Genomic DNA, 144,179 nt, shown 5'->3' with positions numbered 1-144,179 from the left:
GTCCGGGCAAAGCCCACTCCGCACCCAGTCCTGAGGTCCCATCCCTCCCTCCCAGCCAAGACCCCTGCCACGTCCCGGCCTGGGGCGCCCGCGCCAGGCCACCTCCGGGCACGAGCTTGGATTGCACTCTAAGCCCAAGAAGCATCCTGACGACCTAGTTCTTGCTGCGCGCCTTTAAGAGCCTTCTGGGAGTTGGGTGTCCGAGGCACCCACTGGCGTCACTCTGCCCCTCCAGCCCCTTTCTTTAGAACTAAGAGAAGGCCCTGAAAAAGCTCAGATCGCCACAACGGCCGTCCTGATTTTGTAATCTTGGTGAGCCTACAAACAAGGGGTGGACATTCCGCGTGTTCGTGTCTCTGCCCTTCCTCCTTCAACCCGTCTCCTAGTCCCCAAGATATCCTCTCCAGGAGAGTATCCAGACAGCAAGACCCTGCGGTAGGCTAACAGGCTTAAGTCTGACCACAAAAGGGCTGCAAGGAGAGGTGAGAAGAAGAATCAGCATGGGAGGCCGGGAATGTCACATGCGGGTCCCCAGCAGAGTGGGGACCCCAGGAACGCTGGCTTCGTGGGGATGGTTGTGAGGCGCAAGTGTCCCACGTGGGCATGGGTCTTGCCCTGGGGAGTTCAGTGGGGTGAGGGTGGGGCTTATGCAGGGAGATGACTAAAGCCGGAGGCCAATTCCCAGCACCTGGAAAGAAATGCTCAGGAGATGATTTACATGCATAGGAGTGCCATTATCTTCTGTACACATAATTTACTTACTATTCAACCAACATAAGGATAAAAAGATGTACTAAGAATAAATAGATTACCATCTTTGTTCATGTTGACTTCCAAACACTTCTTCAGCCGACACGCCCTGCACTGGTTTCTGTGTGTCTTGTCCACCGGGCAGCCTCCCTGGAACAGAGCGCAGGCGGTCAGCGGCCCCCAGGACCTTTAGACTGGGGACGCGAGCCGGCGCCGGGTCGGGGAAAAGGCGTTGAGGCGGGTACGGACCCCGCAACAGACCCCAGAGCTGCAAGCCTGGCTCCGCGAAACGCGAGGGCCTTGGGCACCAGCGGGGCCAGGAAAAGGAAGGGCTGGGATTCCTGGGGCTACTTCAAAAGGACCAGCCCCTGACCCTATGAAAGCGGACAAGAAGGAAAGTCCTTCTCAAATCAGGTGAAGGGTCAGAGCTCCTGGTTTGCCCAGACTACGCTGCGTGGGGAGGAGCTCCCGAGGGGAACTTCCGCCAGGCGCAGAGGGGTTGGAGCGGGGCGAGACTTTTCAGGACCGAAGACAGCGACCTGCCCTGGAGGAGGAGGCCTTGGAGCTCTGCAAGGAGCAGGCTTGCCTGCCAGGACCCCTGCCACGTCCCCCTCCCACCAACTATTCTTTCCACTTTCAGGTCTTGAGTCTACCTCTTTCTGTCACTTTCTGGGTGAGCCCATTTATCTGTCAGATAAATATTTCCCATTATTCTCCACTCTCCTGTTTTCCTCTCTTGCCTTTGTACTCCAAGCCATGCTTCTGACCAGCATGTTGAGAGTTGTCTTAAAGACTAGCCTTAGCCCAGATTCATAGAAACACAGCCATTTCTGGAAGGTGAGGCAGAAGCCAGAGTGGTTAGGAGGGCAAGGCTTACAGATGTGAGAGTGGGAAGGGAAGAGACCAAGGCCTGGACAAATTCTAGAAATGCCCACCATGTAAATATGACCAGGAAGATAATGTGATGAACTGTCTGACAAAATGATAACATAGATTGAGAACATTAGCAAGATAACTGAAAAAAAAAGAGGTAATTGTGCCTTAGAAATACTTATTTGAGATGCATGAGAAAATAAATGTTTTATCCAATGCAATTTTCTGGAAAAATATTGGCCATTAAAAGAGGAAAACAGAGAAAATTTCTAATGGAATTCACTCAGCGTTAGGTGCTATTACTGAGAGAACATATACATAGATTCATAAAGAGTCATGTCTACATGTGTATTTTATACACAGTAAATACATAAGAAGTTTGGTGCTCTGTTTATACTACTTGCTACTTTTACATTTACAGTGGGAAGAAAGAGAATAAAATAAATATATTTTTATTTTGTTTCATAATCTCAAAATTCATATACTCTGAATTTGGAGTAAGCATATTTTCTGAAATATCCCTTAGGAAAAAATTATACACTCAAACACACAGTTTTATGAGATCACACCCCTCTGATTTAAAATACGTTGATTTATTTAAAATAAAGGTAGAGCAGAAGTTCATAATAATTTCTAAACAACCTCGTTACTGTTAATAATAAACTAGAATGCTGTTTACCTAAGCTTAGAATAAAGGAGAGAAGGGAAATAAATTTTTTTCCTAACTGAATTCTTCAGGTCATCTTTGCTGGCCAGTGTAATAGCTCAATGTAAAAAGGTTTAAATAACTTATTATTAAATGCAATCATATGCCTATCCTCAAATGTTATCCTCCTAGTATTCTGATAAACATACTAATGCATAACAGAAGTCTTCATTAGTTCCTAAAAGTGTCTTCAAATCAGATCAAATGTATATAAATATCTGGAGCCTGAGAGAAAGATGCGCACTTCAGCTAGGTCCATTCATTCTCTGTGTAAGAAGAGGACCACCATGCCTGATGAGTCTATCAACACTCCTTTACAAGCACTTGGACTGAGATCAATATGTGTGAATTGATAGCCAGCCCCTTTGAAAATATCAAGCATATTATCTGAGGTTTTGATTCCCCAATTCTGTGCATTGCATAAAAGTAAAAGATAACTTAAGTAGAGGCCTGCTCAAGTCTGATGACCCACAGTAATCTCATATTCTTGTGGAGCTAATGGGATACAGTCCTGTGTGTATATAATGTGATGTGTCCATATGGTGAAGCGAGAAACTGATACAGAGCTATGGACCCAATTAAACAGGTAACAGGGCTGGAGAGTTCAAAATAACTTATCCAAATGCAGCATCTTCTTGTTCTTGTTTTTGTTGATAATCCAAATCTATCAGAAATTGGTATGAGCAGACATAGGTTCAGAAAAAGATAAACAATTCACTAGCACCAGACAATATATGTGTATGTATATATGTGTATCATATATATTAATTAGTGAAAACGTTTTAATATTTTGGTTACCAAAGGATGTTTTCTGATTACTGCACTCTCCAGGATCTTCTTGGGAGTGGAGATTGTCACTCTGTATTTAGGGTCTGTGTGCCTGGCTAAGGAGAAGGCCAAGTGTGGGACCAAAAGGCTGATCTCCTAGGTTGAAATAAACCTACTACTGAGCTGGAAACTGAGTCAGGGGGAGGGGTCTGCTCACTCTTTCTGGAAGCTCTGGCTCACACTCAACCCATGCCCCTACTCTTCTGTCTCTCTGAGACAGTGCTGCCTGCTCAAGATCAAAACAGAATCAACCAGAGAAGCAGAGAAAGTGAAGATTTGAGGACCGTGGAGAGGCTCCCAGTTTCCTTCCTTGGGCACCTTCTCTTCTTGCTCACTCTGCCCTTTTCTGACAAGGCCCAACTAAAGTCACATGGGTGCTGAAGCCCCACTGCCCACTACCAAGCAGCCCTGCTTCTCTGAAGTCGAAGGCACAGCCCCTCATACAGCACATCCTCTCTGTTCCAACTAGCCAACACTCACTTCGCTGACTGAAATGCCCTGTGCCTTTCACTTCTGCCCGGACAGACCTGGGTCAGAGCACTGAACTTAGGTGCTGCTAGGAATGGGACTGGGGTGGCAGTGACATAAAATAGTCCTTTTACCTGCCTGCACTTGTGGTTTAGATTCTAAAGTTCCTTAGGTCCTCTAGGCTGGCTTTATAGTCACTGGGTGTGGGCCTTACCCAGTGTCAAAAACTGTCAGAGGATTTAAAAAAGGGGGGGAGGGATTGATAGGGGGTGTAAGGAGACGCTGGGACTTCAGCTTTCCTCCTTCAAACTCAGCTCTCTTCCCTTGCCTCTTTCTGCCTTTCCCAAGCAAAAGGGCCACTGAGAGTTGAGGCAGGAAGGAGGGGAGAGGAAAGGAGAGGTCAGGGCCTAGTCTCTCCTCAGCAGCTTGGAAACTCAGAGGAGGCCTTGGCACAAACAAAGGAAGGGGAGGCGGCAGAGGGGAGCGGGGCAGCGCAGCCCTGCTAAGGTACCTGGTTTCCAGATTTGCAGACATACGTCCTATTCCTTCGGATACTTCGTTTGAAAAACCCCGAGCAGCCGTCGCAGGCGTAGACCCCATAGTGTTTCCCCGAACTGCGGTCGCCACACACTTTACAGGGGATATCTAAAATACGGCCTGAAATTGCAGGAAAGACAGGGAAGGGGGGATGGGGTGAGAGGGAGAGGAGGGCGGAGAAGGAGGAAAGGGGAGAGGGAGAGAGAGATGCTAAGCAATCTGACCTCTGAAGGGATTAGCACCGAAGCTGCGGTAAAAGCAAATAATGAAGTGATTTTATAGCCAAACTTTTTTTCCTTGAGCAAGTGTCAGTTTCCTACAATGAGCATTATTCATGCACCGCTACATGTATTTGGGTCTCCTCTAATCGCCGAAACCCATTTTGGAATAAAAGATTACAGCAGGCCAGGGCGGCAGCACGGCCGCCGCTGCCTTTCTGCTCCGCGGAAAGTTTGGCCGCCTCCCTCTCCTGCTCTTGCATTTAACAGAGAAAGTTGTTAGTGAGCGCGCGAGGAGACAAACTTGAAATGTAAAAGGGAAAAGAAGAAAAACAAACACGGCTGGAACCAGGGATGGCAGCTGGAAGGCAATCGAGTTTTCTCTGAGCTGCCGGGCGGTTGTTATTATTAGGATTATTATTGTAATGCTAATACTAGGATTATTAATGATAATAAGGGTAGTGGTAATTGCCCAACTTTCACTTTACCTATTTAAAATAATGTTTGATGGATCGCTTTTGAGAAATAATTTCTTTTAGGAAAAAAAAAATTTTTCTCCCCAAAGTAACCAGCACCGAGGTAGGCAAGTAGGAGGAGAGTGTTGTAAGTAGGTCGATTCCCTGGCAGGTTAGGGTGGGACGACACCCCTCCGCCCCGACTCCCCAACGTCTTCCTCCTTAAAGCCCTACCTTCTCACACTAGATCCTGCGGGGGTCCCTTGCTTTCTGTTTTTCCACCGCTGTCTGAGGCTGATTCTTTCAAAGATCTGACTGGTTTCCCTAAACTGCCCCCACCCTCCGTGGCCTCGACAGTCGCCTGACTTAAGAGAAATAGCCTTGGAATCCCCTCTAGCCTGGGATGGCCGCGGACCCTAGAGGAATGTTAGGGAGAGAGTAAAATTCGAAAAGTTATAAGGGAGGTAACTATTTTTCTATAAGGTTCAAGGGTCCAACAAGCCTGAAGTGGTTCATAAGATCTTTGAAATCCTTCCTCGTGCAAAAAAAGGGAGTTTTAAATAAAGGGTTAACTTAATTAATACTTTGATAATGATGATGATGATATTTAACAATACTAGTTAATAATTAGCTTCTTTACATTTAATGTTCCCTTTGCTAGCGGCCCGAAGGCCTCCAGTCTGGGCCCGGGCGGCCTCCGGCTTGGCCTCTGTGAAGCTGGCACCTTGTTCCCAGAGCGCTCAGGTTAGGGACCACGATTAGGCTGGGGTGATGGGAGGCAAGGGTGAGGACGACTGGTCCAGGGAAGTAGGGGAGGCGAGGGCGCCGCGCAGGAAGGGCCCGAGGCCTCAGGGTGGAAACTCGCCGGTGGATTCCGAGGCATCGGGCGGGCGCGCACCCCCGACCGCGGCCGTCGAGGAGCTGCAGGGGGTGGGGGCGGGGAGGACGCGGGCGGCAGGGTTGGGGAGGGGGTTTGGTAACCACCAGGCTCGGCCCGGGCAATTACAACCCCGCCGTAGCACCTGCCTATAGAGCCACCAGTGACCCGTCAAAAAAAGTAGCATGGGAATTCGGATGGCGACAAAGGCCGGCGGGGGAGGCGCGCGGCGCGGCGACCACCGCCTCGGCGCCCCCTCTCCCGCAGGGTGGGAGGAGAGGTTGTGCTGGGGGAAGGAGGGGGTTGTAGAAAGCCAGGGGAGGCGACATCGGGTTTTGTCCCTCACCCCCTCGGACCTGTCACTGCGCCCAAGGGAACTCAACAGCCGCGCAGCAGCCGCCCTCACTCTGGAAAGCAGTAAACTTGGTTTCCATATTTTGCAACCATTCTCCTCTGCATAACGCTCTGGCTGAGCTGGGGTCCGTGTTTGGGGTCCAGCCATCCTGTCGTCCCAGCTGTCCTCTTCCCGGTGGCAGTTTTGATGATGCCAAGATGAGCTAGTGGGAGGAGCAGTGGTGGGGGTTCTCTTTCCCGCCCCCCATCCAGACGGGAGGCCAGGGACATGCATCTCTGGAGAACCCCGACGGGGTGGAGGGAGGACCAGTTAGGGGCGGGCGACGCTACTCGGGCTCCAGGGGCGGGGCTTCTAGACCAACGGCCCCCCGGGGCCGCCAGGGCGGCAGGGCGGCCCTGCCCCAGCGCAAACCTCCGGGCCGAGGCTCCCGGGGCAGATTAGAGACAGGCGTACCCACCTGGGGCGGGGCACAGAGGGGAGGACGCGAAAATTCCGGGGCAGAGCGGGTGTGCGCCTCAGACTCCGCCACCCAGCCACGTTAAGGTGACTTGGGTCACGAGACAAGCTGGTTGACCCCGTTGCAAAGCTCCCCTCATTTAGCAAGTCGAGCGAGCTCCGACGTGAGGCAGGCGGGAGTTTCCTGAGGCTGGAAAACCGTTCTTAACTTCCCTCGCCAGGGGGTCCCCTCGGGGCTTTTTGTGTGTCATAATTGCCTAAAGATATATGGCAGCTTCGATTACTGTAATTACCATCAGAGGCTGTTGAAAGAAGTTAGTCTGGGCTGCAGGGGTGACTGGCCGGGGTCTTGTTACCACCCAGGCGGTCTCCCGGGTGACATCGCTCTGCTCTCCAGCTGTGCGAATCCGAGCAAGGCGGGAGTTGCAGACCTCGCGGCCGGGCTCGGCCCTGACCTCGCCCGCTGCGCGCCGACCCCCTCGCTGCTCGGGGCCCGAGGGCCGCAGGCCTGGGCCCCGCTGCCGCCACCGGTGTGGAGAAGGCCCGGATGGCGCGGCGCCGCGGGCGGGGTCAGCTGTTCTGCGGGCCTGAGAAACTCCTGCGGAGGCGTCCGGACCTGCGTCGGGCTCGAGGCTTAGGAGGCCCAACTCAGGCTCTTGGGAAGCTGGAAAGCTCCAAAGTTTCCCCAGTGTCATTCTGCCTTTTTTCCTAAAAGTCCGAACGGCCCGCCTGCGTCCTAGTCCATCTACAGCACGCGGGCGCGGTTCCCAGCGAACCCAGTTCGTGCCCGCCCCTTCCCTCACCTCCGAGGCCTCACTTTTCAAGGCTCCTCAACCCCGGCGACTGCGCACCCCAAGTGGGCGAGGGGTCTGAGGCTCCTTACTTCCAGGGAAGGAGGCGAGGACCTGTCACAGGGCAAGCAAGCACCGAGGCCTGCCGAGGCCTGCCGGCTTCAGTTTTTGCGGTGGAGGCTCGGAATGCACCAGGAAGGCTTTCCTTCTGCGCCTCCTGGGAAGGACGCACACACGCCACAACATGGGCCACAAAAAATATGCGAGCTCGCCTCCTTTCCCAGAGATTCGAACAGCGAGGGCCAGGTAGGCCCGAGGTTAACTGGAAACTCCAGTCCTCCGCCAGGGTCGGCTCTGATTCGGAAGGCAGCTGAGATTCCTTCTCTCCTCCCTCCGCCTTAGTTCCAAACATTTCTCCTTTTTTCTTCTTGTTCACGTTCACTTTAATTTTTAAAATGGCAGCGCCCAAAACCAAAACAAACGGACAAAATAAAAACACAACCCACTTCTTGAGAGGGAGGGGAGGAATTGCATTCCACTCAAGTGGGACTTCATTATCAGTCCTCAGAAGTATCTCGGACTCTCCCAACTTTCAAAGGCTCGGGACAATGAGCGGGAGTGAGGGGAGGAGGTGTTTGAGAAAAGCACAAGCGCCAAAAATGCTATAAGCGAAAAGGACAAGGGCGGCGGGAGCACTCCGGGATGTGGGGACTTCGGCAGCGACCACCCCCAGCCTTGGACCCTGGAAACCGCAGCCCCGGGCCACCGGAAGGCGGGAACTGAAATGCCCCATGGAGACCCTGGCATTGCGGCCGTGCCGGCCCAGCGCCGGCTCTGGCCTGCACATTCTCAGGGTCCGCAGGCAAGGAGCACGCAAAAGCCCTCGCACATACACTCAGACCTGCACTCCGGCGTCTAGGGGCGGTTAGAGATCAGCCACGACTTGGCGTTCCAAGGGAGAGCCTCCAGCTAAGCAGGGTTAAGGAAGGAGACGAGCGCGCGGAGGGGAACAGGCCGCACTCTCCTGCCTCTGCCGAGCTCTCGCTCGAAAACTCCTTGGGATTAGGGATTTGGTCCTCTCTTTGCTAGAGCGGTTCGCCATACTTTAAATTCCCCAGTTATGACCTACGCGGATTTAGGATTAAGGAAAATGTGACTTTTAAATTGTTTCTGCTTCCCAATTTGCAGGATTATTTGAAATAGCTAGAAAAGGGGTGCAAAGCATTCCATTCAAAATCCGCTTTGCGCAAAGTTGCTTTTGCGCTCTGGAGCTCGGAGTTTTGAGCGAGCGTGTTATTGTGCTGCAGCCTGGGGCTGAGGCCTAGTTCCCGCCCCCGCCGCCTCCACCCCCTCTTCCCCGCACCTGGCGGCTAAGTGGAGGCAACTCGCGGGACTGCTGGGCGGCCTGGGTCGCAACCTTCCCACCATACCAGAGAAAGGGGGGAATCAAGCAATCCAGAGGTAACGAAATTGTTCTTCCCTCACCACGAAAGGCACTGACTCATGGTCTACAAGGAGCTGGGCCAAAGCGCACACACCGCTGGAGTCCCTCTCCCAGGCTCGGAGTCTCGGAGATCGGAGCAGGACCTCCCCGGCTACCCCGCCCGCCCGTCCGTCCCAGCCTGCGCGCCTGAGCCCCGCAGCGGCACGATAGGTACCCACTTGTTGATCCAGCCGGCTTGCTCATGCTGGCGGTCCCGGGGCGGAGCGGTTGGTGGGAGCTGCCCGAGTCCCGGCCGGCAACGCCCGCTTCGCCGCCGGGCGCCGCCGCTCTCCAGCCGCCTTCCAGCCTGGGAGGCTCCGGGGCCGGACAGGTGGGTGTCGGTTGCGCGCTGCGCTGCTCCCCGGGCGCTCAGAATTCGTTCCACAGTGGAAAATTAAGCATCCTTAAGTTTCTTCCCGCCTCTTGCAAAACCGCAGCTGCTGGGAATGTTGCTTGGTATGGACACAGGCATGTACAGACAAATGGAGAGACGGACAGGCAGATCGAGGGAGAAGGGAGGACAGGCAAGAGAAGGGTATTGAAGAACAGAGATGGAGACACGAAAATGGTCTTTCTACGGAGCAAAAAGGGCAAAATCCCTCTCTTTCCCCATTCCTGTCTCTCAGTCTTCAGTTCCTCCCTCTACATTAGGCAGGCAGAGTGTGGGCAGATCTCTACAGACCGCTGCTCTTTTACGGAAAGAAGGGAAACACACAACCGCAGTCTCAGGCAGATGGGCTCCGCGCTGCCCAAATCCGAGCGCGGAGTGGGAAAAACTAGATTGCTGGGAAGTCTTCCGAGGGTACAGGAGGCCAGCTCCCGGTTTCCGGGGAGAGCCAAGCACGCAGCGGCAAAGGGTTCCCGAAGTTCATTACCCCGTGACTTTGTGCCTGTCGCTGCGGACTGGGTCCCCTGTAATATCTCCAGAAGCGCTCTGACAGGCAGCCACGGGGAGGGGAATAGGGCGTCCCTGGCCCACTTAGCTTTTCCCCCAACTCCTGGCGGGGTCTGACGTCAGCCATGTGCGGGGAGGGGATGGAAAGAGGGAGGGGGTTAAATGCTAATGATATTAATGAACCTCCAAGCGGCTCCCAAAGAAAATGCAGGCGCTCTCGGAGCTGAGGAGTTAGAGTATGAATAAGGGAGTGTGGCTCTGTGCGTGCGAGATGGTGAGGACAGTGCTGCTCTCGTAATAAAAATGAATTATTATATTTCATGGCAAGGGGGAAGGGGAGGGGAGCTGGAGCTTTCTCAGAACGCTTTCCCCCTTCTCTCCAGAGCGCCAGACAGATTCGTGGAAGAACTGGGTGGCTGTGTGTTTGTGTGTGATTGTGCGCGCCGGATATGGCCATGTGAGTTGGTTCATTCTTGGTCTCGTGCCCCTTCTGTTGGGTAAAACTTGGATCTGGTCCAAGGTGAGTAATTATTCATTTTGCAACTATCTACGGAACGTTATAGGCGAGGACACTGTGTGCGTATTTGGGGCCTGGGATGGGGTTTGCCGGAGGCTCCGCGTTCCTGTGGCCTTCGCGCTGTCCACTTGGGCACCAGCCGCCGGGAGGGTGCCGCCGGCTTGCCGAAGTAAAGCCCATCCGGAGCAGGGCGAAGCTATTTCGCCTCCATTATTTCTGCACTGGAGCGGCTGGAGGGTAGAGCTTTCCCTCCCGCTGCCCGTCCCCAGTGGGCTTCGCTTGCCCCCCACCGCCCCAATTCAGGGTCCAGGGATTCTGGAGAGCTTCCTCCCCCGCCTTAGCCCCCTACTCCTCCCGCCCGCCTTTCCCGCGATTCCTGTGCTCTCTCCTGCCCTGGATCCTGTACCGCGCTGGGAGAGCGCACGCCTAGACAGCGGTGATCCCCGATCTCTAAGAGATTAATTCTTACTAAAGCTCTCCCAGCAGCTTGAACTTGTCAAACAAGAGCTTGCCAGCCTCACCTCCTGGCGTGGGCTTGGCCAAAGGTCAAGGGTCACACCTCCTGCTCTCCCGCCCTCCGCTCAAGCTCTGGGGGAGGTGAACAGATAGTAGCACTCCGCAATTCTACCCGCCCGCTCCCGGTCCCACTTTCTCCAGACTCGGTGTCAACCCGGGCTTTCGATCAGAGTATGTGTGTGCAAGTGAGTGCTTGCGTCCCCCGGACCCTCGGAGGGCGCCGCAGTTCCTCGGCCCCGGAGGTTCAGGGGCGAAGGCTGTGCGCTCCTGCTGGCGGCCGCAGCACGTGACCGCAACTTTCCGCCGCGGCCTGGGCTGGGCCTGGAGCCCCCGTCCGCGCACGCCACGCACCAGAGCCCGCGTCCTTGCTAGTGCCGCGCAGCGACCAGGACTCGGGCCTGGGGACACTCGGAAAGAGCAAGAAAGGGGACAACTACCTCCCAAGTTATCCCTCCTCGGCTTTTCGAAGTGGGACGAGATCAGGGAAATGTGGAACAAAGTCACAAACCTGAGGGGATTTTTAGGAGACAGGACAATAAGTCAACATTGTTGACAACCAAGTTGGGCAGACTTGTGCTCAGCTAGCCCTGCCCGAGACGTGATGCAAACTCGAACTCCGCACCTAGAAAAGTATATGATTTCCCGGCGGCGTTTGAGAAACACAGTTACTGTGCCATTTTGGAGCCTGGGGCTCCGGCTTACGCCAGAGAGACACTTGCCACCACCCCCCACCGCTACCACCATCACCACCGCCACGTGGACGCAAAGGGCGGCGCTTGGTTCAGGCCGAAGAACTTTATAGAGTAATTTAAGATGAAGGTCAAAGATGAAGGCCGGCGTGGAAGACTAGGCCCAGGTCTGTCTCCAGGGGAGAAGTTTAGGAGTCTGTGGCTAGGAGACCTGGAAGCCGCTGTGCGGGTGCTGGGGCTTGGAGGTAGGAGGACTATGGTTCTAGAGGGTCCAAACCACCGGTTTCCCTACTCCAGACACTCTTGCCCTACTGACTCAGTTGTAGGCACCAAAACTTGTGGAAAATACTCCCGAGGCTTACCAAATTGTCTCAAAGTCAAAATGGGAATATCCCTTCTTACTCCCGCCACCAGTCTTGAATCAAGCAGGGTGGCAAGAAGAATTCCACTGAATAGAAACACACACACACACACACACACCATCCAGCCCTGGCAAAAGACACAACATGCGCATACACACCCACAGCACGTTCTGCCCTCCTGGCTGTAATTATGCGCGCGCTTTGCATAACTCACAATGCAGTTCTGAAATCATCATGATGACTTTCTGGCATGATTGGTTCAGTGGCAACAGCAGCTACAAGATCCAGGGTAGGCGGGAGGGGCTAGGGCCCAGCTGCCCACCAGGTCCAGGAGGAGCCTGGCACCAGTGTCCGCTGGCTTCTACTCACTGGAAGCTGCTGCAGGACACAGGGACCTCGGATCTAAGGTGTAAGAAACTTGGGACTCTTGTGGTCGCAGCTCAGAGAAGAAAGACTCTTCAAGGTAGGGACTGTTACTTTTCATCTTCCTATCCATAGGCTCGAGCATGCTGCCTGATTCACAGTAGGTGCTGCATAAACATTGGGCAAATGAATGAAGGTGAATGTAGCCTGCAGATTTCCCAAGAAGTCACTGGAGGCACAGCAAGGCTAATCACTGGAAGCCAGGAGGTGGGGCTTCAGGCTCTGTCCCAACTAGCTGTGTAAATTTGGGCAAGTGACTAGACCTCTCTGGGCTCCAGATCATTATCTGTAAAATGATTAAGTCCTGTTCAACCTTAACTTTCAAAGATTTTTCTTGTGAGTCCACAAAGAGAAGTGATTGAAGAGGGGCAAATGCCATGTATCTCAGAAATACCTTTTAACAGAGACAAGATGTTAAGTTCAAGGATGAGTTTATAAAGTTGGCTTGGAAAGGGTGTGACCACACCCCAGAGGTTCTCAAGCCTTTCTGACCAGGTCCAAACATAGCCTCTAGCATAGTCTTTATCCTCTTGTGAGTATGGAGTTCTCAACCAAAACCAAAGCAAAAAACACAGGGAAGACATCTTTTATCACAGGATGTTTACATTTTGGTCAAGGAGATAAGAAATAAGACCTTCAGAAGGATGATGGAATCTAGGGGTCTCTGTCCATCCAGCAATCCACCTCATTCATCAAACACTGAGCACCCACTATGTGCCAGAGATTAATGACATGACCCCTTTCTCAAGGAGTCTACAGGGAGAGCAGGCTCATAAAAGGTGATAAGTGCTTTGGACTGGACTGAAACACAGGACATTCTGGAAAAATATACAAGGGACCCTAAACCAATGTGGAGTTGGGAAGGCTGTCAATGCCCTTGGAAAACCGGTTATATGTTAGGGGAATCTACTGCCTCTGAAAACTGTCTTCTAGTATAGCTCACTCTCTTGCTAATCCTCTTTCTCATCCATTTAAAAAGGGAGGTAGAAAAACAGAAATAGACTCACAGACATAGAAAACAAACTTATGGTTGCTAAAGGGGAAAGGAAGGGGAGGGATAAATTAGGAATTTGGGATTAATAGATACACACCACTACATATAAAATAGATAATCAACAAGGACCTACTGTATAAATTAGGAATTTGGGATTAATAGATACACACCACTACATATAAAATAGATAATCAACAAGGACCTACTGTATAGCACAGGGAACTATATGCAATATCTTGCAATAACCTATAACGGAAAAGAATCTGAAAAAGATTATACATATATAGCTGAATCACTTTGCTGTACACCTGAAACATTGTAAACCAACTATACTTAATTTTAAAAATGTTTTAGAACAACAAAGAAAGGCGGGAAGTAGAGTCCTGTGAATTAGATTGCATGAGAGAGGCACGGGTGCAGGACACCCCTCTAGCATCAGATTATTTGGGTCTGACCTCTAGATCTCCATTCACTTAGCTTCCCTTAAAAACAGTGCCATTTTCTCCACTAAGTGCCCCCTCCAACATTCTAAATTAAAACAGTAAAGTAGAAAGGAAAAGCTTTCCCATCAGCAAGCAAAGCTAAAGTTGGTGTGGAGCAGAGACTCCCCTCCCCAACCAGCGATCAGCCCCCTCTCAGAGGCTATCCTATCTCTAGAGATTCATTCCTTTAAAATTCCCCTCACCTCAAGGACAAGCAGGGTTGAGAAATACCCAGACCCAGAAAATGTCTGGCAAAACCTACCAGTTAAGGTTGCCTGAGGTTTGATGTTCAGTTTCCAAAAGACCCTGACACAAGTTTTGTTTGTTTACATGAAGGAGAAAGTTGATTTTCATTTGCTTCCAGGTCATAATTCAACCTATACTTGCTTGTTGCTTCCCCAGTGGATGGGGAGTGAGAGAGAAGGTGGGTCATAGAGCAGAGTGTCCAGCTCAAAGTAGGTGCTCAGTGAGGGCTCACTAACTGAATGCAAGAAGCAATCTCACCAGGCTTGCTCCTGAGTCTGCTGTGGATCTGTCTACAAGTGGTTTGGCTCCTATCTAACTCTTCTCATAAAGAAACATTGAGAACAATCCAGAAAAGAGGCCCAGGTGCTCCAGAACTGAACTGGTGCTGAGTTGTGGAGTTCTTCCTTGACATTTTCTAGAACTCTGTCATCTAAGAGTTGTCTGTTACTCCTTACTAACAGCACCCCACCTCTCTCATACAATCTAGTATTGGTGCTAACAGCAGCAACAATAAGAAAAGGCCACGTGTGACGGGCTCCTTTTTTTTTCTTTCTTAACAAATAACAAATTGTGTCTCTGCATTTATTCACACACTCTCTTAGGGCCATATCAGCAGAGGAAATTCAGGTCTAGGGGCAGGCTGGGGATTAGAAGTTTACAGAGTCTCACTACACTTTTATATTCATCTTGCCCCAGGAACAATCAAATAGAAACATCTTTCTCCCATCTTTTACTTTATTTCCTACATACAATATTTTAATTGTTTATATCCTGCCTTGTTGCAGGAAGAATTTATTATGGCTCTCATGTCAAATTGCTTTAAGTTAAGACCTGGGCTCCCTCCCTATAAGATGACTCACCTGAAATGTATTTAAAACAGAAACAACCAGAGACGTTACCAGGAACAAAGGAACAAGAAAATAGTGTCCCACAGAAAGATACGTCAGCAGAGACAAAGCTGCCTGTTTCTTATTTCCTAATGGCAAGAGTAAAAAGTTTAGAGGAGACATAAGGGATACTCAGCTCTCCAACTAGACAGGGAGCTCCGTGAAGCAGACTGATTCATCTTGGGTTGCCAGCCCCTAGCACTCTGGCACACAGCAGTGCTTGATAAATGTGGAATGTATGGGTGACGCTGCCTGATGGTACTCACAAGGAAAGCTGAGGCTTGAGGTGGAGGACTTGCTTTTGCTCTGCCCCAGCAATGGGGAGGACAGGCAGTAGGCACAGGTCCTCTAGGCCCCCAAACCTTGGGAAGAGGTCAGTTTTGGTTTTCTAAAACAAAAGAATGACTAGAGAAACAAGAAAGACTATATCCAGGGAAGGATTGGCCACCAAGCCTCCTTCAAACTCCTAATTTCCTGTGAACTGCAAAGTCCAACTTGGCTCCCATTTAGCCCAGAATTATACAGCACACAAACCAGAAAGGATCTTAGAGATCAGTACTCATCTAATTTCATCATTTTACAGATGAGGAAACTGAGACCCTTAGAGACAAAGCTTGTACTAGGTCACTCATCTAGAGACAAAGGCCAACCCCAGAACCCAGATCTCTTCATGCTGAGTCTAATGCTCTCTGAAATATTAATTCCACTGCATTGAGCTACCTCCCATTTCCCAGAAGGGCCTCTAGAAGCTCCAATTAAGGCAATTTCATTCACAAGTGAAGTAATCGGAATTAAGAAAAGTGTTTTGTGCATCTTGAAGCAATAGTTCAGTATTTCTGGAACTTCAGACTCTTCCACTTCACAGATTTTTCTTTACATTCTCCCTCTGCAAGTACTTAAAATTTGCTGTGTCCAAATGGATAGAAAATGTGTGAGGTCTCTTTCTGTTTTGTAGAGGGGATGATGTAGGCTACAAGAGGAACCACTTAGAGACACTAATTGTAGATGCTGAGAAAAAGGTCAATAATTAGATTGAACAATTAATCACAGAATTTGATCAGTGTGGATTGCCAATCTGGGCCTTTCAGATTTTAAAAACATCTCTCTATTCCCTCCACGGCAGGTTTAGAACCTGCTTTATCCAGATTACTGTTTCAACACTAGTAGAAACAATTGTTATGTAAAACGGGATAGCCCGGTTTAAATGTGGCTAACGTATTTGAGAATAAACTACAATTCTATTCTTTATTCCGTCAATAAGTATATCAAGACCACATATTCGATCTCTGCCAATGCAGTGAAAAGCATCATACATTCTAGTATGCTTTGTTTCTAAATGATCTAGTTCACACAGTACTCTGTTGTCCGCCTATTCTAGTAAGTAATTTCAGAATTCACATCACTTACAAAGATGCCAAGTGGCTATTTAGGGAAGTCTGATTCAAAAAAAAAAAAAACCTCCAAAACAAAACAAACCTCCCCCTCTCTTCTCCCTCCCCCAAACCCCATGTGTTTTGTGCAAGACGGAGTCAACCAGTGGGATTCACAGGAGGTCCCCAAGTCAAATGCTGCAGCTGCGTTTTAAAAAAGGGTTGGATAAACTACGGCCGTTAATAACATCTGTATCTATGCAAGCTAAGATGATGATAGGGGTAATCAGATCTCATGCTTCAGGGCATAAGATGATTGCCTGCTGGGAGAAGGAGGATTTAGGCTTTCAGGTATAGCAGTGCACAGCTCAGGAGGTAGGTTGTAGACATTTCTCCAAGTCTCTAAAATTTCAGGTGTAACTGACATGTTTTTGAAATAGATGAAACATTTGAAATCTAGTGTTTCTTTCAGATCAGGACGTTGAATAATTAGATATTTGAAATGCCCACATGTACCACATATAACGTATATGTATCTCTCTATAGATAAGATACAAATATTTAGATGCCTTTTTTGAAGGCTGATGTTTTGACCATCTTTAGTGCAGAGCAGATGCTTAACAGATGCTGAACAACAATGAAAACAGTGGAGGTAACTCAACTTTAGTCCATGCATTTACGATTAGCTAAAATAATGTATAATTACCCAAGCACTCATAATAGCACATATTTGGATCCCTAAATATATGTTTTCCAGTTGCATTAGCTAAATAATGATTGGAGTTGCATGTTTGGAGTGTACAAGGAATGTATTCATTTTAATGTCCTGATCACTAAAGTAATTTTTAAAACTTAATATTTGTCTGGAAGTGAGAAAGGAATTGCACAAAATAATCTTAACTTCTCTTTCAATTTCTTTAATATTTTCAAACCCTAGGTGGGTGGGCACTTTAGGACAGTTGTACAATTTAATCACTTTTGAAAACACTGCAAGTGTTGAGCAGGGTTAAAGAGCTCTATTTATTTAGACATGTAAACCCATGCTGCAGGACATACAGAATCAGACAGTGGTCCACATTTCGAGACGTAGAATCTTTTGAAGGAGCTGATTTCTAACTAGAGTCTTTTTGTCATGAAATACATTCTTGTTACTGGCTTTGTCACTATTACTAAACCATTCACTTCTGTTCCACACGGAGGGACTGTTCTGAAGGATATGGTTGTTAAATGCAATTTTAAAAATGATGCACATAAACAGTTTAAAAGCGGGGTGTGTGGAAATCCTGCAGCTGTTTGGCTGCAGACAGGCATGGGAAATCAGTCAGAAGCCCAAAGCATCATAGTTAATAACCATTATTCTGTTGTCTGGGATGTTTGTTTAAATACTATTGACACTGTGTATGTATTGTCATCTTCTCTAAATTGTAGCTCTTAACCACCGAAATCTTGTTAAAGACCACCTAGGGTTTCCTCTGTATGATGCTGAAGTGTGTATTCACCTGATGGATAAACAAAAAACAGATTTTTTTGTTTTAACTTTTCTCTCATGTGCAGCTAGCAGGAAATTTTCTGGACTAAAGGAAGAGACTGAGTGAGTACAGTAGAAATAGAAGCTGTGGAGTCCCAACCTTTGTATTTCTCCTCTAGCAATAGAAAATGAACAAACCCATCAACTGATTAATACAATTCAGTTCTGCTTAAAATTCACAGATCTGTTTGGTATGAGACTGTATTTTAAAAGACATACTTGCCATTAAGTGTGAAGAAATCAGTAACTATTCTTTTCATCAACATCATGTTAGGATTCACCCCCCCCCATTTAGATTTTGCTTATTTAAGTGAGGTCATTTGGGGGAAGAGTGGCTCTGGTGGGTGGGAAAAAAAAATCTAACAGCCCGACTCCCAAATTGAAAGCTACAGATCACGGGCCATTCAGTACAAAGCGTTTTATATCTTGACTTATGAGGGGACAATAGCCGGTCTTACAAAGACCCCACCTGTGATTTAGCACGGTTGACATCTTTGTTAAGGAGGAGCCGGAGGGCAGAAGAGAAACAAACACGTGCACCATCCGGAACTTGTTACCAAGACCCACCTTCAAGAATGTTTCACGTCGTCCCTGAGGTCTTGCTAGGTTTTTTTTTTCCTTATAGTTTTTTAAAAAGGAGGTGAGAGGAGAGAGAGGAAATGAACGTTGTCCACGCTAATTGACCCAAAGCGCTGGACTTAACGGCTTGCAAGCGACAAGCTGTTCCATTTTACAGACGGATAAATGGAGATCAGGTCTACGAAGTGTCTGGCTCAGCAGGTGCCGGGGATCGGGGATCCCCGAGGGGCTTCGGGCCGCCGGGCTAGGGGCGCGGAGGGCGGCGCGGCCGCGGGTGGGACGCCGAGTGTCGGCCCCAACCTTCAGGCCGGTGGCTTTTTGCTTCCTTCCCGAAGGTCGCTTCTGACAAATCTATCTATTTGGGGCAAATTGTCAGTGAGAAACTTCCGCTCGAACTGCCGTGGACAAAACCGGCTGTTTGAAAAGGGTAAATCCCGCGGCCCGGCGAGGCCGAACAATGGGCCGCTGGTACTGCTGCGGCGGGGGCGGCCGGGCGGGCCGCACAAAGGGCGGATTAATTGGGGCCGCGGCTGAGCGATTCGCGCTAGCTCCACTCAGCCCGCACCGCGGGGCGCCCCATTGACTGGGTCCCGAGCCCCACTTTTCACAAACTCCAAACAAAAGTCAATTTCTTTTTTATAAGGCGGCGGAGGGGGCTGCGGCCAAGATTCTCCTCTTGCTCCTTTGCCTCCTTGCTGCAGAGGGTGGGGTTGTAGTGGGGGGAAACTGGTAGGAGAGGGGCGTGGGGGAGCCCGGGAGTGGGAGGGGACGCGGGTGTGGCTGCCGCATCCCTGTCCCCCCCTCCGCTGCCACCTCCTGGCTGCACCCACCTTCCGGGCAGGACCCTAGATCCCTGGCTGAGGAGTAGTAGCTTCAGAAAAACGTGGACGGGGTGATGGCAAGGACCGTGGTGAGGCTTGGGGGCACCAGGTTGGGGGAAGTGCTGGCAGGTGATTTAGGAGGAAGGGAAAGAGACGTACCCTTGGTATTCTAAGACCTTGGGAGGTGTGACCGTTCATCAGATATTTACTGAACAACTACTATGGTCCTGATAGGAGGGAGACTAAGACGAGTTTGCCCTCAATTTACACACAATTTAGGAAGGCTGACTCCTAAATCAATAAGCAGGTGGGGGAGAAGGGGTGCCAGGATGGGCGCCCCAAAGGAAGGCGTCACCATCCCTCTGTAAAGTTATGAGGTGGACTTGCCCATGTAACATATGGGACAAGATATCTAATTACTTTGCAGATACATGGTAGTGTTAAAAGTGACAGTAATTTTAAAAAACCAAATTGTAGGATTAATATTGTCACTGGTCTGAAAAGCACATATGGAGGGACCAGGAGTTCATCTCTTGTTTCTCTCCTTTCAAAATAGGAGAATGAGTGCAGAAGTCTCTTTAACTGACACTGTTGTAAGCTGGGTTGGCAGTGGTTGCATACAAGACAACCCAGTCCATGTGGTTAGTGCAAAGGCCACATTCTTCTTAGAAGACCGGCTTCCCAAGTGAATCAGCAGGGAGGAGGGACTACGTGCTGGTGTAAGGGAAGCCATTTGTTGGGTGGAGGGCTGGCATGTGCTAAGAGATGATATCCCAATGTTTTTATTTCATGGGGGATGCTTCTGCTCTTGGACCTGTAGGCACTTGTGTGCTCTGAGGCTGGCTAACTGAAGTCTTCAATAGCTAGGGTTTAGTATAGAGACCCTCCAAAGGCATCAGGTCAGGGTATTGGCACAGTGAGAGGGAAGGCACAGTGAGAGAGGAGCTCTGATGGCACGTACCGAATCTGTGGCAGGCTCAATAAGAGGGGTGAGGAAATCCTTTGAGGATAGGCTGAAACATGGCTGTAGACAGAAAGTCCTAGACATTGACAACAGAAAACAATAGCAGCAGACAGACCTGCTGGCAGAATCCAACCTGGGCTCCTTTTCAACCCCAGTTTAAAACTGTAGATTTAAAATTATCTTCTCTGGGCCAGACTGTGAGCCCTTCTAGATTTCTCTTGAATGAAAGTCAAAGGCAAATATTTATCTAAAGATGTCACAACTATGAATTTCAATAATAGCTGATCTCTGGTGGAAATCTAGAACAGCTGTTACTCCATTGTGTATTTTGAATTTCCAGAAGATAAATTTGGGAATCAACATTTTTTTCCCCATCAATTCTCAGCATGTCTTCCTTTAGTTTATTGATGCCTTTGCAAATTCAAATCAAATAAATGACAGGACCTTTTGCTTATTATTATGAAAGTTCTTAAAACCTACCAAAAAATATAGTATTTGACCTTTATTGGCAAGTATGACTATGCTGAGTGTGTTCATGTCAGCAAAAGTTGAGTGAGGGTGTAAAGTCTGAGATGTCACATTATTAGGAAGAAAAAAGAAAATAGAAGTTTGAGTCAGAGTGATAAAACTTCGACATTGAAGGAATCATTTAACAGCAATGTGTAGGTTTAGACAGAATTGATGACAGGATCTACTGTCTGTTAATAGAAAGCTTATGACCACAGCTTCTAAGAGCACCCAGCATGGTTGCTTATCATTTCTGTTTTACAGATGAAGGTCTTCTGAGAGGGGAACACTAGGTAATTTTGATAAGTTCAACCCCTGAAAGGGGTAACGTACTGGCATCAGGCCTTTCCATCACTCACTCTGGTTAGCTCTCAAGGGCTTAAATTACTCTCTTGAATTATTTTGGAGTCACTTGATGCGAATATCATTAGAGGAAAGAAGCTCCTGGAGACCTGATTATAATTAAATGCTATTTTTTTCTCTTACACTTGCTGGCTGAGCAAACACTGCTGGAAAGGGAGGATGGTGATCTTGGTAACCCCAGGCTTAGGTTGCCAGAAAAGTACAGAAATCTGACTTCTGATAATGGTAGAGCAGGTGCAAGTACAGCTCCAGATCTAGAATATGGTATTCATAAGCCAAAAAGAAGGAGCACTTGATCCAGGGATGGACTAGATTTAAATCAATAAGAGAATGAAGCCAAGATCTTAGAAATAACATATCTAACATTTGAGTGTGATTGTATCATACATATAAAATACTATATGAATACATCTGTGTGATTTAAAGAATAAAATAAAATGACTGCTCTATCCCAGCAGGTACAGTAAAAAAAATAGAATCTCAGTAGTGTCCACAAGGAGACTCCTTTGTGCCCTCTTGGATTGCATCTCTCCTCCCTACCAACACACCAGAAATAATCACCACCCTGAATTGTGTTCTACTCATTTGCTTGCTTCATAATTTTACTACTTATGTATGTATCCCTAAATAATATAGCATATATATATCATATTATAATATATAATATAGCATAGTTGTCAGTGATTTTTCTCCCACCACTGTTTAATGTTGGTATTAAATTAATTGTGGTACACTCACACAATGTGGTTTCTTCATTCTCATTGTTGTATAGTAATCCACTGTGTGAGCATGCTACAGGTGATTGCTCCTCACTACTAGGAGTGGACATTTGGGTTCTTCCCTTCCCTTTCTCTCTCTCTGTCTCTTAGACTATCTCTTGTGCATGCCTCCTGTACACATATGCTAGAATTTCCCTATTGCAAGGTTGTAATGGTGTTCTCCTAAATCGTTTTCCAAAACTTTTATAGTTTCGCCTTTCCACATCTAAGTCTTTAATCCAACTGGAATGAGTTTTTGTGTATGGGGTAAGGTAGGGATCCAATTTGGGTTTTCTTTTTTTCACAGTTGTTTAATAAATTTTCTTGGTACCATTGATTGAACCTTTTCTCTGTTTATCTCTAGTGCCTGCTATATTATAAAAGCAAGTCTCTACATATGCCTTGATTTATTTCCAGGTTCCCTATCATATTCCTTTGGCCCCTTTGTCTAGCCCTTTGCCAGCATCCCATTCTCTTACTTACTATAACTTATATGCTAAGTCTTGACAACTGGGAGGGCAATTCTTCTTACCTTGTACTTTTTCTTAGGAATACTTGGCTATATTTGGCCCTTTGTTCTTCCATTTTAATTTCAGAATTAGTTTGTCAAGTTCCACAAAAAAATATTTCCGGGATTTTCATCAGAATTGGATTTAATCAATATGGGGAGAATTGACATCTTCATGTGTTGAAGCTTCATACTAACAACTTGGTATTTATTTATTTAAGTCTTCTTTAATGTTTTTTTCAATAAGATATAATTTTTCTATGTAAATGAGGTACATGACTTTTGTTAGATTTATACCTAGATTTATTATATTTTTGCTATATAATGGCATTCTTTTACAATTATATTTTCTTATAGTTTTGCTGTATGAAAGCATATACTGATTTAAAACATCTCTTATTAATTCTAATAATTTTAACCTATAGTTTTCTTTGAGTTTTCTATGTGGCCAATAATATTATGTGTAAATATGACAGTTTTTTTATCTTTCTTTTTTAATCCCTAAAGCTTTAACGTATTTTCCACTTTTGTCATACTTATACAGGTTAGGACTTTGAATACAATATTGAATAGCAGTGGTAATGGCAGTAACTTTGCATTTTCTCTGATGCTAAAATGAAGTATATGATTGTGGGTGCATATGAGTGTAGACTTGACATATTTTCTTCTTCTTTTTTTTTTTGGCCTTACCACACAGCAAGTGAGATCTTAGTTCTCCAATCAGGAAATGGAGTCTTAACCACTGGACCACCAGGGAAGTCCCTTGACATATCTTGGTGAATTAGGTAGGAACTGTTTTCATTTCTAGTAATGCTCTGGCCATAATCTATTTTCTCTGATATTAATTTTGCCACACTAGCTTTCTTCTGTTAATATTTGGTTTTCCATCCTTTGACTTTCAACCTTTCTATAACTTTATGTTTTAAGAATCTCTTGTAAACCGGTTTATAATTGTTTTTTTAAAAAAATTCATTTTGATAATCCTCAACATTTAACTGGACATTTATATTAGTACATTTACATTATTATAAATATTGATATATGTACTTGGATTTATTACTGCCATCTTTTTGGTGCTTTATATTTCTATTTTTTGCTCCTTTTTTGCTTATTTTGCACTGAGAATTTTTTGTTTGGAAGTTATATTCTCTGTGTGTTTATTCTTTTAGGGGTTGCCTCGCTGTTTTAATGTTTTCACTTAAAAAGGTTAATCAACATCTTTCCTCCTCCGAAACAATATGAGGACCTTAGAAATTTTTTCAACATATCCTTTTCTAGTTCTAGAATCCAGTTCTAGCTTAATCCTTCCCCCCCACACAGATTAGATATTATTGTTAATACAATCAAATTTATTTAGATCTACCCACATATTTACCTATATCTTTTCTGATTATTTCCTTCTTTCTGAAGTACATCCTTTGTACTTTTCTTTGGTGAGGGTCTCCCAAGTATTAAAGTCTCTCAATTTTTGGTTGACTGAAAGTATATTTACACTCATCCTCGGAAGATATTTCATGGGGATATAATGCTTGATTCAGTTATTTTCTCTCAGCACATTGATGATATGATTCTACTGTCTTTGTGTGTGTGTGTGTGTGCGCACTCCTGTTGTTGCTTTTTTTTTTTTTTTTTTTGGCAGTACGCGGGGCTCTCACTGTTGTGGCCTCTCCCGCTGTGGAGCACAGGCTCCCTACGCTCAGGCTCAGCGGCCATGGCTCACGGGCCCAGCCGCTCCGCGGCATGTGGGATCTTCCCAGACCGGGGCACGAACCCGTGTCCCCTGCATCAGCAGGTGGACTCTCAACCACTGCGCCACCAGGAAAGCCCTGTTGTTGCTTTTCAAAAAAAAAAGATTTATTTATTTTTGGCTGCATCGGGTCTTGTTGCGGCACATGAGACCTTCGTTGAGGCATGCAGGATCTTTTGTTGTGGCACACAGGCTTCTCTCTAGTTATGGCCTGCAGGTTTTTCTCTTCTCTAGTTGTGGCATGCAGGCTCCAGGGCATGTGGGCTCTGTAGTTGTGGCACGCGGGTTCCAGAGCGTGTGGCTCTGTAGTTTGCGGCATTCAGGCTGTCTAGTGGAGGCGCGCAAGCTCAGTAGTTGTGGCACATGGTGTTAGTTGCCCCACGGCATGTGGTATCTTAGTTCCCTGACCAGCAATCGAACCCATGTCCTGCATTGGAAGGCGGATTCTTTACCACTGGACCACCAGGGAAGTCCCAGCTCCTGTTGTTTTTTGTTGAAAAGTCAGTATTAGGTCTAAGGCTGCACATTTACAGATGCTCTGTCTTTCCTGTCTAACTTTAAAGTTTTCCCTCCCTTTTGGAGTTCTACATTTTTACAATCATAGTTCTATATGTAGATTTCTTTTATTTATCATGCTTGGGATTCACTTGGCTTCCTGAATCTGAGCACTGTGGTCTTTAACAATACTGGAAAATCCTCCTCTATTATTATCACTTTATCTCTTTGGAAAGCGCTTTCGCCCTACTCTATTAGTTCCTTCATGAACTCTGATTAGGAGTTATAAAACTCTTAACATCTCTTTTATGTTTTTTGTCTCTTTGTCTTCTGGATTGTATTTTGGAAAATGTTTAAATATATTTTCTAGTTCACTGATTCTCTTTTTCATTGGGTCTAAACAGCTGTTTAAGCCCCTCTCCTCCATTTAAAAAATTATTTTGTTTCATTTCCTGAAGTACTGTTTGGTTCCCTATCAGATCTGCTTGGATATCCCTTACAGTCTCCTGTTCCTTGCTAATATTTTCAAGCTCCCCTTTTATTTTATTAATCATATAAAATTGGTATCTGGTCACTAATGTCAATATTTGATGTCTTTGCAAGACCACTTTTGATGTCTGCTGCTTGCTTCTTCTGGTCTTCACTTCATGGTACCATGTTTCTTCCTAGGTTTTATGACATTTTTCTTCTGTGATCTTCTCATTTGTCCTGGCACTTTATCTCTGGGGATTCTTTAAGGCCAAAGTTGGAAATGAATTTGTGCAGGGAAGATCTGCACTTGCTCTTTCTGGTTGAGTTACTTGGTTGTACTACCAACTTGGGATCCTTTTATATTGAAATACTCTATTTTATGGTTTAAAATTTGGGGGAGCCACATATGTGGTATGAATTCAGGTAGAAAGCTCTCCTGTGATGGACCTAGTTGTGCTTCCAAATTCTTAGGGAAGTTTTTTTCTTTCTTTCTGTCCTCCCGGCATCAACATTAAGATAGGCAAATGTCCTTGAAATAACACCCCTCTTTGGGACAGGGTTTATTTTTTAAAATTTGTCTTTACACTGAGGATGTAGCCCTTTGTGTTTTCAGCTTTATGTAAGGATTCTCCTAGCAGGTTCCCCACCTTGGGCAATCCCTGAGCTTCATCTCAGAGTTGAGATTCAGGGTCTCCAGAGTCTGACAGAAAGTTTCAGGGTGAAAGCTGGCTTTGGAACTTGCTTAATTACCAGGGTTTCTGCTTTCACTTACTTTTGGGGATCTGAAAAATCCCTCCCTTTTGTGCAAGCTCAGTGATATATTTTAAAAGACATTTAAAAAATATTTTATCAAGAGTTTTAGCTATCTTAGCTGAGATTGTCATTCAGGGTATCTGTATCAGGGTGCTCCAAAGAAAGAGATTATATTATATTACAATATAAATTATGTATCTATATCTATAGAGAGACTCTAAGTATTGGCCCATGAGATTGTGGGGGCTGGCAAATCCAAAATCCACAGGGCTGACTGATAGGCTGGATTTTCCAGCAAGAGCTGATGTTACAGTTTTGAGTCCAAAGGCAGGTCTGGATGCAGAATTCCTTCATCTTCAGGGCACCTGTCTTTTCTCTTAAGGCCTTCAACTGAGTGGATGAGGCTCACCTACATCACGGAGAGTAAACTGCTTTACTTAAAAATTTACTTTAACCACACTGTTATGAAATACTTTCATAGCAATACCTAGACTAGTGTTTGACCAAACACTGGGCACCACAGCCTAGCCAAGTTGACACGGAAAACTAACCTTTGCAGCATCTAACCCACCAAAGTGCTGGAAACAGAAGCCAGTGCTATAATTTCTGGTGATGAAATGATAGCCACAATCATGGAGCACAATACAGTAATGTCATCTTGGAGGTTTCAATGAAAATAGGTCTAAGGAGACACTGAGCATCCTCTTAGGAGGCTGATGGACTATTCTGTTTTCACAGTCTAGTGCTTACTACAGGCCTATAGTGCTTACTATAAGAACTGTATGTTGTGGGAAATGTGTTCTTCATATAAAATTACAGGAAAAGGAAGACACACTTAATTGCCTTAAGTTCTAGGCCATAATGATGCAAGCTATCCTGGAAAGCTATATTATTGATATTTACTCAAACTTGCCAAAATTCAATATGTATTTTATACTAAAAATATAAAGCAAGCTAGACTGAGGAGAGTAGCTGTTACATCGCAGGGGGATCAGAATAATGGTCATACCCATTTTAGACTCTAAAGGGTGTTTTCAGGTGATTAAAAACATACATATATATATATATACATATATATATATATATATATATATATATATATATATATATATATATATATATATATATATATTCGGTTTTTTGTCAGTTTACGCGTCTCTCTCTTTTGTGGCCTCTCCCGTTGCGGGGCACTGGCTCCGGACGTGCAGGCTCAGCAGCCATGGCTCACGGGCCCAGCCGCTCCGCAGCATGTGGGATCTTCCCGGACCGGGGCACGAACCCGTGTCCCCTGCATCGGCAGGCGGACTCTCAACCACTGCGCCACCAGGGAAGCCCTACTTTTTCTTTTTTAAAAAAGATATTCATGATTTCTTAGAAGCCTAGAAAGAGATGACCATAGAAATGCAAAAATCCACAAATTACCTAGCTATCCACAAAGAGAATGTTGACATTTTCTTCACAGTGAATATCAGTAGGCTCACTTACAATGCTTTTCAGGTTTGGAAAAGTTTTATTTTTAATTGTTGTTGTTCTATTTGAGGATTTTGGGGAATGCCTCTAGCAGTAGGTATGGGGGACTAGTGTCGGCAGTCAGTAGGAAAGGAGGCAAGAGAATCCTGTGCCCTCCATGTTCCTCTTTCTTGATCTTTCTCTCTTTTTTCTTTCTCCCTGTGACTAAAAATCAAGCCATGCCTCAGCATGAAGTATTACTGCTTAAAACAGAACAGTGAAAGTCTAAACAAGGAATTTCAAAATATATGCCTAGTCAAAAGACTGGAAGAAAATATAAATAGTTGTTGTCTGGATGGTGGAATTATCGATTATTTTCTTCTTTATATTCTTCTGCGTAAACACAAACGTTTTACTCAGAACATAATTTATCTTTAAATTCATTGTACAGAGCAAGAACCTAAAATATCTTGAGGAATTTTTATTTTAAACACAAATGGGTTTTCCTTATACACAGTATATAAGACTAAGCTTTTCCACTGTATAAAACTGTATTCAAATAAGATATTACAGTGTCAAAAAATTTGTTTTCATGCTAGCAGAATTAAAACTCCCCAAATGGTAACACATTAAGATCATTTGATACATTTGTGTGGTAAGTATCAATATTTTAGATTAATTCTTCCAGAATTTATGAATTTTTTATTAGCAGATTAAAAAAATCTGCTTTGCTAAAACTAAAATATTTTTCCAGCTTCTAATTTAAGCTGGCATTTTGTTTGTGAAATATACAGCTTGAAAAGCTGCAGTCTCTAACATTTGTTACCTTTCAAATCCCTATGGTTTATATACAGTTTAATAATAGTTAGAGCTCTTAGAATTCCAAATCAGAAGGGAAGTTCATTTGTAAAAGCTGTGATTCTTTGAACTGCATAATCATGGGGAGGCCAGAAAGATCCGTTTAGGCAGAGGCTCAAGGTAGTTCCTTCTGGGGAGTAATCATATAAAACAGGAAATGTGTAAATCTGTGAACACAGATACATTCATAATTTTCTCTGCAGAGGGTAAGTACTGACTGAGCTAGAGAGAAATTACTATTAGTGGTAAGACCTCCTAGTACTTAACTGGATTTTCTTGAAAAGGAAAAAAGAATATTAAAAGGTTAGGTAATAAAAAAAAGTTCTGCATTCCATTGTTCTTCTCTGGAGGGTTATAAGGATGGTGCTCAGTGACCTCTCTGAAATGTCACAAAGAGCAGTGGCATCTGGATTAGGAGAGAAATTAACATGCAGAAGAGACTTCAAAGGCCCTTACACAGATCCAAAAGATTCTTTAATGTATATGTATACATAGATTGCATGTATACTGAACTAAGTTATACAAAATATCTCGAGATAAATATATGGCCTCCTTGTTTGGGGATGGATATAAAAAGTGATGCTGGACCACCTGTAGTTCTTAATGTTAAACCTATCTTTTGTTTAGAGAAGCAAATTCAGAATCAAGACTTTAGAACTTCAGAATCAAGGCTTTGTTACTTTGGTGAGTAACATTAATATACTACTAAAGATTGATGTGATCAAAGAGAAGGGAAGGAGAGTGGAGAGGAATAAAATGAAGGCACAAAATAGGAAGAGAGAAGAGAAAGGAAGAGAGGAGTCAGAAAGGGTGAATTGAATGAGGGGATTAAATTGGGGGGAATGAGGAATAATCCATCTCTACAGGGCCCCTCTGCCCATGGACTTTTAAAACAGAGAACCCCGTCCATAAACAAGATGTAACCTTTCAGCAGAGAAAACATTCAACTTACTTGATAGGAAGTTTTTTCACACTGGGAGGAAATCTTCCCCCTTGTGGGTGGGTCTTGCTGGTAATGAGAATAAAGGAAAAGGAACTGATACTAGGAATGGTGTGCAAGGGTGAGGTTGTCACCCATTATTTCTGGCCCAGTTTGGTGACAGCTAACTCTGTTACTGCCTGGCATCAGAAGACTTTCTTATTCTTTGCTACTATCTGTTCTCTCTCTTTCTTTGTGGGGTAAGGTGAGGGGCAGTTAAGGGTTGCTGTGAACACACAGAATTCTGACAGAGATTTTCTAATCTCTCCAGCAAATCACTTACTTGTTCATCTCTTCCCCACTTTTCCCTGGCCATTGTATTTTTCTCACAAGAGCAAACAAGATTAATGAAGCATATTGATCTAATGGAAACTTGTGAACATATAAATGATCAAAATCTGGATTGAAACCTGGAAGAATGCACTTAAAAATCATGCACTTTCCATTTTCCCTATGCTTGTCCTTTCTCATAATATTTGATGTCCCAGCTAGGGAAATGTTTTGCTGCTTGTCCATTGTTTGTCCATGTGTTGTATGATGGAGGGGGCTGGCGTGTTGTAGCAGCAGGAAAAAGAGCACCTTGTCCTGGACTTTCCTTTCAAAATCCCATTAACAAGTTATGTGATGCAAGATAAATCACTTACCTAAGCTTTTCCCTGTGTGAGATGGGAGGACCAAAGTTTCGCCTCCAGCACACCCCTACCTACCCTCAAACAATGGTTGACTCAATCTGTATCCTATGAGTATATGTTAAACTTCAAGTAAAGTGAAAAATATTTCACTCAAATAAGGTGCATGTTATAACTTGATTAGTGGGGAGGGTGGGGGATGAGGGAGACAATTTAAAAACTTAGAGGCTGAAAGCTGACCTAAAGTTAACTTAAGGAGTTTGGTATTTTAAGCTTAATGGGCTTCCCTGGTGGCGCAGTGGTTGAGATGTCCGCCTGCCGATGCAGGGGACACAGGTTCGTGCCCCGGTCCAGGAAGATCCCACATGCCGCGGAGCGGCTGGGCCCATGAGCCATGGCTGCTAAGCCTGCGCGTCTGGAGCCTGTGCTCCGCAACGGAAGAGGCCACAACAGTGAGAGGCCCGCGTACCACAAAAAAAAAACAACCCAACAAAACAAACAAAACAAACAAAAAATAGAAGTTTAGAAAAATGTTTCAGACCAGATCATTTATAGAAATTCAAATCTATTATATTTTTGTAATTTTTTTCATGTACTTGTAGACTGTTATAAAATCCTATGATTGCTGAATCTGAATTTCCAATTATTTTTGTTTCAGAATCTGAAAATTGCTAATCCCTTCTTCAATTTTATAAGAGCAAATATATATTTAAACAATAATCACTCAAAAAAAAAACAATAATCACTCAAGAATTGCTCATGCCAGGTGGTAAGAAATTTCTACGCCTTGTGATGAGTGGGCATAAGGTCCCCAAATACAATAATAGTAATAATACTTAAAACAATACAGCAATGACTACCTCTTGTTGACTCTTATTACGTCCCAGGAACTTTGCAAAGTTTAAATGAGCTCCCTTAACTCATTTAATCCTCACATTCATCCTAGAAGGTTGTTACTGCTCTAGCCCCATTTTGCAGATGAGTAAACAGAGGCCTATTTTAGGAACTAAGCCGAGAATTGTTCATAAGAAAATGCACCAAGATCCATTCACTCACATAGTCTGTAATGTGTGTAGTCCAGCTGGATGTGCTGGCACCAAGACACAGGCAGGGACACTGCTTTCATGAAGTTTACAGTCTTCTGGGGGATAGAATCCTCACTCATTTTCGCTTAAATGACCACAAAAATGAAGCTCTGATTAGATAAAAAATAGTCTTTCTTTTTAACAAATTGGTCATACGTATTTTTGAAACTTTCTGTTTCTATGGATTTGCCAATTCTGGACATGTCATATAAGTGAAATCATACACTACGTGGCCTTTCGTGTCTAGCTTCTTTCACTTAGCATAATGTTTTCAAGATTCATCTTGTTGTAGCATGCATCAGTACTTTATTTCTTTTTATTACCAAATAATATTCTATGTATGAACATGCCACATTTTATTAACCATTCATTAGTTGATAGACATTTGTATAGTTTCTCCCATTTGGCTATTATGAATAATGCTGCTATGAACATTCCTGTATACTTTTTGTGAGGATGTTATGTTTTCAGTTCTCTTGAACATATATCTAGGAGTAGAATTGCTGGGTTATATGGTAACTCTATGTTTAACTTTTGGGGGAAACTGACAAACTGTTTTCCAAAGTGGCAGCATTATTTTATATTTTCATCAGCAATGCACATCATCACTAACACTTGTTATTGCCCATCTTTTTGATTATAGCCATTCTAGTGGGTGTGAAGCGGTGTCTCATTGTGGTGTTAATTTGCATTTCCCTTATGACGAAAGATGTTGAGGAGGCATTTCTTTTATTTATTTTTTTCTTTTATTTTTTAAATTTTATTTATTTTTGGCTGTGTTGGGTCTTCGTTGCTGCGTGCAGGCTTTCTCTAGTTGCGGTGAGTGGGGGCTACTCTTCGTTGCGGTGCGCAGGCTTCTTATTGCAGTGGCTTCTCTTGTTGCAGAGCACTGGCTCTAGGGCATGCAGGGTTCAGTAGTTGCAGCACACAGGCTCAGTAGTTGTGGCACTCAGGCCCTAGAGCATGTGGGCTCAGAGTTGTGGCTCGTGGGCTCTAGAGCGCAGGCTCAGTAGTTGTGGCTCACGGGCTTAGTTGCTCCACAGCATGTGGGGTCTTCCCAGAACAGGGATCGAACCCGTGTCCCCTGCATTGGCAGGCAGATTCTTAACCACTGTGCCACCAGGGAAGCCCAAGGAGGCATTTATTTTTATGATTTAAAACAATTTTGATTAGAAGAGTACAACAGAACTACTTGAGGAGCTTTTACAGGATACTACCTGGCCTTCATGCCACTTAAAGTGGTGAAAATATTTACCAGGATGGTCTATTAATATTTGGAATATAATAGAAAACCAATTCAAAATGGCTTAAACTATGTGGAAAATTATCATTTCGTATAATAAGAAGTATAAGGTCAGAGGATTACAGAGTTGTTTAATACAACCACTCAATACTATCATGGAGATCCAACTTCCTTCCTATTTCCTATTGTGTCACCCTAGGATGCCCATTATGTCTGCACTCTTTGTAGTAGCAAGATGACTGCCAGAATTCTGGGCAATCCATCTGAACCTGAAAATGTCCAGTGGAAGAGAAATCTTTCTCAGAAACTTTTAGCTTTCTTTTCTTGTATCTCATTGGCCTAGAACTGTATCACATGCCCAAATCTAAACCAATCACAGACAAAAGAAATGGGAATTCCATGTATACAGTTTAGTTGAATTGAGATTTACTACCTTCCTAAACGGGAATTAAATGGGAGTTCTGCTAACAGGGAAGAAGGGAGAAATGGATGGTGGACTGGCAACAATAACAATGTCTCTGTTATGTAGCTACAGGCTACATTATGATGATGAAAAATATTAGGCTGAATCTTGAAATTGCTGCTATTGTACTTGACACACACTAATTGCATATGGTTCAGCCTAATAATTTCCAATGCCATTTTGACAGATTGGGTTGAGGACTGAGGAGAGAATAATACTGGCTCCAGGTTTTAGTCCAGTCACTTAAAATAGTAGCTTATAAACTATGAATCACTTAAATTGATTGATACAAGTAAATCAGACTCTTGTGAGCAGGAAGAATTTGTGTAATACAATATTTTATTTGGGAATTCCCTGGCGGTCCAGTGGTTAGGATTCAGCACTTTCAGTGCTGTGGGCCCAGGTTCAATCCCTGGTCGGGGAACTAAGATCCCATAAGCGGCACCGCACGGCCAAAACAAACAGAAAAAGCCAACAAAAAAAGATTTTATTTGACTTCTTTATCTGTTTCTTGGCACATCTCAAATGTTAGGAAACATTTCTACAATTCTGAGGCCCAAAGCATATGTCCCGATGCATGTGCTGATGAAGCCTGTGAATGTTTTATTTACACAGATGTAACAGTTTGTTGAAATTTAAACAATTAAATCACAGAATGCATTATTCTGTATTTTTTTTAATTAATTAATTAATTTATTTTTGGCTGTGTTGGGTCTTCACTGCTGTGCAGGCTTTCTCTACTTGCGGCAAGTGGGGGCTACTCTTCATTGCAGTGCTCGAGCTTCTCATTGCAGTGGCTTCTCTTGTTGCCGAGCATGGGTTCTACAGTGCAGGCTCAGTAGTTGTGGCACACGGCTTAACTGCTCCGCGGCATGTGGGATCTTCCCGGACCAGGGCTCGAACCCATGTGCCCTGCATTGGCAGGCAGATTCTTAACCACTGCGTCACCAGGGAAGTCCCCATTATTCTGTTTTCATTAAGAAATATTTAAATATTTCAAAGAGAAAGTGACTGTGTACCTTCCATTTTAGGGTTCTTTTAATCTAGGCAGACTTTGAGAAGTCTAAAATAAGCTATTTAGTATATGGAAATGAATAGGACACTTTTATGACTAGGCTACCCTTGAATTGTGCAGAGCTATGCACAGAGCAGACTGGAAAATAGCAACCCTTCTCTTTTTAAAATTTTTAAATTATGTATTTAATTTTTGAATAGATAATATATTCACACAGTACAAATTCAAAAGATATAAAAGTTATAGAGAAGTCTCCCTCCCACAGCTGCTCCTCAGCCACTCAGGTCTCTTCTCCCAAGATAACTGCCACCAGAAGAAAATGTTTATGAATATTCAAACCATGCCTTTCTCTACAAATGGTAGCATACTTTACACCACTGTTCTGCTCCATTTTGTTGTTGCTGTTTGTTTTTTATCTAACGGGCTATTTTGAAGACCATTCCAAAATGGCATATAATGAGCATCCTCATCTATTTTTTATGGCTGTGTAATATTCCACTCAATGGATGTACTGTATTTCTTTAACCAGTCCCCTATTAATGGACATTTAGATAGCTTTCAATCTATTATGAACAGTGCTGCAAAGAATAACTTTATACATATGTCATTTTGTGCAAGTATACCTCTAGGGAAACTTCCTAAAGAGGAATTGCTGCATCAAAGAATGTTTATGGTTTTGTAATTTTTATAAATAATGCCAAATGTTCTTTTGTTAAAGGAACAAAGCAAAGAATACAAATATGAACGGTATAAAAATTTGGGGATACATAGGAGAAAGAATGGAAAGACATGATTAAAATATTGACAGTATTTAAAGTCTTTATACTTTTCTACAATTAGCTCTGGGTCTGTTTGTAATCAGAAAACAATACTAAAGTCACAGTACTGTTGTCCTTGGGTTAGGAATCTCATTCCCTTTCAGCAAAGCCCTCCTTTAAAGGAGGCTTCATCTCAGTTCCATTTTAGGCTGAGCATCTACTCTTCCCTCAGTGTCTCCTCTGTTTAGCCACAGATGCCAAGGAGCTGGGGCAGAAACTATAACACATCTGCATAGTCTGTCAAATCTACCAAAATGAAAATTCCAACAGGAATATGTCTTACATTTTAAAAAATTGTTCTGTCTTATCAATTTCACTGATCGCAGTGGGGTTTCACTAACTTTCTGGCTTTTCCACCATGGTGGTTTCTGTTTTTCACTAAGACCATTAAAATATTTCTGAACCCCCAAAGGCCACTCCATCCAGCCAAAACCTGCTCACTTGCTAATAGTCTTTGGGTCCCCTTGGCATCTCATACCCAACATGGGCAAGGGCACTAAATTCGAAGCATTTCCTCCAGGAGCTGACTCAGATATCTGAGCTTGGCCCAGTGCTGCACTCACTCTGCCTAAAGGCTGATAGCTGTTGCAGTTGCAATGTTCTCTCTAAACTCCGGCTCCTTTTGTTGACTTGTAGAGGCTTACATTCCAAAAAAAGGTAATTTGAAAGTGCTGCTGAATTTAGATGCATTTTGCTAATTTGTTTTTATTATGCATAGAAATATTGGTATAAAAGGTGTTTCAATTATTTTCTAAGGGAGGGACCTATGCATTCTCTGCAGCCACAAAGCTTTTAAATGGAGTTATTTTTCTCAGCCTATAATTGTTCTCCCTTTTAAGTATCCCAGCAGAAAAAGTAAGTTTACTGCTCCTCGCACAATGGGCCTCTTCACTTTTTAGGTTTGGGAGACCTGGGTGACCTACGAAAGTTAATTAGAAGGTTAACAAAGGCGAAGACAGAGTCGAATCCATCGCCTCTCCTTCAGCCAAAGATGTCATCCATTAATTAGGGAAATCGTTAAGGTGGCCTTTATAGAATCCATAGAAAATCTGCTGTTGGCGGTCGACAGTTTTGATCAGATTTTCCTCTCCCCAATAATGCTATCCTTAATAGTACGAAAAGCAGAGGGTTGGGGTGGGAGAGGGGAGAGGAGGGGGTGGGAAGGATGTGTTTCAGCAACAGTACAGTTAACCAGCCGCTGATTGTGACGGCTTTGATTCTCAGGCTGCCCCGCATACTTGCTCCATGATGTAATCCTTATTGAACCTGGAAGCCGAGGGAGCGCGAGGGAGGCGGGAGAAGCCGCTGCTCCCGCCTCGCAGCCACAGGAGGCTCTGGGAGTTAGGAGCTCTCCCCCGGGGTGGGCCGCGCAGCCAGACGCTCTGCCCGCAGCGCCGGCTCTGCTTCGGCACTGCGGCTCCAGCCGCCTAGAGGACGAGGGCAGCTCGGGCTGGTCGCGGCTGTTCGGTCCTGGTGGGTGCCCGCCCTTTTTTGGTTGAGGAGGAAGATTTCTCCCTGTCTCTCTCCCCTCCTGTTCTCTGCAACCAAAACACCAGCTCAACTAAAGAAAAACTTGTCTGAGTAGTTCTTTGCCATCTTGAGAACCACAAAGGGAATAGAAAGCCTGGTGGTTGCATAGTTGCGACCTCTCTGCCATCCCGTTTCTTGTCTCCTCTCATACTTATTTGAACCTAGAATTTGTAACTTAGATAGTAGAGCCTTCAGGGTTTCCGTTCTGGTATTATGTATTTAAAATGGTGTTAATTCTGAATAAGAAATGCCTTTATTTTTTAATGTGGAACTTTTTTTTTACACCACTTAAACCATTTTTAAGTGTACAGTTCAGTGGCATTAAGTACATTCACATTGTTGTGCAACTATCACCACTATCCATCTTCCCAAACCGAAACTGTCTACACTGTGAGACTTATTTTTGAAACTACATTGCAGGGTTGGTCCCATCGTTTTCCAACCTATCAGTAAACTCTTAAGGAATTAGTATCTTTTAAGGTGTTAGTAATTTTTGCATAGTTCTCCTTCAATGGCAAAAGCAGGAACAATACAATGTGGCCCTTGTTCACCATGCAAAAAATTTCTATGTACCTTTGCCTCTCGCTGGATTGATATTGAGCAAATACTGTACTAAACCTTACCCAGAAAGTACATTGCCATTTTGGTTTGCCTTATTACCCCATGGCAGAGCGGGTAAGAGTTGCTCAGAGAAGAGGGAAGTGTCACTCTCAGTTCTTAGCATCACCGTGGAAAGAAACAGAACTACTATTCTATACATACAAAATTACCCAGGCCCTTGTCTCTTCCTCAGCAAGGTAGAGAGGAGTTCCTTTCCTCTGTCATCCTCCTAGCTCCTCCCTCCTCCCCACCCCACAGGAGGCCAAACTCCATGGCTCAGACCAGGGCCTAGAACCCGCAGCTTCGAACCAGGCCCTGCCAGCAGTCCCTTTAGTCATCCTTCCTTTCCTGGCTGAGGGCACAGCCTTGGGGAAAAAGAGGGAGGGTGAGTGCCCCCAGCTTTCCAGAAGAAAAAGTAGTAACTATCAAAAAATCAGCTAAATGATTAAAAATGCATGGAATCAAAAATACATAAATTATGAGACACAAGCCATAGCTCTATATGTCACCAACACAAAAGTTTAAAATAAGACCCCACCATTCCCATCCAAAGGATCCCTATCTCCACCCAAAGCTTTGTACCTTTGATTTCAGTTTTATCGTTACGTGTACTTAGCATCTATGTTGTTATTGCTTCATATTTCTTTGCTGTTATAGCTAGCAGAGTATAAAGGACCCTCAACTAATTGAATTAAGAGACTCTTAGTGATTAGTTGGTGGTGGCTCTGCACTGAGCCACACATATAAAATGCTCCCATGTGGCTTCTCTGCTCCACCAAGTTTCCTTGCTGAGGTACTTCATCTGGCCAGCTTGACTGCATATTAGAGTCACCAGAGGAGTTTTGAAAATTTCTAAGATGCACCTCAGACCAATTACTTAAGGATTTCTGAGGGTGGGACTACAGAATGGTATGTTTTTAAAGCTCCCCAGGGGATTCCAATGTGTACTTATATACCTAAGGTGATTTATGGGGTTGAGAACTGTGATGGTTAATTTTATGTATCAACTTGAATGGACAAAGGGATACCCAGATATTTTGTCAAACATTATTCTGGATGTGTCTGTGAGGGTGTTTTGGAATGAAGTGAACATTTGAATCAGTAGACTGAGTAAAGCAGGTTGGCCTCCCTAATATGGGTGGGGCTCATCCATCAGTTGAAGACCTGAATAGAACAAAAAGGCTGAGTAAGAGGGAACTCCTCCTGCTTGACTGCCTTTGAGCCAGGATATCAGTTTTTTCCTGCCTTTGCACTTGAAATCAAACATTGGTTCTCCTTGGATCTTTTTTTTTTTTTTAAATAGATTTATTTATTTACTTATTTATTTTCTTTTGGCTGCGTTGGGTCTTGTTGCTGCCCGCGGGCTTTCTCTAGTTGCAGCGAGCGGGGCTGCTCTTCTTGCAGTGCGCGGGCTTCTCATTGCGGTGGCTTCTCTTGTTGCAGAGCACGGGCTCTAGGTGCACGGGCTTCAGTAGTTGTGGCTCGCAGGCTCAGTAGTTATGGCTCAGGGGCTCTTGAGTGCAGGCTCAGTAGTTGTGGCTCACAGGCTTAGTTGCTCTGCAACATGTGGGATCTTCCAGGACCAGGGCTCAAACCCATGTCCCCTGCATTGGCAGGCGGATTCTTAACCACTGCGCCACCAGGGAAGCCCTCTCCTTGGATCTTGAGCCCACCAGTCTTTGGACTAGAACTACAGTTGACTCTTGAACAATGCCAGGGTTGGGGAACTGACCCTCAATGCAGTAAAAAACCCAAGCATAACTTTACAGTCAGCCCTCTATCTGCAGTTCTGCATCTGCAGATTCAACCAAACTCGGATGTGTAGTACTGTAGTATTTAGTGAAAAAAATCTGCATATAAGTGGACCTGTAAAGTTCAAACTGATGTTGTTCAAGGGTCAACTGTACACCACTGGCTCTCCTAGTTCTCAGGCCTTTGAACTTGGACTGCAACTTCACCATTAACTCTCCTGGGTCCAGCTTGCTGACTGCAGATCTTGGGACTTGTCAACCTCCATAATTGTGTGAGCCAATTCCTTATAACAAATCTATTTCTATATAGATATACATCCTATTGGTTCTGATTCTCCAGAGAACCCTGACAAATACAGATTTTGGTACCATGAAGTGGGGTGCTGCTGTAACGAATACCTAAAAATGTGGAAGCAGCTTTGGAACTGGAAAATAGGTGGAGGCTGGAGGAATTTTGAGGTGCATGCTAGAAAAAGTCTGTATTGCCATTAAGGGACTGGTGGTAGGAATATGGATGTTAAAGGTGATTCTGGTGAGACCTCAGAAAGAAAAAAGGAGAGCTGGAGAGAAAGCCTCCATCTTCTTAGAGAACACTTAAATGATCACTAGCAGAATGTTTGTAGAACTGTGAATGTTAAAGACTATTCTGGTGAGATCTCAAGTAAAAATGAGGAATAGGTTATTGGAAACTGGAAGAAAGGTGATCTTTATTATATAGTGGCTAAGAACTTGGCTGAACTGTGTTTTGTGATAGAACAAACTTGCCAGCAATGAAATCGGGTATTTAGCAAAGGAGACTTCTAAGCAAAGTACTGAAGGCGTGGCTTTAGTCTTCCTCACTGCTTTCAATAAAATACAAGAGGAGAGAGATGAGTTGAAGAAGGAAACAAAAAGGAACTGGAACTTAAAGACTGGAAAATTCTCAGCTATCCATACTGCAAAAACTGAGGAGGATGTTCTGAGGAGAACGCTAAGGGTGTGGGTGGCTGAACAACCCTTTAATAAGGAGATTAAGTGTGAACCATGGATCTAATCAGCCATCTCAGCAGAAGCCAGAAATAGAGATTATACCACCAGAAACACTGCCAGCTTTGAGAAAATGGGACGGAATGAAGGAAGGATGCTAACATGGGTTATCCTTCAAGGAAAGAGAATGACCTGAAGGTGATTCAGAGGGCTGCCTAACACAGGCTCAGGGGGCAAGGCTGTTTCCTCCCTGGCTTCAGAGGGTGGGGCTCTTGAAGAAAGCCATGGTGGGGGCCCTTAGCAGTGGCCCTGGAGGGCAGTGCATCAAACCAAAGAGGATTATTCCCAAGCCTTTAAGATCTAATGGAATTTGCCTTGCTAGGTTTTAGACTTGCTTGGGACCCGTCATACTTTCCTTCTTTCCTGTCTCTTCCTTTTGGAACAAGAATGTCTGTTCTATGCCTGCCTCACTCTGAAATCATATAACTTGTCTGGTTTCACAGGTTTACATCTGGAGAGGAATTTTGCCTTAGGATGCATTTCACCCATATCTGATTTAGATGCTATTTAGATGAGACTCTGGACTTTATACTTTAGAGTTGATGCTGGAATAAGTTAAAACTTTGGGGGTTGTTGGGATGGAGTACATGTATTTGCATGTGAAAAGGACATGAATTTTGTGGGGCCCGGGGTGGAATGTTATGGACTGAATGTGCCCTCCAATTTATATGTTGAAGTCCTAACCCCCCACTGTGACTATATTTGGAGATAGGGCTTATTGGGGGGTGATAAGGGTTTAATGAGGCCATAAGGGTGGGGCCCTAATCAATAGGGCTGGCACCCTTATAAGAAGAGGAAGAGACACCGGAGCCCTCTTTTCCTCATGTGAGGACACAGAGAGAAGGTAGCCATCTGTAAGCTAGGAAGAGAGTTGTCACCAGAAACCAGATTGACTAGCACCTTGATCTTGGGCTTCCCAGCTTCCAGAACTATGAGAAAATAAATTTCTGTTGTTCAAGCTACACAATCTACAGTATTTTGTTATGGCAGCCTGAGTAGACTAATATAAGAACCATATAAAGGAGATACCAATCACTGACCCCACCCATATCCCTTTCTAAAATAATCTACCCTGACCTGGCCCCTGGGGTACATGCTCCTGTGTCCTCAGCTTATTGGCCAGGGTGAGCACCTGACCCAGGAGATAGGCCCCTGAAACATTTCAGGCATAAACCCCACAGATTAGAGTTTCATTTAAGTTCATAAGATCTTCTTTTGAATTGTTATTTCTCTAGGAATAACATGTTAGAGTGAGTTAACTTAATACCTTAATACCTATCTGAAAAGCTTGTTGTAACAGTAATTTTGAAACTTGAGGCACTTTCCAAAAAGGACAGGCTTAAAAGGGTAGCAGTTAGGATCTTTCAGAAGCAAAGGTCAGAATGGGAGTGTGGGACACCTATGGGGGAAGTGGCTAAGAAGTAGGTGAGGGTGGGGAGATTGAAGGACACAAGAGAAACGTGCTTTGCACTGCAGTTTTCCCTGGGACTTCTGATCATACAGATTCTTCACCCTTCCCCTCCAATTAATCTTGAAGGTGGCCTTTGTCATAATTGTCCTAATCAAAGCAAATTTAATTGTAAGGATTAAAGACCCATTCAAACTTACTTATGTATTAGGGGAGGGTGGATGGATACAGTGGGGAGTATAGCTGGACTTCTTGGGAAACTACAGCTATTTCCTCCTCCCTCCCCCACCCCCGCTCCCTCCCACCAGGCCCTGTGGCTTCTTTTGTTAGTTCACTTGGGCAGGTCTACCCAACCTCTCTGTACAATAGCTCTCTCAGCCACCTCAAGGTGGGACGGGCCTGGCAGGGGTTGTAAGTCATCAAGCATCTATTGAGGAAATTCATGCTGAAAATTTCTGTTCAGATTGTTAGAAATGTCCAAAAATACCTTATTTTTTCTATTTTAAATCCTAAATAATTAGATTTAAATTTGGACTAATGGGCATACTGAGGAGTGAAGTATTCTGACTCATTTTCTGATAAAACCTTTGTGTTAATCCCAAAATGCTTTTATTAAAAACAACTCCACTGTTAAGTGTTTCTAAAATGTTTACTTTACTCCCTTTTTAAGACAGTGACAGTATTGCTCTCTCTTGGTGACATGTGAATCATAAGTTTTAATAGCATTTCCCATGGAAGAGATCCCAGGGAGAAGTGGAAACAGTACTGGGTTCAGGGAGTTGGAACACCTCCTTTATCCCAGCTGTATGATAAGAGGAACCTCAGGCATGTCACTGAGCCTCTCTAAGCCCTGCTTTCCTCATATGAGAAAGAGGAAATGAAGGTGTAATACCTGTTTTTTCTTTTTATCTTGGTGGTAATCACTTTAAATTTATATGTGAAATTAATTTAAAAATTGAAAGCTTAAGTTATTAGCTCACTCTCTGGTATATAGGACTTGCTCTACAAATGTTTGTTGAATGACTTCTATGGTACAAAAGGTCTCCATATACAAGGATAGGAAATTGGGCTGAATCTGGGCAAATTCTAGATCATATTCTGAAAAATTGAGGTTAGTGGTTTTTTTTGGATACCAAATTCCTCATAGGAGCTGGTTATGTTAGCTTCTTTTTTTACAAAGTGAGATGAAGGAAAACAAACATGTAAATTGAGGGTCCATTCATTGAATACAGGTTTAACTGAGTTGCTACTGTACAAGAAAGTCATTAATAGTGTATTCATTTTTTTTTAGCTTATTCAACAAATACTTACCAAGGACACTGGGACATGTCGTTGAACAGAAACAGACATGATCCTTGTCCTCATGGAGCTGACAGTCTGGTACTTGAAACACCCTCACCCATCAAAAAGGCACTAACGATATACTCCACCTCCCATGACCTGTTTTCTCAGTTCCTGCAAAAGTCCCTTTTGACCAGGGCCTAGAATGAGTTGAGGGAAGCAGAACAAACACCAAGGTCCAGCAGTTCAGAAGAGAGCTGGGGCCTGAACATAAATCCCACATAACAATTTTTAGATCACTGTCCTTGGCTGAGGTGGGGGAGAAGTTTTTTTTTCACCAAGGCTGGAACACGCTCAGTGACTGTATATGTAACAGTACCCAAATGCCATGTCTTGGCTTTATTCCAGTCTGACAATAGCTAACACTTTTCGAGAGTCTATCCAGGGTCAGGCACTGTGCTGGACACTTTCCATGTTTTGTCTTTAATCTTCACACCAACCTTGCAAGATAGATACCTTCCTCATCCTCAGTTTGCTTATGAGGAGACTGCAGCTGTAGAGGACACAGCCAAGGTCACAATAGATGGTTACAACAGAATTAAACCTGTTCTATCCTACTTGAGTACATACCCTCTTCTTGCCAAACCATGCACGGTCTTCACTATTTTCTAAACAGAACAGTGGGAACCCTGCGTTTCTATCCCTTGCCACAATGGGGGGAAAATACACGTCTTTCAATATAATAAATGATAGTGATAACAACAGCTAATATTAATTGAACAATTACTATGTGCCAGATACTATTCTAATCTAGTTATATGTATGAATTCATTTAATCCTCATAAAGCTATGAAGCAGTTACTCTTTTTATTTAACATTATTTATCTATTATTTTATAGATGAGGAATTGAGACACAGAGAGATTAATTTGTCCAAGGTGACTCAGCTGGTATATGGCACAAGCAGAGTTTAGACCCAAGTTGCCTCGGTCCAGAGCTTAAAATTTGTCATTTCATCCAAAAGAAATGCATTATTTTCAGTGCCTGTCACAGTTTTCTTAGTTGCTGAAATAAAAATCACTAGCACAGGAGGGACCTTTCTGTTCTCACCCCCCACCCCCATAAGCAGAAGACCCAATTCCATTCATAGTTTGATGGAACATTTCCCTCTATCATTGTGCAGTGTGCAACCTATACAATCAAATGCAACATCTCTGAATTCCATCCACTATGGAATGGCACATGACAAAAAAAATGTACCACGTATTCTAAATCTGTACTTACTAATTTAGTCTTTTTCCCCCAATGCATAACATTTCCCATAGACAAGAGAGTTCTCTCAAAGAGTTAACAGCACTCCTTGAGAGGAGGAATTGGAGAAACCCAGAGCATTTTCTTTAGTAGCTCAGGCAAGTGACTAAAAAGTCAAAAATTAATTTTTTAAGATATCAGGTTTTGGATCTTCGTTCTCACTGACTGGCTATTTGGGTAAATTGGGCAGTGGCATCACTGATTGGGCAGCAACCTCAGTGGCCCAGCTAGGGGCAATGCAGAGCCAGAAGGCAGCAGGAAAGTGATGGGGCATGGGGCTGCTGGATTCTAACTTCAGTCCACTAAAAACACTCTCCCTCTTTCTGTATCACAGAAACACACATGAGAGATTTCTGAAGCAGGCTGATGCCCTCAGACATAAACCTAGTTTGTGGCTATGAACCATTAAGGATGCTTGATAACTACTAATTAAATGAATTAGGAGCACAATATATAATTACTAATGTTCTACTTTCCCCCTGTCTTTGCTGCACCACAGGAAAAAGTTTCCACGGCAATTGGTTTGTATAAGCAAAGACCAAAATTAAATTAAGAGGTCACATACCAGTAGCAAAGACAAAACCAGGGAAACATTTTCTAATCAGAAACTGCAAAGAAATTGGGGCTTTTATATAATAGAGAAATTAGGATTTGGATAGTGGTATTCTTTCAACCAACTTCTCACAAATATTTCCTGGAACAGGCCCAAGGATTGAATCCTCATTTAGCCTATTCTTTTTTCAGATATAATTGAATTCACTTGTTTCGGTTTCTGCCTCCCCACCTTCTATCCAGGGGTAAGGGCAGCGCTACTCTGCTCTCATGCGGCACAGGCGCAGTCATAAACCACGTTTGGACGTCTCTTCTCCGGGTATCGGAGGCTCTTAGTCCTTTCTCCCACAGCTCCTATCTTCTCCTACCCCAGGGAAATTCTTCTATACATTCCCCTCCCCGGTGATGCTCAGTAACCTGCCCCCTCCACTGCCTTGCACTCCCCAGCCCCAAAAGTTATCCTATTAAAATGAACAACTCCATCAGCTGGGGAGGAGATCATCTGAAAAATATCCTCTGAGAGGAATCTGGTGCAGGAAAATACAAATAAAGGTCTAGAATCTTTGACTGAAATCACTTACGGTTGCGAGAGCCGACTCTAAGCTGAAGCAACATGCATTCCTTGTGGCTGAGGGATGCATGCATCAGTAGAAGGAGGAAAGATAGCTTTTGTTGTTGTTTGGGGCCCATGGGAGAGGATTTAGCAGCACACACATCAGGTTGGAGTGAAAAGTCTCTAAAGACATACTCGTTCCCACAGCAGGCCTCTGGTTTGGCATCTACTTAGCCCCCAGACTCAAAAGCCATCTCCACGGGGAGGGGGAGGACGTGACTAGTCAAACGATTCCCATCACCCGCCTAGATGCCCCCTCATGCTCCTGGAGTTCTCCCTGGCAGGTTGGCTGGCTGACTTTGCTTCAGAGTTTTACAAATATTAGCTTCTACTCCTGCTCCTTGAGATTAAAAAAATGTTCAAATGAAGGCACAACAGGGAAAGGTAAGAAGCCCATGTCTCTCTCCTCTCTGCTCTTGAAAGGAAGTTAAGAAGTAGTTTTTAAAAAGAAATTTGATTTGGATATAGAAACTTAAACAAAAAACTCCCTTTCCTCTTTGAGGATTCTTTTCCATGTCTGTCAGAGGCTAAGGTGCTTTTGGAACATGAATACACACGCGCGTGCACACACACACAAACACACACACACACACGCAAGCATGCTCATTCCAGCCACCGCAGTCTCTGCTCTCTTACTCACATTTCATCCCCAAGGACGTGCAGGCCTCCAGGAAAAGAACCACAGTCACTGGGCAGTAGAGTTTGGTGAGCAGCCAGGGGGCTGGTGGGCCCCGTCTGTTCCTGCCATGAGTGGTTCTTTAGCCTGGTTTAGCAGGAATCAGAGTCTGTGTGATTTCTGCATGATGTCCCAGCATCTAGTTGTCCTGTCTCCAAGTGCAGCCTTCTACGTGCAACAAGGGAATGTGGGCTTCTTTGAAACAGGCTTCTTAGATCAAGAGCAGAGGGAGCCAAGTGTGAAGGGTGTCTGCAGTGGTGACACGCCCTGGGGGAAGATGTGGGACCAGCTGGGCTCTGAGCCAACAGCAAGAGAAGGGAAGGCTGCTGTGAATCAGAGGAGTTCTTCCAGGATCCTGATTGCTCCTGGACCATCTTTTGTCATTTTAAAGTGGTGTGTTCACCACTGGTCTTACCTTGGCCCCAGGGGAGTGTGCTAATTTTCATTCATTAACATATTACTTTGCAATCAAGTCATTCTCATACAAATGGTGCTTAGTCCTCATAATCCATGAATTAAGTGGCACTGGCCCCATCTTATTAACGAAGAAACCAAGGCTTCAGAGCGGTTTAAGTCATGTGTTCCCCAAGGTAAGGCTGTTAGTACTGGCAAAGACAAGAAGTCTCCATCTTTGTCCTGATTCTAAGTTCTTTCCCTTACACACCTTTAGTCAATAGACAAGTGTGTACTGTATCCCTAGCACGGAACTAGTGTCAATTAGGTTAAGAATTCAAAGACATCGTGACTTGGTTCCTGCCATCCTGGCACTTACAACCTGGTTAGCCAGAATTAAGAGATAAGGAAGGTCTGGATGGTATGCATTTAATGAGTTACTGGTTCATTTATGCACTAACCAAATGGTTTTTGAGCATTATGTACCAGACACTGGGACAGTAGTAGAGGGACACAAAGATGAAAAGGACCCAGTCTCTATTCTCAAGAAGTTCAGTCTAGGCAAGGGACTTTCACTGCTCAGAGCTGTTCAATGGCTTCCCATTGCTTCCAGGGTAAAATCCCAATCCTTGACGTGGCCCACAAGGCTGTTAGGAGATCTGACCTTTGCTCCTCTCTCCAGCCTCACTCTGCTCCAGCTACACTGGGCTTCATCAAGTTCCTCAGTCAGGCTAAACCTCCCTCCTTCCCTTGGGAGTCTTTGAACCCTGGGATGGCTTCCCAGAAGTATGTTTTGAGCAGGGTCCTGAAGAATAGATAGGAGATTTCCAGGCAGAAAGTGATGGGGCGGGGGGGGGGATTCCAGTTAGAGGAATTTGAGTGGGGAGGGGACTTAGTGAATAAGAGTAGCTGGGGAAAGTTTCATAGAAAAGGCAAGTGTTCTTTGTATGTAACTGATATTCAATAACTATCTGTTGAACAGAGTTGGGCTGAGAAGGCTAGGGATGGGCAGAGTGTGGCAGGATGGGAGAGTAGGAGAGCGAGAGCAGGACCAAATAAGCAAAGCCTTAGAGCTGGGATTACCTGAGCACGATGTGGGGCAGAGGAACCATCTAAGAGGCAGGTTGGGGAGGTGGGGCGGTGAGGTGTGGGAGTGTAGATGCTTGGTGGGATGCGATGGGAGATCTGAACTCCAGTCACAGCTCAGCTACTTGCTTTGTGAGCTTGGACAAGTCACTTCTCTTTTCTTGGCCACAGAACTTGTGAGGAAGATGGAGTGAGTAGGTAATCTCTAAACATCTCCTTTCCAGGTGAAATGTGCTCTTTAACGTTAGGGTGGTGACAGAGAGTTGCAGAAGCCAGGAAAGATCCAAGACACTGGAAAATCAAAGGAAATCTCAGAAGGATAGAGAAAGCCCAGGCAGAGTGCTGGCATCAGAGACCTTTACAGCATGCAGGGCTGTGGAGAAGGACTAGAGGCTGGAGCGGAAGCCAGGGCTGAGTGACCTGCTAGGGGAAGCTGCAGTCTGTGACTCATTGATGTCCCAAGAGAACCAGATCAATGAAATCAATGGAATTTTCTAAGGCAACCTGACTGTTCCTTACTCTTACCCTGATCTGATGTCCAGTGTGGGGGGGACCAAGCTCGCCATCAGGGGAGAAGGCTGCTATGGCCAGTAAAACTGAGGGCCAGGTTTAGGTTCAAAGAGTAGGAAGGAGGGGAAAGAACTAAAGGGGTTTTTCAGACAGTCCAAGTGAAAGGACAAGCTCCCCACCCAGGTTTTTTTCTCTAGTGACCCCCATTCTATGCCATAGATGTCACTTGTTTCTCTCTCTCTCTTTTCTTTTTTGGTACTTTTGCAGAGGGGGAGCAAGGCCAGGGAGGTGGGAAGAGACTTTTTTTCACAGGAGTCCTCAGAATTACAGTTCACAAACTATTCAGTAAACTGACCGGCCTCACCCTCCCCTTCAACGGCCTAATCTAAGGGGTGGATCTATGTGTTTTGTTGCTTGTCAGAAACAATCGCTGCGCGGCCCATTACATTTACAGCACGTCGCCCTTTAATTGGTGTAACACGCTGAGGCCTGAAAGGAGGAGAGGCCCACAAAAGCGCCCGTGAATGAGCCTTGACTCACACAAAAACACTCTGCAGAAGTTCAGAGCTGGCCACTAACAAGGAGGTAGGGAGTTAGTTTGAAAAGGGGGTGAAGTTCAGAAATGTGTCACCTTGAGGAGCCTCCCATCAAAGCAATGGTCGCATTGACAAGCTGCAAAGAAAAAAAGTTAAACCTTCAGGGCTATGGACTTGCCTGCTGGATTTATTCTTTTTAAACTTGATAAGGTGGGGGGGTGGGTCAGGAGAGGGGAGAGTCTTTCTTTTTCTTCTCTTCCCTACAGTTGTCTCTCTGCTCCCCTTATTTACTTAAGAGAACCCTAAAGAAGTCGGTGTGAAAAAACATACCTCCTACCCCCCTGCTAAGGTATGCTATTAAAAAAATAAACGTATAAAAAGTCAGGATGAATGCAGCAGCTTTAGGCTGCTGCAGCTGATCTCAACCTCTGTGGGAATAGTGTTTTGTCTCTGCCCTCGTTTCCCCCTCCCCCGATTTTCTAAGGCCACTCTCTGCATCCTGGGGCAGGGAATGCTGTGGCCTGGGCCTGGGTGCGTGCAGGCCTGGAGACTGTGCACCAGGATTCTGTGAGGGTGACGGCATGCATTCGGGTTCCTCGGTGGCAGAAGGGACTGGTGTGAGCCATATCAATGTAAAGGGGAGCAGAGATCCGCACTGGTGCGAGTCCAGCACAGCCGGGTACTGATGTCGGGCGTCCTGCCCTCCCCCAGGGTAGGGAGGGGACCCATCTTTCCCTCCTCCTGCCTGTAACACCTGGGTAAGATCCTACCCAGGCCGAGCGGGTTTCCACGCTTAGGATCCAGTTTGCAAAATAATACGTCCCTGAAAGAAGAACTAGCGTGCACAGGTCCAGGGTGGAGGTGGGGGACGAAGTCGCACCTTCTGCTCCTCTGCCCTCCACGGTCACCTGCTCCGTCCCTCTAGCACACCTTCCTCGTTCCAGATGCCCGGAATTTACCCGGTGGCGGTGGTGGGGTGGACCTCTCTCGGCACCCTCCCCTGCACCCTACCCCTCGCTTTCCTCGGGAGCTCCCCGCCGCACAAGTGCCGGAGTGGACGACCCTTCATCCAGTTCCTGGGTGCGCAGAGGCACCCTCCTCCGCTCGCCTCTTCCCGCCTTTGTCTGGCGACTGGACCCCGGCCCCTCGCACTGCTCCTGTGAACTGACTGCCCCATGCGAAGGCGGGGGCGCTTTTCACTGCAGCGCCACAGCTCCCTCCAGATTTGTAATCCGCCAAAAAGCCGCTGATTGCTGCAATCGTTACTTTTCATTAAAAAAACTTAGAAGCAATTTGGGAGAACCCTTCTCAATGAATACATTTACCCCCGAACGGTCTTTATTCTCCGCCTCCACTTGATGAGTTTCTCTGGCACGAATCCGTTCTTACAGGCACAGAATGGGCAATCCCTTGATCCCCGTCAATTGTCATCCCGAGTCGGGGCCACTTTGACCGCCAATAGTGGGGAAGTCAGAGCTAATCCTCAGAAGGAATCACGGGAAAAGAAAAGCAACAATAACCAAGTCAAGCGTAAAAAATGAAAGAGAAATCTCTATTATCACTCACTACATTTCCCAGCTATGTACTGAAAAAATCAGCTCGCTTGTCATTCGAGTCAGATACCCACACAAGAATATGGGGTCGTGGTGGGTTGGAAGACTCACACGACGTAAGGAGCGATATTTGAGAGCGAAAGGCCTCTCTTCTGCCTCTGCCAAATCCCTCTCATATCCGCCATAACCATTAAATACAGACTGACTTTATTCTGTATGGGGAGGCCCAGGGTTGGGTGGCGAGGGAGCCCCCAGCTGTGCATGGATACAAAAAGGTCGCTGGAGAGAGGGATGGGGGTGCAGAGGGTCAATGCTAAAGAAACGCGCCCTGTCGGGTACCTCCTGTTCAGGCCGCTGGGCCTCTCCTGCCCGGGTCCAGCCGCCACCTGGGGCGCCCCCTCAACCCTCTGACCACGGTCCCTGAAGCCCCGCGGGCGCGCAGCCTCGGAGGCTGGATCCTAGAGAAGATGCGTGCGTGCACGGGGTCCGTGGGCCACCGGCTCCAGCAGCCTCCAGTCTCCCGAGGGGAAGCTGTGGCCCATAGCGCTGTGGGCTGGGGGTGGGGTGTGAGAGGCCTGGGAGCCGCGGGAGCAGACACAGAGAGACCTGTGAGAGTGTGCAAACACAGCCACTTTCCACGCTGACACCTACAATTATCTGACATAGGTCTTGATTCCTTTATGCCGCAGCCAAGTGAGGGGCAAAGTTAGCTCTAAAGAGGCCAAAGAAAAGCGGGACGCGGGGTGGGATTCCTGGCGCTGCTGCGGCGTCTCCGAGAGGGGTAGCCCAGCAGCTGCGCGCCTCTTTCTCTGTTCCTTTCGGGAAGGAACTTCCAGGGCTGGGACTGCTCCCTTGCTCACGGACGCGGGGGTCAACGGCCAGCACCGGGTTTGGAGGACCTGAATCCCAAATACCTCGGGCAGAGAGAGAGCCGGGCCGGGGTGTGAACGCACAGTCCAGCGGCCTTTCCGCGTCCACTTATGTTACAAAGCCGGTCTAAGGTGCCTTTTGGCTACTTTCATTTTCCCCGGGTGGGTCGAGGGGACCTCCCGTGATCGAGAGGTTAAGCTGCTTCTCCTGGTTGCTCGCGGGCAGTGAGGAAGGACCAAGTGTGGGATGTAGGTGTTTTCTCGCCACCTTCTCCCTCAGGCCTTAGAGGCACGGCCCGCGCGCGGCTCCTGTTCCTGGCAACCCCCCCAACCCTACCCCGCGCCTGGGCTCCCAACCTGTGAAGCCTGTTGCGCTTATGCCTCTGGGGAACTTCTCCAGGCTGTCACTCACTGCTCCGCACCACATACAAATCACATACTACATGTGTACACATGACACACTGCATACCGTTTACGCCTATGTTATCACACATGTACACAAATGCAGGAAAAAAAACGTTCAGGCAGCAAAAAGCTTACGAAACATAATCACATTTACACAAGACCCGGACTCACCCGCATACACATAATCACACAGACATGCACACATTCCTGCATACCCAGGCACACATCAAACGTGTACCACTCTTGAAGTGCAAAAGCACGTGCCCTTGGGCACCCACGTACTGGCTCCTTCAGAAATGCCAGATCAGACAGCGGGGACTAGAGGGAACAATCCGGGGAGGAGTCATGGACTTTGGCCCTGAGACCCGGGCCTCCTTTGGGGATCCTCACCCGGGCAGGTGCCCCCAGCTTCTCGCGGGGCCTGTGAGGCGCTCACACCCTTCACCTCACAGGCACTGCACCGGAGCTGGGGCCTCTGCAGGCAGCCACACCGATCAGGCCAGAGCCCGTGGCGAACACTGGACAGCGGGACTCACCCCAGCACCAGACATACGCTCATGAGCCTCCTTAAGGGAGTGGCCGAGCTGGCCTCCGGTGGCCTGGCCCGCTATGGGGCTGGGTAGTGGGATGGACAGGGAAGGAGGGGATCAGACATGACTGACCCGCACCCACCCAGGTCAGGCATCCCCGCGACCCCCGGGGAGGATGGCATAGGAGGTGGGGGCAGGTAGTGATAATCTCCATCTGTAAGGCCAGCGAGAGCGAGAGAGCCTTCTGCCCAGCCCCAGATTTACATAAACGTGGATCCCTGCTTCGGTGGAGATCTGGAAAGGGTGCTTGCAGAGAGGGCGACATTCTACAATCCTAATTAGTGATTTTTGTCCCCTTGTTACTGGGCTCAGCATCTTATGCAAATGAACTCTTCATTCCAGCCACATTACCCCAGCTCCAGAATTAACTGACTCTTATCTTTAATGATATGCCACTGAAGTCCTCCGAGCCGGCTAGCTTTTTATCTTGATTACTCTAATCAATAAGAAATGATAGAGTAGAATTATAAACTCTATTGGCTTTTAAATGTTGCCGACAAGCCCTCTAGATGCCATTCCCGTTCATTGTTATTTATTAAAATGATCCTCAGCCTAACAGTGGATGCAAATAGAGAGGCGAACAAGAATTAGCCTTGGGAGGAGTCCCAGTCGTTTCTGACACCTTCACCCCCTACTCCCCAGGGAAGAGTCATCTCTGTTTGGGCTTGAGAAAATGGAAACATATTAAAAAAAAAAAACTCTAAAAGAAAATTGCTCTTTTGGAGGCACAAAAGAAACAAACAAACAAAAAACAAATTAAGAAATACCAGATTTGCCACTTCATCCAGATAGTTTTAAATTAGAAGCTTTGAAAAAGGTACTTTGAGACACAGAGCCTCATGCTCTGGGAATGAATCAAATCTTATCTTTCTCTCTCCCTCCCCCCACTCCCTACCTACTGACCCCGCCCACATACTTTTGCATAGCAATATCTATAAACTTTTGTATATGTAAGTATGTATGACTTCAGACAGAACTCAGGAAATGCAATTTCCCCCACTTAGTTCTCTTGGGAGAAAAATGGGGCTTGCATCTCTTCCTGTCTGCAGACGAAACCTTTAACTCCAGCTAGATGGCGGGTGGCGGTTGGCCAAGGTGTCAAAAGCACCTTGAATAGGAAGTTTTTGGGTTCCTAGATGTCCAGCATCAGGTGGGTTGAGACATCTCTCCCACCTCAAGCAGCCCATCGCCCACACCCCTCTAAGGTCCAGGACCTCACGACTCTCCCGGTTGCACCTCCGTCACAGGCCCAATTTGCGGAGCACTCTTCTACTCATTGAGACTGAAAAAAAATGTTTGTATGTGAGAAACATCCCTCTTCACCCTCGACCCGCGTATTAACCCCCTCACTCCCAAACCTCCGCTCTAAGTTTGGTCCTGGGTGGGATGTCCTAGGAGGACAAGGGGCTGCTAAGAACACCAGCCATCATCACTCATTAGATCATGTACAAATTTACTAGCTTTCCTTTACATCCCCCCAAACCCATGAAGAGCCTATTCTGCACCAGTTACTTTGTCACGAGTGGGATTCAGGTTCTGAGGCACTGGGAACCTTCGCCTAGCTCTCGTGACCCTCCTCCCCCTCTGTGCTTTGGTTGGGTTCTCAAGATCGGTGTCATCCAAAGCTCCGAAAACGCTCGAGCAGTAGGCACACACACTAACACACACGCACCACAAACTCGGCCTGCCCCTGCCCAGCAACCCCACAGGGCGCAGCACCGCTGTCCCGACGCGTTTACGCACAGCCCTACTCGCCCGCCGCAGGGAGACCGATCCCCAAGTAGCTGCGCGGCCCCTCCAGCCCCCGTAGCTGCGAATTCTGTCCTCTCCCCCTACCCCCATTCTCCGCACAGCCCCAGGCGCTGCGCTGCACCGCGCCCTGGCCCGGCCAGCAGGGGAAACTGCGCGCTCAGTCTCGCAAAGGCGCATCCGGCCATTGAGCTGGTAACCAGCAACCGGCAACGGCGGACGCTCCCGCGAGGGGCGGCACGCAGGAAGCGAAAGGGGCTGGAACACAAACTCAGGTCCTCCAAGGCCACGGTCGATCTGTGCAAGAAGCTGGAAATCCGCCGGCAGGCTAAGCCTTTTTTTTTTTTTTTTTTTTTAATGACACGTGGGGGAGGGAAGGGCTGAATGTATCAAAATCATGTAAAATTTCTGTTCTTAGCAACATCCTTGTTATTAGGGATGATGACTAAACCGCCAGGATTATTCTGGACTGTAAGTTATCAAGAGCCCACTAATTTCACATTAAAGCCCATTGACTGCAACGGCGTGATTGAAGGGTTTTTAACAATTAACATAATCAGAAAATGAGCTGAGATAATTTTTATTCAACTCATTACTTTTTAATCATGTATTTCTTTTAATTAATATCTTCTCCGTGAACATAACACAAAGCGGAGCCCCAATGCTGGCCCAAGCCAGCCTGCGGGACTGAATTTGACACAACCAAACATTTCACCAGCCGCACTCATTGTATCTCTATTGTGGTATTCGTGAAACAGAAAAATCTTGTCCAAAAGTCACCATGTTGTTTTGAAACACAATTTAAAGAGGGGGAGGGGGACTTGGAGCGCACAAGCCATACGCTTTCAAAATTCGATTTGACTTGTACATTTGGGCGCTGCTCTTGGTTTGCAGCCAGAGGGATACAAACGAGAAGGAAGAAACAGGAGGAAGAACAAGAAGCGCTTTTGGAGATGAACGTCCCATAGCGGGTTCGAAGAGAAATGGGCTTTGGCCGCTCATGCTTGCTACCCAGGCCAGCTGAGGGAAGCTTTGAAGGCACAGAGCTTGGAAGCAGCGCGCCTGCCTTTGGCCTCGCCTAGTTTCCGCCGGCTGCCTGGCCCTGGCCCTGGCTGTCAGGGCTGAGGTGTTCAGCCTCGGCTCCCCCACCCTACTCCACCTCCTGGGCTCAGACCCATGGGGTTAAATCCCTCTGCTCCTCAGGCCAAAAGGAAAGTGGGCAGAACCTGCGGGCCTTTTTGGTTAGGATATGGGACCGCCCAGGTAATCTGCATTGCAGTCTTGGTGTCTTAACGCCACTGGTCCCCAACGCTTCCTGGTAATCCCAACCCAGAAGACTTTATCTAACTCAAATGCCTCAAAGGGGGCAGAGAACCGGCATTTTGGTGGCAGATTGGAGGGAGCCTCCCCCCTTGGCAGGCTCCCTCCTTATTCGGATAACTGCAGCACAGGGGCACACCTTGCCTGTGGCCTGACCACCGAGTCTCCAACATCTCCAAAAAAAGGGCTGTTTCTGGACTAATATCTCCTGCCCTGTGGGAGCTGCGTCAGCCTCAGAAAAAAGAAACAAAGCCGACCCCTGGTGGAAGAAAATAAAAGTTAAGAATATAAGGAAGGCTTGGGAGAGCCTCTTGCCCAAACATCTGTACATGGGAGAGGGAGGGAGGAAAGGAAGGAAGAGAGAGTGGGAAAGGATAAATAAGGAAAAAGAAAATTGGAAGAGGCAGAAAACAGGAGCGATCACACGGCAGCAGGTGGAATTCAGGTGGAGAGAACTGGGAAGAATGAGACAGAGAGCAAATCCTTTTGGGCCCTTGGGTCAAGGATGCATCCTCAATGCTTGTGCCCTGACTAGTCTCACCCATCAGGCAAGGACCTCTGTTTTCTTCTCTCTCTCCAGTGGAGGTCTGGAAGTTCTATGGTTACAGAGGACAGATGGAGGTCTCTGTTGGACACTGGCAGCCACTGCCTGCCTGTCTCAGAGAGTATTCAGGTCCCAGAATCCTCCTTCTCTCTACTCTAAACAAAGTTCTGCCTCCCACTATCCTAACCTCTCAGTCTTAGCTAAGTGATAGTAACTAAGGCAAAAATCCAACCTATCCAAGGGGGATAACAGCTTAGAATGCAAGCCCCATTCCTCTCTGGTATTTCTTTATCGCTGAATTTTAATGAGGAACATCTAGGGCACAAGATTTGTGCCCAAGGGATGGTGGTATTTCAGGCACTAGAGCAAACCAGTGAAGGGAGAATCACTGTACCAAAGCCTCTGCAATGTCCAGAGCCAGTTAGAAGAAAGAAAAGGTGACATCAAAGATAAAGATCCCGGGCTTCCCTGGTGGCGCAGTGGTTGAGAGTCTGCCTGTCGATGCAGGGGACACGGGTTCGTGCCCCGGTCCGGGAAGATTCCACATGCTGCGGAGCGGCTAGGCCCGTGAGCCACGGCCGCCGAGCCTGCGTGTCCGGAGCCTGTGCTCCACAACGGGGGAGGCCACAGCAGTGAGAGGCCCGCATACCGCAAAAAAGGAAAAAAAAAAAAAAAGATAAAGATCCCACTGAGGAGCAAGTCATTGTTTACTTGGAGTGAACACTTCAGGTTAATTAAGGAAGTGCAAAGGGTTGCATCTGTGTTCTCGAGTTCTTTTAAAATAAAGCCTTTCTGGATTCTGCTATCAAGATGTGCCTCTGTGTTGCTTCCTCCTCATCCTTCTACTTCATCTTCCATGCTCTTCTATGTGTCCTGATATTATAAGGGATTTCTTTCATACACCCTATCACTCCTGCATCTATGACATCTCAGAATCATTTTCCTCTCGAAAGTCCATCCTGCCTCCCCATCATCCATTTACCCAGAACTTTGCCTTGGGTGAATTCCCAGGAAATATTTGTTGAATTTTTAACTATCTTCTGAGATTCAGAGTTTGGGCTTATAAACCAGGCCTAGGAGCAGGGTGGTTCTGGACTGGCCTTTCTTTTTCTTTTTTAAATTTATTTATTTATTTATTTTTGGCTGCATTGGGTCTTTGTTGCTGACTGTGGGCTTTCTCTAGTTGCAGCGAGTGGGGTCACTCTTCATTGTGGTGCGTGGGCTTCTCATTGCAGTGGCTTCTCTTGTTGCGGAGCACGGGCTCTAGGTGCGCGGGCTTCAGCAGTTGTGGCATGCGGGCTTCAGCAGTTGTGGCTCGCAGGCTCTAGAGTGCAGGCTCAGTAGTTGTGGTTCATGGGCTTAGTCGCTCCGTGGCATGTGGGATCTTCCCAGACCAGGGCTTGAACCCATGTACCCTGCATTGGCAGGCGGATTCTTAACCACTGCGCCACCAGGGAAGCCCCTGGGCTGACCTTTCTGGAATCTGGTGTGAACCACAACCACTCTTTGGCAACTGAGAACAACCCCTGCTGAGGGGTGTGATGAAGATGCTGTCAAAGGCTGTTTTGAGTGTATAATAGGAAGAAAAACCTACATGATATGCCTATGACTCTCCAATGCAAGTGCTAAACATGGGGGAGAGGGAGATGGGGGCAGGCAGACACACAGAGAGCACAGTTGTCCTGAAATCTGCTTTGAGAAAAGCAGGTCAGGAGGATCAGTTTGGCACCCTGGACAGAGGGCAAATTGCCTCTCTTGACAAAAATTAATGAAATAGTTGTAGCACATATTTGCCAAAGAAACAGGCTGCCAAAGAAACAGGGAAATATTAATAAGAGGTGAGTACATGTTCTCATGAGAACAGACAGCGCTGTGTCCCACAAAGTTTTGTCAGTGACAGCATATGCTTCTTTTGCACTTTCTCCACTTTGCCTCCCTGGTAGAGCCATCATTGCCTTGAGCCTTGACCCAAATCTGACCCAAACGATGACTCAGGCTTGAGATAAGGGATGCCAAGTCAACAAAGAGAGCCCTGACAAATGAATCATAATTCCTGTGGCCACCTTGGAGCAAGAGGTAGAGTCGTGGTGACCCCACTTTGGAACAGGGCACCCTCCTCAGACCACCCCATCTCTTTGTTAAAGCTTTCATGAATTCTTGTCAGATGCATCCTGTTCATCAGAGCCTATGACACACTCAGCACATCCTAGTATTGGAGCCACCGTTCTGAAAACAGCCAGAATGTCTCATGGCTGCTCTGGCTAACTTCAAAGATGATTTTTTTTTTTTCCTACTTGGACTGAGTCTAAACAGTATGAAGCAAAGAGAAGAATGTACACTTATTAAAGCACTTTAAGTTTTGAGACAGCCAAACTGCACAATTCAGGTCAGAATATACACTTATAAAGACTGAATTATTTGAATTGTATAGTCCACTCTCTGTCACCAGATGATCATATGATTTTGCTTTACTTTGCTCTCTGTAGATACAAGCTTGCTCTTTAGAAGAAGCTTCTTGGGCATTCTCAGGGTATGTGAGAAGAACTTAGTACCTTGAATGGTTTGTTGGGACGCCATCATCCCTTTGGTGAAAACTGAAAATCTACTTATACTATGTCTATATTTAAAAAACCCACAAATTAATATTCAGTGGAAAATAGCAAACTTGAATAAAATGTCACATTATATAGCATGTCACACTTTTTTTCATAGCTTTTATTGTGAAAATTTTCCACTATACACAAAAGTACAGTAATTCCCCATGAATCCATCACCCAACTCCAATAAGCATCACACTTGCCTTCTTGTTTTCTGTCTCCCTCTTGGTTTGGCTAGGGTAGTTTGAAGTGAATGCCAGATATTAAATGTCATTCTACCCTTAAATATTTCATTATATAACTTAAAAAATGACATGTCACAATGGCTATATCACACCTAATGAAAAATAATAATTCTCTAGTATCATATAATATCCAGTTCATATTAAAATTTCTCTAATCATCTAAAAGAAATTTTTTTATAGTCAGTTTATTTGAATCAGGATCCAAAGAAAGTACACTTGTCTTTGACTGTACAGCTCTTAAATCTTTTAAAAATGTTTTTTGGTTTGTTTGTGTTATGGCTTTTGAGTCTTTTCAAATCTTTTACTATAGTCACTCCTTTCTCCTGTGCTTTCTTTTCACATGACATTGACTTTTTTTTTTAAGAAACCAGGTCAGTTGTCCTGAGGAACATCCCACATCCAGAATTTGCCTGCTTGCTTCCTCATGGCATCATTTAGCAGAAATTTCATGTGTCGATGAAGCAGAGGTTTAACTTGATTTTCTATCTTCTGCATTTCCTGAAAACTAGAAATAAGATCTAAAAATTTGAATGAATTCAGGTTCTTTTTTCTCTTCCATTTTTGGAGCAAGAATACACTAGAGGTGAATTTCATATTGCACAGAATCAGGAGGCCCACAATGTCTTGTTTTGGTTTGAGTGAAGCACAGGTTGATCAATGGGTTCAGGTGATGTCACTCCCTCATTATAAAGTTCCCATCACCCTCTGACTTTGAATCAGGCATTTCATCAGGGGAAGTACATCATCCTTTTCAAAGCATATTTTCAAGTAAATTATTTCTTTTTACCAGTGATACATATCATTTTCCTTATTGTATAGAGGAGTGACAGAGAAGTCACTTTGGGGGCCACACAGTGACTGTGGGGCACACACATAACCAAAATTCAAATCTTCTGATTCCTGACTCCAAATCCTTTTGTATGGCAAGAAACACGACAGACAATAATGCTTCCTGGTGTCCTGCCATTTGGAATCAAAGGAGTATTTAAAAACTGGACTCATAGATTCAGTGTTTTGACTTAAAAATCTTAATTGAGAGTTAATCAGTTTGGATCACTCTGGTCTGGATTACCAGATACAAGAAACTTGATTTGCTTGCTTATTAACATCTAAAAACCACACCCCATCTTCATCGTTTGAGTCAAACTTTTGTTTGCATAGTTTTGGACAGATAAACCAAAGAGGACACTCCTCTTACTCATCAGAAATATTCTGGTCCCCAGCACTGGGCTGTTTACAACAAGGGTTGTTTGTGTTCAGCTAAAAGTATCAGAAATGCCAATTCCAGGGCCTTAAACAAATAAGATTTTATTTTTCTCACACAACAAGAAGGCCAGAAGTTAGCAGCTGCTTTAGTGGCTTGATGATGACAGAGCAGATGTTAGCTCTCAGTCTTTTCCGTGTGGTCTCAAGATGGCTGCTGCATGTCCAACCATTATGTCTGCATTCAAGACAGAAGAAGGGGGCTCAAGAAAAGGCTATGACAGCCACATCTATTCCTGTCAATTGGGAAAACATGCTTTATCAGAAACCTCCTAGCAGTTTTCTTTTGGGTCAGAACTGGGTCATACGGCATCCTGAACTGCTAGAGAGCTGGGAAAGCAGTATTTGGCTTCAATCCTCTCTAGTAGAGGCAGCAAGAGAGATGGGGGTTGGGCATAAATGAAATGCTGATCCACCTACACCAAGCCCACCCCTCTCTGTTCTTTGACACACAAGATCTCCTACATTTTCATGAAACCAAGTTTCTCAGCCATTCATTCTGCAGAATAAATGCTAAGGAATAAGAATATCCTTATTCCTGACTTCTTTGACCACAGGGATGGTAATCAGACAAAGATTGGCTCCAACCTCCAGGAGGGAATGCATACCTTGGGTGCTAAGGTAGATGAAGTTGAATTTTACTAGTCTTTGGATTCCATGGTTTGTTTAAAGCTATTCGACTGGGTTGGAGTGAGAGTGAGAAACAGTGAAAGATCTGCAGGACACAAAATGTAAGCCAGGGTATCATCAAAAAGGCTACAAACAACAAATGTTGGCAAGGATGTGTAGAAAAGGGAATCCTTGTACACTGTTGGTAGGAATGTAAACTGGTGCAGCCACTATGGAAAACAGTATGGCGCTTCCTCAAAAAACTAAAATTGGAAGTACCATATGATCCAGCAATTCCACTCCTGGGTATATATTTGTAAAAAATGAAAACACAAATTTGAAAGGATACACGCACCCCAGTGTTCACAGCAGAACTATTTATAATAGTCAAGGCATGGAGCAACCCAAGTGCCCATCAACAACCGAGAAAATTCCCTGGCAGTCCAGGGCTTAAGACTCCATGCTTCCAATGCAGGGGATGCGGGTTCGATCTCTGGTCGGGGAACTAAGATCCCATGTGCTGGGTGGTGCAGCCAAAAACTAATAAAAAAATTAAAACATAGATGACTGAATTAAGAAGATGGAATATTACTCAGCCATTAAAAAATGAAATACTGAGAGGGAAGACAGCAGAAGCAAAAAGAACTACAATCCTGCAGCCTGTGGAACGAAAATCACATTCACAGAAAGACAGACAAGATGAAAAGGCAGAGGGCTATGTATCAGATGAAGGAACAAGATAAAATCCCAGAAAAACAACTAAATGACGTGGAAATAGGCAACCTTCCAGAAAAAGAATTCAGAATAATGACAGTGAAGATGATCCAGGACCATGGAAAAACAACGGAGGCAAAGATCGAGAAGATGCAAGAAATGTTTAACAAAGACCTAGAAGAATTAAAGAACAAACAAACAGAGATGAACAATACAATAACTGAAATGAAAACTACACTTGAAGGAATCAATAGCAGAGTAACTGACGCAGAAGAACGGATAAGTGACCTGGAAGACAGAATGGTGGAATTCACTGCTGCGGAACAGAATAAAGAAAAAAGAATGAAAAGAAATGAAGACAGCCTAAGAGACCTCTGGGACAACATTAAACGCAACAACATTCACATTATAGGGGTCCCAGAAGGGGAAGAGAGAGAGAAATGACCTGAGAAGATATTTGAAGAGATTATAGTCGAACACTTCCCTAATATGGGAAATGAAATAGCCATCCAAGTCCAGGAAGCACAGCGAGTCCCATACAGGATAAAACCAAGGAGAAACACGCCGAGACATATACTAATCAAATTGGCAAAAATTAAAGACAAAGAAAAATTATTGAAAGCAGCAGGGGAAAAACAACAAATAACATACAAGCGAACTCCCATAAGGGTAACAGCTGATTTCTCAGCAGAAACTCTACAAGCCAGAAGGGAGTGGCATGATATACTTAAAGTGACAAAAGGGAAGAACCTACAACCAAGATTACTCTACCCAGCAAGGATCTCATTCAGATTCGATGGAGAAATCAAAAGCTTTACAGACAAGCAAAAGCTAAGAGAATTCAGCACCACCAAACCAGCTCTACAACAAATGCTAAAGGAACTTCCCTAAGTGGGAAACACAAAAGAAAAGGACTTACAAAAACAGACCTAAAACAATTAAGAAAATGGTCAGAGTAACATACATATCGATAATTACCTTAAACGTGAATGGATTAAATGCTCCAACCAAAAGACACAGGCTTGCTGAATGGATACTAAAACAAGACCCATATATATGCTGTCTACAAGAGACCCACTTCAGACCTAGGGAAATATAGATACTGAAAGTGATGGGATGGAAAAAGATATTCCATGCAAATGGAAATCAAAAGAAAACTGGATACTCATATCAGATAAAATAGACTTTAAAATAAACAATGTTACAAGAGACAAGGAAGGACACTACATAATGATCAAGGGATCAATCTAAGAAGATGTTACAATTATAAATATATATGCACCCGACATAGAAGCACCTCAATACATAAGGTAACTGCTAACAGCTGTAAAAGAGGAAATCGACAGTAACACAATAATAGTGGGGGACTTTAACACCTCACTTACACCAATGGACAGATCATCCAAAATGAAAATAAATAAGGAAACAGAAGCTTTAAATGACACAATAGACCAGATAGATTTAATTGATATTTATAGGACATTCCATCCAAAAACAGCAGACTACACTTTCTTCTCAAGTGCGCATGGAACATTTTCCGGGAGAGATCACAACTTGGGTCACAAATCAAGCCTCAGGAAATTTAAGAAAACTGAAATCATATCAAGCATCTTTTCAGACCACAACGCTATGAGATTAGAAATCATTTACAGGGAAAAAAACGTAAAAAACACAAACACAAGGAGGATAAACACTACGTTACTAAATAACCAAGAGATCACTGAAGAAATCAAAGAGGAAATCAAAAAATACCTAGAGACAAATGACAAAAACACGACAATCCAAAACCTATGGGATACAGCAAAAGCAGTTCTAAGAGGGAAGTTTATAGCTATACAAGCCTACCTCAAGAAATAAGAAAAATCTCAAATAAATAATCTAAGCTTACACCTAAAGGAACCTGAGAAACAAGAACAAACAAAACCCAAAGTTAGCAGAAGGAAAGAAATCATAAAGATCAGAGCAGAAATAAATGAAATAGAAACAAAGAAAACAATAGCAAAGATCAATAAAACTAAAAGCTGGTTCTTTGAGAAGATAAACAAAATTGATAAACCATTAGCCAGACTCATCAACAAAAAGAGGGAGAGGACTCAAATCAATAAAATTAGAAGTGAAAAAGGAGAAGTTACAACAGACACCGCAGAAATACAAAGCATCCTAAGAGACTACTACAAGCAACTCTATGCCAATAAAATGGACAACCTGGAAGAAATGGACAAATTCTTAGAAAGGTATAACCTTGCAAGACTGAACCAGGAAGAAATAGAAAATATGAACAGACCAATCACAAGTAATGAAATTGAAACTGTGATTAAAAATCTTCCAACAAACAAAAGTCCAGGACCAGATGGCTTCACAGGTGAATTCTATCAAATATTTAGAGAAGAGCTAACACCCATCCTTCTCAAACTCTTCCAAAAAATTGCAGAGGAAGGAACACTTCCAAACTCATTCTATGAGGCCACCATCACCCTGATACCAAAACCAGACAAAGATACTACAAAAAAAGAAAATTACAGACCAATATCACTGATGAATATAGATGCAAAATTCCTCAACAAAATACTAGCAAACAGAATCCAACAACACATTAAAAAGGATCATACACCATGATCAAGTGGGATTTATCCCAGGGATGCAAGGATTCTTCAATATACACAAATCAATCAATGTGATACACCATATTAACAAATTGAAGAATAAAAAGCATATGGTCATCTCAACAGATGCAGCAAAAGCTTTTGACAAAATTCAACACCCATTTATGATGAAAACTCTCCAGAAAGTGGGCATAGAGGGAAACTACCTCAACATAATAAAGGCCATATATGACAAACCCACAGCAAACATCATTCTCAATGGTGAAAAACTGAAAGCATTTCCTCTAAGATCAGGAACAAGACAAGGATGTCCACTCTCACCACTGTTATTCAACATAGTTTTGGAAGTCCTAGCCACGGCAATCAGAGAAGAAAAAGAAATAAAAGGAATACAAATGGGAAAAGAAGAAGTCAAACTGTCACTGTTTGCAGATGACATGATACTATACATAGAGAATCCTAAAGATGCCACCAGAAAAACTACTAGAAGCTAATCAATGAATTTGGTAAAGTTGCAGGATATAAAATTAATGCACAGAAATCTCTTGCATTCCTATACACTAATGATGAAAAATCTGAAAGAGAAATTAAGGAAACACTCCCATTTACCGTTGCAACACGTTCTTGGATTGGAAGAATCAATATTGTGAAAATGACTATACCACCCAACGCAATCTACAAATTCAATATAATCCCTATCAAATTACCAATGGCATTTTTTACAGAACTAGAACAAAAAATCTTAAAATTTGTATGGATACACAAAAGATCCCAAATAGCCAAAGCAGTCTTAAGGGAAAAAAACGGAGCTGGAGGAATCAGACTCCCTGACTTCAAACTATACTACAAACCTACAGTAATCAAGACAATGTGGTACTGGCACAAAAACAGAAACACAGATCAATGGAACAAGATAGAAAGCCCAGAGATAAACCCACGCACCTATGGTCAACTAATCTATGACAAAGGAGGCAAGGATATACAATGGAGATAATTGTATCTTCAATAAGTGGTGCTGGGAAAACTGGACAGCTACATGTAAAAGAACGAAATTAGAACACTCCCTAACACCATACACCAAAAAAAGCTCAAAATGGATTAGAGACCTAAATTTAAGACCAGACACTATAAAACTTAGAGGAAAACATAGGAAGAACACTTTTTGACATAAATCACAGCAAGATCTTTTTTGATCCACCTCCTAGAGTAATGGAAATAAAAACAAAAATAAACAAATGGGGGCTTCCCTGGTGGCACAGTGGTTGAGAGTCTGCCTGCCGGTGCAGGGGACACGGGTTCGTGCCCTGGTCCAGGAAGATCCCACATGCCACAGAGCGGCTAGGTCCATGAGTCATGGCCGCTGAGCCTGTGTGTCTGGAGCCTGTGCTCCGCGACAGATGAGGCCACAGTGGTGAGGGGCCCACGTAGTACAAAATAAATAAATAAATAAAAATTTAAAAATGGGACCTAATGAAACTTAAAAGCTTTTGTACAGCAAAGGAAACCATAAACAAGATGAAAAGACAACCCTCAGAATGGGAGAAAATATTTGCAAACGAATCAACGGACAAAGGATTAATCTTCAAAATATTTAAACAGCTCATGCAGCTCAATATTAAAAAAACAAACAACCCAATCCAGAAATGGGCAGAAGACCTAAATAGACATTTCTCCAAAGAAGACATACAGATGGCCAAGAAGCACATGTCAAGCTGCTTAACATCACTAATTATTAGAGAAATGCAAATCAAAACTACAATGAGGTGTCACCTCACACCAGTTAGAATGGGCATCATCAGAAAATCTACAAACAACAAATGCTGGAGAGGGTGTGGAGAAAAGGGAACCCTCTTGCACTGTTGGTGGGAATGTAAATTGACACAGCCACTATGTAGAACCGTATGGAGGTTCCTTAAAAAACTAAAAATAGAATTACCATATGATCCAGCAATCTCACTACTGGGCATATACCCAGAGAAAAACATAATTCGAAAAGACACATGTGGGCTTCTCTGGTGGCGCAGTGGTTACGAATCCACCTGCCAAGGCAGGGGACACGGGTTTGAGCCCTGGTCTGGGAAAATCCCACATGCCGCAGAGCAACTAAGCCCATGCGCCACAACTGCTAAGCCTGAGCTCTAGAGCCCGTGAGCCATAACTACTGAGCCTGCGTGCCACAACTACTGAAGCCTGCATGCCTAGAGCCCATGCTCTGCAACAAGAGAGGCCACCACAGTGAGAAGCCCATGCACTGCAACAAAGAGTAGCCCCCGCTCGCCACAGCTAGAGAAAGCCCATGCACAGCACTGAAGACCTGACGCTGCCAAAAAAAAAAAAAAAAAAAGACACATGCACCCCAATGTTCACTGAAGCACTATTTACAATAGCCAGGTCATGGAAGCAATCTCAATGCCCATCGACAGATGAATGGATAAAGAAGATGTGGTACATATATACAATGGAATATTACTCAGCCATAAAAAGGAATGAAATTGGGTCATTTGTTGAGACGTGGATGGATCTAGAGAGTGTCATACAGAGTGAAGTAAGGCAGAAAGAGTAAAACAAATATCGTATATTAACGCATATATGTGGAACCTAGAAAAATGGTACAGATGAACCGGTTTTCAGGGCAGAAATTGAGACACATATGTAGAGAACAAACATAAGCACACGAAGGGGAGAAAGCCATGGGGGGGTGGGGGTGGGGGGGTGATGAATTGGGTGATTGGGATTGACATGTATACACTGATGTGTATAAAACTGATGACTAATAAGAACCTGCTGTATAAAAAAATAAATTAAATTAAATTAAAAAATTAAAAAAAATATAAAGGCTCAAAAAAAAAAAAGAAAGATGAGGAGTTCTGGTTCAGATACTTTTCTAAAGGAAATGGAAATTGTTTTTTGCTCTTAAATTTGAAACAATTTTAATCTAAACCCATTGGCCACGAAGGGCATAATTGATAATAATAAGCCATATTTATTATCTATTGGACAAAAACAAGCATATCCTGAATTGTGTTGGAAATGTCTACTTTAGGATAGAATTTTTGCCTGTTTTAACTAATCCTTAGCATATTAAAATAAAATTCCCCTTGAGAAACAAACAAACAAAAAAGAAATACTGCCATTTGCAGCAATGTGGATGGACCTAGAGGATATTATGCTTAGTGGAAAAAGCCAGACAGATAAAGACAAATACTGTATGATATCACTTATATGTGGAATCAAAAAAATAATAAAAATGAATGTATATGCAAAACAGAATCAGACTCACGGATATGGAAAACAAACTTGTAGTTACCAAAGGGGAGAGGGATGAGAGGAGGGACAAATTAGGGGTATGGGATTAACAGATACAAAGTACTATATATAAAATAGATAAGGAACAAGGATATACCCATATACTATGGGTATAGCATAAGGAATTATATCCATTACCAGGTAATATCCTATAATGGAGTATAACCTGCAAAACTACTGAATCACTATGCTGTACACCTGAAACTAACATAATATTGTAAATCAACTATACTTCAATTAAAAAAAATAAGCCAGGGTACCATGAGTCAGAAAGCAGTCTTGACACCAGGAGGTTTCCACTGTAGAAGGATTTCTAGTTACCTCTGTCCAAAAATGTCTGCTGCATATGATTTCTGAATGCTTGAAAATTCCTTTAACAGTGGGAAAAATCTATAATAATGTTAAAATTCAAAAAGTTCTGGAAAAGTAACATTAACTTACATTTTTAAAAAATATAAAGAGCCTCAAGTAAAATAATGTCATTCTTATTTAATATAAATAAAGTTCAGATTCTTCACCCTAGGGACCAAAAGTGGGCAATCAGTCCTTTTGTTTCCCAGTAGCACAGCAGAGATCTGGTTAGAACATTAAACAAAGATTTTACTCAAGGCTAAACAGCAAAAGGGATGATAAAAGGGAAATGAACACAGTTTCTGAGACACAGATTGCATCCATGATTAAGGATTCATACCATTAATCAGAAAACCCAGGGAAAAAAATCCTTTGGTTATCCTCCCTCCACCTGGTAGATGGCATTTTGACCTCCATTAGCCAAGCATGCACTTAGTTTAGGAATCTAAATTGAGAGAGGCTGTCTCCCTCCCTGTATTCTGACCAGACTTCTAGTTTCCTGTCTGAACTTTCCAAACTCACTCACATGACTGACCCTCCAAAATGACCTCCCTCTTCAGGTGAGAGGTGTATTCATAAGATTGAGATCTGACCCTGACCCTTGCAAGCCCCAGCAGAATATCCTTCACATCAGAATAGAAGACATCAGCCCCACAGCTCCAACAATTATACACAACTGAGGAACAAAGAATCATGGCTGGTGGGGGTGGGGGGGCTCAGTGGAAAGGTACTGTCCATACAAGGGCCAATATTAGCTCCTCTGACTGGAGAAGGACTGCTTGAAGGAGAAGTGAGGGGAAACTACAAAACGTGGAAATGAGCAGAAGGGTAACTATAGGGTCAAAAAATATAACTCATGTTTTCCAAACAGGTAGTAAGAAATGCATCAGTATTTCTTTGTGGGAACTCCAGGCCCTTTGCTTCTGAGACCCCCTGGGAGTCTCACATGTTGTCCCCAGAACTAGTCCTGTGGCCATCCTGGGACACCGCCCCTTTTCCTCTGATGCACTCTGGCAATGTGTCCTATTGCATCCCGCCGAAGTCCCAATACAGGGCACCACTCACCACTGCACCAGCCTGGCTGTGCAAGTCCCTGGATGCCACCATTAGGGCACACTCCTGGCTCTTCTCCTGCCACAGAGAAGTCCCAGATCCCTTCTGGGGAGTCACTAATATTGATGTCTCTGGAGACTCATGATCTCAACTTTTCACAGACAGCATAATTTTAAAAACAAAACTACACCTTTTTGTTTTTGTTGGTTTAGTTCTTTCAGCCCCTTTGCTCAGAAGAGGATTCTAAGGGGCTGGACTTGGGAAGCGAGTCCACGCCAGACTTCTTACTATGTTCAAAATCACTTCTCTCCTCTACCCCTCCCTTTATCCTTGAACCAAATGTCAAGTCCCTGACCCTGGGAATCCATTATTTCTCAGCAAGCCCTTGGGTTTCTCAAGATCCAGACTTTGGCAGGCTGCCTCCCCTCCTCCACCTTCAACATGCTCAGATGTGTGAATCCCAGAGTCCATCTCTGTTAGGCTTATGTTGGGACCTCTGTTATATATGTTTTGTCTGCCTTACTACTTTTCTATTTTCCTGCTACCAGGTAGGTCTCTAGACAAAGTTAAAACAAAGCATGAAAAATGTAGTGCTATACAAGTAAAAATACATATAAAAACAAGAAAAGAAAAAAGAAAAGGTGAAATAGTATGAAAATAATCATCAACACTGTGTGTAAGTAGGGGGAAGGGATAAATTGGGAGTATGGGATTAACAGATGCATACTACCATATACAAAATAGGCAAAAACAAGGACTTACTGTACAGCACAGGAAACTATATTCAATACCTTATAATAACCTATAATGGAAAAAATAGAATACAGATACATATATATATATGTATAACTGAATCACTTTGCTGTACACCTGAAACCAACTCAATATTGTAAATCAACTATACTTGAATTAAAAAAAAAAAAAGACCACCACTTTTGTCTTGGAGGGATTGTTTCTTTTCCATGGGATGCAATCCAGTGAACTATAACTCAAGGATCTTGCTCTCCCCCAGACCAAGGTCAGGGATGAGACCAAATTTTCACGATTTGATGATCTCTCCATGGAAGTTGAATTCTTGAGCAGAGTGGAAACAGCAACAAAAAACAATTCCACCCCCCCAAAGAAAAAGCTGTGTGTAACAGCAGTGATTTATTTAAAAAAATATCACTGCATTTAAAAATTATAGAACCAACAGAACATTATATTTTGAAATTGCTTTGACTTTATAGTATACTATATTGACTTTAAGTAAAGGAGATTACCCTCAATAATGTAGGTGGGCCTTATCCAGTCAATGAAGGCCTTATGAGCAAAACCAGATTTTTAGTCAAGGAATTCTGCCTCAAACTGCTGCCTGAGTTTCCAGCCTGCCTACCTGACCTACAGATTTCAGACTCCTCAGCCCCCACAACTGCTTGAGCCAGTTCCATAAATGAATCACTTCATATTTACAATATGTATCTTACTGGTTCTGTTTCTCTAGAGAACCCTGACTGATACAACTTGCTTTACAGATCAGAATAATTTTGAACATTATATATGGTACATGTTCCAAATTAAACTGGATTCAGTGATCCATTGATTGTTTAGTAGCATATTGTTTAGCCTCTACATGTTTGTGCCTTTCACAGGTTTGTTTTTTTTTTTGTAGTTGATTTCTAGTCTCACAGCGTTGTGGTCGCAAAAGATGCTTGATATGATTTCAATTTTTCTTAAATTTACCAAGGCTTGTTTTGTGACCCAGCGTGTGATCTATCCTGGAAAATGTTCTACGTGCACTTGAAAAGAATGCATATTCTGTTACTTTCAGATGGAATGTTCTGCATATATCTATTAAGTCCATCTGGTCTTGTGTGTCATTTAAGGCCACTGTTTCCTTACTGATTTTTCTGTCTGAATGATCTGTCCATTGATATAAGGGGAGTGTTAAAGTCCCCCACTATTATTGTGTTACTGTCAGTTTCTCTCTTTATGTCTGTTAATATGTGCTTTATGTATTAGGTGCTCCTATGTTGGGTGCATGTATATTTACAATTGTTTATTTTCTTGGATTGATCATCCCTTGATCATTATATAATGTTCTCCTTTGTCTCTTGTAACAGTCTTTAAAGTCTATTTTGTCTGATATAAGTATTGCTACCCCAATTTTCCTTTGATTTACATTTGCATGGAATACCTCTTTCCATCCCCTCACTTTCAGTCTGTGTGTGTCTTTAGATCTAAAGCGAGTCTCTTGTAAACAGTGTATATATGGGTCTTGTTTTTGTATCCATTCAGCCTTTTGATTGGAGCATTTAGTCAGTTTACATTTACAGTAATTATTGATATGTATGCTCTAATTGCCATTTTGTTAATTGTTTTGGGGTTGTTTTGTCAGTATTTTTTGTTCCTTTCTTCTTCTTTTGTTCTCTTTTGTGATTTGATGACTGTCTTTAGTGCTATGTTCAGATACCTTTTTCTTTTTTGTGTGTGTACCCATTATTTGGTTTGTGGTTTGTGGTGACCATGAAGTTTATATATACATGATTGTTTTAAGTTGCTGATCTCTTACTTTCAAATGCATTTTAGCAGCCCTTCATTTGTGCTCTCCTCCCCTCATGATTAATGTCTTTGATATTATATTTTACATCTAATTGTTTTGTGTATCCCTCACTGCTTATTGTGGATATAGATGACTTTACTACCTTTGTCTTTTTATTTTTAATATATATATATTTATTTATTTTTAAATTTATTTTTGGCTGCATTGGGTCTTCGTTGCTGCACACGGGCTTTCTCTAGTTGCAGTGAGCGGGGGCTACTCTTTGTTGCGGTGCACAGCCTTCTCATTGCAGTGGCTTCTCTTGCTGCAGAGCACAGGCTCTAGGCACGCGGGCTTCAGTAGTTGTGGCTCGCGGGCTCTAGAGTGTAGGCTCAGTAGTTGTGGCGCACGGGCGTTGTTGCTCCGCGGCATGTGGGATCTTCCCAGACCAGGGCTCGAACCCGTGTCCCCTGCATTGGCAGGCATATTCTTAACCACTGCGCCACCAATGAAGCCCACTACCTTTGTCTTTTAACCTTCATACTAGCTTTGCGTGTGGATGAATTCTGACCTTTACTATATGTTTGCCTTTACCAATGAACTTTTTCACTTTGTAATTTTCATGTTGCTAGTTGTGGCCTTTTCTTTTTCACTTAGAGAACTTCCTTTAACATTTCTTGTAAAGCTGCTTTGGTGTTCCTAAACTCTTAGCTTTTGCCTGTCTGTAAAACTTTTGATTTCTCCATCAAGTCTGAACAAGAGCCTTGCTGGGTAGAGTATTCTTGGTTGTAGGTTTTCCCTTTCATCACTTTAAATATATTGTGCCACTCCCTTCTGGCCTGTAGAATTTCTGCTGAAAAGTCAGCTGACAGCATTATGGGAGTTCCCCTGTAGGTTATTTGTTGCTTTTCCCTTGCTGCTTTTAATATTCTCTCTTTATCTTTAATTTTTGTCATTTTAACTACAATGTGTCTTGGTGTGTTCCTCTTTGGGTTAATCCTGTATGGGACTCTCTGTGCCTCCTGGACTTGGATGTCTGTTTTCTTTCCCATGTTAGGGAAGTTTTCAGTTATTATGTCTTTGAGTATGTACTCAGCCCATTTCTCTCTTCTCCTTCTGGGACTCCTGTAATGTGAATATTAGTGTGCTTGATGTTGTCACAGAGGTCTCTTAAACCGTCATTTCTTTTCATTCTTTTTTTTTTTTTTTCTGTTCAGGATCAGTGATTTCCACTAGTCTGTCTTCCAGTTTGCTGATCCATTCCTCTCTATCATTTAGTAAACTGTTGATTCCTTCTAGTGCATTTTTCATTCAGTTATTGTATTCTTCTTCTGTTTGGTTTTTCTTTATATGTTCTAACTCTTTGTTTAAAACATCTAACTTCTGGCTCTGTGTATCCATTCTTCTCCCGAGTTCTTTGGTCATCTTTACAATCGCTACCCTGAACTCTTTCTCAGGTAGACTGCCCATCTCTACTCACTTAGTTCTTCTTCTGGGGTTTTATCTTGTTCCTTTGTCTGGAACACATTCCTCTGTCACCTCGTTTTGCCTAGGTTGCTGTTTTTATTTTTATGTATCTAGTTAGTTATGTTTCCTGATCTTGGAGAAGTGCCTCTTGAATAAGGCATCCTATGTGTCCCAGCAGCACACTCCCCTCTCATCACCCAAGCTATATACTCTAAGTTCACCCTATGAGGGCTGCATGGGCCTTCTGTTGTGGCAGGCTGACTATGTTGGTCATCTGGTAGGCTTGGTTGGCCCCTAGTCTGGTTGTTGCCAGACCCTGCCTTTTTACAGAGGCTTCCAGCCATTGGAAGGTGGGGCTGGGTCACAAAGCAGCTGACTGCTGAACCCCAGGGGCTCCAGGGCTTATGCTGGCTCAATGGTGGGCAGAGTCAGGGTCCAGAAAACTCTGGACCACCCACCCTTGGTGGGTGAAGCCAGGTCCTGGGGTTAGTGCTGGCCTATTGGCAGGCAGAGCTGGGTCCTGGAGTCTGGCTGCAGGACCCAGGAGTCCCAGAGCTGGCATCAGATTGCTGATTGGAGGGGTGGGGGGGAGGGGTGTGTGGCCCCTGACACGGCTCAGTACAGGGTCTGGGGTGACCCAAAGCTTGTGTTGGCCTGTTAGTGGGCAGGGCCAGGGACCAGCTGGTCCCAGGGCAAGGTGTGGCCTGCTGATGGGCAGGCTGTGGGACTGTGGTTTTCTTGAGACTGGTGTCTGCCCCCTGGTGGATGAGGCTGGTCTAAAGTCTAGAGCAGGCTCCCTGGAGGGGAGAGCCAGGGCCCAAGGGATTCTGGGACTGTTGGGTGGACCTGTGTCCTGGGCCCTCTGGTGGGAAGGGCGGTGACCAAAAGTAGTTGAGGACTCAGGAGGCATCTAAGCTAGCCTGTCTGCTGATCAGTGGAGCTGTGTCCCCACCCAGTTAGTTGATTGGCTTGAGGTGTCCCAGCAGTAGTGCCTATAGGCTATTGGGTGGGGCCAGGTCTTGGCTCTAATGAACTAGAAGGAGGATTCCACAATGGCACTGGCCAGCATCAGTGTCCACATGGTAGATGGAGCGCCCCAAAACGTCTGCTGCCAGTGTCTACATTCCCAGGGTGAGCTGCAGTTGCTTCCTGACTCTCCAGAAGACTCTCCAAGATCAGCAGGTAGGTCTGACCCAGGCTCTTCCCAAATTATTGTTTCTGCTCTGGGTTGCAGAGTGTGTGAGATTTTGTGCTTGCCCTTTAAGAGTGAAGTCTCTATTTCCCTCAGCCCTCTGGGACTCCTGAAAGTAAGCCCCACTGGCCTTCAAAGCCAAAGGCTCTAGGGGCTTGTCTTCCTGGTGCAAGACCCCCAGGCTTGGGAGCCCAATGTGGGGCTCAGACCTCTCACTCCTTTGGGAGAATTTGCAATGTAATTATTCTTCAGTTTGTCGGTCACCCACCCAGGAGTACTGGACTTGAATATACTGCGAGTCCGGCCCTCCTACCTATCTTGTTGTGGTTCCTTCTTTACGTCTTTAGTTGTAGAAGATCTTTTTTGGTAGGTTTCAGTGTTTTTCACTCATGGTTGTTCTGTGGATAGTTGTGATTTTTGGTGTGCCTGTGAGAGGAGGTGAGCTCAGGGTCTTTCTACTCTGCCATCCTCTCTTCTTCATCTTTTAAAAAAATCCCTGAATACTATGCCACCATATAGATATACCACAATTTGTCTATCCATTCACTTTTGGTTGCTTCAAATATTTTGGCAATTATGAATAATACTAATAACATTGGTTGAAACACTGATATAGTGGTATAAAAACCTATACAAATTTGGAATAGGCTGGATAAAGATAATTATATAAAATAATGTAGAATAAGGAGGTATCACCAAAAAATTAAGAGGGAAGGTTTACTCAATAAATGTTATACAGATAACTAGTTGACAATTTGAAAACAGCAAACTGTTTAGGATTTCCTTTTATATACTTGGCCTACTTAACAGTTCTCTCACTGTCCGTAAGCTGTTTCATAAAAGGATTCCTTCATTCACCAAAATAAAAGGTAAATGGAGGGTAGTGAGTAGTAGTATTGATCCCTTTCCCAGAAGGAGCTGCTGTTTTGTGGACAGTGTGGTACTCAAGTAGACAGGACCTGACCAGTATGTTGCTACTGTAGACTAGGTAGGTCCATCAATAAGTAGGGGTGCAGCACAAGTCAATTCTGTAACTTCCTGATGCATCTATAGCAGTCCCTACAGTAGTAACATGTAGGACCAAAGAAACTGTTATTTTCTTGTTTCAGTTAGGAGAGTTTAAGCTATGTTTTAGTAACAACCTCAAATCTTAGTGGCTTATAAGAACACTAAGGGAAGGTTTATTTATTGCCCATTGCAGTGAGGCTGGAGGCTTCTGCTCCTTGCTTTCCCACTCTGGGACTCAGGCTAATGCTTTCTTCTCCAATACTGCCAGTTGCCACAGCCAATAGAAAGAGGGCTTTGAAAGGTCTTGTATTAACAATCAAATGCTCTAGCCCAGAAGAGATCTGCTCAAAATTCATTAGCCAGAACTAGTCACATGGCTCTATCCAACCACACATTTACTAAGCCCACCCATGCTTTGAGAAGAAAGGAGGGGAACTATATTTGTGGTGGATGGTAGTTTTAAGAATTTAGTACCAGGAAAGCTTCGTCTTCTATAAAGGATAATTATGTTTTTCCTTTTCTGATAATGAGAATTTTATAACTACCAATAATAAAGCTACTTAGGTGCCAGGAACTCTACATATATATTTTTTACTCCTTATGATAACTGTACGGTTTCTACCAGATGGGAAGACTGTGGCTTCATGAGGTTAAATAGGTAACCTCAGGTTGATAGACTGAGGTTGATAGACTATGTTTTGGGCCAAATTTCACAATAGGTCATTTGCTAGCTCCTATGATTAGCATACTTGCTTCTTTCTTTTTTTCTTTTCCAGCTTTTAAAAAACTCTTGTATTAATCTTAGGCCTGTGTATATATATTTTTGTGTTATCCCAAATATTCTTAAGTACCAGGGAAAATTATTTATAGCAATTGTTACAAAAGTATCAATATATGTATATATATATTATTTTTTGGCTGTGTCGGGTCGTTGAGGCATGTGGTGTCTTTCATTGCAGCGCATAGTCTCTTCATTGTGGCACTCAGGCTTCTCTCTACGTGTGGCACACAGGCTTTTCTCTAGTTGTGGTGCTCGGGCTTCTCTCTAGTTGTGGTGTGCGGGTTTCCTCTCTCTAGTTGTGGCGCGTGGGCTCCAGAGCATGTGGGCTCTCTCGTTGAGGTGCACGGGCTCTGCAGTTGTGGCGTGTGGGCTTAGTTGCCCCGTGGCATATGGGATCTTAGTCTCCCAACCAGGGATGGAACCTGTGTCCCCCGCATTGGAAGATGGATTCTCTACCATTGGACCATCAGGGAAGTCCCCAAAGTACTAATATTTCATATAAATAACTCATACATATTGGAAAGGAAACATTAAAACTTCAAAAAATAATTGGGAAAAATTATGAACAGATATTCCTGAAAAAGAAAAGAGAAGGAAATCTGGTTTTATAGAAAGCAAAACATGTTCAAATGTAGTAGTTAATAACAAAAAAGAACAAAAAAAAACACTTATATTAAAATTTTTTTAATTATTCAATTTTGGCAAGGTTTTGGTGTAACTGGGCTACTCATACATTATAGGAAGCAGTATAAACTAACACAGTTATTTGGGATATAACTGGAACCCACATTAAGATTCATAAAAATGATCACTTTCTTTGACTCAACAATTATGAATATTAATCCCAAGGAAAAATTTAAAAATAGGAAAATATTAAATATGTAAAAATGTTTATTACAGTTATTAATTTCACAAATAAAAATTGAAAGTAATATGGTATGGTTATGTTATGAAATGTCTACTCAATGAAATATGCTGTCATTGAAAATTATAAGTATGAAGACAATCTAGACACATGAAGAAATATATATGCTAGATATGTTGCATGATTACAAGCATGAAAAATGTATATATATCATGACAAAAGAATATACAAAGAACAGTGAGAATGGCTGCTCTATGATGTTGAATAATTACTAGCCACTTTTTCCCCCTTTCCAATATTCATTTAATACCTTTATATGATTTCACAGTAATTATAACTTGAAACAATATTAAATATACTTCATTGACATGGCCTCTACAATTTACTAACTCTAAGGAGTATGCTTTCATTCAGTAAGACACACAGGAAAGTAAGGAAGACAGTAATCTTAAGGGCATAGGTAGCTTTCATGGAGAAACAGTAACAAACCAGGACTCATGAAGATGGGAACATAGGTCCAGAACTGAGAGTTTATATACAAGAACACTGGATATGGGCGGGTTTGCCTACACTGGATCCTGCCTAGGTGAGACTTACATCATGGAATAGCAGAGGAGAACTCAAGCTCTTTCCTCATCATTAACTTTCAAGAAGAAGGGAAGAAGAGTTAGGTCAAATGTCCTTAGTTCTTAGAAGAATTTAGAATTCTTCTAAAATTTACCAATCAAATAAGTCTCTTTACTTGCTCTGCAGTGAAGTAAGTAAAGGGATGGAGAGAGGCCAGGAGTATTACACTAATTGGGCTCTTTTAACATGGAAAAAATTTGGGGAGTGGAGAACATATTTGAAAATAAGAAAAAGTAAAATTAAATGGAGCAAGCATTCAACTCCAGAAGGTATAAAAAAATCCATAGAAAGTAGAATAAAAGAAAAAATAAAGATAAAATCAGAAATTAAAATGAAAACAGAAAAATAAGAGATAATTAATAAAACCAAAAGCAGTTTGTTTGAAAAGACCAATAAAATAGGCATACCTTTTATCAAGTAATCAAGAAAACAAGAGAATGGCATTAAGTGAACAATATTAGAAATTTTAAAAGGCAACATAACTACGGAAGTTGTAAATATTTTAAAAATCAGGAACATTTTATTAATTTTGCCAGTATGTCTGAAAACAGATATAATAGTCAATTTTCTAGAAAAATAAAAATCACCAACACTCACTGAAGAAGAAACAGAAAAACTTAATAGAGCAAAAACGGTTAAGAAAATTTTACTGGCATAAAAAAACTCTTACTCCTCTAAAAGGTACAAGGCTGTTTTAAAATGCACCCAGGATTTGTCCTAATCAGGTAGTAAGACATTAAGACACAAAAATTACTGTCATGAAAGAAGTTTTTATACTTTCAGATCCCTAAAAATAGAAGGCACAGCACACCAAGCAGGGAGGCCACACAGGAAAGCACCAGGGATGATCAAGAGGCAGAAGCAAGGGGGAAAGCATGCCCAGATCCTTTATTGTAGTTTTTGGTGGGAAGCAATGGGTGAGGCATGGCAGGCAAACTGAGCACATTTAGAATTGGATAGTTTGAATAATTTTGGCAGGCTCTGTGCTATAAAGGGGTAGTCCCTAGTTGTCTAGCACCTGGCCCTAGGGTGATTTACCACAGGGGGATAAAAGTCCCAGACTGCAGCACTCTGATAAAAGGAGGAAGTTATAGACTCAGGATTGGTTGGTTTGCACAACAAAGATATGTTCAAAGGCAAATTATGTTATCTCTAGGAATAGCTAGTCCAGGAAGGAGCAGTCTCTCCTCAAGTACATAGGCATCAAGATGTCAAGGCATCATAGAATACCAAAAATAAAAAACATGATTAATATACAGGCATAGGTGAGTTCTACCAATCCTTGAAGAAAGAAAAATTCTATCTTTGCAAACTGTCCTAGAGAATAGGAAAGAGGGAAAGCTACCAAACTCACTTTATGAAGCTGGAATAACCTTGACACACAAAGCAGAGTAGAAGAAAATAAAACTTTAACTAATCTCACGAACACAAATGCAAAATATTAAATAAATCATTAGAAAATTGAATATAGCATTGTATTAAAAAGATCAGATAAGATTTATAATAAGAATGCAAAAATGATAACTTTAGGAAACTATTAATTTAATTCACATATTAAGAATATTGTATGATTATCTCAAAAGATACATTTAAAAGCATTTGATAAAATGCAGTCCCCATTCATGATTTTAAAAAACTTCTCAGTAGGGCTTCCCTGGTGGCGCAGTGGTTGACAGTCCGCCTGCCGATGCAGGGGACAGGGGTTCGTGCCCCGGTCCGGGAGGATCCCACATGCCACGGAGCGGCTGGGCCCGTGAGCCATGGCCGCTGAGCCTGCGCGTCCGGAGCCTGTGCTCCGCAACGAGAGAGGCCACAACAGTGAGAGGCCCGCGTACCGCAAAAACAAAAAACAAAAAAAAACTTCTCAGTAAAATATTAATAGAAGAGGATTTCCCTAACCTGATTATTTGGTATCTACTAAAAACATACACAAACAGTATGCTGAGTGGTTAAACTTCAGAAACATTGCCTTTTAAAGTTAGGAACATGAGGGACTTCCCTGGTGGTGCAGTGGATAGGACTCCGCGGTCCTAATGCAGGGGGCCCGGGTTCGATCCCTGGTCGGGGAACTAGATCCCACATGTATGCCGCAACTAAGAGTTCGCATACCACAACTAAGAAGCCCATGTGCTGCAACTAAGGAGCTGGCAAGCCACAACTAAGGAGCCCTGGAGCCACAACTAAGGAGCCTGCCTGCTGCAACTAAGGAGCCCGTGAGCCACAACTAAGGCACCGGACTGCCACAACTAAGACCCCACATAACCAAATAAATAAATATTTGAAAACAAAAGTTAGGAACATGATAATACTCAATACTATCACTCCTATTATTCAACATTGTACTGGAGATCCTTGCAAATCCACTGAGATTTTTTTAAAAAAGAATAAGAGCTTTAAGATCCAAAAATATATACTTCTTAGTTACGAGCAATAGATGCTGCTGACTCTGGCTGATTAAGCAGAAAGAGTTTGTTACAAGAATATTTGGCAGCTCACAGAATCATTGGGAGAGTTGAAAAACCAGGCTTAAGGCTGAATTTCCAGAAGTACTCAAAACACGCTGTAGAAATAGTCTGACAAGGAATCCTTTGCTGCCACCATTGAGCCCTGTTACTGTTAGATCACTGTCACTTCTGCTCCTGCAACTTTACTGCAACTGCTACCCCTGCTAACACTGATGCCAGCTCTGCTCTATCACTACTGTTACTTCACTGCTGTCACCACTACAGTATCATTAAATGCCTGCTCCTCAGCTGCAAGGAAGGCTGGGAGGGAAGTTTGGAATATTTTAAGCTCCTACAGAGGAAGAAGTCTTTGTCTTACAACCAGACTCATAAAGCAGGAAATTTCCTTAAACATAGAAAGGAGTTCAGATGCTGGATGGCTAAAACAAATGACAAATGTCCACCCAGAAAGAAAAAGTAAAAACTGCTGTTATTTGAAGATGCTACAATAATCTACATGGAAAATCTAAGGTATTTTATAGGCAATCTTGTAAAATTCACGAAGTTTATAACATAAAAATCAATGGCATTGCTATAAATCAGCAATAAAAAATTAAAAACCTAATAGGAAAAACGGATACTATTCACTATAGTAAACATACTATAAGGTACCTGGGTCTAAATCTAACAAAAGATGTATACATTTTTTAAGAAGAAAACTATAGCATATTATGAAGGATATAAGGAAAGCTTGTTAAAAATGGAGACACATACTATGTTCTTGTTTGGGAAGACTCAATTTCAGGATATGTCAATTTCCAAAAATTTGACGTCTAAATTTAACGTAATTCCAATAAAAATCCCACCTGGATTTTTACGCAACTTGAGAAATTGATTGAAATGCAAATGGAAGAGTAAATATCTAAAAATATCCCCCAAAATTCTGAAAAAAACGAACAAGGAGGTGGGCCTTTTTTTTTTTTTTTAATTCATTTATTCTTTGGCTGCGTTGGGTCTTCGTTGCTGCGCGCGGGCTTTCTCTAGTTGCGGCGAGCGGGGGCTACTCTTTGTTGCAGTGTGTGGGTGTCTCATTGTGGTGGCTTCTCCTTGTTTTGGATCATGGGCTCTAGGCGCGCGGGCTCAGTAGTTCTGGCTCACGGGCTCTAGAGCGCAGGCTCAGCAGCTGTGGCGCACGGGCTTAGGTGCTCTGCGGCATGTGGGATCTTCCCAGACCAGGGCTTGAACCTGCATCCCCTGCACGGGCAGGTGGATTCTTAACCACTGTGCCACCAGGGAAGCCTGGGACTTACTCTTTAAAATACTTAGTAATTATAAAGTTTTAGCAATTAAAATAGTTTGGTACTGGTTCAAGAGTGTGCAAAGAGATCAGCTGAGTGAAACAGAAACTCCAGAAATAGACTCGTGCCTTTAAAAGATATTTATCTATAACAGAAGTGATATTTAAATCAGGGGTGAAAGGATGGATGAGTTAATAAATAAGATTGGAACAACTCACTTTCCATACAGAAAATTAAGATCCCTACTTCACACAAAACACAAAAGCAAATTTCAAATAGATTAAAGAAAGCTCCAAGTGTAAAAAACCAAAACTTTTAAACTGCTTGAAGAAAATATACGCAATATCTTTAGAATCTTGGGTCACAGAAGGTGTCCTAAACTAGAAACAAAAACAATAAATCATAAAGGCAAGGAACTAAAATTTGGCTACATTAACATTTTTTTTTGTATGACAGAAGACATATAATCAAAGTGTAATAAAAAGCACAAGTAACTCAATAAGAAGATGGCCATAGTGTATGAACAGAGAATGAAGAGACTAGGCAATCCAAATGGTTTATCAACATGTGAAAAGATGCTCAACCTTATCGGTTATTAGGAAAAAACAAGTAAAATAACAATGAGATTTCATGTATCATTACCAACTAAGGACTGGCATGCAAGTTGAGTAAAGGTAAATCTCTTAAACTATTGGCATAAGTATAAACAAGTATAATCACTTTAGGAGAACAATTTGGAAGTAGGCAATAATATTTAAATAACTTCTAGGTTTTTAGAAACTCTTGCTTATGTACTCAAAGAGACACATGCAAAGATACTCATTATCTTGTGACTCATTGTCACTTCATTAGTAACACCAAAAAAAAAAAAAAAAGGAAACAAATGTCCATTAATAGGAAAATGAATGAGTAGAATTTTCAGTAAAATGTGGTAATCCATAGATTGAATATTGAATAGTGGTTAAAAGGAACTAAATAGATCAATATGAATAGATGTCAAAAATATAATATTGATGGGGCTTCCCTGGTGGCGCAGTGGTTGAGAGTCCGCCTGCTGGTGCAGGGGACACGGGTTCGTGCCCCAGTCCGGGAAGATCCCACATGCTGCGGAGCGGCTAGGCCCGTGAGCCACGGCCGCTGAGCCTGCGCGTCTGGAGCCTGTGCTCCGCAGCAGGAGAGGCCACAACAGTGAGAGGCCCGCATACCGCAAAAAAAATAAAAATAAAAAAATAATAATATTGAGATGAAAAAAAGCAAGATGCATAATAATTCACACATTATGAAACCATTTTTGTAAACTGAAAACATATGTAACATTGTATATATTTATATATATAAAATATTCATTGATAGATATTTATACAAAAATATATAATAATTAGATGGAAAGGTACACACTAGCTAGCCCCTAAGATGGCCCCCAATGAATCCTGCCTCCTAGACTTCATGCTCTGTTATAATTTCCTCCCCTTGAGTTTGGCCTGGGCTTAGTGACTTGCTTGTAATGAAAAGAGTGATAGAAGGTCACTTCCAAGATGAGGTATAAAAAACTGTGACTTCTCCTTTGTTGGCTCTGGCTCTTCTAGCTTTGATGAAGCAAGTTTCATATTGTGAGCTGCTCTTGTAGCAAAGAACTGAGGACAGCCACTAGCCAAGAGGCAGGAAGGAACTGAAGCCCTCAGTACAACAGTCCTCAAGGAACTGAATCCTGCCAACAACCACTTAGTGAACTTGGAAGTGGATTCTGCCCCAGTCGAACCTGGAGATGACTGCAGCTCCAGGTGACACTTTGACTGAGGCCTTGTGAAAGATCCTGAGCCTGAGGATCCAGCTAAACCACACGGATTCATGACACACAGAAACTGTGAGATAATAAATGGTGTTGTTTTAAGTCACCAACTTTTGGGGTAATTTGTTATGCAGTAATAGATACTAATACTCACACCAAATTATGAGGGTTACAGCCTGGACTGGGGAGGAAGGAGTAGGAGGGAATGGGATTAGAGGAAAAACAAAGGAGAATTTTAAAAATTACTTTTATAAAAATGACTTTAAACAAACACTACAAAATGTTATTTGTTAAAATCTGGGTAGCAGATACATGGGTGTTTGGTACATCATTGTGTTTTTCTGTATTTTCTTTATATCTCAAAAAAGAATAAATGACCAATCCCAGACTATCAAAAAACCTAGGGCTGAGATGCTATCTTCCAGCTCTCTGGATATCAGAAATACACCTTTTGTTTTCAACTTCAGCTCCACAAAGTTGTTGGAGCCTTTCTTGGTGTATTTTTTAAGTTATTGCTTCATTTATTCTCTATAGCGCTGTTTGTAGGAGATAATGGAAAAGAGAGTGAGCTCATTTAAATTCTAAATTCGAAATCACCAGATTTCAGGAATGATGACTCTATAGACAGGAGGAATTAAAAATGGAAGGGGCATTGATTTATTTTTGAAAATTATTTCATGCTACACTGAAAATTCAAATTACCCAAGCACATGCCAAAGAGGTGTAATGAGACAAATGTAATTATCCTACAATTCAGACAAAACTCCTGTTCCGTGAGAAAGCAGCATTGGGCTACTTACATTTTTGGTCCTTTCTTCTTCTGACCTTAAGATAAACCAACTTTAAAAATGTTTATTTCACAAGGATACATTAAATTGGTATATGATAAAGTAGCAACTAAATTAATGGATGTGTCATTTTCATTACATTTGCTACCTACTCACTGCTCCTCATGCATTCTGGTGATTTTCTATAACTAATCATATATATTTAAATCATATGGGCCTATAAAAAAGATATTATTTGTGATAATTTAATAATCATGCAACTTCAAATGTTAGGCTTTACTTTTAAGGATCATTTCCATGTTTTATTCCTTTTCTTTGGATTAGCCAGCCATTTTATGAGGGCCATCTTGTGTTCCTCTTGTAGAAAATCCAGTATATCAGTGTTTCTTTCAATTCATAATGAATGGTACAATTAAGATTTAATTAGAAGCACACTAGTACAGGAATTGAAAGCTACTCTGAACCTGTAAATGAAACGTCACACTTTAAAATTTTTCACATGTTGCAACCCAGCCTCTCTAAAAAGCTGCCATATGTAAACTTAATTTGAGATGGAGCTTTTTAAAATAACATGATTGCTTGTTACACTGAACCTCTTTCTTGTCATGTGCTCACCAAAAAAGCTCATTTTATCTAAAGAAAGACTCACAGATGCTTCAAGGAAGAAAAGGGGAATTTTCACTACATTTGTTTTAAAAAGAACATCCTGTACAAGTATTTAAGGGTGAGGAGAAGACCTTACACTCATTAATGCATGTCCTACCTACTTCTCCTCCCTGCTTTTCATAGCTTTACAAAGAAGCACATTTGGGAAGTGATTTGTCCATCATATATGAATCAATTTTGATTAAATATGTAGCTTTATATTTATTTATTTTTTGTAGCTTTATATTTAAAACAATGCTTTAGAAAACTAATATTTCCTGATAGAATTTGTGTCTTCAATACTGCTTTAAATCCCATTAACTTCTTTTCAAACTTAGATGTATCATTTCTAAGACTGAAGTAGAGGGTACATTTAAAGATGATGTTGCAATTATGGGTTTTCTCATTTTAATTGGGATTAATTAATTTTCTGAAAGGTAGAATGGAATAGCCACTTAGTGTAGAGGTTTGAGTCTTGGTGAGGTGAGAGAGATGAGTTCAAGGCTGCTGAAAATACCCTACTGACATGTTTTGGCTATAGGAAGAGGAATGGCTTTGTTCCAAAGTGGATTTCAGGCAACTATATGTATAACTGCCTAGGGCTTAAAGGGCTACAAGTAGAGAATTAGTGTCTTAGAAATTTTTCCTATCCGTTTTATTGTTACATCTGGGTCTAGAGGACCTAATCACGGGATGAAGCAGAGAGATAACCAAGTGCTTATGATCATTATGGAGATGAGGACTTGCAGGAAATCCTAAACATCCAAGGTCTTGATATTCACAGGATGATCTAGAATTCATGTTCTAAAGGGAGAGCATTTCTGAAAACAACTTATTACCCACAGGTCTCTGTCATTAAGGCATGGTAGTATCCTAATCAATATACCTTCTAATAATGGGGTAGATGATATTTTAGTATCTTTTAAGAGGAAAGTAGAAGGATTTTCCAGAGATCATTATTTTAGAGAGCTGGCTAATTATCTCATGTTTATAGATCTCCAGGAAAGATGACTTTAGTAATCTTGAGCTTTAAATTTCTCTTTCTACAGTCTTTATATTATAAACAGAATAATAGCAGCCATATATACATTTATTAAAATCACATTTCTCCCAGGACGGAATTCATTTACCCAGAATTTATTTAACCAATCACTGTATATGTATATATCAATATCGATATCTGTATCTATGTATTAAACCAGAGCTTAAGATCAGCATGGAAAAACAGACTTGCTGCCCTGACTTGATATAATTCCATTCTAAAACAGAGAAACTTGATGTTTTAGGTAGCTTTGTGTCAGGTAAGTATATGATTTCCTTTCGATTTTATGAAATAGTGCAAATAGCTTATGGATCTTCAGTTCTTCCCTTACGGACTCCTAGATGTCTAGGGATCTCAGGCTGGAACCCAGTGGTTTACAGGACAAAAACAACTGAGTCACTGCTTGTCCATTATGGTCATTTCAGGCACTATGATAACTGAGTTGAATCTCTGCAAAGCTGACCTGGATAATTAACATACATTTGAATTTGAAGATGGCTCAAAATCCAGGAATAAATTTGCTACAGTCAATTAAATCTCTTTGTGTAAGAATCGTTCAAATAATGAGCTATATTTTTAAAAAACATACTTATGGTATATATTGAAGTGACCCCCAAAAGCCCAATTGCCTCAAAATTCCTCCTTTTACCCAACATACCTTAATACCATCCACTTCCTTTTCCACAGCATGGACTCCAGTAGGCTACTGTTTAAGATCAATTTTCCATGAGGAGGGCCTTACAGTAGATACCTATTAAGTGTGCCATCCAGCCTCCCTTCTCTGCAAACTTCTCCCTTTCCCTTTCATCTTCATGGTCACAGGATAGCCTCCAAGCAGCCATGGGTATAAATTATGAACCCTAATTTTTGTCCTGGCTACAGTTTGGGCTGAACAGAGATTCATCCTTGGAAAACTTCAAATTGGGAGTAAAAGATATGGTCTTTGCCTAGGTTTAAATCTTTAATGCATGAAATATAAAAAATGGAGTTTGTTCAGCCATACTTTCTACCATGAAGACTGGGTAAAGAGATACATAAAGTGGGCAAAGACAGAGAGAGTGTCTGGTGCATAGTTTCAGTCCCATCCTGAGACATGGCCTTGGTTTGATCCTTATGTATTTTCCACTTTTTGCTTAAGTTAACTTGAGTTGGGTTTTGTTTCTTGAAATCAAAAGAGACCCAACAGACAGACTGTCTTGATGGAAGCCTGTTGTCAAGTCCCACAGTCACATTATTGCCTCTATCAGATCAGCCAGTAGTTATTCTCAAATGCACAGAGAATCTCTGTCTCTGAAGATCTAGGAATACAAGCCAGGTACCCAGGAGAGTCAAAATGATATCTTAGTTCACATCTGACAAGTCCAAGATTGACTGATTGATTTGCTGTAAAACCAAGTAATTATTTTAAATAGTTGCCATACCCTTTGAAATGTTAGCAGACTAACAAAGGGAACACAGATAGGCAACTATCTCCTCCATGGTACTCAGAAAAGCAGAACGGTTGTTTTTGTGTGGGTAATTTATTTCTCTAATTTTGGAAAGAAAAAAAAAATGACCCAGTCCATAGTTTTATTATTCAAATACAGAAAGCATAGTTTTCCATTCTTCATACAAAGCTGAGGTGGATGCAGCTGGAAATAACTGAATAATTAAAATATCAGTCAGAACAGGGGAGATTAAGTGACTTTACTTGAATAGAGCAATTGGGCAGAATTAGAATTGGAAGGAAAATAAAATAGTTTACAAAAGAGGGAAAGCAAACAATTTAACATTGGCTGGATCTTCAAGTAAGGGATGACAACAAGTGGTACTTGCTCCAAATGTTGTCATAGGTAAACTGAAGAACATCCATTTCTCTGAGACATGGACATTCATACATTTTACCCTGTTTGTAACATTTGCTTCCTCCTGCTTCTGTTGCCATGTACACAGTGAATATGACTTAACTTTCAAAGAATACTTAAATTATGATATTTAAAAAGGCATACTGTATAGAAATAGCACCTTATTTATTTCTCTAGCTATCTATGTATCCCAGGAAATCTAATAATGGATAACAAACAATAAATAATAAAACATACTTTGAAACTGCCAAGAGATACATAAAATCTATAGTATATGGTTATTAATAAGAATTGAATAATTAACAAGATTTTTAAAATAGTGCAATCACCTTTCTATTTATAATTAGGTATCTGTATTAGTCAGGGTTCTCCAGAGAAATGGAACCAACAGGAGATATAATATAGATATAGATATATAGATATACATGGGGAGGAGGGAGGGATATTTATTATGAGAAATTGCCTCACATGATTATGGAGGCTGAGAAGTCCTAAGATCTGTAGTGGGTATAGTTACTGATGTATAGTTACAGTCTGTGTCTGAAGGCCTGAGAACCAGGAGAGCCGATGGTGTAACTTCCAATCTGAAAGCTGGCAGGCTCAAGACCCAAGAAGAGCTAATGTTGCAGTTAAAGTCCAAAGGCAGGGAAAAAAGTCAACGTCCTAACTCAAAGCAGTGAGGCAGGAGGAGTTTCCTCATACTCAACCCTTTTGTTCTCTTTAGGTCTCTGCTTGATTGGATAAGGCTACCCACATTAGGGAGAGCAATCTGCTTTACTCACTGTGCTCATTCAAATGTTGGCTTACCCAAAAACACCATCACAGACACAACCTGAATAATGTTTGACTAAATGCTGGACACCCCATGGCCCAGTCAAGTTGACACATAAAATTAACCATCACAAATCCACCCCTTGTAAACTTGGCACCCATGTGCATCTCCTTAAAACAAGCTTAATCTCTAAATAAAGACAATAACAAGGTCATAATTCTACCCACCATGATACAACTATCCTGCATATGGCCAGAAACAAACTAACCACTTCCACAGAAGAGGAGGTAATGTCCTGGAATGGTGTTTACTCTTTTCCTTGATATCCCATAACTTAAATTCTACGATGTAAAATTAACGATACTTAAATACTATGACATAAAGCCAATATATCTTATTTTATATGATAAAGGAATAAGAGAGGGAAGAAAGCAAAGATATTTGAGATACACACACACACACTCATAACAAAATAAGGAAGAGTACTCATGACAATTACGTCCTCATTTCTATAACTAGTTATGTGGTCACAACTGGTATTTATAACTACCCTCTTCCACTACTAATTTTGTATTCCTTTTGTCTTCAGCGCTTCAGCTGATCATGGTTCTTTACCTGGTGGAGTGACCCAAATCTTCATTCCTGAAGGGTTTGGGACATCAGTAGTCCTGCCTGGATTGGGCTGTTGTATTTTTCCATTGGCTTTAATCACAGGGCATGGTGATACTAAGGGATCTCCTATATTCCAGACATACTCTTCCTTACCTCCATCGTGAGTAGTCCAAGTCCCCCTTGGTAGTCAGGATCAGTCACCCCAGCCAACACAGAAATTTCCTTCTTTGCTTACTGATTAAAATGCATGAGGAGCCCAGTGTGGTCAGGCAGCAGTTTTAACTTCCAGTTCAATGGAATCATTGTGTCTCCTGGTGGAAGCATTCCACCTTTTGGAACTAAGACCTCTAAGCTAGCAAAACATAAGGTCACATGGACAGGAAGCAAAAATTTTGCTACTAAGTCACTAGGGGTGATAGTGAGTGGTGACACTCCCATTTCTACCCCTTGAGTCCTGGACCTGTGAATCCTAGCAATGGGAAAAACAGCATCATGTATTAGGTATCTAATTAACAACCAGATTTTCCTGTTATATTAGGACATGGATTCGGCAATCAGAATTTGGTCACTGATAATGTACAAATACTGAACACACATATTAATGTGTATCTCTATTCATTTCTTTATTGAGCAGATATTTATTTAAAATATAGATACAAACATGAAGTCCTAATAAGATTCATCTGTTAGAAATATACATTTACAATCAGATAGTCTGTCAGGTAAATGTAATTAAACTTCACTGTTTTAAAAATATCTTCTAACGCAGAGGCTATAAAATACTCTATTTAGGAGTAGGAGATTTGGAAATGAGATTGGCCACCAGAGTGAGTACATGAGACTCTCTGCGAAGTGTCATGAATGAACAACATGATTTATGTGTTCCACGTGTTCAGGTCATTTTAGTCACGCATGCAAAGTTTACGGACATTAGGAGTTAACTTATTGCATTTTTGCATATTAAAGAATTAGGAAAATAGAAGTATAAGTTTCCACTGATATATTAATGGAAAAAGCATTTAAAGCAGATGTGAATTTGCATTACATAAGTTCAGTGTAGCAAATGTACTGAGTACCTATTAAGGCCAGGTACTTCTGAGTATACAAATATAAATAGGACACAGTTCACATTCTCCATGAGGTTATCATCTCATGGGAGTGGGGGGTGGTGAATAAGAGACACATTCTAATTACTTTAACGAAGAGTGAGGTAAAAGAGGGGAAACTGCCATTTAAGATAGCAAGTTGAATGCATGATTAGATCTGCTTCTTCCTGAAATCTCACCAAAATGACAGTAAAAGGATTTTTTTTAAAAGACACACAAGGACATAGACAACAGGAGGGAAGAAAACAAAATAAGAATATTGGAAGCTGGAAAGCAGATGGACTAATGATAACTGACTTAGCAGAACCAGGAAAATTAAATCCTAAGCCTGCAGTGGGAGGGAAAAAAAAAGCAAGTGAATTACATTATAGAACTCTCAAATAACCCAGGAAGTGGGGGACCTCAGGTATCTCTGAAAATGTAGGTGGAGGAGCTAAAAAGAAGATGATGTTTGAAAGTTTGTTTACAATACCCTCCCTACAACTCTGTCTCACTCTGATTCCATCAGAATACCCCTGAAGTTCTGATCTCTGGAGAAAGTGAAACAGAGGGAGTCTGGACCAAGAGGCACAAGCATATTTGAGGGCAGGAGTGTTTTACTAAAAATAGGGTAATTAAATAAAGGTTTACTAACAGAGTGCAAAGACTGAGTCTTTTTCCATTGCTAGGATCTCAGAATGCTGGCAGCCAGATAGCATATTGGCAAGTCTTCTCTGAAGAGCGTGATCTGCACAAGAGAAAAGATCTAAAATATTTATGTTTTCAGTTCTTTGTTTTGGGTGACCATTCTGCGCATTGTAAGATGTTTAGTAGTCCTGGTCTCTACACACTAGATACCAGCAACACTCCTCCCCCTGTTGTAACAACCAAAAATGTCTCTAAACACTGCCAATGTCCCCAGTGGAGGAGGATAAATTGTCCCCAGTTGATAACCACTGGCCTATAGTGATCCCTACAGTCAAAAAGCCCTTTCCATGAGCTTCCATTCAGCTTTGTAGTGCCTCTCTCTTAAATATAAGCAGAAAGAGCCAAAGTTCACCAGAAATCCAAGGAAAAATGAAGAAAAAAGCAGCTTGGAGGAACCAGGCTATGAGGAAGAAGAAAACGTTACAGAGAGCATATAGCATCTACAAAAAAAGAACTACTGGAAATTAAAAATGTAGCAGCAGAAATGAAAACTTAGAAGAAGCACTGGAAAACAAAGGTAATGAAATATCCAGAAAGTAGGGTAAAAAGACACAGAAATGGAAAAATAGGAGAGGACATAGAAGATGAGAAAATTAAAGTAACAGCCTAGGGGGACTATATTAGGAAGCAGCTTAAGTTGTTATAACAAAGAGACTCCAATATATAGTGGCTTAAATAGCAAAGAAGTTTATTTCTCTGTAGCCTAGGGTAGGTAAATGGCTCTGCTTTATGACCAGCTGGCTCTGTCATGCCAAACATGTTACATCCATATCCATCCCTGTAGCCAGGGCTGCTGTTTCAGTTGTTAACATTCCCTAACTAGCAGGAAGGAGGTCAAGAGAAGTCAAAACTTAAAGATATGACTCATAAGGTACATGTATCACTTCTGTTCACATCTAGCTGCAAGGGAGGCTGGGGGATGTAGTCCTGCCTATGCCGTCAAAACTCAGGAGAGAGTTATTAAAAGGAAGGAGAGGGTGGATATTGAAGGAAGTTGAGCAATTTCCTCAATAAAGTCTAACATCCAAATAAAAGGAGATCCAAAGAGAGAGAACCAGAGAAAATAGTGGGGAGAAAATCAGCAAATACATATATATTAAGATGACTAGGTTTTCCTGGGGTAAAAAGCAATCCCTAAATCTTAGTAGCTTATAAAAACAAAGGTTTATTTCTCATTCAAGTTGCACGTCCATCACAAGTCAGTCAGCTGGGAGTTCTGTTCCATGCTTTCTCACTTAGGCCGACAGAATTTCCATCATTTAGAAAAATGTTAGTCATTGTGATGGCGGGTGGGTGGGACCCCTGGTGAATCATACACTCATCTCTAAAGCTTCCACCTGTCATTCTTGCTCACACTTTACTGGCCAAATTAAGTCAAATGGCTAACCTAACTTCAAGTCAGGACAAACTTCAAGGGCACAGCAAAATGCAATCCTATCATGTGCACAGGAGAAACACTGGAAATATTTAGTGAAAAATATTAATGACTACCACAGCTCACCTAAATAACTGGTTCACTCTCCTCCCTGCAGGCAATATACACACTCATTCCCCCTCCATGGGAAACAGCTCCAAAGTCCCATGTTGTCATTGTATAAAGCTCAAAGTCTAGACTCTTGGGCTTCCCTGGTGGCGCAGTGGTTGAGAGTCTGCCTGCCGATGCAGGGGACGTGGGTTCGTGCCCCAGTCCAGGAAGATCCCACATGCCGCGGAGCGGCTAGACCCGTGAGCCATGGCCGCTGAGCCTGCGCGTCCGGAGCCTGTGCTCCACAACGGGAGAGGCCACAACAGTGAGAGGCCCGTGTACCGCAAAAACAAAAACAAAAACAAAAACAAAAAACTATGATGAAAGTTATGTCATTCTTCTCAGAAAGATATACATACATACAAAATTCTATAAAAAAGTTTTGTAGGATTCACAAATGCCCTGAACTCACTGATAGCTGACAAGTTAAGAAACTATCTTTTCATTTTTATTAATTTTTTGAGTAAGAATAATATTCACATGGAACAAAAATTTAAAATAAAGTTTACAATGAACAGTCTCTCTTCTAGCCCTGTTCCCATACTACTCAATTCAATTCCTCTTCTATCAAAGTGACCACACTTAGTGTATCCTTCTGGAGACAGTCTATGCATATGTATGCATGAGGATTAAAAATTCTTTTTCTTGACACTTTCTTTTTTTCTATTTAATTTATGTTGGCAATTGTTCCACATTGGGTACATAAGACGTCAAATGCACAGAATTCTATTGCATTGCTGTACCCTAATTTTTTTACAATGTATTTTAAATTTTGAAACAATTTCAAGCTTACAAAAAAGTTGGAAGCACAGTACAAATCATTTCTTTCCAGAACCAACTGAAAGTAAGTTGCTGAATCAAAACGACAATGAGATATCACCTCACACTGGTCAGAATGGCTACCATTAAAAGATCTAAAAATGATAAATGCTGGAGAGGGTGTGGAGAAAAGAGAACCCTCTTACACTGTTGGTGGGAATGTAAATTGGTGCAGCCACTATGGAAAAAAGTATGGAGGTTCCTTAAAAAATGAAAAATAGAGCTACCATATGATCCAGCAATCCCACTCCTGGGCATATATCCAGAAAAGATGAAAAACTCTAATTTGAAAAGGTACATGCACCCCAATGTTCACAGCAGCACTATTTACAATAGCCAAGACATGGAAGCAACCTAAGCGTCCACTGACAGATGAATGGCTAAAGAAGATGTGGTACATATATACAATGGAATACTACTCAGCCATAAAAAGAATGAAATATTGCCATTTGCAGCAACATGGATGTACCTAGAGAACATCATACTAAGTGAAGTAAGTCAGACAAAGATAAATATTATATGATATCACTTACATGTGGAATCTAAAAAATAATACAAATGAATGTATATACAAAGCATAAACAGACTCACAGACAAAAAACAAACTTATGGTTACCAAAGGGGAAAGGGAGGGGGAGAGGGATAAATTAGGAGTATGGGATGAATAGATACACACTACTGTATGTAAAATAGATAAGCAACAAGGATTTACTGTATAATAGGGAAAAATATTCAATATCTTGTAATAACCTATAATGGAAAATAATCTGAAAAAAAATATATGACTGAATCACTCTGCTGTACACCTGAAACTGACACAATATTGTAAATCAATTATACCTCAAAAAAAAAGTAAGTTGCTGACCTGATGTCCTATCACCCCTGAATGCTTTCCTGTGTATTTTATATTTACAAATAAAAACATTCTCTTGCATAACCACAATACAATTATAAAAATCAGGAAATTAACATTATACATTACTACCTTCTAATTCTCAGATCCCATTCAAATTTCGCTAGTTATCTGAATAATGTCCTTTATGTCAGGTGCAATTCCTCAATATTTTCTTGACTCTTGTAGACATAACACTATAGATTATAGGCTAGATATTTTGCAAAATGAAACAACTTGATTTATCTGATGTTTTCTCATGATTAGAATCAGGTTATGCATCTTTGGTAGGAATATAATAGAATTGGTGCTATGTTCTTCTAACTGCATTCTATCAGGTGGCATACAATTTCTATTTGTCCCATTATGATGACGTTCATGTTGATCATTTGATTAATGTGGGATCTGACAGACTTCTCCACTGTAAATTTACTTATTTTTTCCATTTATAATTCATACATTTTTTAGCAGATGACTTTGAATATATGTAAATATTTTAATCCCCATGAAACATTCAGCTTATTCATTTATTTAAATATATCACTATAGGTTCATGGTTTCCTGTTTTATTCAATGGTTTATGACCCATTAACCATCATTATTTATTTTGATGCTCAAATTGTTCCAGATTTGGCCAGTGGGAGCCTAGTTAAGCTGGCTTCTGTGTGTTCTTGACACATCCCCATCATTCTCTCAGCACTTCCTTACTTTCTGGTACAAAATGATGATCCAGGCTAAACTTCTGCTTTTCCTACCCCAGTGGTAGAATTGGCTATTCCTCCAAGGATTCTTGATTCCTTTTAGTGGGGAATGACATTTAGAAGCCACAATCTATTTCTATATGCATTTGCAGCCACTAATAATACATACATTGCTAATTCTAATCCAACACTACAGAGTTCATTCTACTTTTCTCCCTTTTCATATTTGTAACTCCCTTCTTGGACAAGGAGAAACCAGACTCCCATTATCCTTAATATATTTACCTATTTGATCAATCCTTCTGAAGGTAAGCAAACTCCCAGTCACTGCTGTACCCTCCCTTACAGGGAAACCCTTCTTACCCAACTCAGGATCCAATACCCTGCATCAGGATACCCCCGCCCCCACCCCGGTCATGTCTTCTTCTTCTTCCCTGTGCTCTGACACCCCTCTCTGGGCCTCTGACACCCCCACCCCAGCAAGCATGGATGCCAACCTTACGCTACTTGATCTAACGGCTTTAGGATGGAATTGCTCCAGGAAGGGAAGTTTGAAATTGAGTGGTTTGTCCAGGATTTTCCAGGTTTTTGCATTGGATGCAGGTTTGTGCTGCACTCTAGGAACTCCTTCAGTCCTAAGGAAACCTGGACATTAGCCACCCCAGTAAAATAAGTTGTCTTAATTTTCTCAAATGTCATCCTATAACTTTTAGGTCTTTCTACATGTTAGAATTACCATTCTTTAAGAGTTCTTTAGGAACCATTATGAGTAAATTATTAAACCTCCGTGGAAAGTAATATAGCACAATCAACAACATCACAAATACACATACTCTCTGACCCAGCAAGTCTACTGCTAGGAATTTATCTTAAACATATACCAACCTTGTATAGATATGATTATTACCTGCAATATTGTTTGTAACAGTAAAAGAATAAAGAGGCATGTTAAAGAAATTATGGGCCTTTTCTCTCTTCCCATTAGGAACACAAAACAATAATCAAACAGACTTAAAGAAGTGACTCTACCAACTCTCAGAAACATAAATTAGCACCATAAGATGAATAGGAATTAGTACAGTAGCTCTGCAATTTACAAGGCAAAAACGAAAGCGGGATGACACAAAACAGCCAGGAAATAATTTTTCTACCAAATTTGTTAGCATATACTTGTCAGAAAACCGTTTTCCAGGTCATTAGCTAAATTCTTTTTACAGCCCAGTAGTGGTATCAGGAAGCTTTTCCGAGTGTCCCCAAAGATTGCCCTGGGCTTGTCAGAAACTGGATAGGAGTTTGATATTGAGCGGTTTGGCAAGGATTTTCCAGGTTTTTGCACTGGGATACGGGCTTGGGCTGCACCCCAGGAACCCCTTCAGTCGCAAGGAAACCTGGACATTAGCCACCCAAGGACCAGGCTACACAGTGAGAGAACTTAGACCTGCGCTGTCCGACACAGCACCGCTCGCCAGATAGGGCTATTTACATTCACATTAAATACAGTTAAAAATTCAGTTCCCCGGTGGCAGTAGCCACATTACGAGTGTTCCACAGCCGCAAGTGGCTAGTGGCTACTGTATGAGCGCAGATACAGAATCTTTCCATCACCTCAGGAAGTCTATCGGACAGCGCTGACACAGATGATTTTTTTTTTTTTAAAAAGCTTTAAGCCGCTAGGCTCCACTATCAAAAATAATCAACACACGTCATTACTCTTTCCAAATATTTTGAGGGGGAAAATTATGCTAAGAAATACCAAGTAAAAAAACCTGCCAAGGCACGTGCCAGCAGGCTTTCTCAGAGAACTCACTCGTAATTCCCACGGCGGAGGCCGTCCGTCTTTCTGTGGCACATAACTCCTCAGACTTCTAGAACTCAACGAACTCCTAAAGAGGTGGGCAACCGAGGGCAAGACCCCCGAGATTTAACTGCTCAAAGCGGCCGACGCCTGTATTCATAGGGCAGGCGAGCCTCAGCTCCGGCCTCCACAGCAGACGCCAACCGGGTCTCGCGCGTCCCTCGGTCAGGCGCTTGCCACAGGCTGGGAGCGCGAAACCGCCCCTGTGTGCGCGCTCCCGCACGCGCGCCGGCCCGCGGCGCGAGAGGCTCTCTGCAGCCAATGGGGCGGGGCGCCGCGCGCCGGAGGCGGGGCCGTGACGCGCGCGCCTCGTGACCCTGCTCGCGGCCTGCGCCCAAGGAAGCCGGAAGCGGCCGCTGTCCGCAGCATCGATTAGGGGCGGAGAGGTGGAGGTCTGCACCTTGGGGTTCGTCAACCCCGCGATGGACCCGGACCGGACAGTCGCGCGGCGGAGGTCATCGTTGCTGCTGCTGCGGCTGCTGCTTGTGGCGCTGCTGTGGTCGGGGCTGGCTCTGGGCACCTTCTCCTTGGGCAGCAGTTCCCACCGGGTCCTCCACGACCTCTTGTCGGAGGAGCAGTTGCTGAAGGTGGAGGACTTGTCCCTGGCTCTACTGCAGGGCGGAAGGATGGGGCCACTGTCACTACCCCCAGACTTGCCGGATCTGGATCCCGAGTGCCGGGAGCTGCTGCTGGACTTCGCGAACAGCAGCGCAGAGCTGACCGGGTGTCTAGTGCGCGGCGCCCGGCCGGTGCGCCTCTGTCAGACCTGCTATCCACTCTTCCAACAGGTCGCCAGCAAGATGGACAACATCAGCCGAGCCGTGGGGGTGGGTAGAAGGCACACCCGGGACCTCTGGCGTGGATTGTTGGAAAGGGAGGAGGATGGAATGATGGTTAACTCGGGGTGGGGGGGTGTTCAGTTTCCCCTTTTGTGAGAAAAAGAGGTTGGATTGGGACTGTGGAGTTAGGGGTATCAGAAAAGTGGGTGGCATTATGGGGCGTGGGGTTTGGATTTTTGCTTTCATGGCTGCTGTTGGGCATCTTTGGGTACATATTTGCAGATAGGTATGACTAGTTTTCTTGGGGCTTCTGCACCCCAACTCTACCTTTCGTCACCTCTTTCCCCCCAGTCTGCCACAGCTTCTTCCCATCTCCACCTGGAGTTCCCAAGAAGGACTCTTTCCTGAAACCCCAGGTGGAGTGGGGAAACTATAGTGTGCTGGTGGTAAGGAGCTTGAGCTCTGTAGCCAGGCATTTTCAGATCCACCACTTTCTAGCAGTTGGACCTTGGATTAATTATCTTGGAGTCTATCTTGGAGTTTCCTCCTCTGTAGAATGGAGAAAAACCGCTGCCAGATGTGACTGTTAAAAAAATAAAAAGAGATAATGCATGAGAGTTCATTTTAGTCATTAATACAGTCTGGAGCCATTCTGCCAGGAGACCAGTTCTTCTCTGCTTATTAGAGGTGTACTCTGGGCAAGTTATATTCTCTGTAACTGTTGTCTCATCTGTAAGATGGGGATGAGAGGAACTCTTAGAAAACTATTACTACACATAGTAACAGTTCTCAGTAAATGGGAACTAAAATTTTACAAAAGGGTAAATCTGCCCTCCACTCTTGGTACTCTTCGAGCTCTTCTGGTCATGTGGTTGGTGCTGTGAGGGTCTTAATTAAAAGAAAGAAAGAGAAAGAAAGAAAGGAAGGCAGGGAGGGAGGAAGGAAGACAGGCAGGCACAGACATGTCCTTGTTCCTAAGTACCTTAAAGGGGCTAGAGTAGGAAAGGATTAGAGTTTCAGGGCTGGTGGGAGTCGTGAGGTATGGGCTGCATATGCCTTGTAAAGGAAAAACAGGAGAAATGACTTTGCGATTATGGAGTGGAAAGTTCCTCTTGTACTGGGAGAAAAAGTCTCATGAAAATGTGGTTGGAATTATTTCATAAATCATAGTTGATTTGACAAAATATAAACATATATAGTTGCATCCTACTTTGTCAGCCTGATATTACTTGACATAAATATGTATTTTTTACAAAAATAGGGAATTTATTTGCATTAAATAAATTCTGTGTCCAGCCTCTGTAAAGAGCTACTTTTCAAGGTACTTTAAGTAAATGTAGACCTACATGCAGTATTTTTCAGGCATATTTCTACTGGGTATAGCAAGGGATATATATGTGTGTGTGTGTGTGTGTGTGTGTGTGTGTGTGTATGTATATATATACATATATATATAGTATATCTCACCATGATTTTAAAGTAAAACACCAAAGACTTGTCGCTGTCAACTACAGCAGGATATGATATAGCATCATATTCTGTTTTAAGCAGTTAGGTGCATTGTTCTGTGGCCAGAATGACCGTGAGTCCTGAAGCAAAGCTTGGATCTTTTGAGGCAGCAAACACATTCCTCATTTGTGTAGTTTCTGTGGAATTAAGAAGAGGTTAAAAAATTACCCCAAACTCTGGTGGCACAGTGATATGGGCATCTGTGGGCCAATTATGGGCATATTTGTATATGAATTTCCACATGAATTCCCTACTGCCTACAGGAGGCTTCCCAGTGTGGAAATGGCAGAAACTTGCTTCCTCTGCTTTGTGTCTGATTCTACCAGTGACCTGCACACCCAGCTCGCCTCACTGTTGTGTGAAGGAACAGGGTAAAGAGATAAAAAGAGGCAGAGACCCCTTTCCCCAATCCGTATTTCCTCTCCAACTCATCCTAGATCTTGCCTACCCCCCACCCCCTTTCCTCAGTAGAGCTGGATGTGGTAGCTCAAAAGCATGATTTCTGCAGTTGTGAGGTACTTCGTGGATTTTATAGGCCTTTTCAGATTGGTCTGGGAATTGAACCATTATGTGTAATGATGAACCTATGGAAAATTATGTCTGAGTTTCTTAGGAGTGAACTTAAAGGAATCAGTTGTCCTTTGTGTGTGTGTGGCAGGGAATTGTTTCTGGAGAGTAATGTATTTTCTTTGACTCACATAGACTCAGTCTTTCATTTAAATCAGCTTAATTAGCAAGCACATGCTATTCTTAAATATTGGGCTGGTTAAAGGGTATTTGAAGGAAAAGGAGGGTAAAGTCCAGGCCTTAAACTATCAGTGTAGTTGGGGAAATAAAAATAAATCTATACTGAGAAAAAGAAAAAGGGAAAAAATCATCAATGTGAATGTTATAAATTGTACAATAGGATTTTAGAACAAAAGAGTGAAGGAGATGCTGAATTAAAGGAGGGAACAGAGCAAGGTGGGGTTAATCAGAGAATACCTACAAGTGGAATTATGAACAAGACATTCTTTCTCACCTCTTTAGGGTGAATCAATGTCCATGGATTGATTGAGAGAGGAGGGGAGTATAACAAGGAGAAAAAGAATCAAAGGTAGAAATTAGCAAGCTATTTCTGTGGTACAGCAAGCTGATTCATTTAACTGTAATAGAGTTATCTGATGAGAATTCTATTTTCTAGTCACTTCCTCTTGGAATTACTGGGTCAAGGACTAATAATATAAAACTAATAATATAGTTTTATTATCTCAAGGTAAAGAATACAGTGATTTGTGAAACCTGAATAGTAGAATTGACAGATTCCCTCTTACTTAGAGTCATAGTTTCTTCTTTAATTTAAACTGAAAAGAGATGTAGTTTCATTGAGCTGTTCAGCATCACCAGAGTGGTTGCCAGGTTGCTTTGGCCCCCCAAATTCTGAATTGCTAATCTTCATCTTATTATACTTGGTTTGTTTAAAATTTATATAAGCAGATAGACATATAGATATGTATATATATATTACCTATGATTGGAGGTATGTATCTGGAAGTGTTCAGCATAGTTTTAGTGTAGTTTTAGTCTCTTTCATTGGAGATCAGAAAATGTAGTGCTTCTTATTCACTAAAAAAAAAAAAAAATTATTGAGCACCTATTATGTGCAGGGTAGTGGTAGTAACTAGGCATATAGCTGTGAATGAGCAGAGCTTGTAGTCTGGTAGGGGAAACAGACATTAAACATATTGTTATAAAAGTAATTATTTAATTCAGGTGTGATAAGTGTTGCAAAGAAAAAAATCCCAGATGCCGCCAAAGCATATAACAAGAATGCAGATCTTGAGCATTCAAGATCAGCTGAGAGTAGATAGAAGTGGTCAGTGATTAAAGCTGACACCTAAAATTTGAGAAGGTCGGGGAGGAGAGAGAATGTATACATGTTACCAAGTAGCAGGTGTGAAGACTCTGAATGGGAGTCTGGTATGTTTAAGGACTAGAAAGAACTCAGCACTGAGCCAGGAGGAGACTAGTGATCTGAGCCTGAGGAAGTGGGCAGGTGCCAGGTCATATTACCTGTAGGGTATTACTAAGGGTTTTAGTCTTTGATTTTAAAGCAGTGTGATATTACTGAAGGGTTTAATTCTGTGAATGATATGATCCGATTTGTACTTTAAAAGGTCATTACGGCTGCATGAGAGAAAATGGAGGGGACAGGGACTGGGGAGGGTAGGGGAAGAGTATGTGTGGGGAAATGAATTAAGAGACTCTTACAGTGATGTGAGAAATGGTGGTGGCTAGGCTACATGGGGGCCATTGTGACGGGGAGAAATGGATAGATTTCAGAGATATTTAGGAGGTAGAACTGATAAAACTTGGTAGTTAATTGAATATGGAATATGAAGGAAAGGAACGATGATTTCCAGGGTTTTAATAAGAGCAGCTTAGTGAATAGGGTTGCTATTTACTAAGATGGAGGGAGGAACCTGTTTGGTGGGGGAAGATCATGAACTTGATATTGAACTTGTTGATTCTGAGGTGTTTATGAGACATCTAGGTGGAGATATTGCATATGTGGTTGGATGTGTATGTCTAGAGATGTGGATTGGGGATAATAGGTTTGGGAGCAGTCAGCTTAAAAGTAGTGTTTGAAACCATGGCATGATGAGTTTGAGTAAGAAGTGAGAATACATAAGAAATGCTGGGTTGAAGATTTGGTTAGAAGATAAAATATTGAAAGAGACCAAGAAAGAAGAGTCGGAGAGATTAATAAAAATCAGGAGAATGTGCTGTCCTATAAATCAGGGAAAAGGGAAGGGGTGGTTATTTGTGTCAAATCCAGCTGAGAGGACCGGAAGTGAATTTATCAACATTGGCATTCTTGGTGTCATAAGAGCCATTTTGAGGGAGCACTTGGGGGTGAGAGTAAGATTAAAGTAGATTAAATAGTGAATGGAAGATGAGGAAGTGGGAATAGTGATGTTACACAACTAAAAGTTTGGCCATAAGGAAGAGATAAGAAAGAGAGGTCACTAAAGAGGAATTGAGACTCAGGGATTTTCTTTTACTTTCTTTCTGTTCCTTTGTCCCTCCATCCCTCTGTCTCTACTTCCCTTATTCCTTTCTTAAGATGGGAGAGACTGAACATGTTCAAATGCTGATAGGAAGAATCCTATAGAGAGAGTGAAGATATAGGAAACAGTGGGAAAGTAAACAAGGTCAGTTTTCCTGAGAAGGCAGAGTAGTTGAGATCTAAGGCATCCACAGAGAGAGAGAGAGAGAGAGAGGAGCCTTTGACAGGGGCAGGCACGTTCTGCACTCTAACAGGAGGGTAGAAGGAGAGGTTGGGTGTAGAGGGGTAGGCAGATCAGAGTTTCAGCTTGATGGTCTCTGTTTTCACTGTCAACCAGGAGGCTAGATCTTCACTTGAGAGTAAAGGATGAGAGGGATATCAGAGTTTCAAGGGAGAGTGGAGAAGATTGCAATAGTGGTGTTAATCAGGGGAGAATGAGCAGACAGGCAAGTGAGGAGTACAGTTTGGGATTATGGATTTATTGTGGAAATAATCTGTTTGGTTGTTTGCATTTTGCCAAGTAGGCATGATGAAAGTGGATTGTTGGATTCATTGTGGTTAGGTTTCTGCTAAGTGGTTGTGACAGATTTGAGTATTAAAAGTTCTAAATATAAACCAAAGGCCAATGTTTTTTGTCATATGCTAGGTGTTGGGAATACAAAGATATAAGACAAAGTTTCCATCCTAAAGGAACTTTTGTCCAAATAAGGAACCTAGACATATATAGGTGGATATCAGGCTTTAAGAAACTGAGCCTCGGAGTGATTAAGTAACTTACCCAAGACCATGCAGTGAAAGAGGCTGGGTTTGAATCCAAAAGGATACTACTGCCTATTTCATAGAGTTGTTACAAGGATTAAGTGAGTTATACATTTAGAGCTTTTAGAACCATTAGGTATTCAGAAGTACATCATCGTTGTTGGGATTATTCATCACTAACCTTCCATTCTCACTGTTGCTACTATCTTCTCATTATACATGAACTATGGAAATAGTCTATTTAGTCTCCTGCTTCACCCTACATATTGTGACATAGACCTGTGCTCTCCAAACTCTGCTTTTCATGCCATCTTCCTCAAAAATCTTAAAAAGTTTCCCACTGTGTGACTCTCATAACCCTCAAGAACTTTCATTACCTTGCCCTGACTTCTCCCTCTACTGCCTCTACTTTCATAGAGGTACCTTCCACTGGCCTCCTGAATACTCCCTGAATACTGCATAACCATTCCTACTTTCACCCCTCGATCATTTTATTTACCCCATTTTAAAACCATCTTCCCTTTCTTAGTATAGGGCTTAGTTCAAATCCTGCTTCCTCCATGAACTCTCCTTATTTCTCCCAACTACTCTGATGTCTTCCTCAACTGAACTGTTCCGCACATTGACCACTCATACAGGTTATTCTGTATTGATTTTGATTTTGACTTATTTTTATTTTTAATTTTTTCTTTGTACAGCAGGTTCTTATTAGTCATCAGTTTTATACACATCAGTGTATACATGTCAATCCCAATCACCCAATTCATCACACCACACCCACCCCCCCTCAGCTTTCCCCCCTTGGTGTCCATACGTTTGTTCTCTACATCTGTGTCTCAATTTCTGCCCTGCAAACCGGTTTATCTGTACCATTTTTCTAGGTTCCACATATATGCGTTAATATACGATATTTGTTTTTCTCTTACTCACTTACTTCACTCTGTATGACACTCTCTAGATCCATCCACGTCTCAACAAATGACCCAGTTTCGTTCCTTTTTATGGCTGAGTAATATTCCATTGTATCTATGTACCACATCTTCTTTATCCATTCATCTGTTGATGGGCAGTTAGGTTGCTTCCATGACCTGGCTATTGTATATAGTGCTGCAGTGAACATTGGGGTGCATGTGTCTTTTTGAATTGTGGTTTTCTCTGGGTATATGCCCAGTAGTGGGATTGCTGGATCATATGGTAATTCTATTCTTAGTTTTTTAAGGAACCTCCATACTGTTCTCCATAGTGGCTGTATCAGTTTACATTCCCATCAAGAGTGCAAGAGGGTTCCCTTTTCTCCACACCCTCTTCAGCATTTGTTGTTTGTAGATTTTCTGATGATGCCCATTCTAACTGGTGTGAGGTGATACCTCATTGTAGTTTTGATTTGCATTTCTCTAATAATAATGATGTTGAGCAGCTTTTCATGTGCTTCTTGGCCATCTGTATGTCTTCTTTGGAGAAATATCTATTTAGGTCTTCTGCCCATTTTTGGATTGGGTTGTTTGTTTTTTTTAATATTGAGCTGCATGAGCTGTTTATATATTTTGCAGATTAATCCTTTGTCCGTTGATTCATTTGCAAATATTTTCTCCCATTCTGAGAGTTGTCTTTTCGTCTTGTTTATGGTTTCCTTTGCTGTGCAAAAGCTTTTAAGTTTCATTAGGTCCCATTTGTTTATTTTTGTTTTTATTTCCATTACTCTAGGAGGTGGATCAAAAAAGATTTTGCTGTGATTTATGTCAAAGAGTGTTCTTCCTATGTTTTCCTCTAAGAGTTTTATAGTGTCCAGTCTTACATTTAGGTCTCAAATCCATTTTGAGTTTATTTTTGTGTATGGTGTTCGGGAGTGTTCTAATTTCATTCTTTTACATGTAGCTGTCCAGTTTTCCCAGCACCACTTATTGAAAATACAATTATTTCCATTGTATATCCTTGCCTCCTTTGTCATAGATTAGTTGACCATAGGTGTGTGGGTTTACCTCTGGGCTTTCTATCTTGTTCCATTGATCGATGTTTCTGTTTTTGTGCCAGTACCACATTGTCTTGATTACTGTAGGTTTGTAGTATAGTCTGAAATCAGAGAGTCTGATTCCTCCAGCTCCGTTTTTTTCCCTCAAGACTGCTTTGGCTATTCGGGGTCTTTTTTTTTTTTTTTTTTTTTGCGGTACGCGGGCCTCTCACTGTTGTGGCCTCTCCCGCCGCGGAGCACAGGCTCCGGACGCGCAGGCTCAGCGGCCATGGCTCACGGGCCCAGCCGCTCCACGGCATGTGGGATCCTCCCAGACTGGGGCACGAACCCGTGTCCCCTGCATATGCAGGCGGACTCTCAACCACTGCACCACCAGGGAAGCCCTATTCGGGGTCTTTTGTGTCTCCATACAAATTTGAAGATTTTTTTGTCCTAGTTCCATAAAAAATGCCATTGGTAACATGATAGGGATTGCATTGAATCTGTAGATTGCTTTGGGTAGTATAGTCATTTTCACAATATTGATTCTTCCCATACAAGAACATGGTATATCTCTCCATATGTTGGTATCATCTTTAATTTCTTTCATCAGTGTCTTATAGTTTTCTGCATTCAGGTATTTTGTCTCCCTAGGTAGGTTTATTCCTAGGTATTTTATTCTTTTTGTTGCAATGGTAAATGGGAGTGTTTCCTTAATTTCTCTTTCAGGTTTTTCATCATTAGTGTATAGGAATGCAAGAGATTTCTGTGCATTAATTTTATATCCTGCAACTTTACCAAATTCATTGATCAGCTCTAGTAGTTTTCTGGTGGCATCTTTAGGATTCTGTATGTATAGTATCATGTCATCTGCAAACAGTGACAGCCTTACTTCTTCTTTTCCAATTTGTATTCCTTTTATTTGTTTTTCTTCTCTGATTGCTGAGGCTAAGACTTCCAAAACTATGTTGAATAATAGCGGTGATTGTGGACATCCTTGTCTTGTTCCTGATCTTAGAGGAAATGCTTTCAGTTTTTCACCATTGAGAATGATGTTTGCTGTGGGTTTGTCATATATGGCCTTTATTATGTTGAGGTAGGTTCCCTCTATGCCCACTTTCTGGAGAGTTTTCATCATAAATGGGTGTTGAATTTTGTCAAAAGCTTTTTCTGCATCTATTGAGATGATCATATGGTTTTTATTCTTCAGTTTGTTAATATGGTGTATCACATTGATTGATTTGTGTATATTGAAGAATCCTTGCATCCCTGGGATAAATCCCACTTGATCATGGTGTATGATCCTTTTAATGCTTTGTTGGATTCTGTTTGCTAGTATTTTGTTGAGGAATTTTGCATCTATATTTATCAGTGATATTGGTCTGTAATTTTCTTTTTTTGTAGTATCTTTGTCTGGTTTTGGTATCAGGGTGATGGTGGCCTCATAGAGTGAGTTTGGAAGTGTTCCTTCCTCTGCAATTTTTTGGAAGAGTTTGAGAAGGATGGGTGTTAGCTCTTCTCTAAGTGTTTGATAGAATTCACCTGTGAAGCCATCTGGTCCTGAACTTTTGTTTGTTGGAAGATTTTTAATCACAGTTTCAATTTCATTACTTGTGATTGGTCTGTTCATATTTTCTATTTCTTCCTGGTTCAGTCTTGCAAGGTTATACCTTTCTAAGAATTTGTCCATTTCTTCCAGGTTGTCCATTTTATTGGCATAGAGTTGCTTGTAGTAGTCTCTTAGGATGCTTTGTATTTCTGTGGTGTCTGTTGTAACTTCTCCCTTTTCATTTCTAATTTTATTGATTTGAGAGTCCTCTCCCTCTTTTTGTTGATGAGTCTGGCTAATGGTTTATCAATTTTGTTTATCTTCTCAAAGAACCAGCTTTTAGTTTTATTGATCTTTGCTATTGTTTTCTTTGTTTCTATTTCATTTATTTCTGCTCTGATCTTTATGATTTCTTTCGTTCTGCTAACTTTGGGTTTTGTTTGTTCTTGTTTCTCAGGTTCCTTTAGGTGTAAGCTTAGATTATTTATTTGAGATTTTTCTTATTTCTTGAGGTAGGCTTGTATAGCTATAAACTTCCCTCTTAGAACTGCTTTTGCTGTATCCCATAGGTTTTGGATTGTCGTGTTTTTATTGTCATTTGTCTCTAGGTATTTTTTGATTTCCTCTTTGATTTCTTCAGTGATCTCTTGGTTTTAGTAACGTAGTGTTTAGCTTCCATGTGTTTGTGTTTTTTACGTTTTTTCCCCTGTAATTCATTTCTAATCTCATAGTGTTGTGGTCTAAAAAGATGCTTGATATGATTTCAATTTTCTTAAATTTACTGAGGCTTAATTTGTGACCCAAGATGTGATCTATCCTGGAGAATGTTCTGTGCACACTTGAGAAGACAGTGTAATCTGCCGTTTTTGGATGGAATGTCCTATAAATATCAATTAAATCTATCTGGTCTATTGTGTCATTTAAAGCTTCTGTTTCCTTATTTATTTTCATTTTGGATGATCTGTCCATTGGTGTAAGTGAGGTGTTAAAGTCCCCAACTATTTTGTGTTACTGTCAATTTCCTCTTTTACATCTGTTAGCGGTTGCCTTATGTATTGAGGTGCTTCTATGTTGGGTGCATATATATTTATAACTGTTATATCTTCTTGGATTGATCCCTTGATCATTATGTAGTGTCCTTCCTTGTCTCTTGTAACATTGTTTATTTTAAAGTCTATTTTATCTGATATGAGTATTGCTACTCCAGTTTTCTTTTGATTTCCATTTGCATGGGATATCTTTTTCCATCCCATCACTTTTAGTATGTATGTTTCCCTAGGTCTGAAGTGGGTCTCTTGTAGACAGCATATATATGGGTCTTGTTTTAGTATCCATTCAGCAAGCCTGTGTCTTTTGGTTGGAGCATTTAATCCATTCACGTTTGAGGTAATTATCGATATGTATGTTACTCTGACCATTTTCTTAATTGTTTTGGGTTTGTTTTTGTAGGTCCTTTTCTTCTCTTGTGTTTCCCACTTAGAGATGTTCCTTTAGCATTTGTTGTAGAGCTGGTTTGGTGGTGCTGAATTCTCTTAGCTTTTGCTTGTCTGTAAAGCTTTTGATTTCTCCATCGAATCTGAATGAGATCCTTGCCAGGTAGAATAATCTTGGCTGTAGGTTCTTCCCTTTCATCACTTTAAGTATATCATGCCACTCCCTTCTGGCTTATAGAGTATCTGCTGAGAAATCAGCTGTTAAACTTATGGGAGTTCCCTTGTATGTTATTTGTCATTTTTCCCTTGCTGCTTTCAGTAATTTTTCTTTGTCTTTCATTTTTGCCAATTTGATTAGTATGTGTCTTGGCGTTTTTCTCCTTGGGTTTATCCTGTATGGGACTCGCTGCGCTTCCTGGACTTGGATGGCTATTCCATTTTTCATATTAGGGAAGTTTTCGACTATAATCTCTTCAAATATCTTCTCAGGTCCTTTCTCTCTCTCTTCTCCTTCTGGGACCCCTATAATGTGAATGTTGTTGCATTTAATGTTGTCCCAGAGGTCTCTTTGGCTGTCTTCATTTCTTTTCATTCTTTTTTCTTTATTCTGTTCTGCAGCAGTGAATTCCACCATTCTGTCTTCCAGGTCACTCATCCGTTCTTCTGCCTCAGTTATTCTGCTATTGATTCCTTCTAGTGTAGTTTTCATTTCAGTTATTGTATTGGTCATCTCTGTTTGTTTGTTCTTTAATTCTTCTAGGTCTTTGTTAAACATTTCTTGCATCTTCTCGATCTTTTCCTCTGTTGTTTTTCCGAGGTCCTGCATCATCTTCATATTATTATTCTGAATTCTTTTTCTGGAAGGTTGTCTATCTCCACTTCATTTAGTTATTTTTCCAGGGTTTTATCTTGTTCCTTCATCTGGTACATAGCCCTCTTCCTTTTCATCTTGTCTATCTTTCTGTGAATGTGGTTTTTGTTCCACAGGCTGTGGGTTTTTTCCCACAGTATTGTAGTTCTTCTTGCTTTTGCTGTGTGCCCTCTGGTGGGTGAGGCTATCTAAGAGGCTTGTGCAGGTTTCCTGATGGGAGGGACTGGTGGTGGGTAGAGCTGGGTGTTGCTCTGGTGGGCAGAGTTCAGTAAAACTTTAATCCACTTGACTGCTGATGGGTGGGACTGGGTTCCTTCCCTGTTGGTTGTTTGACCTGAGGCAACCCAACACTGGAGCCTACCTGGGCTCTTTGGTGGGGCTAATGGCAGACTCTGGGAGGGCTTATGCCAAGGAGTACTTCCCAGAACTTCTGCTGCCAGTGTCCTTGTCCCCACGGTGAGCCACAGCCACCCCCGCCTCTGCAGGAGACCCTCCAACACTAGCAGGTAGGTCTGGTTCAGTCTCGCCTGGGTTCACTGCTCCTTCCCCTGGGTCCCGACGCGCATACTACTTTGTGTGTGCCCTCCAAGAGTGGAGTCTCTGTTTCCCCCAGTCCTGTCGAAGTCCTGCAGTCAATTCCCACTAGGCTTCAAAGTCTGATTCTCTAGGAATTCCTCCTCCTGTTGCCGGACCCCCAGGTTGGGAAGCCTGACGTGGGGCTCAGAACCTTCACTCCAGTGGGTGGACTTCTGTGGTATAATTGTTCTCCAGTCTGTGAGTCACCCACCCAGCAGTTATGGGATTTGATTTTGCTGTGATTGTGCCCCTACCATCTCATTGTGGCTTCTCCTTTGTCTTTGGATGTGGGGTATCTTTTTTGGTGAGTTCCAGTGTCTTCCTGTCGATGACTGTCCAGCAGCTAGTTGTGATTCTGGTGTTCTCACAAGAGGGAGCGAGAGCACGTCCTTCTACTCCACCATCTTGGTTCAGGCCCCTAGTTTCTATCTATATTGATTTTTAAAATATCCAATCATCCACTTATAAGACTCTACTTAAGTAACTGTTTATACTTAGCCAGCTACACCCACTTAGAGCACTTCTTGTTGGCAACAGGTAGCTAGGTGAAATAGCATATATCAGTTACTTACTAGGTGCCAGACATTGTGCTAAGTGATTAACATATGGTATTTCATTTAATGCTGTACCTGTAGGACTCATGATCATGAAACTGAGCCTCAGAGAGTTTACCTCAGCTGTCCAAGATTACCAGCTAGTAATCCAGGTTTGTCTGACTCTTTAGGCCATGCTCTACTTTAATCTGGTGGGTAAATTATCACAAACCATTGTTTGATCTTTTATGAAATCTTCTTCTATAGCTGATACTGCTCTGAAAGTAATTCCAAGAAAAGGGCTTTTTAAAATGTTTTATTCAGGGCTTCCCTGGTGGCGCAGTGGTTGAGAGTCCGCCTGCCGATGCAGGGGACACGGGTTCGTTCCCCGGTCCGGGAAGATCCCACATGCCGCGGAGCGGCTGGGCCCGTGAGCCATGGCCGCTCAGCCTGCGCGTCCGGAGCCTGTGCTCCGCAACGGGAGAGGCCACAACAGTGAGGGGCCCGCGTACCACAGAAAAAAAAAAAAAAAAAGTAAAATGTTTTATTCAATTTACTGTTTTAAAGGCAAGCATTCATTTGGCTGCATGTTTTAATGAGACAACAAAACTAAGCCACAGAAAGGGTAATCATCCCAAAATGATCTTCAGAGATATTTTAAAACAAGAATTCTGCTGTTAAGCCCTCCTTCCCCCTTTTCTTATCCCATATGGCTGATCAGTTCTTTTCTAGAGTTAACATATTCTCTCTTTTATTACTAATGACACTATTTAATTCCTTATCTGTATGTCTCTGGGGAGGTTTTGAAGACCCAGTGTTGATGGCATTCCTTTATACTCTTTGTATACTCAGAACTCCAAGATTCTTATAGTGCCTGGTAAATAGTAGGAGTTAAATAACTTTGAAAGAATGAAGAGTCAGCAGGACTTAGTTCCTTGCTTGGGGCAAAAAGGAAAGGAAATAGATAAGGATCCAGTAATTTAGGAACTTGAATTTATTATTTGCATAGTGTGAGTTTCATTATTAAAACGATCTGTGGAAAGCATGTACTATCTGGGTACAAACTATTTCGGTACAAACTAGATGTATCACATTTTCTTGTGGATTTTAAGATTTTGAGCCAAAAAATGCCCAGAAGATGAAACAATTTTCTTTTTTGTTTTTTGTTTTTTGCGGTATGCGGGCTTCTCACTGTTGTGGCCTCTCCCGTTGCGGAGCACAGGCTCCGGACACGCAGGCTCCGGACACGCAGGCTCAGCGGCCATGGCTCACGGGCCTAGCCGCTCCGCGGCATGTGGGATCTTCCCGGACCGGGGCACGAACCTGTGTCCCCTGCATCGGCAGGCGGACTCTCAACCACTGCGCCACCAGGGAAGCCCTGAAACAATGTTTTGTGATCATTTATCCACCAGGTTTTTAAAAATGTGTAAATAATATATGTTCATTGTAGAAAAATTTAGTGTAAAAGAGGCAAAAAAGAAAATGAAAATCACTGTATTTCCATTTTCAGAGATAACTACTGCTACATTTTGGTGAATAGCTTTCCAGAATTTTTTCCTGTGCGTAAGGAGTAAGAAATATTACATGTGGGCCTAAGCAGTTGAGATTGTATCATAGAAGCAAGTATTTATTTATTTAAGAAGCAAAGATTTTCTTCCCTTGCAAGTGAACCTGGTACCAATAAATGTTAGCTGCTATTGTTTTATTACAGTTGTTATTATTAATGACATCATTATTTGATTATAGCAAAAAAAATTAAATGCTTATAATAAATACTTGAATTATTTTTATAAGGTTTTTTGCCTCAAGTAGTTGTTTGGGAAGTCTAAAAATATTCAGATTGTATTTTTCTTTCTTTTTCTTTTGTCGTTATAGAATTCCTCAGAGAGTCATAGTTGTGCCAGAAGTCTCTTAATGGCAGATAGAATGCAAATAGTTGTGATTCTGTCTGAGTTTTTCAATTCCACATGGCAGAAGGCAAATTGTGCAAGTAAGTAATTCTTTCATTTTCATGTTGCTGTCATGGTTCAACAGTATAGATGTCATTTTATTTGAGTCTGAAATTTTTGAATATTTTTTGTTACTAAGTTTAAATGAACTGTGATTAGCATCACGGTTTATTAGTGAGAAATGCTTGGGCAAATACTGAAAGGCAGAAAAGTGTAGCAGTTAACAGTGAGCTTTGCAGTCAGACAGATCTGGAATTTATTCTAAGCTCTGCCATTTATTAGCCCTAACCTACTACTGTCAGACCTTGGGCATGTGATTTTACCTCTTGGAGCTTCAGTTTCCTCATCCGTAAATTGGTGGTAATAATGGAACCTACTTTATATGATTGTTTTGAGGAGTAAATGAAATAAACTGTGTAAAGCACTTAGCTTAGTATCTGGCATATAGTTAATGTTCAAGGAATGTTAGCTGCTTAATATAATAGTAGTTATGATGTTTATAATAATCTGTGATAGGGGGAGGTGATAACGTCTGTTCTACCAGTTTTGCAGACTTGTATGTATTTGTATAATGAAATGAGATCTATTTTCAAGCATTCTTTAGGAAAATTAAAATCACTATTTCAATTCATAAGTGTTTTGAATACCAACTATGTACTAGGAAATTCTTATTTTCTATTCCTTATAATGTTTGAGGAAGGAAGTTATAGTTACAATATAACCTAAAGCAGACAAATAACTGCTATAATAAAGTTATAGAGTCTTGGGGAAGCTGAAAATAAATCAGATTGGAGAGAATTTGAAATACTTCCTGGAGGAGGTACCTTTTGATCCTACACTTTTGTGACTGTGCATGATTTCAATAAGTAGAGATGAGAGGAAGGACATTGCAGATAGGGAGGCATCGTGAACAGAGGCACAGAGGTATAAAAGAGTAGTAGACATTACAGGATGCTGGAAGCACAATGGGAGGTAAACTTGGAAAGGGAAGGTAAGACCTTGACCTATATAGTAGTTTATCACTTATGCCAACATTTTTCATACTGCCTAGAACACCAGCATAGTATTAAGAAATGGTTATATACTATAGTATCTTGGGAATTTACAATACACATAGAATATTAAAGGCAGTGAGAAGGACTATAGGTTAAAAAAAACTTTTAAACATCATTTAACCTAGCACTTTCTGAGCTTTTTTTTTTTTAAACTACAAAGACCCTTTCTTTTTCTTTTTTTTTTTGTGGAACCCCATTGGAAGAGAGAGACCAGTGAGGAAATTCTTACAATGGTTTAGGCAAGAAGCAAAGAAAACATTAAGTAGGGCATGGGCTGTGGAAATAGAAAGGATAGAGTAAATTAAAAATCTGTGTATCTGTAAGTCATTAAGGAGCTTAACTTTTTAAGGACTTTATCTTTTTGTTTAGTTCATATGAAGAAAAACTGTAAATGGGAAAAAGACTCCCTGCTTAGTTTCTTTTCCTTTGTAGTATACCATGGATATTGAATATTAACTTTTAATTTTGTCTCTATTAATTCAAAATTTCTGGTAATTTGAACAGAGGCTTGACTGACAGCTAACTTTTTTTTAAAGCAAATCTTTACTTTTTTGGAGTAAAACTTTTTAGTGTAAATATGATTGAACAGAGTTTGCTTAACTTATACGGAAGAGCTGTTTTTAATTATTCTTAAGCCCTTCCGAAAAATCCATTGATATAGGAAAAAATATGTTAATTGCAAATAATATAAAATCAGTTAATTAGAATAAGTGGGGTATGTGTTTGGATTCACTTCTTTCGATTGATGTTACTTAATTTACATACTTGAGAGGTAAAGCATGTTTTCTTTAAAAGGTATTTTGTAATGAATTTACTAATTTAAAATAGCTTTCTTCTCTGGCTATTTAAAAAAAAATAAAAAGGAAAGAAAACATTTTGCTGCATATTTACTCAGTATGGTAGATTTAAAACTCTTTAGAATAAATTCTTAGGGTACTTTTGTTTTTCTGTGAGCCATCCTATCTTGAAAATATTCCTTGATTGAACTTCTTCTGAAGAAAAAATGAAATGTTTACTTCCTAATTAAAATTAATTTGGCCAAAATATATGACCAAGCAAGGTGCAGAGAAATATGACATCTTTTGGAGAATTAGATAGCTGAGTGGGCAGGAAAGACAGGAAGACTTAGTTTTCATTCTGCTTACATTTGTACCCTTTGGATTGTATACCATAGCATTTAATACCTATTCAAAAATACATAAAAATTTTTAAAACTTGATGGACTGTCCAAATCTGCCATGATTATTCATATGTTAGATGTAATCAGAGAGATTGGCTACTTTCTTTTTCCAGATTATGCATTTAAAAAGTTATTTTCCATTCATTGTTTCATTCACATTTTAAAATTTATCATAATTTATATTCTGTATTTTATATGGAAATAAAATAGTTTTATAAATTTGTGCTCCTCAGATGTTTTCCCTTGGGTATTCATTCTAAAGTAATCATCTAGGACTTCCCTGGTGGTCCAGTGGTTAAGACTTTGCCTTCCAATGCAGGGGATGTGGATTCGATCCCTGGTTGGGGAGGTAAGATTCCACATGCCTCGAAACCAAAAAACTAAAACATAAAACAGAAACAATATTGTAACAAATTCAATAAAGACTTTAAAAAAAATGGTCCCCATCAAAAAAATCTTTAAATAAAATAATAAAATAAAATAATCACCTTACCTAGAAATGAATAATCTTTACCAAATTACCTGGAAACACTTCTAATTATGTTTTCTACAAATCTCTGTAATAAAGATAACATGAACATTTTCTGAAAAATTTAAAGAATTGTTCAAAAAACTTTGCAGTTTTTACCAAAATTTAATAAAGCATTCTTACTTGAGCAACATAGTCTTCTGTTACAAAGCAGTGAGAAAAGAAATTTGAAGGAAGGAGAAAATGAGCTAAAGAAGGTGAATAGCAAGTCAGCAATTAAATTAAATAATATTTCTCAATGTCATGGCCCTTGGTTCATTTGAACTTCACAATAAGCCAAGCCCTGTGAGGTAGAATGGGGGCTCAGAAAGTGTAAATGAACTGCAGATCAAGAGCCTAGAACTAAAATCGGAGGGCTTTAAGATTGTTCATCTGAATAGACAGTGTTCATGAGTTAAGGCCTAATTTTTGTTTTTAAAGTGCTATTTGACAAATTCATTGCACAGTCTCCATTTTAAGAAATATTAGCCCTGCACTTTAGCCCTACAAAGTTTAATATCTATGCTATATACATGTTTGATATCATGGAAAACCTAGTCTTTTACTAAAAATATAAATGTAAAATACTCTTTTTTTTTCTAAAGACCTATCAGTACTACATAAAATTAAAACTAGATAATGTGAAAAAAAAGTTTTTAATAGGGTTGCACATTTTCTAATGTTAATGGTCAGCAATGATCAGGAATCAGGCATCAGGTTCTGAGACAATCGCATCTCTAGCAACCAGATCTATTAAACCACTGATTTCATGGAATCCTCACTCTTTTATTTTCTTAATAAATTATGCTAAAGGCTTCTCTTTTCCTTTTACTTAAAGGATAATCCATTTGTTACCTATCCAGTCATTGTTTTTAAAAAATCTTTGGCCTTTAGAAATAGGTAAAAGAATGAATACAAAGGATATTTACTCTTTTAATAAAATGGAATAAAGCAATCATATCACACTATAGTTTTAAATAAATTTGTGCCTGATCAGAAGTTTGTCTAGGATGTTGTCATTTTGTATTGTAGGAGACCAAAATGTGCCATCCCAAAATATGCCTCTTTGGCATAAGGATTATTTTGAGCTGATTATTTTGAGAAACCGCAGACACAGGAGAAGCTCTGAAAACAGAGTAGAAATAACCATTTTGTATGAGAAATTTATATTTATTAAGGAAATCTCCACTTGTAAGGGTGTCTCCCTCTCTGTACCAGGAAGAAAAGGATGACTTTAAATCACTAGAGAATCTTGTAAATGGAGAAGGCAGGGACATAATCTGCATAACCTTATGCTTGTTTACCTCACTTTTCCTGGTCATTTCCCCATAACTGACCTCCCCCACACCCATCTTTGCTTTTACCTGAAGATGATATTCAAGTCTGACTTCTAAGCCACCCCTTTGAGTTACTCAGTTTCCCTTTGTATCTTCTGTGTATATGCGGAAGATACACAAGTTAACAAACTTCTGTTTGTTTTTCTCCTATTGATCTGTCTTTTGTTACAGGGGACCCAACTGAGAACTTACAAGGGTAGAGGGAAAATTATGTTTCCTCCCCTACCGTATATACATGAAAACACAGTATAAATATTCCCCCCAAAATCTAGATTATTTTTTTATTTAAACATAAAAAGACTGGTCGTGCTTGCTTCGGCAGCACATATACTAAAATTGGAACGATACAGAGAAGATTAGCACGGCCCCCGCGCAAGGATTACACGCAAATTCGTGAAGCGTTCCATATTTTTAGCAATTATACTCCAAGAAAGATGTTAAAAAAAAAAAAATAGACATAAGAAAAAAGACTGGTCAGTTTTCTCAGAACTTATGTGAAACTGTTAAATACAAGCTATGAACCCTTTTGTCTCAGTTAACTTTTTGTGGTGATCGAGTTATTAAATTTGCAAATACAGAGCTGATAAGTGATGCCAGCAATAGAACTCTTTAATGGTAAATAATCTGGAGTCTATTCAGTCTGGCACCTAAGAGATAAAATGGGAAGGAAAAAAATTACGAAGGAAGAACAAAAACTACTGAGGTGTTTTTAAAATTTGTTTTTAATTGAGACTTAAACCAATATGTGATCCATTTTGTAAGAATATATATTTTGGTATAAAATGACTATTCCTTTTTCATCCTCTGTGCTAGAAAATGCAAAACTATAATTATATAAATATCTTTTTTTTTTTTTTTTTTTTTTTGCGGTACGTGGTCCTCTCACTCTTGTGGCCTCTCCCGTTGCGGAGCACAGGCTCCAGACGCGCAGGCTCAGCGGCCATGGCTCACGGGCCTAGCCGCTCTGCGGCATGTGGGATCTTCCTGGACCGGGGCACGAACCCGTGTCCCCTGCATCGGTAGGCGGACTGTCAACCACTGCGCCACCAGGGAAACCCTATAAATATCTTCTAAAGTTAATTTAAGGGGCTATTAAAATTTTTCTAAATAATATTATTAAAAATATAAACATGTAAAGCTATAAAAGCTAAAATATTGTTTAAAATAATACTTTTAAAAGTAATACATTGCCAAAAAAAATCACCTTTCTACTTGATCTAGCTGTGGGTTGGCACGTAGTCTTTGCCATTATTACTTGATGAAAGGAAGGCTAGACACTCAATGAAAGAGAGTGCCATCCTAATACAACATTGTTAATCAAGTATACTCCAATATAAAAAAAAAGAGTGCCATCCGTTACCACTACCATCTATTTTATCTTTAGAATTTCTGTGTCTTTGAATGATATTAGTCTTCATTAGAAATGAGTTTTTGGAAACTGATTGAAACTCAAAAGGAGTGTACACAACTCTTCCAGTTCATATTACAAATAACATGGAAATTAATTCTTGTGGAGAGTGACTGTTAAGAAGTAAAGAAAATATATCAAGGATTTCTCCTCTTCACAATTTTAAAGCTGTTATCAGAAGTGTATTGTTAACGCATATATGTGGAACCTAGAAAAATGGTACAGATGAACGGGTTTGCAGGGCAGAAATAGAGACACAGATGCAGAGAACAAATGTATGGACACCACGGGGGGGAAAGTGGCGGGGCGGGGGGTGGTGGTGTGATGAATTGGGAGATTGGGATTGACATATATACACTAATATGTATAAAATGGATAACTAATAAGGACCTGCTGTGTAAAAAAATAAATTAAAAAATGTCTATGTGTTTGAAAAAAAAGTTTTTTTTTAAAAAAAGAAGTGTATTGTTGATATAGGGATAGCCTGGTTATTGAGATGCTTCTTGGTTATCTTATGCATATGACAGGTGAATAATTAGTAGAGTGACCAGATTTGATGAGACTATGAATTGCTTTATGGTAAAGTGTTTTGGTACTTTGTTTTGTTCTTTTTTCAACTTTATTGAGATACAATTGACATGTAACATTGTTTAAGTTTAAGGTGTACAGTGTGTTGATTTGATACACTTATATATTGCAGAATGATTACCACCATAGTGTTAGGTAACACCTCCGTCATGTCACATAATTACCATTTTGTATGTGTGTGTGTGGTGAGATCATTTAAGATTTATTCTCTTAGCAACTTTCAAGTATAGAATACAGTATTGCTAACTAAAATCACCATACTGTACATTTGATCCCCAGAACTTATCTTACAGCTGGAGGTTTGTGCCCTTTGACAAATATCTCCCCATTTCTCCCACCCCCCAGCCTTTGGCAATCACCATTCTGCTCTCTGTTTCTGGGAGTTCAGCTCATAATTGACTGTATATGCAGGAATTTATTTCTGGACTCTCCATTCTGTTTGATTGGTCTCCTTTCCCCTGATAGGAGAAAATCTTCCCTAGTTGATGAAACTCCTGGAGAAGGGATTTATGACAACTGATTTTCTTTTGGAAGCTCTGTCTTCAAGCAGATAAAGGGAATTCACAGAAAGCTTCTCTCTGCCTTGGCTATTTTCCAAGTGCCGTCAGCTCAGAATAATCCGTATGGCAAATATTCTGCCACTCTTCACTTTTTATGTCTTGATTCTTTAAAAATCAATAATAAAACTTGATAGTTAACCAGAAGATCAATTAATCAGAACCCATCTTTCCCATATTTTATCTAAATGGTAACATACTAAGCATTGGACTCATTTATATCTTATAACTTAAAATGTCCTAGTTTTCATACTTATTAAACTTAATTATGTTGTTTAAGTACAAAGTTCCCATAGTTTAATACTCTGTTTTCCGAAGCTTGCCCTATTTTTCAGAAATTGATAATCGTCTCTGTTGTTCTCTATAGAATTAGTTTTGAAAAACAGCAGAGATCCTTATACAAGCTCCTAATAGATGCCAAATACTTTATCTAAAGATGCATACATAATTCCTGTTATGATATTTAGTGGGTTTCTATGTAAGGTCTTAACTTGAATCCTTAACACCTTTAAGAATGCCTCTTGAGCTGATGCTTGAGCCCTCACTGAGAAAGAAGCTATGCTAATCTGTCCTTGATGAGGCTGCATTGATTATCTGAGATGAGGAAAATTCATAATGACCACTTCACTTAGTGCTTATAGGAAGCTTTATTACTACTAATATTTCTTTTTTTTTTGCGGTACGCGGGCCTCTCACTGCTGTGGCCTCTCCCGTTGCGGAGCACAGGCTCCGGACGCGCAGGCTCAGCGGCCATGGCTCACGGGCCTAGCCGCTCCGTGGCATGTGGGATCTTCCCGGACCGGGGCACGAACCCGTGTTCCCTGCATCGGCAGGCGGACTCTCAATCACTGCGCCACCAGGGAAGCCCCATATAAATTACTTTTTTATAAAGAAATTATTTCAGTTACATACTTTGTATAGAAGTATGAATCACTCACATTCATGCTTTATACTGCTTTTGTAAGACAATCCAGGGACACACACACCCCCATATTGTGCATGTCAGTTGCCATGATGTGGCTCATTATACGCAGATGTACAGTTGTTGTGGATGAAATTGTATTCCCTCTACTTCCCTCCAAAATGTCAACTACAAAAACTGAAAACTTCTTCAATCTCGTTAGCACAATATAATAATATTATGCATATTTGTAACTTTGTTTTTATTTATATATACTCTACCTCATGTAAAAAGATTCAAGGCTACTTTGTGATGATGTTAAACCAGGATTAAGAGAGACTTATGTTATTTTTTTTTTTAAGAATTTAGTGTGTGAACTTTCTGAAAGCCAACAGAGAGAGTAACATTTTTAAATAGTAAAGGAAAAATGGTATAATTAAGATAATACTTAATCAAGAGCCTGGAAAGTATATTTTGTATTTCAATGCCTTACTAACTTGATGTATGATCCTCAGTATATCACTTTATTTCTCTAGCTGTTTCCTAATTTGTGAAGTGATCCCTCAGATTTTTAAATGATAAGGTGAACAGTCAGAACAGGACTTACATGCTGGAGAAGATAAAGCTGCAGAGAATGTAGAGTGTGTGAGTTCAGAGAGGGAAAGACTCTTGGAATAGGTTCATCAGCAGGGCCCCAGGTATGCCAGCTGCAGGCCAAGTCCTACACTAGGGGCCATGTAAGGGGATGAGTGGGGCTGGATTCCAGCTCAGCTTCTGGAGGTAGGAGCACTTTTTTGTAAATAATCTACCTGGACAGAATGTCTTTTTCCAGTTTGCACAAAGGAGCCTTTATGTGCTAGTTGCTGCCCTGTTTACCAGTTTTAGGCTTCATCTCAGTTGCCAGCACTGATCAGTTGGTAGCAACTGCCTGAATCCCTGCATGGTGTAAGAAATCTATGGGTGGTGGAGGGAGGAGCAGTGGCATGTATTTATTGATTCCCAGTATTGAACTTTAATTGTCTAGAGTGTAGATATTTTATATTTGTAGTGTTTGCAAGTGCAGGCTCAGGAATCAGACTGAGTAGAAATTCCAGGTTTTTACTTACCAGTTTTATGACCTTGGGTAACTTCTTAATTCCTCTCTGCCTTTGTTCCTTATTTAGAAAATGGAGATGATAGTTCTTGCCTCATAGGATTGTTGTAAGAATTGAATAAATGTGTTTAAAGTACAAGCATGGCACTTGGAACATGGCAACTACTCAGTTAACATTAGCTTTCATTGTAGTGATTGTTGTTTATAATAGTGCATGCATCATATAGTGTGTCATATCCTAATGTCTACTCTAAGGGAGGGAAAAAATCTTTTTCCTCTATCCATTTTAGGTTCTCTGGCTGGAACTCTCTAATGAGACTGGCCAAAGACGGAGTAACAAGAGAAAACAAACAGAAGTTTATTAACAAGTGCATTGCATATGTACACACGGGAGCACCCAGTGATGAGTAACCCAAATGGATGGTTAGAATTTGGGTTTATATACCATCTTAGGATAATCAGAGGAGAAAGGGTTTTGGTCTTCTGGATGAAGGAGGCAAGTTATGGGAAAGTGACCAGGAAAAGTATGGTAAACGGGATTGTTTAGTAAGGTTTGTTACATAGATTTAAGTTAGAACCATCTCTATTGTTAAGAGTTAGTTGTTAAGAGTCCTCCCTTTTCTTTTTCTTGAGAGAGACATCTTTACAGATGGAAATTTCCTTTACAAGTGTAAATTTTATCTACAAAATAAAAACTTGTGCCCTGTTTTTAGAGTTTTTCCTGAATCTGTTGGTTCTTAAAGGCCTTTACTTTTTAAAAATTTATTTATTTTTGGCTGTGTTGGGTCTTCGTTGCTGTGCGCGGGCTTTCTCTAGTTGCGGCGCGCGGGGGCTCCTCTTCTTTGCGGTGCGCGGGCTTCTCCCTGCAGTGGCTTCTCTTGTAGTGGAGAATGGGCTCTAGGCGCGCAGGCTTCAGTAGTTGTGGCACGCGGGCTCAGTAGTTGTGGCTAATGGGCTCTAGAGCACAGACTCAGTAGCTGTGGCACACGGGCTTAGTTGCTGTGCAGCATGTGGGACCTTTCCCAACCAGGGCTCGAACCCACGTCCCCTGCATTGGCACGCAGATTCTTAACCACTGCGCCACCAGGGAAGTCCTTAAAGGCCTTTAGCTCAGAGTAATCCATATGCCAAAGAGACATATTTTGAGTTGGCATATTCTGGTACTCTTCACTACCTATTCAGCGTATCTCTTATCCATTGATTTCTTTCTGTTTGCATTGCCACCTTTCTCCTGGATAACTGCAACAGCCTTCTATCCTGTCTCTCCCCTCCCAGTTGAAAGATCATAATAGATGGCCCTGAGTGTGTATAATATACAGCTCTCAGTTAAATTTAAGAAGAACAAGAGTATGATTGAGTACTAGAGAATAGAAAGTATTTGAACATCCCTTGTGGAGTAATTGGTAGGGCATCTACAAGGATTGTTTTGTGGCCCTGAAACTAGTTTGAATTGAGTCCCCTCATTATAACTTTAGAATTTTCTATAATAGTGTTCTACAACCACAATTGGGAGTAGAGAAAGTTAATGAAGGTTTTAAATATTTGTGAGTATGTGGAATGTAAAAAGGGCAAGGATTCTAGGAAAGTGAGATTGAAATGGTTGACTATGAGTTCCAGGATATGGTGCCAGGCACGTGAACCTAGATCCCAGAGGGTAAGCTGAGAGCACAGGGAGAGGTAAAAGCAAACTGAGGATAAAGAATAAGTTCATCCAAGAAGGGAGAATAGATTAAAAAATTGTGCTATGTTCATACATAGAAATAGAAAACAATTCAAAGGAATGAACTTGAGCTAATGCTAAGTGAGAGTAGCAAGTTGCAGAGGAATATCATTTATGTAAGATTTTTAGAAAGACATAAAACAAGTGTATTTATTTCCAGATTTTACTTGAAGTCCCTTTATCAGTATTTCATGCAAGATTCTCACCAGCTTGTTTCTCTGGTCTCCCAACTCACAATAGATTAGAAAGAGCACATTTTAAAAGATTAACCTCTTAGATGCAATAACTGACCCACTAGTGAAGATGGAAGAGACCCAGAACTACTAAATGTAACCCAGAAAACAATCAAACAGCATATGAGTTTAGCTAAAATTAATGCAGGATAAATAGTCTTATGCCTAAACAGCACTAAGAGTACTCCTATTAAGGTGGCATTTGATAACTGATATTCATGAGTAAGACTTTGTACCATCAAAAATCAATTTCAGTTTTACTTGGTATATGGTTTTTACAAAGAGAGAAAAGTATGTGACTATTTTAATATTTTCATTTAAATGGTTATGATGTAAAAAAAACCTTTTGGAAACTAAAAGGGGTAAGCTTCATGTATTTGGAAAATTCTCTTAATGTGGAACACTTCATGCTTGTTTGAATAAAGGATTACGATAGTGTGAAACAGAAGATAACAGCTTGAGAGATAAATGACTATATATAATTGCTGCTTGAGATATATTAATCTACTTTTTGGTTTCTTGACAGATTGTTTAACGAACAAAAGTGAAGAATTATCAAATAGCACAGTATACTTCCTGAATCTGTTTAATCACACCTTGACCTGCTTTGAGAATAACCTTCAGGTATTTTATATATGACACTTGAAATTAAAATGCTGTCTTGTCCAAGTGAATAATAAATAATTCCAATTTTTATAGCATTAATTGTTGATATTTATCTACATACACAGTGTAGAGGTAGACCTGGACTTCTGCTAAATTCTTCTATTACTAGCCCTTAGGCAAATCATCAAAACTTCAGTTTTTTAATTTGTAGGATGGGAATAGTAAGATCTACCCTGCCTACCTTCCAGTATTTTGTAGTCAGGATCCAATGAGTTAATGAGTGTGAACATATTAACTGAGGCATGTGATTGTTTAATTAAAACACAGTGTTGTTCTATCAGACAATACTTTTTCTTGACTTTGTTTATGCAATAATGTATTTTGCAATTCAGTATGATTCTGTCTATAAAAAGCTTATTCTTTGCCTCAATATTTGCTTAAATATATCTTACCTACTTTAAAAGGTGCTGTTTAATAAGGTAACTTTGAGTTTTGAATTATAATATAAAAGGTAACCTTTAAGAAACCTACCTTCTTGGGTTTTGTTTTCTCCACTTCTGACCCTTGAATGTTAGTACTGGAACGTTCCTGGTAGTGGTGAGGGGTGAAATTGGAATTCTGGTAAAATCCTAGTTTTGAAACTTGCTTTTTAACAAGTAGGTAATCCCCACAAATAGATAGAAATATATTTAGGATATCGGTATGTATAACTTTCTCTTTAATAAATGTGATAACATAGAATATGAATTTCCCTGAGTATAATAAAAACTATTAGATGAACATTTCCCAAAATATGTTCTGCAAGATTTTAATACATAGCCCATAAAAAAGGTTTAGTGTTCTTAATAAGGGTAAGAAATGCTTTAATACAGGACTGCAGAACTTTAGTGGACTAATGTACATTATATAGAACTTCAAATGGTAACTTTGTATACAGCATTTACCAAGACTATTTGACTAGGAACTCTGGTTTTAGAGACCAAAGACACTAGTTCTGATGAATGTACTTTAGGGAAATTAGCATTTTTCCTGGGATGTTAGTTGCAAATATTTTTTCCTCATTTGTTGTTTGTCTTTTTATCATGCTTCTCTTTTTGATATGAAGAAAATTTTAATTTTTATATTGTTAGATTTACCAAAATTAATTTAATGGCTTGTGGATTTTGTGTCACACTAGAAGGCCTTTTCCCACTTTGAGATTATTTTAAAAATTTCTCCTGTGATTGTTTTAGGACTTTCATGGTTTTGTTTTGTACATTTAAGCATCATTTTATCTGTTTGAAATTTATTTATCTGTTTGAAATTTATTTTGGTGTAAGACGTAAGGTTTAGCGCCAACCTTTTTTTCCTGTTGGCTTCTTGACTTTCAAAACATGATTTACTAAATAAATCCATGAAATGAATTTTAGAACTAAGTTCAAAATAATCAATCATTTTGATATTTTATTAGTATTGCATTACATTTTAGAGTCATCATTTGGGAAAAATTGACCTGTTACGATATTAAGCTTTCCTATCTAGGAGTACAGTATATATTCACTATTTTTTATTTCAGTAAAATAGAATATAAAATTTACCACATTACAACTTTTAAGTGTACAGTTCAGTGGCATTAAGTACACTCATATTGTTGTACAACTCTACCACCATCCATCTCCAGAATGTTTCATCTTCTCAAACTGAAACTCAGTACACATTAAGTAATAACTCCCCATTTCCTCCTTCTCTAGCCCCTGGTAACCACCATTATTCTTTATTTTTTAATGTTCTCTAGCACAGTTTTACTTATTTATTTAAATTTCCTATAGGTTTATACATTTCTTAAGTCTATTTCAAGGTATTACATAGTGTTTGGTGCCCTTATGAACGATATCTTTTCTTCCCCCACTACAGATTTTTTTTTTTTTGATTTAATAAAGCTTTATTTTTCAAAATATACAGCTGGTGGGACCTGTTAATGCATCTTCACCAGCAGCTGAAGCATCTCCACCCTTGGTATTTCTGGTGTAAATTACTTGAGCTCTGTGCTTTGAAACCAGTTTAATAAGTCCTTTACTAAGCAGCTCCTGCAGGGCTGCCCTGGCCAGGGAGCCACGAATCTTCAGTCTCTCAGAGACGACAGCTGGAGTTATAAGCTTATAGTTGGGAACTTCTTTACAGAGTTTGTCATACGTTGCTTTGTCAAACAAGACTACGTTTTTGAGCTTGTCCCAAACTTTGCCTTTGGACCACTTCTTCTTTTTGGCCTTGCCCCCAGATTTGTTCACTGGGTCTTTGTCTTTCTTGGCCGACTTTCCGGCATCTTTCTTCTTCTTGCCATCCTTGGGCGGCATAGCGAAGCCGGGAGAGCAACTGCTATCACCTCACCTCCCTAAGATGTCGGACAAAAAGGCCCCACTACAGATTTTAACTGCCTATTTTTAAATGTTTTTTGTTTTTTTGGAATAATTTTAGACTTACAGAAAAGTTGCAAAGCTAATACAGAGAATTCCTGTATATCCCTGACCTAGTTTCCCCTAATGTTCACCTTATGTTACCAAGGTACATTAGTCAAAAATAAGAAATGAACATTGGTATATAACTATTAACTAAATGCCAGACTTCATTCTGATTTCACCAGTTTTTCTACTAATGTCCTTTTCTGTTTCAGGATTCATTCCAGGATAATGCATTGCATTTAGTAATTGGTTACTCCTTAAAATTTCTATCATATATATAGCTACATTTCCTTTCTATTTCCAAATGCTATACTTGTGAGTCCTTTTTTCCCTTGAATTTTCTTTAGGCTTGTTGAAGATACATTTATATTTATTGATCTTTTTGAAAACCCACCTTTGGCTTTATTTATCAGTTTCTGTTTTATTTTTCTTAATGTGTTAAGTTATGCTTTTGCATTTATTAATTCCTCCTATATTCTTTTGGTTTTGTCATTTTTCTATTTCCTTAAATTGAATGGTTTTTAAAAGTTAATTAATTAGTTAGGTTGTTTATTATCAGGGGAGAGGTATGAGCTGGAGCTGTAGATTTGAGAGTCATCAGGTACAGATGGTATCAGGCCTGGAGACTTGGATGTGAGTGAGTGTAGATAGAGATGATGAAGAGGCCCCAAGGACTGAGTTCTGGGCAATGCCAATGTTTTATAGGTTGTGTGTGTGTGTGTGTGTGTGTGTGTGTGTGTGTGTGTGTGTGTGTTTGAAAAGGGAGGAGAACCAGCTAAAGAGATAGGTGGTAGCAGTGAAATTAATGGTATTGGCTGTGGCAGTGCCTTCTGGCTCAGTGATGAGGCAGAGATGTGGGTTTAGGTTCCAGACCAGCTCCACCTTATGTAGTATGTGTTTGCAGGTGGCTTCTCTGGGAACCTGAACTGTCTGGGTGACTGTGGAGACTGCTTTTTGTGGGTGGTCCCGCAGGTAGGGTGGGGCTATTATTCCAGCCCCTTGCATCTCCAGAGGACAGTAGGTGGTTGCAGGGGATAGAGGGTCACAAGAGACTGTGGTTCCGGCTAGTTTCTCTGGGAGTGGTATGACAGCTGTCATACAACCTTCCTGTGATGAAATGTGCATGTCATGCCTCTATAATTAACAGTGCTATGAAGGGCCTGGGTTTACTCTTCTGTTCTTGAGTCTCTTCAGAAAAGAAATCAGGAATGGCACATGCTGATGTCATCATTTTCCCAGAATCCTACTTTTTCATTTGCTTTAAACATTGCAGGGCTTTTTGTTGTTTGACTATGCCACCATTTAGTCAGTCAGTCCCTGTATCAATGGAGAATTTTGTTTGGTTCAGTATTTTACTATCACAAATATGGATAGTCTTTTGCAGGTATTTGTATCTTTATCTGTCTGGTAGATTCCTAGAAGTGAAATTGCAATGTCAAATGATATGTACATTTTAAGTTTTAATATAAATGACTAAATTATACTCCCCCATCAAGGTACTGTGCTCCATTTTTGATCGAACACATTTAGCTGAATGTACAGTTGTTCTGTGAAAAACAGGCTATTTCTTGTGGCAGAACTAAAGAGAGTCTTGAGTTTCTCTGTCAAGTAGATAGTAAGGGTAATGTTGTAGGGGCTACATCAGCTTAATTCCTTTAATTTTTCCTTTTCTCTTTCATTCTGATAGTCAATATTATTTCTCCAGGCTATAAGGTAAAGAATAAAGGGAATAGAAAACAAAAGTGTGAATTGACTGTTTAGCAAACTTGTTCTTGAAATACAAGCGTCAGTCCCAGAAGTGGAAAAGATTGAGAGTCACTAACATAATGTCTTATATCCAGTACCTGAGGTTATATTTTAGGTTATACGATTCATTGGTATTAGTCCCTTTTTGTTGACTTGAAAGGCCTGGATTAAAAGCATTGGGGTAAGAGGGCTGGGGGAGGGATGTAGTTTGGGTGCCTTTTCCTAACTCATTATAAAGTCTTCTCTGTCTCAATAAGGCAGACTTCAGGGTTCAAGTCAGCACAGGCAAGGGTATACTTTATTTATTTGGTGATTGTAGGATAGATAAGGGCAGATGTATAAATGACAAGATAACTTAGTAAATTTTTGGTATTTAGGTATCAATAATTTGGTATATGAGCTAGTGTTGCCCTCAGTTAACAGTGGCTAGTGCAGTGGTTTTCAAAATTCAGGGGCGACTAGAAAGTACCAAATATTTTGCTGTGTGCTACATACCAGTCTCTATTCCTTGGGACCTGTAATACAGGTAAGGGTATCCCTATTTTATAGATAAAACCGAAGCTCAGAGTGGTTTAGCAACCTGCCCCACACCACAGCTCAGCACTTTAACATACTCTATTATTTCCTCCAGCAGGGCAAATAAGTTTAAAAAATGTAATGTTTATTGCGTGTATTTTATGTGCCTTTGACATTTTAGGGGAGCGCACACAGTCTTCTTCAGTTAAGAAATTATTCAGAAGTATGCAAAAACTGTCATGACGCATATAAAACTCTGAGTAGTCTGTACAGTGAAATGCAAAAAATGAATGAACTTGAAAATAAGGCTGAATCTGGAACGCACTTATGCATTGATGTGGAAGATGCAGTAAGTACTTTGCTCCTGATACAACACGTGTTCTGCAGTGTTGTTGAATGTGCCTTCGGTATTATTATTGGAATTTGCTTATGGTGTCTTCAACCAGAAATAACTAGTTGCTAAGTAGTAAAGTTTTAGAATATCCTGATGTGTCAAACTAAAATGGAAATTAATCAGATACTTCATAAGTAAGTTGATAATTTGGTATATTTGACTTCTTTTTATTAAAGTATAGTTGATTTACAATATTATATTAGTTTCAGGTATACAACATAGTGATTTAATATTTTTATAGATTATACTCCATTTATACATTTTGTTTTTTTAAGTTTGATAATGTGTGTCATTTTCAGAGGTGTGGGTATATTGTTAAATGTTTTCATTTCAGTTTCTTGTGCACTTGTTGCTAATTCAAGAAGTCTCCAGGTTTTGCTACAATATGTTTCTTTTTTTTTTTTTTTTTTTTTTACAATATGTTTCTGAAGCCATTCCTCAGTTACTTCCTATCCTGTTGCTTTATTTCTTTATATCTATTACCATCTGAAAAGTTTTGTTTACTTATTTGTAGTCTTTCTCCCCTTACTAAAATATAAGCCATATGAAGACAAGGACATCATTGTCCTTTTTTGTTCACTGTTCGGTATCTAGAACAGCGCCTAGCAAATAGTGGGCCCTTAGTAGCATGTATTGATTGAATGAATAGTCAAAAAAACCTCTTTTTTCCTCCGTTGAATAGCCTGCCTTTACATGGAGCACCACTAGATGGCAATCATGCCTTTTTATGGGAATACGATGCCTGACTATTGAGGCATTAGAGGAAACTGAAAATTTATTGTCAAAAAGCAGAGAACTTGTGGTCAAAATTGGTAAACTTAATGTTTGAGAATGATGAGTGTGAATTATAGCAGCTCAGAGTGAACATAGTGGATCTGTAATATTCAGAATGGTAAAAAGCACTTAAAATGGATACACCATGGGGATTTTTGTTTGTTACTGCTCTGTTACTAATGTTTAGAGTAGTACCTGGCTTCTAGTAGGTTCCCAATAAATAATAACATCTTTTTAAAGAATAATAGTCTCTTTCTTTTTTTTAAAATAAAGAAGAAAAATGAATACTGGTTCTATGACACAAGTTGGATTACACAGGAAATCAACATGACCAACCTATTTTAGAACATCCATCTTGCAATAAGCAAAAATTACAACAGATGTACAGTGCACCATTTGTAAACCATATCTCAATTAAACAAAATCCAGGCAAGAACAGTTTTAAATGCTAAATTTGATAGTTTCCTTACATCATTTAGCCTGTTTGACAGAAATCATGAGCTCAATGAAAGTGAGGTACTGCAGCCCCTAAGTGTATCTAGGGGCTAAATAAGATATTAGTATTGTCTAATAAAGTTTCCATGACTCATTAGATATTATATACTTAAAAAAGTATTTGCTGTGAGTATGAATCTTTCATAATATCTTAGATAAGCTATTAAGCATTTCATAGATATCATCTCTTGAAGAGAAGCCCTATAAAGCTGATATTTTTATCTCCATTCTAAAAATATTACAACAAGCTCAGTGAGATTACGTAGGTAACATATGAAAGAAAATATTTTGTTTGTTTGCTTTGTGAGACTTCCCCTCCCCCCCAGTTTTATTGAGGTGTACTTGACAAATAAAATTATAATATATTTAAAGTGTACAGTGTGATGATTTGATATACATACATATTGCAAAAGGATTCCCAGAGTCTAATTATTGACATTCATCACCTCACATAGTTACCCTTTTAAATCTTTTTTAATGAATGAAGCACAGTATATTTCTATTGATACAAGTTCTGTGTTTGAAGTCTGTGAAAAGCTGACATTCTTTAGACAGTATTATGAATTTACAATATGAAATTTCTGTATGGATATAAATTTATACAATGACTAATCGTGAACCAGCTTATTTCCCTGACAGAAGAAATTGTCCTCAACTATTAATAGATTTTTTAGGGATGTGTATTTAGTCTAAATTTGGGGTTCTTGTTACTGACAAAATAATTTTATGAAATTGAAGACAAATTAAATATAAAATAGAGTAACATTATTTGTTATTGTTTCAGATGAATATTACTCGAAAACTTTGGAGTCGAACTTTCAACTGTTCAGTCCCTTGCAGTGACACAGTGCCTGTAATTGCTGTTTCTGTGTTCATTCTCTTTCTACCTGTTGTCTTCTACCTTAGTAGTTTTCTTCACTCAGAGCAAAAGAAACGCAAACTCATTCTACGTAAGTTTCTTTTTATGGTTGTTTATTTACTTATATTAAAAACCTGTATTTAAAAGAATCTAAGCCTGTTTTAGAAATAATATATACTCTGAGAACTCAAAGTATATTAGCCTAAAACAGCTCTCTTCTTCAAATTTTACAACTGTGCTCACTACCAGAAGAGATGTGTAAGTTAAGTGACTTTATAATCAAACTTTGACATACAGTATCTTTCAGAAGCTTTAATTGAGAAGGCTAGATTCCCTGGAATAAGGTTGACAACAACAAAGGAATAGCAACAAAGGCTTTGCAGACCTGAAATGGCCATAATAGGGAGATAAATAGTAGAGAGCTCTTAGGCCCATTGGCAGAACCACCCATGACAGAACCACCAAACAAGTAGCAGGCAGGGAGAAACTGTAGCTTACACACAGACAATTTGTTTATGAACAAATTGGAATTGTAGTTGCAAGAAAGTTACTTGACATATAGCATGTGCTCAGTATGTGTTCATTCCTTTCCTTTCTCCCCATCAAATAGGGCGGAGCAGAAAAAAACACTAACTAGAAGGTCCCAACTAGCCAAAGAAAAGTGACCTCCAAATCTCATAGGTTTCTTGTTTATTATCAGAATGAAAGTATGGGCTTATCCCTTAGTAATTTTAGTTTTTTTAAAAAAGAATGTTTTCAGGAGAAAAAAAGTCAGGCTTTTTTTCTCTTAAATATTATTCCTAGTTTAGGAACCTATGATATAAAAATTCTTTCCCTTATAAATTTCTTTCTGGCATTTTTTCATGATTTATCTAACTTCACGTCTAATATATCTAACTTAAAAAAAAAAAACAGATTGCTTGTAGATCAGTTTACATTGAATTTGTAATGTCACCTCAAAAAGCTAGCTACTAGAGGAGAGAGTCTTTATCATGGGTGTATTTAGTAAAGTATTTTGAAGATTGCCAGCATTCTGTAAATATGTAATAACTCGGGCCTAAAAGTGCTTCTTTAGGGTAATAACAAAATATTGCAGGGACCTCACTGTTGAGAAACTTTATTTTTCAGGACTTGGTGTACTTTTAAAGTTTAGCATCTTATTTGCTTTGCAAATCTATTTAACTCTACAGAAGATATATAGTACTTCTGATCAGTGTTTTTGTTCGTTTGTTTTCACAATAAAAGTCATTACCATCCATCTGCTTGTATAAGCCACAAATCCTTTTAATATCTTTCAATTCCTTAACTTTTTCTTTTCTTTTCTTTCCCCATTCCCTTATTCCCTCCCCTACCCCTATTCAATTCATCAGCAAGTACTGCCAGCTCTATTTCCAAAAATATATCTTAAATTATCTTTTCTCTATCCCCACTGGTAATACCTTAGCCCAGGCCATCACCGTCTCTTACCAGCACTAAGGCAGAGGTCCCTTAACTGGTATCCCTACTTCTACTTCTTGACCCACTACAATCCATTGTCCGTATAGTGGCTAGAGTAAATTTTTAAACACAAATTTTACCACGTGCTCCTCTCCCATTTGAAACCCTTCCCGTGTACCCGTCGCACCTAGAATAAAATACACACTTATTCCAAGGTCTGCTCTCCAAGCTGCATGTGACCTGGTCCCCATCTGCCTTCGTAAACTCCTGTGTCTACCCCTCTCCTTTCTCATGATGCTGTATGTAGGCAGTCCGGCCTTCTTTCTCCTCCTCTCAAACACCAAGCTCATTCACACTGCCCTCTTTCCGAGGTTCTTGTATTTTTCCCTCCCTGCTTTCCTTGACTGGCTCCTTGTCATCCAGGTCTTAGGTCAAAGGTTACTGACACAAAGAGAACTTTTATGACCCCCCCCCAACCTAAGAATACACCCTTTTTAAAATTCTTCTGTATCATCTTTCTTTAATAGCATTTAATCACTATTTAGTCTATTCCAATTAACTTTTCCACTTATTTTCTACCTAATTTTTTGTCTACCCTGACTCAATTGTGAGTTCCATCAGAAAAAGGATTTTGTTTATGTTGCTCACCACTATATCACCAGCATCTAGAAAGTACCTGGCCCATAGTAGATACTCAAAAATATTTGTTGAATAAAAGAACATTGTACTTAATGTGAGCAACTCCTAGAGTGAGTTCCTTAAAATACTAGTCCTGTGAAATTCCTTTTCATGAGCTTCGTAATGTACCTGAATATAAATTAAGGCCTCTGAGATTACATCCCCCAAACTTGACAATAGGACCTTTGCATAATACCTATTAATGTTTCATAGAAGCATTGTTTACGAATTAAATGATGAACTTAAGGAAATGCTAGTGTAAGCAAATAGTTCTTGTGCTGATACCTCATAGAAATTTTAATTTACTTTTCTTTATGCTACCATTTTATATGCTTCCATTCATCAAGTCCTATGGTAGGAATTAGGGATTTAAAAAGGAACAAAGCACAATAGATGCCCTCAAAGAACATACCAACCATAATCCAGTCATTACAACAAATGTAGTAGAAGTGCATACAGTGTGGTTGGACCACAGAGGCATAGAAGACGAACTCTGCATTTGGGGTGTTGGAATTCACCATTAGAAGATCCCTGGAGTAGAATTTTGGAGGATGTAGGGATTTATCAGAGAATAAGGAAGCAAGGAAGTTGTAGTTATACGTACTCACTGGTATTGCTACCTGGTTAGTTTAATGAATTTGGTAATTAGAAACTAGACTACTTTTAATAGTTTTAAACAACATTTAAAACAAAAAACCCTTTTGATTTAGTTTGCTTCCCAGATCCACTGAAGGCTTAAGAAGTAGACTTTCAGTTTAGGCTGTTTTTTAGTTTAAGTTGCTTTTTAAGTTTAGGCTGAAACAATGCACTGGTCCAGGAAGCCATGTTGTCATCTTCTACTTACAGTTGTCAGGGGAGACGCTGATAGAAACTAGAACAGTGGTTCTCATCCTTGGCCACATATCAGAATTGTCTGCAGAGCTTTCAAAACACAAAAACAAAAGTTAAATGTCTGAATCCCATTGCAGACCTTCTAAATCATAACCTGTATTCTAGTGTTGAGAACCTCTGAAGTAGAGAGATTCCTAGTTATCCAATGTAAGATACTTTCACTATGGCATGGTTGTTTTTAAATTTCTGGAACATGAGAAACATTCATGTTTAACTGAAGAACAAAACATATTACCAAGCCAAATAGCCATGATTTTCTTTATTAACTCTAATGACTCAGTCCCTTTAGCATCATGATCAAAACTGATTGTACATATTTTATTAGCTGCCATATATGTTTGTGCACATGTGTGTAGTATCCAACTCACTTTTCTTTGTAAGCCATTTGAATGTTTGTTTTTTTTTTAAACATTACAGAGTTCTTTTACTGAATTCTTTTAAGAGAAATTTAGATTTGGATTTCTAGATTAGACTTTCAAATATATAATTTTATTATTATACTTTACAGCACTTCCATTTTTAAAGTAGAGTACTTTCATTTTTATTACATATTTAAGACTGTATTGTTCAGGATGATATAAATTACATCTGTTTTATTTGGCACTGCTTCTAACAAAATCATGTGCAGCTTCTAGCAAAGTTATATCTTTTGAGGTTGGTAGAAAAAAATAGATTTAGGTTTAATTCTTATAAGATTGAATCTATTCAGATTCAAACATAGAATTAATAGATGAATACTATAGTTTACATAAAATAATGAATAATTATGTTTAGAGAATTAAATTTAAGTTAAAATATAATACTTTTGATTTATTTAGCCAAACGTCTCAAGTCCAGTACCAGCTTTGCAAACATTCAAGAAAATTCACACTGAAACCTACAGAATGGAGAATTGACATCATATCCCATGGATGAATGGTGGAAGACACAGCTTGGTCCAAAAGAAGATAAACCGTGATTTGACAAGTCAAGTTCTTAAGAAATGCAAGGACTTCAGATTTATTTTTAAATAAGAATTTTCAATTTTTCTTTCCTGTTCCACCCCCTTTTTAAAGGTTTGGGTATTTTTAATTTACAGGCATAGCAATGTTGTCTATTTTAAAGTGTATTTGTTATAATAACAAAAGATGCAAGAACAATCTTGTTTTATTTTGTAGGCATATTGTTACTATTTGAGACTTCCAGTATCTCCTTAGTTAACATAGTATCTCTAGTAGCAAAGTTTTTGAGAACTAACATTTAAAAATTAATCAGTTATAGCAAAGACTTTGAAAAAAATTTACTTGCCGAAAAGTAGCAAGTCCAAAGATTAATTTAAGTTTCTCACCATTGCAGTATTATTGTCACATATATTTAATATGTCATATATTACAAATAATATGTAATTCAATCTCTGGTTTCCTTAAAGTCATTTTTGAAACCACTAGTTATAAACCTCCCCCAAAATTTTTAGAAATGGAAAGGCCCATTACATTTATCTTTGTAAAAAGATTTATGGTAACTGGTTTCTTACTTAACTTTTATAAATAGTGTTTTACACCTTATTTTTGCCTTTATTTCATAAGTAATTTGAAATCACTGGACTGCTTTATTATATTCAGGGCAAGATGGATTCTTTTTATACCAGGGATTTGATTGTGAATTATATTATTTGGCAATTTATAATTTATTACCACTTTAAATCAAATGTAACATTGTCACAATGTATTTAAATTATGATTTTTTAATAGAAATTTTCTCTTGGGATATATGGGGAGTTTTGGAGGGGGAAAAAAAAGGAGGAGTAAAAAAAGCTTTTAAGATTCAGAAAATAGACAGGGACCTGAGGGGATGCTCACTATAAGAGTATTGAATGGTTCGTACTGGGGGCCATGAGTCAGAAAGAGAATCTGATACAGAAAGTAGTTCAGTTAAGATGATGCTTATTTTTTTTCTAAATTATTTAAATCAGATAAAAGTGATATATGATTGAAATGAAGTCAGATACTTCACACTCGAAAACAAATTCCTTTTTGGAATGTTTATATCAACCTTTCAAAAAAGCTTCATTTCAGAATTGTTCACATTTTTTTCCCTCAGGTTTTTAGCATTAGGTGTTTCACTTGTTAATTCCTTCTAGCTGTCTTGGTGGAAATAGGCTTTCTTTTCTCTTTCTTTCCTTCTTTCTTTCTTTAATATAAAGCCTACTTTATATAGAAAAACAGTTTGCTTAATTGGTACAAGAATCTGAATCCTTTTATACACTGTAAAATGCTCTTATAGAGAGACCAGAAAGTGTTTTTATTATTTTTTAAAATGTTTACCATATATGCAGAGTGAAAGAGAAGCCTCATCCTTGGATATGCAACATATCCAAAAGCTGTTACAGTTTTTCTAGTCTGCTGTGATCCATTTAAAATGTGCTGGAGTTTATTCTGCTGTTACTGTTCATGCTGCTGATGCTAATAGCACTATCTTGATTTGAAGCATATGGTTGAGGGCCATTGAAAGCAATCTTTCATTAATGCAGATAAAATCAGTTTACATGTACAAAGTTACAAAATGGCATATTTGATTCTGTAAGAGGTGACTCTTTGAGCACCTTTTAATATCATGTATTTCTGAAAACCATTGCTTTTGGATATGGTTGCTAATAAGCACTTTACAAAAGAAAAGGCAGCCTTTAATATTTTTCTGGTTGAGTCATTGCTCTTTAGAGGAGCATCAGCAATAGATTTCAAAAATAAGCATTAAGCACTACCAGTAAAGTGTGTAAATATTTCACTTGTAAAGTCGTATTGAAAAGTTCTTTGCATAGTTCTCAATTCTTAGATTCACAGCATATGTGTGTGCACCAGAACACCTTTAGTTTTTTGGCACTTTGAAATAAACAAAGTAGCTTAAGGAAATTAAAGTGCTATATTTTATTTTTCTTATTTATTTATTTATTGGCTGCATTGGGTCTTTGTTGCTGCACGCAGGCTTTCTCTAGTCGCAGCGAGTGGAGGCTACTCTTCGTTGAGGTGCGCGGACTTATTGTGGTGGCTTCTCTTTGTTTCAGAGCATGGGTTCTAGGCACATGGGCTTCAGTTGTTGTGGCACGTGGGCTCTAGAGTGCAGGCTCAGTAGTTGTGGCACATGGGCTTAGTTGCTCTGCGGCATGTGGGATCTTCCTGGACCAGGGCTCGAATCCGTGTCCCCTGCATTGGCAGGTGGATTCTTAACCACTGTGCCACCAGGGAAGTCCATATGCTGTATTCTTACAATAAAGTAAGCTACAGAAAAGAAAATGTTATTAAGAAAATCATAAGGAAGAAAAATATGTTTACAGTACTGTACTGTATTTATCAATACTATAAGTTTATGTCATCTGTTTACAAGATGAATTGTCTGTCAGTACCTACATCAATATTGTCTTATATGATGCAAAATACTGTAGATGTTATACGTATTACTAACACTAGACATCAGAAATGAAGAGATAACGTGAAAAAGAAATTCAGTTTATTTACAGGTATAACAATTCATGCATTGATAATGAAGAAACAGCTATATGATTGCTTTATGGTAGCCTAGGATAATCAATACAATTGCTTCATGGTAGCCTAGCCTGCTCACTAATGAATGAATTGTTATAAAATTTTTATGGCATGCATAAAATTTTTATGGCATGCATTATTGCAGTCATATTCATGATACAGTATTGGAAACATAATTATGTATTTTTAAAAAACACTTCCCTGTGATGATAGGCTGATACAGTTTCTCCAATTATGAAAGAGAGAGGCATACTGTACAGTTACATAATTCTTTGAAAGCAAAGTTATAAAACAGTAAGAAAACTAATATCATTAATGTTATGTTAAATATCACTCACCTTGTGCCTATGTAGGGATAGGCTATCCACTTCAATACAAGTCTTGCACATGATGTTCTACACATATATTTTTGTATATATGTTGAAAAAAGAATCTGTGTGTGAGTAGACCTGCACATTTCAAAGACATGTTGTTCAAGGGTCAACTGTACCTTAAAGAAATCACTATTGCTTTCTGACTTGCAAATTTTCTGATGACAGGTCTGCTGTGATTCTTATATTTGTTCTTCTCTATGTAACATTTTTATTTTCTGACTGCCTTCAAGATTTCCTCTTAACTTTCAATTTTCAACAGTTTTACTATGATGTGTCTTGGTATGTTTATCTTTGTATTTATTCTGCTTGGGTTTCTCTGAGCCTCTTGGATTTTTTGGTTGTATATCATTAATTTTGGAAAATTCTCATCCATTATACCATCAAATATTCTTCTGTCCTGTACTCTCTCTCTCTTCTCCTTCTGGGACTCCAATTAGATTTATGTTAGACCATTTGATATTGTCCCACAGCTCTGTTGGATGCACTCTTCTGTTTTATTAACTCTCTTTTACTTTTATGTTTCAATGTGCATCATTTCTATTGACCTACTTCAGGTTCACTGATTCTTTCTTGTGCTATGTCCAGTCTACTAATAAGCCTGTCAAAATGATTCTTCATCTCTTGATACTGTATTTTTATTCCCAGGGTTTCCATTTAACTCTTTTTTATAGTTTCTATCTCTCTGCTGAAATTCTCTGTTTTTGTATGCTGTCCACTCATTCCACTAGATCCCTTAGCATTTTAATCACAGTTATTTTAAATTCCTGTTGGATAGTGTCAATATCTAGATCATCTCTGGATTTAGTTCTGTTAACTACTTTATCTCTTGACAGTGGATCATTGTCATTTTTTCCTCTTGCTTTTTAATGTGTCTTATAATTTTTTTTTTTTTTTTTGCAGTACACGGGCCTCTCACCGCTGTGGCCTCTCCCGCTGTGGAGCACAGGCTCCGGACACGCAGGCTCAGTGGCCATGGCTCTCGGGCCCAGCTGCTCCACGGCACGTGGGATACTCCCGGACTGGGGCACGAACCCGCGTCCCCTGCATCGGCAGGCGGACTCTCAACCACTGTGCCACCAGGGAAGCCCTTATAATTTTTGATTGAATGTCAGACATTGCATGTAAAAGAACAGTAGAAACTGAGGTAAATAGTATTTATACGTACAGTGGGCACGCCTCTCCTTCTCTTGGGACATTAGTGTGGGGGTACCAAGTAACTCTCAGTAGTAGTTGATCTGGGCTTGGGTTTTATTGTTGATATTGTAACCTTCAATATACCACAGCTTTAAAATTCATCCAGTGGTGAACTGCTGCTACTTTGTGTTTAGTGAGTGGCCTAGAATGCCAGGGAGTTTTTCTCAGTGTCCCTGCTTCACCCTCTTGCTCTCAGCAGACTGCACAACTGTACTACAAGTGGAATCTCTACAAGTCCTGCCCCTCCCTTAGCTCTAGGGATCTGTTGCTTGTTTCTTTGAGCAAGTTTTGTGGTTGGGGCAGGCAGTGTTTTCCCCGCTAGCCTCAGTCTCATGCAGGCCCCGGGCTCTTGAGCTTTATAGGTGCACCTCCTTCTCCCCATGGCAGTCAGACTCTGCATTGTAATGGGGGGGGCGGTTCTTAAATGAGAGTAAGTTTCCTGTCCCTCTCTCACTGGCAGCAGACCTAATGCTTTGCATTAGGGCAGGATCCTGGTCGCAGGTGGGTTTCCTACCCCCCTCCAGCATCTGATGCTTTTTCCTTCAACTCCTTCTCTACCACAGCCTTTTCCTGGAACCAGGGAACAGGAAGGTTTTGTACCACTCCACTAGTGGCAAATGGCTCTTTCTTTGTATAAAAGAACATGGGTTTCATGCCTTTACCCCAGTGGCAGATGGTTGTTATCTGCATGCCTGTGTCACCAAAGGGTGGCTCTTTCAGTTTTCCTGATCTATCCCCCATTTTTCTTATGAACACCCAGTGGAAGCCTATAGAAAAGAGCTGGCAAGTGAGGGCAGACTCTTCTTGTATCTGTGGCTCCTGGAGATTCTAAGCTGTCACACTGGCCCATACTTTGTCTTTAAGCATTTGTTAAAATTTCGGGTTTTTCCTCTTACTGTTTTGGCTGCTACTCTTCCTTCTGTACTCTGCCCAAAGAAACATAGTTTGTTGGAGCAGAGCTTCTTGTTTTTCTATATCCTAAGTGGGACTAGAGCTCATTGATTGCTTCTCAGTTGTCAAGTTTTTTCTTGACAGCAAATTGCTGTGCAATTTGTTTAATGGGTAAAGAGATGAAACAAAAAAAGCAAGGTGGATAATGATGGAAAACATAAATAGGAACTAAATCCCAAACCAAAAAATATAGTAGCTGAAATGAACTCAGTGGAAGGGTTTTATAACCAATAAGACATGGTTGAAGAGATGATTAAGAATAAATTAGAAGAATATCTCCAGAAGGAAACCTGCAGAGAAAAAAGTTTGTAAATACAAATGGGGGTGGGGTGTGTAAGAGATATAGGGGATATCGTGAGAAGATTTAATATAAGTGTATTTAGAGTCCCTGAAGCAAAGGAGAGAGAAAAATGGAACAGAAACAATTTTTGAAAAGATAATAGCTGAGAATATTCCCAAACTGGTGAAAAACATTGTCACAAATTAAGAAGCCCAAAAAGGATTTAAAACAAACCCAAAAACCTAGTCACATTCATAGTAAATGAAAACCAAGGAGAGAATCATACATACATACAGCTAGAGAAAAAAGACATTACCTTCGTGAGAGCAATAATTAAACTTATTGTTAGTTTCTCAAGAGAAATAATGAAAGCGGGAAGGTAAACGGAGTATTTTCAAAGTGCTGAAAGAAAGTAACTGACAATCTAGAATTCTATGCCCAGCAAAAATGTGTTCTTCAAATTGAAAGGGGAATAAGGCATATCTGGGCATAAAGTCTGAGAGAATTCTCACAAGCCAGGCCTGCATTAAAGGGAATACTAAAGATCGTTCTTCAGGCAGAAATAAAATGAACTTAGGTGGAAACCCAAAGGCACAAGAAGGATAAAATAAATAAATCTGAATAATTATTGACTATACAACAATAATGCCCTGTGGGATTAACATATATATAATGAAAACACATAACAATGGCATAAAAATCAAAAGAGGATTCTTGGAGTTAAAATGTTTTAAGGTCGTTGTATTATGTGGAAAGAAGGTTATTTCTTTAGGCTGTTTCTGGAAGTAAAATTGATTGTCAAGTGGGTACTGGTAAAGAATTTTTTTGTTTTTAAATTGGATTGAAGGTGCATTCTGACTCAGATCCAATTCCACTCCTTTCATGACATCTTTTATGATTTTCTTCTGCTCTTGACTCTTCATATTTAAGAAAGCAGCTTGTCATAAAGGAAAAAACGAGGCCTTTAGAATTAGACCTGGGTTTAAACTCCTGCTTTTTCCCTTCCTTGGACAGGCAATTTACTTCCCCTTCCTTGGACAAATAGGAGGTAATAATACTGGCCTCACAAGATTATTGTGGAAATTAAATGAGATTAGGTATATGAAGAGCCTACAGTGCAGTGCCCCGTATCTAGTACTTCATACGGCTCAATTGCACTATGCAATTTGGCACTTGATTAGACACCCTCTCACATTGTTTCCTAGGTTCCTTGTGTTTGAGATTATTATCCCTCCTCTCCTGACCAGATTGTAATCCTTTCCAGTTCAGGGACTATATCTCTTTTTCCTCTTGTACCTGTAGTTCAATGAAGGGTTTTTGGAGTCAGGGTAACACTTGTTTGAAGAAAGCACATATACGTTGAACTACACACTGTTTTGTAGCAGGTCCACACAGAAGGATGTTTGAGACCTTGAAGAAAAGTCCTTCAGCTGCCCTTGAAAAGCATAAATGGTGAAAACATAACTATTTAATGGAAAGAGAGAAGTGCTATCTTACCATTCAGGACCCCTCCAGTTTAAGCACTGAAGATTCCAGGCTAGAGCCAGTATCGGGTGTCATGGATTGCTGCCCTTAAAAGTAGCATCTTAAGTTGCATATAATACCTTTTCTGGGCAAGAGTCCCATCTGCTTAATCTCTGCTAAATGAGTGTATATTAGATCTGACTCTTGGAAAATACCAAGTTAAATCAGACAGTTAAAATAAAATCAACATTATAGCCATAACTGGTTTAATTTATCTTTCCTTTCAGTAATCCCACACATTACCTACTTATTTGCTGTAATGAACATGCCATTCAGCTAGAATAAGATTAACTGCTTAAACTGCAGCATTACAGGCAGAGAACGTTAATGCCACTTTGTGTTTCATTGTAAGGTTCAGCAGTTAAGCAATATGGTGTTGTCATTTCTTCCTTTGTAATCAAGATGGTTTCACTTAGGATTAGTGCTCCCCAGCCGATTCTCCCGATGGAACATTGGAAGCAGTACATTTATATGTCTAGGTTATAGCCTGGCAGCAATAACAGTCTTCAGAATCAAACCTGTTGGCCTCATCAGCACTCAGATTACACTGCTCTTTGTGAAGCCCCCCTCTGCTCTAACGGTGATGAAAACCTCGCCTGCCATGCAGACTGTGGAAGGGGACTTGACTATGCATCTGGAAAACAGCATTGTGACTCGGGTGGAATCAGAGTCCAGAAAATTAACCCAAGTTTTCCCCAAGTGAATGCACATTTGTCTGTTCTCTGCGTCAAGGTCAAATCCCACTTTAATGGATCTTTCTAGACTGTTCGAGCCCCACTCATCTCTCTTTTCTTTGGACTCTAATTGCAATTATAGTTCTCCCTACATTACTTAAGACCGCTTATTTAGTGATTTATATGATTCATATCATTGTTCTATATGGGCTAAGACTCTCTCTTCAGTTAGACTGCAAGGTCTCAGAAGTCAGGGACTAACGTCTATATGGTCCTGAACCCAAAAGAAGGGCCCAGTAATTGCTCCTTGACTGAAGGAAATAACCTCTGTGTGATGTGACCCATCTGACCCATCAGACTCTGCCTGGATAGTCTGGAGAGGGGACAGTTAGCCTCAGCTAAGCCTGCAAGGAGCCCCATCCTCGTCATGCCTTCTCTTCCGTGGAGCATATTCCATTTTTGTGATTCGTCAAAGAGAGTCAGTATGGTGACCAACAGATTTTTCCATCCGTTCACTGATTTATTCATTCAATGAAGATTTATTAAGCACCTGCTGTGTGCTAAGTCTTACTCGTCAGTACTGTAAGAACTGAGAAACTTCTTGCTGGCTATTTTGGCTGAAATGGGGAAAACGGTTTAAAAGAGCTAGAAGAAAACTCCTTTCTTCTCAGACACTACCCTTCAACCCCAACTTTTGAGCAGGAGAACACTTCTGTAGAGCTTTCTTTCCCCGTGTTTATTCATCACTTCTTCCCATTCTCATCTCTCCTCCTACTTAAATTGCTGTGATGGGGGGCTTCCCTGGTGGCGCAGTGGTTGAGAGTCCACCTGCCGATGCAGGGGACACGGGTTCGTGCCCCGGTCCGGGAAGATCCCACATGCCGCGGAGCGGCTGGGCCCGTGAGCCATGGCCGCTGAGCCTGCGCGTCCGGAGCCTGTGCTCCGCAACGGGAGAGGCCTCACAGTGAGAGGCCCGCGTACCGCAAAAAAAAAAAAAAAAAAATTGCTGTGATGGGTAGGAGTGCTCCTCCCCTGCCTCCCTGGCTGTGACAATAGCAGGCAATTGAATTTTCCTGTGTGAAACTGGTTTGCTCAGGTCTCTGCGGGGCAGGCTGCACTTGCTATGTTGGATGAGTTCCAGCATGCTTCTCTGGATAGGATCTAATATGGATCAGGATTCCTCAGTGGGCAGGAAGAGGGTGGGGAGAGAAGAAGGGAATTAGGTGGGTTCTGCCCTGTCTGCCCAGGGCGTCTGATGAATTCTTTAATGAACTATAAACAAGGAGCTCTGTCTTGGATATACCTCTACCCCCAGCCCAATAATTGTTGACCAAGTTTTGACCCTTCCAGGGAAAAGCCAGAGCCTCAGTTGCCTGGGATGATCTGAGGCTGGTTTGGGGGTATTGGAACAGCTGCCTTCTGAGCTAGACCTCTTGGGAAACCTGAGGTCATGCTCTTGACAGCAGTGAATCCAACAGTGATGCACCCTACTCCCTTGCGTCCTTCATTTTCCTGCTAGAAATAAGGATATACTAGAAGGATCGACTATTAGAGCCAAGATGGACCTTAATCACCTCTATTCCAGGCCTCCTTATTTCTCAGGTGTAGAAATTACAACTAGTCAAAGTGGTTCACCCAAGCAGATGGAGCAGTAGTGGCAGAGCCAGGGCTGTGACCCAGGTCCCCTGACTCCCAGGCTGGAGCTCTGATACTCTGTGCCATCTCTCACTATTCCCTTCTCCATCACTCTGTTCCCATACCTCCTTTTACTACCTCTCTGTCCCTTCTCTCTTGACTGACTCATTGTTTTTCTTCTTACAATTTCAAAAGCAAAAACTGCCAGTGTAAGAAGGAAGACAGCAAAAATGAGCAAAACTGACTTCGTTAACATTCTTCTAAACACCTTTGATTTGTCCGTAGTATGCTAACGAATATTTCTTAGATACCAACCTGCTTAAGCATTCATCTCGTTGAATTTACTGTGGACTCATAGAAGTTTATTAAGTGTATTTCTAATAGAAAGAGCATGTTGTTTAACTTTTCTTTTACTTTTTTTTTTAGTTCAGACTTGTACAAGTGACAGAAATCCAACTCAGACTAGCTTAAGCATTAAAGGAGATTTATTGGATTACCTAACTGGGAAGTCCAGAAATTGATCTAGCTTCGGGTTTGACTGGACTGAGGAACTGCAGGGAGGTTGCCACCTGTGCCCTCTACCCATTTGTCTATATTGTCTTCATTCTTTCCTACTGCAGACAGGTGTTCTTCATGTAGTGAAAAAAATATGGCTGCCGGCAGTCATCATTGAAATACTTCCAAAAAGCAAGACCCCTTCTCCAGCCCCAAACTGGTCTCAGAAAAGGTCTCTAATTGGCCCAGACTGGGGCACATGCCCTTCCCTGGACCAATCACTGTGCCCAGGAGAATGAGGTGCTATGATTGGCTGGGCCATCCCTGGTTGGGGAGCTAAGGTCCCGCATGCCGCCTGGCAGGCTGTCTCCACCTCTCAGATATGAAATGTATTCTGTAATTCCAGTTACAGTCAATGCTATCTTTACCCAGATTTGTGCTCTGACTGCTTGGTATGTTTGGGCAGTGGCAACAGTCTAAGACAAAGTCTACTGATTGCTCATGTTTGGAAACCAGGCTCTGAGCAGAGTTCAAGGTAGGGCAGAATGAGACAGTACAGCTTTCTGTTTTGTTTTTGTTGTTTTTTCTGGCCTTGCCACAGCAGCATGCAGGATCTTAGTTCCTCGGCCAGGGAGCAAACCCGTGGCCCGTGCAGTCGAAGCGTGGAGTCTTAACCACCGGACCACCGGGGAAATCCCTCTGGTTTTCTTTTAGTTTCACACCATACCTCTTCTGAGAAGCTGAAAACCACTATAAAATGCCCTCTTCTACTGTCAAGATGGCACTGCTTTTTTAAAAAAAATCTCCTTGCCTTCTTTTCCTATTGACTGTGGTGAGGAATGAGAGCGGTAGAGAGGAAGACGTCTTTAACAGAGGTTGCTTGTTGCCCCCAGTGGTTGCTCTTCATTTCTTCCATAGCTATAGAAGTTTGCACTGGATGACTGACTTCTCAGGATAAAGACATTTCCCAGCCTCCCTGATGTGGGGGAGAGGAGCGGCATCCAACTGAGGTTAGTGGCCCACGGGCTCACAGCAGGAGTGTTGAATGGCAACTTTTAGGACGCTTGTTTTAAGAGAGAACTGGTGTAGGTGAGTTCCCACGTTCCTCCTTTCCTCTCACACTACTACTACACTTCACTTCTGATGCCAGGTGTGTGGGGTTTAACATATCGAGCAACTCTCTGGCAGCGGCTGGGTGTCCTACAGTCTAACTCCACTCTGACACTACCTGGAGATAGCCTCAGATCCCACCCCCACTTCAGATGTCAATCACAAGTTTCAGCTTGTCACCTATACTTCTGACTGACTGGCTATAATTGGAGTTCCCATGACTCTCTCCTTGTGAATGGCTCAGAGAACTCAGGGAAACACAGTTACCAGTTTATTATATAATTAAGGATGTGGTAGAGGATATGGATGAACAGCCAGATGACAAGGAGAGGTCCAGACGGGTCCTGAGTGCAGGAGCTTCTGTCTCTGTGGAGTTGGGGTCTGTCACCCTCCCCACATGTGGATGTGTTTACCAACCTGGAAATTCTCCAAACCCCCGATACTTTGGGGATTTTTTTAAAGGCTTTGTATGATCAATTATTACTTCAATCATCAGCCCCTTTCCAGACCTTCCCAGAGGATAGGGGTGGGATTGAAGTTCCAAGCTTCTAATCATGGATTGGTCTTTCTGGTTACCAGCCCCCATCCTGAAGCTATTCAAGAGCCCACCAAGAGTTGCCTCATTAGAATAACAAAATTCCTATCATCCAAATTTCCAAGGGCTTTAGGAGCTCTGTGTCAGGAACTGGGGTCAAAGGCCAAATATTAGAACAAAAGATGCTCCTAGTGCCCTTATCACTTAGGAAATTACAAGGGTTTTAGGATCTCTGTGCCTGGACCTGGGAGGCAGAGACCAATATATATTTTCTATTATTTCACAAGGCCCTTTATCTTTCTCCCCTTTCTCCATCCTGCTGCTTGGAAAGTGGCTGTGATGGCTGGAGCTCCATCTTGAAAGAAAAGGACAAGGGCCATGCATAGCAGAGTAACAAGCCTGAGTCCTTGACACCATGGAGCACCCTACCAACTCAGGCCTGCCCACTCAGATTTTATGTGAAGGAGGAATAAACTTCCATGTTGCTTAAGCTACTATTGTCTTGAGATTTTGGTCATTCACAATTAAACCAATGCCAATTGATTTAGTATATTTCAGGTGGAGCAGATGAGCAGAGGAATTCTATTTTGTACTAAAGGACAAGGGAAAGTGTCATATCACCCAGGAAGGGCTGGGTGTGTGACAGCCTGGAGTGAAAAGCGTGAAAAGCTGGGCAGTCGTTTTGGGGGGTTGGTAGGAACAATGCTACTTCCTAAAAGTAACCAAGGCCAAGGCTTTTGAACTCCCTTCTTTCTCTGGTATTGGTCCTTAATCTTAAACCAGTGCAAATCCCTTGAGCACTCAATGTCCATATTGGTAAACTAATAATAATGTTTTATAATGTGTTTGGCTTTTAGTTTCACAAGTAAGAAACACTGAACAATTAATAGAGAGAAATTGCAGTATCACAGTTTGAAAATTGAAATATACTTAAATAGTAATAAGAAAGAAGCACTCCAACTTATCGACAGTCTTTTAAGCGCTGT

At 41.2% G+C, this 144,179-nt stretch overlaps 2 protein-coding genes and 1 non-coding gene across 3 annotated transcripts in view; 2 read left to right on the top strand and 1 right to left on the bottom strand.

Annotated features, from left to right (window-relative positions):
- The window catches only part of NR2E1 (nuclear receptor subfamily 2 group E member 1), a 19,709-nt gene extending 10,467 nt beyond the window's left edge, over nt 1–9,242 (bottom strand). Inside the window, exons 1-3 of the mRNA XM_029223920.1 lie at nt 8,977–9,242; nt 4,137–4,282; nt 813–900 (exon numbers count right to left, since the gene is read on the bottom strand). Of these exons, the coding sequence (XP_029079753.1) occupies nt 813–900; nt 4,137–4,282; nt 8,977–9,001 (259 nt within the window). The 5' untranslated portion in view covers nt 9,002–9,242. The remainder of the gene's footprint in view (nt 1–812; nt 901–4,136; nt 4,283–8,976) is intronic.
- An 85,621-nt stretch (nt 9,243–94,863) lies between these two features.
- OSTM1 (osteoclastogenesis associated transmembrane protein 1) lies at nt 94,864–133,786 on the top strand. Its single transcript, XM_029224386.1, has 6 exons — nt 94,864–95,361; nt 109,416–109,530; nt 120,596–120,693; nt 125,557–125,724; nt 127,823–127,988; nt 131,722–133,786. The coding sequence occupies exons 1-6, from the start codon at nt 94,957–94,959 to the stop codon at nt 131,775–131,777; spliced, it is 1,008 nt and encodes a 335-aa protein (XP_029080219.1). The 5' UTR covers nt 94,864–94,956; the 3' UTR covers nt 131,778–133,786.
- On the top strand, nt 113,876–113,982 carry LOC114896386. The gene has a single exon (XR_003793767.1). It is a non-coding gene; the product is annotated as a U6 spliceosomal RNA (small nuclear RNA).
- Nucleotides 133,787–144,179: the final 10,393 nt, after the last annotated feature.

This window comes from Monodon monoceros, unplaced genomic scaffold (assembly GCF_005190385.1).
Source record: "Monodon monoceros isolate NGI ecotype Baffin Bay Population unplaced genomic scaffold, NGI_Narwhal_1 Super_Scaffold_15, whole genome shotgun sequence".
Classification (NCBI taxonomy): Eukaryota; Metazoa; Chordata; class Mammalia; order Artiodactyla; family Monodontidae; genus Monodon; species Monodon monoceros.
Note: the sequence above shows the minus strand (reverse complement) of the source record. Positions and strands in the feature narration are given on the sequence as shown.

Coding starts and splice junctions, on each gene's coding strand:
- OSTM1 (XM_029224386.1), top strand. CDS start 94,957: ATGGACCCGGACCGGACAGTCGCGCGGCGGAGGTCATCGTTGCTGCTG. Junction 125,725..127,822: donor GCATTGATGTGGAAGATGCA/GTAAGTACTTTG, acceptor TTATTGTTTCAG/ATGAATATTACTCGAAAACT. Junction 127,989..131,721: donor GAAACGCAAACTCATTCTAC/GTAAGTTTCTTT, acceptor TGATTTATTTAG/CCAAACGTCTCAAGTCCAGT.